Genomic DNA, 105000 nt, shown 5'->3' with positions numbered 1-105000 from the left:
ACTATTCACATGACACCCTGAGCAGACCTCTTCATAAGCAAAATACACACATAAAGTTGTCATCTCACAAAAAGCTTATAAATTCGCTCAGTACCGACGACGGCAGGGACAAAGCCAACCACGTTCTAATTCATTCATATCCATTAAGGGCAGTAAGTGGTTGGGGCAGTTGCTGTCACCTTAGCACTCACCATGACTGTCTTGGGGAAGATTATTACCTGTATGCGTTATCCCAGACCTGCCAGAGAGCTCCGTAAATTCTGACTCACCGAAGATGCTCGGCCTTTTTGTATCCTAAAGTCCCATTTTCGTTTCCATTTTTGCTATTATTACGTTCTGTTCTGTTATACGATTTGTGTTTATATTAATTTCATTACTTTTGATGATTTTCCCAGGATATTTGTTTACCAGGATTCCTAATAGGTAAGAGAGCTATTGTGTCTCGAATATCGATTTCCGTTTTCACCTGTAATAATCAATTACAGTATGTTTGTGTGTATAAAATTTCTAACTCGTTACCTTAAGATCTTCCAATAAATAATAATAATAACACTACACCATAAAGGTCCACTTCTTATGTTTTTGTAATTTCATATATTCTGGCACACGTAGCTTTGCCTATATATATATATATATATATATATATATATATATATATATATATATATATATATATATATATATATATATATATATATATATATATATATATATATATATATATATATATATACACACACAGTATGTCCGTGCATAGAAAAACAGACACTGCCTCCACAGATCTACAAGAGACGTCTGTAAATTGCAACTTTACGAAGGTGTAGTGATGGTAGTGTTCTTAAGGTTCCCATGATTTTTGCACGTGTTGTCTTTAGTTTGATATATCACTAGGGTCGTAAATGTCTTCCTGTATAGAAAAAATAAATCACGACCTTCTAAGACCGACTAGAGAGAGCCGTAAATCATGGCCCTGCGAAGCTGCCTCCCGGAGGTTCATTTCTATCACCTTTACACGTTTTATTTATTTTCAGAAATGTGAAGCTACATTTCACAACACGTACTGTACGTGTCTTTTTCCATTACTTTAAGTCACCTCATTTCTGAGTCTAGGTAATAACCACACACACACCTGTCTCTGCATAAAGTAGATCCTAGAATTTTGACAACAGGAAGACACGTTTCTTCTTTATGTTGAAAGCGATTTTACATCGTTCGCCACACTTGCTACATTTTGTGAGGTATACAGTGCACTGTGAATATAGGAAGTCATGCTCGTTGTCATACATATATATTGACTCTAAGCTGCCGAGCTCTCCTTTACAGACTGAAAGATCATTTCCATTGATATTCATACCAGTATATGGCCAAACGCATACACTGATGGGCATGTTTGTGTCTACAATTACATACATTCTTACGCACGCATAGCAGATCAATAAGCATGAAGAATTTCTATCAATTATACTGTATAGTAAAAACAAACAATGGAGTCTGGTATGTCAATAAAGCATACCTGTTTACCGTTATTCTGATAAATGACTGATTCAAACAGTCACCACCGCAAGTTCTTAATCCCCAGCTTTGCCTCAGCTCGTGGGCGCCAGGTGTTGCCATCAAATAAACGAAGCCCCTCCCTTGTGAGTTCACCTGCATATTAAATCATAGGGGATCTCCAGGTGTATATATGAGTAAGAGTTCACTTTTGGAAAAAAATAAGATATGTGAAGATCTGTAGCTTCTGGTAAAAAGGTTAAATAACCAAGGGGGCTGGTGGAAGATCAGTGATAGGGGGGGCTGGTGGAAGATCAGTGATAGGGGGCCAGTAAGATTTTATAAATGGGGGCTTAACAGCAGAAGATGGGCTTAAGAGGCCCATCGAGCATACGTAGGTAGTGTTTACATGCATAAGATTTCAACTGGTTTATGGTGGACCCTAACCTGTGTTTTCCTTCCAGTTTATATCACTCTTTTGTTAATATGGATAAGATTTCTGGCAACACATCTACCCATCAAAAGCGTTCTCTAAAAGATGAACAGCTAAACTACTCTAGTGTTGCAGAGTCACTTAACCATACTTATTGGAGTACGTTATCGTCTCCATCATTAATGTAAGAATCCGAGAAATAATTATTTAACTTGAGAAATATTTTAAAGTTACATCCACGCTGGACAACTGACGCGAAACAAAGAGTTATTACCTGGTATATGGAACAAAATGCACGTTGTTCATAAACTAATAAGTGAATGCTCTCAAAATTTAATGAATTCTTTCCAATATTTGACATTATAGTGACGAAATGTGTAGTTTAATTAACTTTAGTGCACCATCACGTGAAAACAGACGACATAGGCTTATGAAAAGTTATGGTCACATTACATATATTATGTAAAGTTTAGTTATTACATCCTGTCAAAATTTCAGAGATTAATAAATATCAAGGGAAAATAATAATCATATTACGCAGAATAGTTCTTACATGTCGTTGTAATATTCCTGTTTATGTGTCCAGACACTTTCTAATTTTCTCCTGTAAACACAGCTGTTCCGGCTGGCACGGGTAGGGATGATGGACCGCATCATGTCACGAGAGCTAAGAAGAAAAAAACTTGCAGCTATATAACTCCCTCCATCATAACTTGAATTTATGGACCTATTATAATATTATGTAAAGCTATTATTCCATTAAGAAACCGTCTAAAGGCGACAGGAAAAGCAGCGCGTTGCTAAATCTTATGGGTGATAACCTGTGTCCGGTAATGAAGGACTGTTTAGGAAATTGTCTTAGCTCCAGTGTTCTATGTACTGTACTTGACTAGGGCTCTCAAGGGTTTACGGATTATTTTCCTAACTTTCTGTAGTTCAAAGAAAGCGTCTAATTACAAAAGAGTCATTACAGTACTGTAATTTTGACATCAATCTTGCCTCGATTTTCGTGAGGCGCCATAAGTCAAAAGAGCTTATGAATTATAAATCCCAGTTACGAGGAAAAATAGCATACGAGTCTTACAGAATACTTCCTTTCAAGATGCTTCCAGTCTTCTGTGAACACGAGACTTAAACATTTAATCTTTAGCTTTGAAAGTCCAGTTGAATAATGAAGATGTATGATGGTTTCTGGTAGTTAATGATTATCACGAACCCAAAGAGGCAAAACCATTTAATACAATATGCACAGTGTAATTAAGTAATGATCAACAGCAGTTAAGGTATGGTAAAAGCTAAGTGAGAGTTGTAGCGGGTAGGACTGGAGTTCCCTAGTGGGGTGAAGTGTAGTAAGTGCGTCAGGTTGGATTCTTTCGTAGAATGTTCTTTAACACTGAATATACTCGGAAACTGTGCGTGTGTTAACACTGAATATGCTCGGAAACTGTGTGTGTGTGTGTGTGTGTGTGTGTGTGTGTGTGTGTGTGTGTGTGTGTGTGTGTGTGTGTGTGTGTGTGTGTGTGTGTATGTGTTAATACTCAGTTTAAAAAACAAAAGTTTCTGTTGAAAGGCGAAGATAATATCATAAAAGTTTTCTTCAATGTCCCCTTCACTGCCATTATATAGATATATAATGTGGTCTTATCAAGACTCACAATAACCCAGCAAGACCCTTTAGTTCAGTTGGATCATTCACATATAAATTATGAAAATGGTTAATGTCTTTACTAAACCCTTTAGTTAGCAACATATAAAATTATAATATTAGGAATAAATGTGTGTTTATAAAGTCATTATTATTCTGCCCACCATAATAGAGACAGTTAGTATTTTTGTCAATGTTTTTACATGTTCTACAAATATGCTGTCTGGAATCCATTGATGAGGAAATTGAGTATATTTATAATATCGGACTGTGAAACCCTTTTATATAAATGATACCAGGAGGCTAATACCTCCTTATTCCCGTTAAATATACTGAATCTGTTAACAAGAATATGAGTAATGACATGTACAAATTAGATAATTTTATCATTAAGAAGATTTGTAACCAGGTAAAGTTTTGGGTAACTACTTATTGACCTGAATATGGTGGATTCCTGCTGGCCCAAGTAACTTGACCACAATCTTATTTACTGTATATATTGGCCTTGATATTAACTAGTACTCCTCAGTCTGTACTAACCCTGAAGATGTGAATTACACGAAATCGCTTGGGAACTTCTTGTTTACCTTTTCCCTATGTGGCTATCAGCACACACACACACACACACACACACACACACACACACACACACACACACACACACACAGATAGATAGATTGATAGATAAATTAGCCAGATGACCCCTGTCGCAAGGTGTGTTTAGTCTCGTAATCATCCCAGATTAACATCAGCTCTCGACCACGTCTGCCTAATAGGTAATGTATAACAAACTCAGTAACGACTCTCCTCTCCTGCACCAACACATGCAGAAATATTAAGAAATTATGGACCAATTTCGTGGATATTGGCAAATGTATTTGGACAAATCCTTGGCGCTGAATACTGTTTAATTGGGTACTGATCAATTAGGTCCTAAGTAACAGTGATAATGCACCTGGTCCACGTTCAATAGTCACAAGTTTTGGCCTGGAACACAGTGGCAATCATTTTAGGTCATTGATTGGGAAATGCCAGTAAATTATATTACTGTAAAATCAGCACAGGGAGCAAAACGTTGATGAACTTGCATTTATGTGACTTCACACACACACACACATTATTGATTATATATATATATATATATATATATATATATATATATATATATATATATATATATATTATATAAAAGTACATAAGCGTTGTAATCTACGATAAAACAAATTATATTTATTATTATAATAGAGATGAATAGAATTTTACAGCGGTTATTTAAAAAAAACGCCACAATACAGGTCAATGTCAGAATGTCTCTAAAAGATTCATTAAGTAAAAAAAAAATAAATAAATAAATAAATAAATAAACAAAAATAAAACAAAACCAAGGCAGACAAACAGACATTTAAATTACCAAAAGCATTTTCTCACAAAAGGATTTTTTTTATTAGACTGAGAAACAAAGACGTGGTTGTAAAGGACCGGCTGTTGTGAGGGAGCAGGTCACCCCGCCTGGATGTGACTAGTTACAGCGTTGACTTATCCAGATACCCTTGCGTGACCTTGACCTATGACCTTCACCAAAAGACAAATCCTGGTTTGAGACTTATCATTGTTTGTGACAGAAATGACAACAATCCTAACCTAAATGTTCAGTCAATTGCATACGCGCGCGCGCGCGCATGTGTGTGTGTGTGGGTTTGTTGCATACTTCTTCTCACCCATCACACACACACATCCACCTCGACACGTTCTTAACCAACTAAGATTTAATTCCGGTCACGTGACTTGTAATTCCATTTTGCTTCTGTCCTCGTGAGCCAGAGGACGAGATGGAGTTAAGATGTGCATGAGGCAGAGATCTGGGAGCAGCTTATGACCCCCCAGCGCTTCTATTTCACCTGAAGTTTAACCATCCTAACCCTAACTCTAACCTAACCTCACCTAACCTTAGTTGTGCTTTCAATATCTGTAAAGAAAATATTACTTATCATTTGTTGGACTTTAGTCCAATAAATTTTACACTCCATATTCACGCATCGAACAATCAAACCTAATCATAATCTCTACATAAACCTGCAACAAACGTAATTAACCTACGGATAAAACCCACCTTCATCTAGTAAGGAGGCTGATAGACATTAATGCCCAAGTACGAGTGGGTTTAGAAGTAGTGTCAGCCGGAAGAGATGTTTAACCCCTATGACTAACATTTATATGCTTGTCGCGTTGCCGTCATTGGCTTGTACTCCCTAACCTCATACGTCTCTCTCTCTCTCTCTCTCTCTTTCTCTCTCTCTCTCTCTTGTGCTACATGACAAGGAGAAGAGACCACACAGTCCCCCTCTAGGCTGACAGGTCAGGAATGGTGCATTAGTGGTCCGCGAGAAAGAATCTGCTCTGCATTTACGTCTCGGGAGTGGAGGTTCGGACCATTTCTGCACTTCTGGCGACGGAAGTCATTTATATAAAGGCCATTTGCACGTCAGACACTAATGCCACCTGCGTGATAGACAGCGGAGACCATTTAACAAAGCCCGCGTGCATATCATCTGCAGGATATCAATTAAATGCGTTTACAGCACCTGCAGGTCAGGCCATTTGATCTACATGTTTTCATTGCATTTTCGAACAATGAGAACCAATTACCAGAGTACTTTTATGTCCAGGTGATGGTGTCTATTCATTCTAACTACTCTGGAGGTAAAGACCATTTAGTCACAAGTGTGTGTGTATATATATATATATATATATATATATATATATATATATATATATATATATATATATATATATATATATATATATATATATATATATGTGTGTTTGTGTGTGTGTGTGTGTCGGGCGTTGAGGGTCATTAAGACTATCTACTAAATGTCCGACAAAAGTTAATGGTTCTGGATAATAAAATAAAATAAAAAAGGGAAAATGTATTGCAATAAACTCACCTTAAAGACATCACTGATATTGATATTAGCATGAGTAATACATCATGGCTGATACTGTTAACAGTAACTAAACTTTATCAAGTCTTGGTAAAAATCAAGTGAAGGTAAAGATTACTGGTAAAGACTTAAAATTGTTCTGACCATTACAAAACACTCAAAACAGTCAACTGCTGTGTAAAGTCTTCCCTCTCATACTTCCAGAGTTTCTGTCTTGAGCATTTTCTGTCCATTGAACTCTTCCAAACTTCCTAAACTCATTTACCCATCCGGCAGCTGTATCTCTTCTGAGTCTTTTCCAGTTTCTTGGATTTCAGTCGAATATCTCTCTGGTGTTCTATTTAGCTGTTCTTCCTGCACTATAGCCAAGCCACTATACAATAATACTAAATCCTTTTCTCTAACAATAATAGCTTAAATAAATAAATATTGAAGTGATAACCGTGGTAACATTATGAGATGTTCTTATTACCACCGTGCTATTGTACTATTCCAGATGATACTAAATGTTACATAATACTTCCTTGAGATAAATGTATAGTATATATCAGGTGCCTTAAAGAGAGCTCATGTTCTCAACTGGCTCAGCCATGTTAATATTGTTATTATTATCCACTCTGTATCTGTGTTTTTCTGGCTAAATAAACTGTTTCAATTCAATTTAATTAAAAAAAAAATAGAGATCAAATCCCATTCACTTCTTATCTTGCCTGTACATGTTACCCTATGTTAAATTTACCTACCTGTATGTTTCCATACGTTTTTGAATAGTTTAGATTTCGTATTTTCATGTATTTTTATCCATGCGCACATTTAATGCTTACACTCATCTTTTTTTTGCAAAAAGTCGACAAATTTATTTTTCGTGTTCATAATTTGCATTTCCGTTCGTTTCTTCAACAAGAAAATGACAGTAGTTGCATACATACGATACAAAGACGTTATCATTTTTATACTGCTGTCCATAAATGTGGGGATTTGGGCAACAACAGCGGAATGTGGAGCTTCAGGCAACCACTGTAGAATGTGGGGCCTCAGGCAATAACAATGGAATGTGGAGCTTTAGGCAACAGCGGTAGAATGTCGGGCCTCGGGATACAACAGTAGAATTTGGGGCTTCTGGCAACATCAGTAGAATGGTGGACTTCAGGAAACAGCAGTAGCATGATGAGTTTCAGGCAGCATTAGTAGCATGTAAGACAGTGGGGTTCAGGCAATAACAGTAAAATATGGGGCTTCAGGCAACAATAGTAGCCTGTAAGACAGTGGGGTTTAAGGTAACAACAGTAGCATCATGAGTTTCAGGCAGCAACAGTAGCATGCACGACAGTGAACTTCAAGCAGTAATAATACATGTCAGGCTTCAAGCAACGTCACTTTAAACCAGGGACTACCAGCATTAAAATTCACAACATAAACCAATTTTACCGCTCACAGCGAAATCGACTTAACGAAGCAATCCTTTGAAGCCTCACATTAATTGGGTGAACGAGTCTCTGGAGGCGAAATAACATTTATTGCAAAGTTGTTGTACTCTCAAATACGAGTTCATGAGTATTTATCATTAGTCCACATCATACGCGGACTTCCATATACTGTACAAACAATGGTTCACTTGTCGGGAATCGAACCCTGGACTTCTACGTGTGAACAGGGACGGTGGTAATAGCGATCCCTGTTCACACGCAAAGGTTCAGGGTTAAATTCCCGACTAGTGATCCATTGTATATATTAACAATTTAAACATATTATATACTCGTATACTGAATAGGTTACATATTATACTACATTAGACATTACTATAAGATTTCAATATATAACCTCAATGAAAGCCACGGCCCAAAGAACATCCCTGACGTCACGAGAACATAGTACAGTAGTTGATTTCGTGGAAAGAAATTTAATTGACATATAAATGAGAGGTGACCACCACACACTGTTTAAAACACCCTGAACTGTACTTTTTTTAGTAGCTGACAACTCTGGAGAAGCCATCGGTGATATATTTACGAAACGGAATAGTAGTATCACTGTGGTACTGAAATATATTCGTCTGTCGGGTCTTCCAATTCACTCAACACAATGACTCATCACAGTCCCATTATCTCAAGCTTTTGTGAGAACATTTATTTACTGCACCATTATTTTATTTCGTCAACGTAATATTTCATTATCATTATATTTTTCTTCTCATAACAAAATATATAAATATCTGCTAAACGAGTTAATTATTTTCATTCCACGGTATTGCATTTTTTCTCTTCATCTTCCACGAAACAGCAATTAAAATTGTTATATTTTAGGCTTTTGTTTTAAATTATACATGTCATTGGTTCTTTTTGTTTCCCTTTCGTCTCTTCTTTTTTTGCTTTTTTCACTGATTCATTTTCCTTTCTCTTTCCTCCTTCATTTTCTTTCCAAGATTATTATTTTCAATTGGTCTTTCCTCAATATCTTCCTCAATCTCTCTCAGCTTACCATTTATTCTTCTATTCATTCCCCCATTCTTCGTTTAACACACCTTCTCATTGACTTCCATCTATCCTTCCTATCCACTCTCTCCCATCCACCCTTCCCATCCATCTTTCCCACCACTCTCTCATCCACCTTATCCTATCCACCCTTCCCATCCATCTTTCCCACCACTCTCATCCACCTTATCCTATCCACCCTTTCCATACAGTCTTCCATCCACTCTTTCTCCTATCCACCCTTCCCATCCATCTTTCCCATCCACTCTTTCTCCTATCCACACTTTCTTATCCACCCTTCCCAACACACTTTCTCCTATTCACCCTCTCCCATCCATCCTTCCCATCCACTCTTTCTCCTATCCACCTTCCATCCAATCTTCCCACCCACTCTCTCCCATCCACCCTCTCCTATCCACCGTGCCAGCAGGATCCAGCACAACAACACCATACATCACACAATCCTCATCCAAGCGAATTAAAAGTCCCCTGCCGCATTTAAAGCCGCTCCTTGTTAATGGCCCCATAACACACCTCCAATGGAACCTCTCCCATTGTCCCTAAGGCGGTCTCGGTGTTTATAACTGGGATTCAGGGGTGGGGGAAGGGAATATATAGTAAGGGTCAGCTGTTATTATTATTACGGTGGTGAGACAAGAGGTGACACGTAAACAAAGAGAGGTGAATGTGTGGGTTATGTTAGGTGGTGATGGTTGATGTCAAGAAGTGGTTTGTTAGTACGGGGTGAATGTACAGGAAGGCAAGGGCACAAACACACATACATAAACACAAAATACAAACACAGACACAACTTATACGACATAATTCGACATAATTTATCCCACATATTCTTCAAACTCTTTGCCAAGGACAAAGAGTCTGTAAACAACATGTATTGATCCATCGTCACGTGTAGAGAGCAACATGCGAACTATTTCCTCATACGTTTTTTTCATCTATCTCTTTAACTCTCTATTTATCTATTTTTATCTATTTGTCTTTTTTTATATTTCTCCTTTAATTAGATTTTCTTGTGTTTTGGCTCCTTTCATTCGCTCTCTCCCTCAAGCAATAATCAATACTTACCACAATAATTATACAAAACGCATTATGCAAACAACACCCAAAGTTGACAACAAACACAGGAGGTAATGGATTTGTTTTTCAACGACCAAGTTATTCCAGTGAAATTCCCGCTAACACCAAGGGGCCAAAATTCTTGTTGGTTCGTAGATTATGATTGAAAAAATACTAGTCATGAGAAAATTAACCATCCCAGTTTATTTCACCTTAAGAATAACCATCCTAACGTTAAACTAACCTAACCTAACATAGCCTAAACTAACCTAATCTAACCTAACATAGCTTAAACTAACCTACCTAAACCAATCATAGCCTAAGGAAACCAAACTCCCCCCCAAGTAACATTAAGTTGTTTAATCATCAAATATGATAGGCTCCAGAGGGTAATTTTTACCTGCTCCAAAAATGAATTAAAAGTAGATACGCAGTAAGTGCATAGGCCTCAAAAGGTAGCAAAACTAAGTATTGTGAGAATGAATTTAAGAGACTCATATTGAGATAAATGTTAAGTTTAATGTGACTAAATGCGTTTTCTCATCCCAGCTAACGTAAATAAATACGTCTATCAGTCAAAGTTCGTGTACTTAAATCACTCTTTTACCTTCAGCTTATATATATATATATGTAATATCCAGAAATTTCAGAGTAATTTCAAATGCCCCGCCATGAGTGATACTGAGCGTTCAAGGTCATCTGAGGGGAGGGAGCGCTGCCTGCTCGTAGCGAGAGACTGCGGAACTAGGCCTATATGATATTAAATGTAATTTACCGAATTAATAATGATGCGATTCATGAAGTTAAGGGACTATTATTGAATTTGAAATTATTATAGATCGTTTAGCAGTCTGAATAATGTTACGGGTGTCCCAAGGAGTTATTAGTTAGGCGGTAAATATATCACGTAGGCCCAAGCTAGCGCCTTGGTAGAGCAACGCTGGCTAGCCGAGTCCCGGAGAGCAGTCACACAGACAAGACGTTCCGCGCGTCCATCAGAAATAGTCACGTGGCCTAGTCACCTGTGCTGCGCTATTGCAGTATAACAAGGTTTCCGTCAGAACCCACTTGATTGGAGTTGACCGGAGTTGACTGCGAGAGATTGACTGCCGTTTGAGACTGCCGTTGATGATTGAGGGTGGCGATTGTCGCCATTGGACCGATCAGAGTAGGCCTGTCACTGTTTAGCGGGGTACCAAAGGATCTCTTGAGGGAATCTAGCCGTCTGGGTGCCCAGCTGACGTCGGCTCACAACACCACTGTCCAGAGCCGCTTAGTGAAACCCTCTTGCTAACGGGAAGCTAAAGCTCCTCTCAACTGCACAGGGTCTGATTGGCTCACTCTCTTCCTGCCCATGGACGCACTGGGAGTACACTGGGGCTATCTGAGTATATTAATGGTCACACACTGAGACCGTGAGTCTAGGATTCTAGGAGATACCTAGAGGAACATTTTATCTTCCTTATTACGGGTGTAGTTAACACCATTCCTCAGACTGATATTATCTTGACGTGTGTAGTTTAATATTTCTTAAATAATTTTGATAGTAGTGTTTTTTGAATGTTTGTGCCATTAAGTGGAACCAGAGTGATACTGTGATTTGATTCTTTTAATGCCTCTAATTGTTCTTCATAATTCTGATCTCAGGTATAACCTTGTTCCCCAGAGTAGTGGTTAGGTTAGGTTAGGAAGTGTACATCTGTTGGGGTGCTATAATTTTGTTGAAAGCCCTTAAGGCCTATTCATTGTAGAGTAGTTAATTTCTTATTTTTTAATACCATTTCCTAAGTGACTGATATTATTTTGTGAAAGCCCTTAAGAGGCCTGTTTCATGTGTGCAAGCAACATTTCTTAATACTTCAAATTTATTGTTGCCTGTGTTTCTAATAATTTCTATGTCATTTATAACTTTTATTCCCCAGAGTAGTGTTTTAAGTTTAAGTTAAGAGGTGCGCATATTGGTGTACCATTATTTGATTGTGTTTGTAGTGTTGGAGGGAATATAAGTGTCTAAATTTTACAGTGTGTCTCATTCATCCCAGTCACAGACGCTATCCTTCCACGGGTCACGGACAGTTCATTTTGTGTAGTAGATTTAAGTGTTCTTGTGCTGGTTCGGGATTTTTCTCAAAGGGGCGCTTCCACTGCCTTTACCATCTATTAAATTTTAATAAACCCCAAGTCAAGTGAGAAATTAAAGTCCAGCAAATTCCGACCGGTATAAAATATATATATATATATATATATATATATATATATATATATATATATATATATATATATATATATATATATATATATATATATATATATATATATATATATATCCTTTTGTCATAAGTTGATAAATAAGTTCTATCACCCAGTGAACACAACAAGACTCTCCTACTACACCCAGTAATAGCGACAGGTGTATAAGCTTCATCTCCCATGCCTTAAGTCTCACACTTTAACCTCAGGCCCTTGTTGTCCCGCGCTAGTTATTCACCTTGGTTATTTATGCATGAGCAATATGTTTTGTAATTAAGACGCTCTTCTGCTTGTTGTTGTGGGGAGCAAATATGAGCGGAGGCTTATGATACAGACGTAAATATTTCATGCAGTGAGGTGAGGTGATGCTGTTGGCGAGGACGTGAAGAACTAAGAGGGCGGGGGAGTAGGTTTTTGTTTTTATATATTTTTATAATATATATATATATATATATATATATATATATATATATATATATATATATATATATATATATATATATATATATATATATATTACTATTTGATACCGATTTCTAAAATAAGAAGTGGAATTTAGTGTCATAGTACAGATATACGAGTAGTGCATTTATTATTAAGCCTTCGGTACACAGGAGCCCGCGGTCTTCATTTCCTCTATTATACAGTAATGTAACCATTCATAGCTACGTGGCGCCCCTGGCCGCATGCCAGCAACCTTTAAGACAAGGGGTAAGCATCTTACGAACATCTCGGTTCAAGAAACACTCCCTCGGTAGGAATTTCTGGAAATGCAGAAAAGTTTAGTACCTTCCCGGGGACCACAAGTTTGTCTGAGGTACACGAAACTTACAGAGGATCATGACCAGTGAGCCCTAGGGAGTGCTTGTCTGTGGAGCCATTGCAACAACAAATTCCTTTAATACTTTGTTAAGAATATACGAAGTAGTGATGTATTATCTACTACACGGTCACTATGTGCGGATTTCTAACGTTCATAACTAGTGCATCAATCTTGACCTCTTGACCATTGATAAATTTGAGCAATACCACTATTATATACCTAATACCTTACCTGTGCTGTAAAGGCTTATTTTAATTCATTTTTGAAATAAATGTTATATGCATGAAATAACTGGGTGATCATTGTTCATATTTACTGATTTAAATATTTTCAACTAACATGTGAATTTAGAACATTGTCAACATTATTTTATTTCTACCAGACATAGTGTAAAAACTGAGTACGTTTTATGCTGTGACAAGCATGGCAGTTAACATATCGCAACTCGCAACATAAAAAACGATTTGACATTATTCGGTCTTTCGCTTCAAAACCATATTGTTCTTTTTTTACACTAAGGTCGACAGAGATTCATGATACTATTCTTTTATTACTATACTTTTAAAACACGGGGAATATGCTGTGGAGTGTTTGTCTCTTAAGAAGCTAGTTTACTAACTTTTACACGAGTTTCCATACACCGATAAAAGTGAAGTTGCAAAAACACCAAAGTTCTCACAGACAGAAAAGTTTCTTTTCATTCTAATCACAGCATCAAAGGTCAAGTTTGCATCGACAACCAAGAAGTCTAGTTCTTACCTGATATTATTACCTTCTGGGCCCGGTAAACGCTTAAAAGTTATTATTTTTCTCTTAGTTTTGGCGGATGGATATCGTTGCTGAATGTGGTATCCGCATGACCACTTTGTTCTACAGTAAGAACCACCGCTCAGTTGTACTAATACATCAACCATCTGGTACACACAAAGTACTGCGCCATCTTATTAAGGGGATTCAGAAAGACCAGGATCAGTACGTCAACCTACTCCTCCTCTTGGTGAGGTTTAAAGCCAACATCACCAAGAACAATATTGTGTTCCCGCCGCGACACGGGTGACTAACCACAATCCGTCAGGCTGGTTTCGCACGACTGCCCAATTCCCTCGTTAACCCAAGATGGCCACAATATCTATTGAGACAAACGGTAACAGTCTTGCCATTGGCTGTCTCCCATCTTGTCTCTCATCAGTCACTAGTTGTGATGCTGCTACTATAACCTGTTGGTGTACCAGGAGGAGCTGACCAGAGTGGCTAACCACAGGATTGGCTGACCACAGGAGGAGCTGACCACAGGAGGAGCTGACCACAGAAGGAACCTGACAACTGCTCTCATATTATGACAGTAAACTTGTTCTGTTGGCGCTCCGGTGCCCTGTGCTTTGATTATTGTGAGTTGTCATTTCCATTTATTGCTCAACGTATATAATGTACTTTATCAGAGACTAGATTGCATGTTCACTTGCTCCATTTATGGCTTGTAATTTACCGAATGTCATGGTAAACTCATAAATGGTGATTTATTCATCGGAGAGCAATTTCCTATTTGACAATGTCTGCTCGCATGAACTCGCCTTGAAGGGTGCTATCGGAGACGTGTATAATGGTGAGGACCTTCCGGAGGCTATGTGTCAGTTTTTGTGAAAACCTGCAGCAGCTCAAGGGCTTCATCTTTCTCTCTTTGTAAGCTTTAAGAGGTGTGTGTGTGTGTGTGTGTGTGTGTGTGTGTGTGTGTGTGTGTTGGTGTGTGTGTGTGTAATAAACCGAAGGCAAGGACGATGAACTAATTCTTGTAAAATATTTACCGACTGCCTCATTTTGTTACAGTTAATCTCTGAATACAATTTTAGACTTAAGACTTAAATTATATTCACATACAGTATTTGCTTTCCTCTCGGTAGCCCCTAACAGTTTTACGTCTTCAGTTGATGTGCAAATAATGCTGGTCCTCGGAGCCAGTAACCTGCATGAAGACGTACCATTGAAAAAATTCAGAGTCACCTACTCGTTAAACCCGTTCTAAGGCAGATGGACAGAGATGCTTGGTACATAGATCTACAAAAAGATGGATGCGACGGGATAAGAACTGCGAGCAAGACGAAGTGAAGGTGCGTCTTACTCAAGCTCTCCGGGAGACTTCACGCATGGTCATATTTCAATGATACGATAATTCAACATAACTGCTAACACTAAACGAACAGTGATGTTGAGGGAGACGTGTGAATCAGGGACGTGTGTACGCGAGTCCTGAACAGTAGCTGTACATAAGAAACCAGCCTGACATTTACAGACACAGTCACCCTTGTGGCCATGGGCGGCGGCTGAGGGGGACTCATCTATTTGGTATTCAGCCTCACCAAGACCTAAGACTTTTAAATAATGAAGCTTAAACTGCCGCTGTAGGAATCCTAGATTTTGTATTCTTATTTTATTGATTTAGTTCCTCTGCAAATATATATATATATTTAGCGAAATAATAGAAAACTTTACTAAATGAATAAAGCAAAACCGAATAAGGAACGGCTGGTCAGTGATGGCCAGAAAAGGTAAAAAGTTCTTTCGGTATCATAATCAATGACTCAATGACAGGAAATACGTTCATAGAGTTGTTTAGTGCATCTAAAACCTTACGATAATTAGCGAAGAAACGGTACCGATCGACTTCCATTGTAAAAAGCAAAGGTGGTAGTTGCCGTTTCCTGAACGACATACTACTGTATCATCCTATGCTCATATCTGTCGATAGAGAGACAGTAACACACCTGAGTGCTAAAGTCAGTAGTGAGGTACTCCGAATCATGGGAGTTCCTTATTAAAGTTTGTTTTTGTCTCTCATTAAACAGATTTTACAGTCTCTCTCTCTGTATATATATATATATATATATATATATATATATATATATATATATATATATATATATATATATATATATATATATATATATATATATATATATATATATATATAATGGAGTAGTTACATAGGTTTCCTTGACACTGTTTTACAATCAGCTAATCCTACTGCCATCTCTTGCCCCAGCACGGATATACTGGTATACTGTAGTTAATTGAATTCGGTTTGAAGTTGTACAGTAGTTTGGAACCCTCGGCAGCAGCGATGTTATCGGGTATATTGTTAACTACAAAAGGACTCGGGTCCTGTCAGCAATGCGCTTATACAATTTTTACATTATATTCACTCTGATGGAAATTCGTTACCTCACTTAAACACTATCACTACCCAACCTCTGAGCATTGTTGAAGTTCTCGACGTCTTGTGGCGCTGCAGGTTGTGTAAAGGTCACGGGAACATTGAGGTGGGTGGGACCTACTCCAATAAATCCTTGAGGCCAAATGTGCTAATCAGTGACTCAGTTCTTAAGGCATGAATCCTACTCTCTCGGGATATTCTACTGTCCTTCCATATTACCTCTAATTGTTAGTATTTTCTAACTAATATATACTGCATAAAAGTTCTTATTTTTTCCGACGTCGTTCCGCCCACCAAATTCCATCAAAACCCTCTACAACTCTCTCCAGTTGACACCATAATCAACATAATTCAATAATAAGTTTTAACTCAAACGCTTTTTACTCCAATATTATTTTGAATATTTTTTTTTCAATAACATTCACATAAATTTTGACTCAAAAGACTTCTAATCCTTACAATTCATGGATAACATTTCAACAATAACGATATATTCTACACATCCTAGACCTTCCTTAAAAAGCGGGAGAACGAAGGGCTCCAATTGGAGGTATCGGTATTACCTGGGAATGTTTACGTTAACCAATGTATATAATATCATCGGCTCTGAAGGGCCGAGAGAGGGAGCAGAGGTGTGGTGGTTGTGTCAAACTTTTCAAAGAGTCGGGTGAGGATCCATCAAGGGAGGGGAGGGATTGTGGATTGGGGTTGGACGCACCAAAGGAACGACTCGGTTTCGTCTGGTAAGTCGGATGAGATGGAACGGGGTACGAGCCTCGGTGTCCACTTGTCTGGCATCCAGCGTGAATTTGCAGGAGAAACACAATACGATAACATGAGTATAAAGAGGATTGGGAAGATGTGGGGATATCGGTGAAGACAAACATTGTCCTCACGATAAAGAATTGCTACAGACGAATGAAAAGGGTGAAATGAAATCAGTGGAGATGGCTATTGTCCTTGGGATGAGTATTTTCGAAGGGGCAGATAACAGGAATTCTCATGAGGAAAGAGAGGATATAATCGAGGTTTACGACACTGAAGAACCCGAAGTGAGGCTTGTGAGTGTTATCCATAAATTACCAAAGTCGAGGGTTTAGTTATATATTAGGAACCATAATTTGCATGTGATGACAGCATGATAGATTTAGTAACTAAACTCCATTTAAAGTATTTCAAGTACACTTAGTATTGCTCATTTTTTTTAAGCCGTGACAGTTTGTTACTTTTCCGTAAATGGAGTTCCGTTCATTTACAAAACATTCACTTGAGAATGAATGAAGACGATACAGGATGGTAGCAGATTGATATATTAGTGACCGAGCTGTTAAAGGTATCAAGGAGTCAACAAGAAGCGGGATGTTGCTGACACTCTGTGCTTAACTGTGGCTAGAGGGGGCAAGGAGACTGACGTTCTTAGTCCACACACACAGCTCTGGCACCCACGCCAGAGCTGAGGACTATCTACAATGCATTTATACTCCCCAAATTAACATATGAGTCAGCAATCTGGTCGTCTTCTCTCAACTCTACCCAACAACGTCAGCTAGAGAAGGTACAGAAGAGGGCCTGCACAATCATGCTCGGCGCAGACTACTCCGGCTACAACAACGCTCTCTCCACCCTGGAAATGCCATCTCTCAGTGACCTCCACCACCACGCAGTAGCAGGGTTTGGCAGTGGACTACTGCACCATCCTTGTCATCGCCACCTGCTGCCACCGGCAGTCCCCCGCCCACCTCGTGCAGTCCGCCACTACAACAAAATTTAGCCCATAAGGGCCCGCACTGATAAATATAAGAATAGCACCATCCCATCTATTGTTAAAATAATAAACAGCTCCTGATTTATGTACTGTACAGCCCTGTAAATGTATTGAACGTATATAATTATGTCAAAATCACATGTAAGTTTATATATTTTCAGCCACCGGCTGCTACTCTATTAATAAACCGTTTATTATTATTATTATTATTATTATTATTATTATTATTATTATTATTACCCAGAGAGATAAACAAATGTTTCTCATTACTCAGTATTCAGGCTAATTATAAAAACATCCACTCATACATTTCTATCAAAGATTTATTATCGTTATAAGCTTGGCTCATATAATATCCGAGTATTGTACAATGAATGGGTCAACGCAAATAAATGTAAACTGGAAGAGAGAAAGGGAGATAAAAATGAAATAAAACTGAGATAAACCTATTCATACAGTATAAAACTCAACAGTAAAGACTCAGGTCACTACATACCGGCCAATTATTGCACAAATGAAATGTCACGTTCACTATGGGACACCGTTTGTTGACGCCCTGACGGGCGAAAAACTGTTTATCGAATTTCGATCATTTGGCATCCAAACCTTTACTGCCATGAAAAAATATAAATTCTTACACTGAGTGAACCTCATATGATTCCGGAACCCTTTGTTGAGGCTCTTTTGTTGCTTTATGAGGACTCATATTGTCATAAATCATTGCAATCAACGTGGCGACATGAAGTTCACAACAGAACATTGTTTTCTTTTTGCAATATGTTTGTAACACTTGAAGGACAACAGACTCTTAATATTTACTTTTTAATGAATCACCTGCTAATATCACTCAGACGTTTACTTGATGTTTACGTTGAATATCAAAAAAAGGTCATTACTCGTCTGAAACATCCTGTATTAAGTAAATTATTGTTGAAGAAGAGGTTTGGCTCGATATGTTACAAACACAGTACTTCAGAAGATGTCAAAAAGTAAGAACTTAACAGACAAAAAGTTACCACAGGAATCTTAATTTAATACGTTTTGTTTCTTCAAGAACATTCAATAGATGTTCAATAGATGATTACATACCGCATCAAATATAAGAAAAGTCGAAAATATGTTATATCTGCGGCGGTTGATTACTGTTTACACCCTCTATCTTGTATAGCTTGAGGGTAAAAGAATTACGGATACACTTTTAGTAAAAGCACCATTACATTTAGAAACGAGCGTGTCGAAGAACACAATTTATGAATATTGTTTGCTTCATAATCTCGTTCTGCCTCACAAGTGAATTTGACATTTGCATGTTTTGAATGTAAATAATCTTAAAACAATTGAATAAGCAAGTGGTTGTTGAAAAGTATAAATGAGTCATCATTGTTTCTGCGATATGATATGGACTTCACATGATGAGGACAGCTGTTTATTGGTTCGTAGCGGCAGAAGAAAGCGCGCGCGCACACACACACACAGAGATATAATGAGAAGATGATAGTAATCTGGTACACACACGCACTGTACATATTAACAGAATACCATTACTTTACGATAGTGAGAAAGATGGGGTTGCAGGTAAGGTAAACGAGATTGACAGAGAATGTCGTATACTAAAAATTCCAGACTGGTCAAATGAATGGGTAATGTATTGAACAGCTGGTGATTTGAACAGTTAGTGCACTGGTGCACTGAGCAGCCGATGCACTGGACGGCTGGTGTTTTGAAGCGCCGGTGTTTTGCGTTTTGAACGTAGTGATGTGAATATCAGGAGATTCAGAGAATTTGTTTAAAAAGCTATCTATTAGTTCTAAATATGAGAGCTGAAGTGCTAAAAAAAAGTAATCACAAACGTAATATGCATTAGTGTCTCATATACAGTACTATAGTTGGCTTCTATGGGTGTCAACTGATTTGAATATTTAACACGATGGAATGACAGTTTTGAATTGACGAATAAAATGTGAAATCTGTCAGCAAATGTTTGTATATGAGTTTTTACCGAATATCTGAAACTTTCTGAAAAATTTGATACATAATTTTTTCCATATTAAATCCAATTTCAGAATTTTGTAGACTTACAGACATATACAAAGTTAATTCTTACCATAATTCTATGAATCTAACATGGAAACTATAGAAGTAATTCCGTTAAGTGCATTCCCTCTGTATCGTCATTCTTAACTGGTAGATAAACGGTTTGTCAGATTACCGCCGCCTAAGTTGTCGTCGCTATACAGTAAAGTATATGCAGACTAGACTAATTCTCGTAACTCGTTTATATCGCTGTCGGGCAGGACCTTATTCAAGCTGCGGTTGACAAGGTTAGGCAGATACAGACTGAGGGAGGGCAAGAGGAGACGCAGACTGGATAGCCAAGAGGAGACGCAAATTGGGTGGGAAGGGCAAGCGGGCGGGCAGGAGGGCAGTTAGGGCCGGGTAGTGCACCCCGCCATCAGATAACATTGACGGAGCATGACTGGGCTACTGCTGGACAATGGGAATGATACATGTTAGCGCTGTAAGTAAACATTAGTGTGGCTCCCATTTGTTAATACAATACAATGGTTACTTCCTCCTTACAGAAGGTGATTTAGATGAACTGTTTTGATTACATAAACTGTATGACTTATGAGCGGTTTATTATTATGGGTCAGTGTTACGAAGGTGTACCAAATCTATATGAAGACATTGTTTAGATCTTGTTGTTTGTAAGTGTTTAGATCTCCAACAGCTAAGATCATTAAATCAGAATCTATGTTAGACAACTTTTAAAATTCTAAGAAAAAGAGTCGTAGTCTTTCTTACCAATAAGACTATATAGAATTATGTAGCTCTTAGCATTATCACAACGGTCACATAATCATCTACTATCTCTATGAGTCTATGAAGTGTACAGTATAAGCGTAAAAAAGAGACGATAGGTTAAAAGAAGATAATTTTGTCGAGGTGAGATAGTTATATATTCTGTGCTGGAGATAAACATATTATCAATTTGTCAAGCTTATTAAGGCGTTTATAACACAAAAGATTTTATCTCCAGAGTTCTCGAAGAACTTCAGAAATATCTTCCAAAAATTTATCGCTCCCGTGAAATAAATATAGTCATCTGATGTGTACATTTTCATATCTATTTTTACTCATTATTCACTGTTTATGTTAAACTTATTATTACTTGTGTTATAAACAATAGAAGTATAAAGTAAAAGTTTCTTTAGTATATACAGCATCAAGTAAGTACATACACAGATAACTTGCTATAAGTGACAGTCAAAGCTAAGGAAAAAAAATCAGACAATATACCTGTCACATTTTAAGGCTACATCTTAAAGATTTTATAAAATTGAACAAATTTAACGCCACGGACAAAAATTATGGTTTTCAACAAGTGAAGAGACTGATGAGGAATATTGTGGTGAAGTATTAAAGGTGATATCCTTGTAGGCACTCCAAAGATTTTTGTTTTATATGTTCCAGCCTGAAGACAAAGGGACTTACAAAATATCATAATCTTCATGATTTTTCATTTTGCGTTAATTCTGTTGCATATACTTTACTAAAAATAACGTGACTGAAGTAAGAGTTGAAGTACTTATGTATTATTGCAATTATTAGTAATATTTTAAGTGATATAAACAGATCCTGGTAAAATAGTTATGGAGACTGTATCATGTTACAGTATATAAATAAGATATGAAAGGAGTACTATTTGTGTTTTACCACAGAAATGCTCAAGGTATCACTCAATAATTGTAACTCCCTATGAAAATCATGTTACCATAGTGTTCCTGTACATTTGCCCTCTATGAGTTGATAGAAAAAACATTCAACACATCCTTGTAAATGTCTCAAGAACCAGTATTATCTTACCATAAATGTCTGGAAAACTGAAATATCCTCATAACGAGTTGACAGGATGAACATTCAATATCTCACTGTAAATGTCTCCAAGAATCATACGGTAGCCTTTCAAGGTGTTATCGCATTACTATAAATGTCTGCAAAACTTAAATGTCCTCATAAAGAGGTGAGAGCGGAGGAACAGTAGAAGGTATTACAGGGGGTGGCGTTACCGAGGGGGTCCAGGGAGCTATAACCGTGTATCAGCCCCGACAGGTAATGGGCAATTCCCCTAGAGTTTATACTCAGCCTCTAACTCATGATCAACAGCACCGCCCTCACTGCTCTGACCGGCACCAAGCTGGACCAATACTCGTCTTAAGGCACAAAGCTGGACCAATACTCGTCTAAAGGCACCAAGTTGGACCAATACGCGTCTTAAGGCACCAAGCTGAATCAATACTCGTCTAAAGGCACCAAGCTGGACCAATACTCATCTTAAAGCACCAAGCTGGACCAATACTCGTCTTAAGGCACAAAGCTGGACCAATACTCGTCTAAAGGCACCAAGTTGGACCAATACGCGTCTTAAGGCACCAAGCTGAACCAATACTCGTCTAAAGGCACCAAGCTGGACCAATACTCGTCTTAAAGCACCAAGCTGGACCAATACTCGTCTTAAGGCACAAAGTTGGACCAATACTCGTCTTAAAGCACCAAGTTGAACCAATTACGCGTCTTAAAGCACCAAGTTGGACCAATACCCATCTAAAGGCGCCAAGCTGGACCAATACTCGTTTAAAGGCACCAAGCTGGACCGATATTCGTCTTACTGACCACAGGTTATAGATGAAGGATTGTTCCACTAAACTACTAAAATTAAACAAAAAATTTCTAGAGGAAACTAAATGCACCACTATCTAGAAAAAAAATCCTCCCTCCTTAAATGTCCTCAAAAATCATCAAATGTTCTCTTGAGTTAGCAAAATATTTACGTTAAATGTCTTCATAATATCCCCGAGATTAATATAAATGCTCCAAATATTTTCTTCTTCATATTTCCCGTAAAAAATTAAATGTACTTATTAAATGTCTTGTGAATGCACTCCTGAGTATATAAAATACCGCTACAAAAGCCTTCCTCACAAAATTTCTATACTAAATGCCTGAACAAACTGCCTCATTTATAGATTAAAAAGATAAGATCCCTCAATCAATATAATGCGTTTTAAAAATAGGTAAACAACGGGAGCCTCATTCCCAAAACCTTAGATGGTTCCTTTAAAAACATTTACCAGCAGTAAATACTCCCATCTTCTGGTATAACCTCCTCCTAAACAAGAAGATATCACCTCTCAAATGCCCCTGCCAACATAATTTGTATCCCGATATGGAAAAGCTTTTATCTATGAGAGTAAAAAATATAATTCGATCTTTATATAAGGATGAGTTTCTTAAACGTGGCGCTAGAGTAAAATTATGGTAATTTTTCTATCACAGGGATTATATGAATGAGAGGAGAGAGCGGCAGTCAGGCATATTGCTAGTTCAGTTAAATTTTGTTCATTTTAGTATAAGAATGTTTGTTAATTGGATTTTGTTGTTTCTTTAGAGCGCATTAATAATAATAATAATAATAATAATAATAATAATAATAATAATAATAATAATAATAATAATAAAGTTGCTTCGTAAACTCATTAATCAAAATCAATAACAATTTACCCAGTATCAATAGTGATAATAATGATATTTATCTCAGTAATATACATTCGAGTAACTAGATTATAAACAACATTGATTTGAGTTGAAAAAATGAGTTGAAAAAAATAGAATGTTTAGGATCACATACCGTTGAGACATGTATTCGTAATGCTGCGCAATGTGTGATGATGACGTGTATTCGTAATTGTGGTAAAGGGTGACAATGTGAATAAAATTGAATGAAGGGATACAGGAAATGGGGTCATATATTTAACAATAACAATTATTTTTAATATAAATACAATTAATAGTGTAAACTAAAATGTACTCGAGGGTAGTTTTAACACGCTCTAGGTGGTGTTTTCAAAGCTGTGACCTTGAACTTTGATCTTTAAGCCCCCAAACAGAGTGGCTCTAGTAGTTGTATATGCTGCCGCTGTTGTTGGTGTTTACATGTATTTCTGTCCATCAACAACTAAGGTATTCTAAGCATGTATTCAAGTTGGGCCATACACTACACAGCTATCAGAAATTAAGGAATTGAAGTTCTTCCTTTAGTGCTAATAAGAGTTACAAACAATCACCACATATAAATATCTTCACTGTAGTGATAGAGTCGTTAGAGCTACTTGTAACGTGGTGGTTGGGGATGGACAGACCGGGATTACCAAGTGTGACGTAATGATGCAGTGAGACAGCATGGTGTTATGAATGACAAGGCGAATACTGCTTCTCGTCTCCATACTTCGGGAACCACTGAGGATGGATTTATCGATGAAGTTTGACTTTGACCTCATCACGCTGCTTCAAACTAAAAAATTAAACTGATCAATGAAGTTAACGAGCTCGTCAATTTCGTCAAATGATAACCAGGCATGAGTCAGCCAGGAGAACTGGTTATGGGTGCGATATAAAATCCCCCTGGCGAGCGTCACCCTCTCCCGAGAGCAGTGTTACCACCTACCTGTCGACTGCCACACTTCTCCAATATATTATATAAGATCCATCGATCATGACACAGCCGAACAGATATCTAATGACGAAACCCCTATCATTATCTCGTAATAAGACGTTTTCTTGCAAATAATTCACAAAGATGATGTAGTAGACATTATAAACGTCAAATAATTTTCCTATACAGTAATACATACTGAGATTTTCTGTGCAAGCAATGAATTAGTGTGTACAGTGTGTGAGCATTTGGTGCAGTGCTGGTGACAGTGAACACGGCACTGTCTTAGACGTGTTCAACCTAGAGGGATCAGAACCAAATAGTTCTTGTTTGAGATTAAATATTTATATTCAAGAACTTCAGATATTATATCCAGTTCCTATTAGAAAAACTCTTAAAAATCTTTGTAAACAGTTTAACAGGTCAAGATTAAAACCTCACCATTCATTAATTCATAGAGACATGTTTTCATTGATTAAGCTGTACATTCTAATTAGTGGATCAACAAAGTCACATCTACAGTACATCAATATTCACCGACAAGAAGTTATTTTCTAACGTTGCTTCTGAACATCTGCCATAACATTCTACTTGTCAAAAGCAGTAACATATGCTACGGGTATATTTCCAATGGACTAATTATTATGCTGTGAATTATCATACCGCTCTCCCTTGTCCAGGCTCTAGCACATCATCCACACACGGACATTGCCACAGGCCTGTAGTGACAGCACTACGTGTTCAACATAAGCCAAAGGTTAATTAACACAACTACCTACCCCTCACTACCGAGCTCTCTCTCTCTCTCTCTCTCTCTCTCTCTCTCTCTCTCTCTCTCTCTCTCTCTCTCCCTTACCTGTCAGGGTCTTTCCTAGGGCGGACTATTGTGATCTGATAAAGGCCAAAGGACATGGAACAATGGAGAAATAAAGAGTGTGTGTGTGTGTGTATATATATATATATATATATATATATATATATATATATATATATCTTGGTAAAATCACACGGGAAAAGGGAAACAACAATGTGGAAAGGCATTTACGCGTACTACTGGATTCACAAGGCTAGGTGCCAAAAAATTGCAATAGCCTTTAATACACTGCAGACAAAGAAAATGCGATCATGTTATAATGTATTAACTGACTTTATTATTAATTCTATGGAATTACATGCACAGACTACAGAGAATCTCTCTCTCTCTCTTTCTCTTTAGGATATCATAGGGAGGGAAGGAGGGCGTGTTTCTTAGGGGGGAAAAGGATAGGAAGCTGTTTATAGGAGTCAAGATGGAACAATTCAAGTTTTCCCGCTAGCGTATGACTGATGGTGTTCCAACACACGTCTACCACAACTCATCAAAAGGTTTTACATTGACAAGGTACAGCAAAGTGTAACAAAAAGCAAGGATAGCTAGAAGAATATATCAGTTATGACTTGGAAATTATACAAAAACAAGAATCTTAACGGATCACTACAGTAGAGGACACACCACAGGAGCAATTTTCTACCCTTCCGCTATTCAACCTATTATTAAATTATTCCCGGACGGCGCAACAGTCATAAATGTGTGTGTGTGTGTGTGTGTGTGTGTGTGTGTGTGTGTGCATATATTTCACTATCAATAATTCTCCATCATATCTTCATAAATCATCTTCTTTACAACGTATTATTCTTCTGCTCTTATCCTAACTTTACGTCTGTCTTCCTCTCGTTTACTCTATTACTTCTACACTATACCTGCTGTGTCTCTCTTCTTAATCTTATCAATAAATACCAACTCAATCATTGAATTATCGAATATAATGAAAACAAAGTGTAAATTGATGAAGAGATGATGTACTGAAGACAACACAACACTGAGTAACGTAGAATGACAGGCCGAGGAAGATAAAGAAATACTAATAGCTAATGAGAACGACCTTATTAGCAATGCTTTGGAAGCTGCAAAGTAAATGATTTTTTATTAATTATTGGCATCTTCATAATTTTTTACTAGCACAGTTTATCCTTAATCGCATTTAAATATACAAAAATGTTTCATTAATAAAAACAATCGAAGCTGAGAAAATTTATAGTTTACTATATTCAAATTTCATTTTGTCTTCACCGTATTATTATTGTTTTATTACTTCGCTATATAACTCACGCCAGCTGTGTTATTGGTTTATCTACAGGGGCGAAACTGTAAACATTCACTTGCGGTTGTATCAACATCATGACGTCATTCAGGTGCTAGGTTCACAGGTCATTCATTAATTAGGATCAGTGACCTGCCAATCCAATACAGAATAGCCATCTCGCCACCATACACATAGTGACCCCTTGACAGGTAATTAATTAAAAAAACACTGTCAGGTACAATTAAAATGCCCCTCTCGACGTGTGGGTAACACACAAATGATCTTTATCATGTCTTTTACTGACAAGGTACTATCAAGTACTATGAAACCGTCCACCTGACCTATGGTAGTACTAATATAAGGATTCATGTACTATTAGATATAATGAAAGTAGGCTTCCCTCTTAACCTACGGGTGTTAAAGACCCTGTCTGAACCAGATCATAAATCAACGAGGCACTACCAGATACTCCCTGGCACCCCTCCCCCCTGACCAGTCTTTGTTGCAGGTGTTGGGAACTCAGGTACCAGCCAAGTGACCTTGAGTGTGGACCTAAGTTTTTGCCTCTGTTCATCAGGGAGGTTGCCTACGTTATCCTCTCACTTTCTCTCTCAAATTTTTCTCTCCATGGCTTTCGGTTTTTCTCTTACTCTCTTCGCTTTCGTTCGCAGAATTGTTGTTCTCCTCCTCTTAATATTTCCCTCCTTTTCTATCAAACAATCACCCTATCTCTCTCTCTCATTCTTATTGGTTTTTTTTGTTCACTCTTCCTCGTCGTCTTCCTCGTCAACGTCTTAGCAAAAAGTTCTCATTTCTTCTATATGTCTCTTATTTTCATACTATCACTCTTTTTCACCATTCATCTGCAGTATTCATTCAGCTCGTCAGGTTTTCATTCTCACTAAAGCTCTCCCTTTATATACTCTTTGAGCGTTTGGCCTCTATCATGTAAACAACACATCCTCAACATTATCTGGACTTACTTGGATATATTTTACCAGTTAACGATACGCACATCAGCACCAATATTACCCCAGTAGTCACATTGTTAATCATTTTATGGTTTTTAACATGACTCATCAATTTTTATTTTAACAAGTGCACATAAAACAAAATTAAAGTCACAAAGATAAGTCATTAACACGTGGTTTACGCAAAAATTAAATCTGCTTAATTTTAACTTAGAAGACAGCAAAGGGTAGAGACAACATATGACCAGAGTGGCACAAATACCCAGATTGCCAACACACTGCCCTACATTCAATAGGAGTTTGCCTTGCACCATGTAACAGTAGGATAATACTACTCTCTTGATGTTAGGAAGTATGAGGAAGGTTGTCTCATGAAAGTATGAATTAAAACAACACTATTTTACCCCTCAGATGTTCAGGTTTTCCATTAAGCTCTGTGGTCACTCTTGGTGTTTTAAACGTGTCTAAAATAGTACTTATGTATACTCCACATTATGGATCCTTATAGCTACAATGTTCACAGTGACTCTTATGACTCTGCTTACAAAGATAAGGAAAATGTGATCTATCCCTCTTTATCTCTACCTGACGCTATACAGCTTCAGTGTGGATGTCCTCGCTATCCTACCCACGGCATTGTTCACTTTCAAGCTGCGTTCACTGCCTATTGTATGAGTTCGTTCACCTCGTAACATGTCCACAATCACTATCACTGTGCACTCTCATTCACCTCTAACCTGGCCATATTGACTTTTAGTATGGCTACGTTCACTATCACGTTTATGTCCTCCTGTTATAAAAACTGTAGGATCACTCTGTCTCCTTAATGGAGTGTACAATGAAATTTAACAAGTGGGACTGGTCACTGAGATGTCAGTACACGATAATCGAAAAGGAGGGAACTGGCATCTCAGTACTCTCCTTTGACGTGTATTTGTGCATTATAACTACAAGTGAGAGTAAAACTGATAAGAGTTCCATGAGATTCCCTTTTGTGGCATGCCAAAGAACGGTTCTTGGTCGACTGTTTGTGCAGAAGACAATCTAGAGGTGCTTTGCTCTAGTACTGCAGGCATCTGAATGTCGTGGGTCAGTCAGCCAGAGTTCAGTTGTCGAGAAAGTTGGGCGGAGTTTTGTGGCACTGGGAGGTGGTGGCAGATCTGGGCGTGGTTCTTTGCCCTTCACATGTTAAACCCGAACCAAACCCCGTTAAAACTAACACACCCTCACAAAATGTATCATACTATTTACCGAAAATACAAAACGATATCGTATTTCTTCACATTGTGAAAATTAATGAAACTAATAATTAATCTGATGAAGAATTGCAATACAAATAAATTTATACTTGGGAGTTCTTTGGGTGGGGGACAGATCACCGAGTCGTATGATAGCAGTGGAAGAGCCTTCTAGGGTGGCGGGCAGCGGCCTTGTGGAACAAAATCTAACACAAGAGGTTGAAGTTTGACCAATAGCGAGTGAGGGGTGACACTATCGTTAGCCAATCACAGACCAAGGAATCACAATGCTCACCATGTTGAGCGGTATAAAAGCCACCGCTTGACCACAGATCGACACAACCATCCGGGTCGCAGAAGCCTCTTGTGGAGTTCTCAGACCAGCATAAGCAAACTAGACATGAAGATTCTGGTAAATCATTCTTTATATTTTGTATCATATCACTAACAGTAAAACATAACAACTGGGATCAGGTACCATATTAAGGTGTTCCTCCTGGCCACTATACAAATACCTAGAAAAAATATGTTTCTTTTATTTTCTTTAGTTTTCTAGACATGGACTTTCTAGTTAGCTTACTGGCCTCAGGTAAGGTGATGTAGATGAAGTCATCCCCAGCTAAGGTAAATTTTGTACAGTTTTGTTGTTGATGTAGTTATATTCTTCTCCAGCTGAGAGAAATGTAAACATTGGATCATATGAAAGTAATTTGTCATTCTAGATACTAATTTATTTATCCTCTTCCTTCTTGTTCTTATGGCAGTGAGCATAATAATGTAATCATGAGAGATACTTTGATATATTTAAAACAAAATTCTTTAGTTTTTGTATTGACACTCTTTGTCACCCTCATAATTATATGAGATATCAAAGTTTAAGCACTCTAATATATTTACCTTAATATTTTCTAAGGTTATTTACCAGTCTCATGTTTCCTCAGATCATGATTTTAGTAAGTTTTCAGATGTTTATTGAAGTACAGGTATGTCTTGATCAGTTCGGCTGGTCAAGTGGTCCTCAGTCCTAATAGACAATAGCCTAACCATTATGTTTGGAGTCTATTAGGGTTGTTGTTCTTTTGGACTGGGGTCCCTGTTAAGACTAGGCCTCAAATCTAATAGTTAAGATAGGTTGGGATACAAAGAAGTAGGCCCCCTGTTCAGTCAGGAGCTCTCGGCAGACCTTAAAAAAAATGGGAAATATTAAAAACCCGGGATCAAAACTTCATTAATCTTTATATTATCTTTACTTTATGTGAGTTCATGGAAGCATATTATTTATTCATTCATGAATCTCGACTCTGAAGAATGTTGAAGTCATAAATGAATGAATTAATTATTATTCTTTCTTTTTACACACTTGTCGCTCTTTCTGGATGTTCCTAGTTCTCAAGAATAAATACATTACTGTAGGAGGGGAGGAAATACAATAAGAACGAGAATAAATGATAGATATTAACATATAGGATGTACAGAGGGGCAGAGAAAAGGAAGAAGTACGCGATGGTTGTCTTTATATATGCATTCATTATTTAGATGCTTATATTGTTGGTTGATGCGGAGACCAGAAATAAAAAATACAGTAAGATGGCTATTGTAATTATCGTCAATATCAATAACATTAGCAGTTGTAGTGATAGAAAAAAGAAGTAGAACCATTAAATGTTCGTAGAAGTGTTTGTACTATTATCATTGTTAGATTCTCGTTGATGTATATATAAATATAATTTATTGATAAAATAATTCTACCACAGGCAGCTATCTGTGTGCTCGCCGTCGGCGTCAGCGCACAGGTTGGGCATTCAGGAATCATCAGTCCCGATGGTGTCAACACTCAGTTCTCTCACGACTTCGCCAATGATATCGCATTAATAGGACCTTCCGGCATTGTTACCAAGTCTGGGAATAACCGCCAGCTGACTCACGGTGAGGCTACCCTGCACGTGGCCACCCATCCTGCCCCCGTGCCCGTGCCTCAGTTCGTATCCCAGAGAGGTGTCATCGGTCACTCAGGAATTGTCCGCCCTGACGGTAATAATGTCCAGTTCACCCAGGATCAGGTCGACAACATTGTTCTGGTTGGACCTTCCGGCATCGTCACCAAAGACGGCAGCAACATCCAACTCACTGATGACCTCCACTTTGTCCCCCGCACCAAGCGTTCGGCCCCTTTAATTGGACCCTCTGGCATGATCACCGCTGAAGGTATCCCCATCCAGTTCTCCAAGCCAGGCGTCACCATCCTGCTTGAAGGACCCTCCGGCTACGTCATGAGCGACGGCACCCTCGTCCAGAAGCGCAGCAAGCGTCATGTAATAGGTGAGTCTGGTATCATCACCTCTGATGGTCAACAGATCCAGTTGGAGCACGGAGTGAAAGTGGTCCTTGTTGGTCCCTCCGGTATCCTCCTCTCCAACGGCAAGAACATCCAGCTGCAATGAGTTGCCTGGCGTCTTAAAGCTACTCTCTAGTCTTGAGGTCTTCTTAATTTGTAAAACAAACACCAGGTTGGTCATTAAACATGCACGCTTGTTCATGTAAAACTGCAGCAGCATAAAAATTTAAGACCTTTGTGAATATTGTCATCAAAATATTTTATTCTATTTTTACCAATTCAAGTTTTTGCCAAAAGTTTTACAGTGAAGAATTTTGTTGAGAAGAACACTGAAATAAAGTCTTAACCATACAATCCTTGACTCTAATTCATTACATCTCCCGGAGGTTAAACTTTCTACCTTGTTGTGGAAGACAACGACAAACACATCACGTTCTCCTTCCAGAGAAACAAATGGTGTCCATTTGTTTCTGCACTTAGTGAATGAAAATTAATAGTAATTGCTTCCACCACCATCACCATTACCGTCATCGTTATCAACACCTTGATCATCATAATCACCACCGTCATAATCATCCCATCACCACAATTATCACCATTCAATGACATTTACAATATATCTAATTCGGTCCCCCACAGAGGACACGAAAAAAAGAGAAACTGAATAATAATGATCATACAGTAAGAAATACCATCAAAACATCATTACATTATACTTGTATAGACTACAACACTCCTTCTTGGTGCCCTGAAAAAAGGCTGTCATCTCTTAAATATCTACCCAACAAAAATACTTGAGGTCTCTATTTATGAGAAATTTCGTAAATGCGCGCAGAGGACGATGCGTGTAATTCCTTAATGAGTGAAATGAATATGTCAGCTTCAGGTGAACTCGGGAACATGACGCAGGACATACACCGTGAAGGATTTCAAAGGTCGCTCATAGTACAGCTTTGAACCTGTCAAGGTGCGATCAAGCTATCGTAACCAAGAATCTATTGTGGTCATAAACTCATCAAAGCAAACGAAATGTTATGAATATGTTCGGGACAGGGTGTTGAGAGCAACTTTGTCAACAAATATACTTCAGTAAACCACATAATTTTCACCACATGAAATTCATCTAAAAAATTACCTTTCAAAGTGTACCGACTACATTCAAACACAATGGTTTTACATACTTGTTAATCAGGCATTATTACAACATATTTGTAATTAAATTTAAATAAAAACTCAAAATAACCAAGTAATATTCCCATGGATGTTATATCTGAATACATTATAATGAAATATATGAAAACAAAAAAGATTAGAGGATTTCACTATCCACAACGTATAGGGATAAAGAAAGACAAGAAATTATTAAATATTACAGATCTAAAAAGCCGGCGGTCGAGTAAAATCTTTTCAAACGGCAGGATAGAATCATTCCCGGCGACAGGGTGGAGTCATTCCCCCGACATGCTCCACTTAGATTTACATATATCAGTGTATGCAGTGTGTTATGTTTCTTCTCACCATGACTCCTACACATATTTGACTTTGGACATCCTCTAAGTTCTCCTGGAGACAAAATTGGAGTTATTCCCAATTTTTTAATATTGTTCCTTCATTCTTTGTCTTAACACCTATATACTTTTTGGAAGCGAATTGGATATTAGTTAATATTTGGCTCTTCTTTTCTTTCTTTTGGCCTGTTGTAATATGCAATATTTCTAAAGTATTTCTTATGTGGTCTTGTTGCTCGAGAATGTGAAGGAAATTAATAATAAGATATTGGAGAGTCTAAGTACTCTGGTCCGTATTGTGTAGTACAGTGTGTTGGGGATGTTAATTGTCTCACTGAAACCCCAGAGAGGCTCAAGAAAATGCGTTACTTTCACGTAAACCTCTTGAAGAAGTACTATACTATGGATCGTGAGGAGTTGGATGTGATTAATGAAAATAATGTAGCACTGGTAACAGCCAAAGGAGAGGATGATATAATTGTTGATGGCCCATCTTCTTTTGTTGGATCCAAATTGTCTTCTCCATGAGCATCAGGACATCTTCGGAGATACATCTCGTTCTCTGCCCCTTACTGCAACATGACGTGGACACCCGAGGTGCCTATTCAATATAGCAAACCCCGTATCGATGGGTTCTTGGCTCTACAGCCCTCCCACACGCAGAGGTCCAGGGTTCGATTCCCGACCAGTGAGGTATTGTTTGTATCTGAAAGTTCGCATCCTGTATAGACTGATGAGATAAATATAGGTAAATAAGGTAGATTCACCTCGGTGTTTCTGTTGGTCCTTTTCGCCCAGGGTTTTAATCTTCGGCCATGACTGAGTATTTGGGAACACCGAAAGAGTATTTCATAAAGTCTACCTTACTTAAGGCGAGCCATAGCAGTATATAACTGTTGTCCAGTTCTATGCCTTTTGGGGACAGCTTGGGCAAGACATTGGGGTTGTGATTGCGATAGGTGGCAGAGGAGTACTGTATATAAACCAAAGCTGCACCGCAGCTCAGCACAACCATGCAGCCCGCAGAAGTCACTCATGCAGAATAGAGTTCTGGGATCAACTAGACGAACAAAACATGAAAATATTGGTAAGTGCACTATTGAGATGACATCGCATTGGTAAAACCTTCTAGCAATGTTATCATGTCTGGTCAAAACGTACAACTCACCTCCGACATCCACTTTGATCTTCTGCACCAAGCACAGTGCAGGTATAGTGTCTGCCCAAGGGCAACATTGGTTACTCTGGCACCTTACATGCTCATGGTAGCACTGACCATTTCTCAGCCATGACTATGCTCATGATAACCTCCTCATCGGAACCTCTGGTATGGTCAGCAAGTCTGACCATAACCTCAAGCTCACAGACGACTTGAGGATCGTGAACCCACGTATCAAGCATTCGCTCTCTGTAGTTGAACCCTCTGGCCTGGTCACTGCTGAGGGCAACCCCATCCAGTTCACTAAACCTAGCGTCACCATCCAGTTTGACGGGCCATCTGGCTACCTCAGGAGCAACGGCACCCTCTTCCACAAACCCTGAGTAACATCTTAGGAGCTGTCATATCCACCAGAGGGAGGTACTATCATCTCTGACGGCTACAACATTCAGGTAAACCAAGGTTTATGAGACTAGTCGGTCGTTCTATGAAGATCATTGTCAGTGGTATTCTTAGAATGTATTTTACCAGATCGAAATTTATCAGAAACATACCATAATAAACATGTCTACCAATTAAATACAGAACTTCTTTCGTTATTTCCCTTATGATATCTTAGGGAGGGAGGGAAGGAGGAAGAGCATGTTTCTTTAGGGAAGAAAAGGATAGGGTGCGTATTTACAGGAGTCAAGATGGAACAATTCAAGTTCTCTCCGCTAGAATATGACTGATGGTGTTCCAACACTCCTTTACGACAATTCATCGAATGGTTTTACATTGACAAGGTACAGCAAAGTGTAACAAAAAGCAAGGATAGCTAGAAGAATATCAGTTATGACTTGGAAATTATACAAAAACAAGAATCTTAACGGATCACTACAGTAGAGGACACACCACAGGAACAATTTTTTACCCGTCCGCTATTCAACCTATTATTAAATTATTCCCGGACGGCGCAACAGTCATAAATGTGTGTGTGTGTGTGTGTGTGTGTGTGTGTGTGTGTGTGTGTGTGTGCATATATTTCACTATCAATAATTCTCCATCATATCTTCATAAATCATCTTCTTTACAACGTATTATTCTTCTGCTCTTATCCTAACTTTACGTCTGTCTTCCTCTCGTTTACTCTATTACTTCTACACTATACCTGCTGTGTCTCTCTTCTTAATCTTATCAATAAATACCAACTCAATCATTGAATTATCGAATATAATGAAAACAAATTGTAAATTGATGAAGAGATGATGTACTGAAGACAACACAACACTGAGTAACGTAGAATGACAGGCCGAGGAAGATAAAGAAATACTAATAGCTAATGAGAACGACCTTATTAGCAATGCTTTGGAAGCTGCAAAGTAAATGATTTTTTATTAATTATTGGCATCTTCATAATTTTTTACTAGCACAGTTTGTCCTTAATCGCATTTAAATATACAAAAATGTTTCATGAATAAAAACCAATCAAAGCCGAGAAAATTTATACAGTTTACTATATTCATTTTTTTTTGTCTTCACCTTATTTTTATTATGTTTTATTACTACGCTAAATAACTCGTGCCAGCAATGTTATTGGTTTATCTACTTAAGCGAAACTGTAATCATCACTTGCACTTGTACCGACATCATGACGTCATTTAGGTGCTGCGTTCACAAGTCAATCATTAATTAGGATCAGTGACCTGATAATCCAATATAGAATGACCATCTCGCCACCGTACCCATAAATAGTGACCCATTGACAGGTTATCAATAACAAAATACTGTCAGGTTCAATTAAAATGCCCCTCTCGACGTGTGGGTAACACACAAATGATCTTTATCTTGTCTTTTACTAACAAGGTACTATCAAGTACTATGAAACCGTCCACCTGACCTATGGTAGTACTAATATAAGGATTCATGTACTATTAGATATAATGAAAGTAGGCTTCCCTCTTAACCTACGGGTGTTAAAGACCCTGTCTGAACCACATCATAAATCAACGAGGCACTACAAGATACTCCCTGGCACCCTTCCCCCCTGACCAGTCTTTGTTGCAGGTGTTGGGAACTCAGGTACCAGCCAAGTGACCTCGAGTGTGGACCTAAGTGCCTACGTCATCTTCTCTCTTTCTCTCTTTAATTTTTCTCTCCATGGCATTCGGTTTTTCTCTTACTCTCTTCGCTTTGGTTTGCTGAATTATTGTTCTCCTCCTACTCTTAATAACTTTCTCCTTTTCTATCAAACAATCACTCTAAAATCACTCTCTTTCTCTTATTCTGCTTTTTGTTCACTCTTCTACGTCGTCTTCCTCATCAACGTCTATTTACTTCTATATGTCTCTTATTCTCATACTATCACTCTTTTTCACCATTCATCTGCAGTATTCATTCAGCTCGTCAGCTTTTCATTCTCACTAAAGCTCTCCCTTTATATACTCTTTGAGCGTTTGGCCTCTATCATGTAAACAACACATCCTCAACATTATCTGGACTTACTTGGATATATTTTACCAGTCAACGATACGCACATCAGCACCAATATTACCCCAGTAGTCACATTGTAAGTCATTTTATGGTTTTTAGCATGACTCATCAATTTTTATTTTAACAAGTGCACATTAAACAAAATTAAAGTCACAAAGATAAGTCATTAACATGTGGTTTACGCAAAAATTAAATCTGCTTAATTTTAACTTAGAAGACAGCAAAGGGTAGAGACAACATATGACCAGAGTGGCACAAATACCCAGATTGCCAACACACTGCCCTACATTCAAGAGGAGTTTGCCTTGCACCATGTAACAGTAGGATAATACTACTCTCTTGATGTTAGGAAGTATGAGGAAGGTTGTCTCATGAAAGTATGAATTAAAACAACACTATTTTACCCCTCAGATGTTCAGGTTTTCCATTAAGCTCTGTGGTCACTCTTGGTGTTTTAAACGTGTCTAAAATAGTACTTACGTATACTCCACATTATGGATCCTTATAGCTACGATGTTCACAGTGACTCTTATGACTCTGCTTACAAAGATAAGGAACATGTGATCTATCCCTCTTTATCTCTACCTGACGCTATACAGCTTCAGTGTGGATGTCCTCGCTATCCTACCCACGGCATTGTTCACTTTCTAGCTGCATTCACTGCCTATTGTATGTGTTCCTTCACCTCTTAACATGTCCACAATCACTGTCACTGTGCATTCTCATTCACCTCTAACCTGGCCATATTTACTTTTAATATGGCCACGTTCACTATCACGTGTCTCCTAATTTTATAAAAGCAGTAAGATCACTCTATCTCCTTAATGGAGTGCTGAATAAACTTTAGCTTTCCATGACTGGTCACCTAGGTGTCAGTACACGATCATCGAACAGGAGTAAACTGGCCTCAGAGTACTCTCCTTTGAAGTGTATTCGTGCATTATAACTACAAGTGAGAGTGATAGTCTTAAGAGTTCCACGAGATTCCCTCTGGTGGCTAGCGAAAGAACGGTTCTTGATGGAATGCTTATGCAGAGGACAATCTAGTGATGGTTTGCTGTAGTACTGACGGCATCGGAATTTCGTGGGTCAGTCCGCAAGAGCCCAGTTGTCGAGAAAGTTGGGTGAGTTATGTGGCACTGGGAGGTGGCGGCAGATCTGGGCGTGGTTCCTCACCCTTCACACGTCACACACGATCCAGACCCCGTTAACACCAACACACCCTCAAAAAATGTATAATTTTATATATCGAAAATAGCAAATGTTGTCTTATTTCTTAGCAATGTGAAAATTAATGCAACTAATACTCTGGTGAAAGAATTGCAAGAAAAATAAAATTATACATGGGAGTTCGTGGAAGAGCCTTCTAAGGAGGCGGGCAACGGCCTTGTGCCACAGAAACTAACGCAAGGGTTGAGGTCTGACCAATAACAAGTGAGGCGGTGACAATATGGTTAGCCAATCACAGACCAAGGAATCACAATGCTCACCATGTTGAGCGGTATAAAAGCCACCTCTTGACCACAGATCGACACAACCATCCGGGTCGCAGAAGCCTCTTGTGGAGTTCTCAGACCAGCATAAGCAAACTAGACATGAAGATTCTGGTAAATCATTCATTATATTTTGCATCATATCACTAACAGTAAAACATAACAACTGGGATCAGGTACCATATTAAGGTGTTCCTCCTGGCCACTATACAAATACCTAGAAAAAATATGTTTCTTTTATTTTCTTTAGTTATCTAGACATGGACTTTCTAGTTAACTTACTGGCCTCAGGTAAGATGATGTAGATTAAGTCCTCCCCAGCTAAGGTAAATTTTGTACAGTTTTGTTGTTGATGTAGTTATATTCTTCTCCAGCTGAGAGAAATGTAAACATTGGATCATATGAAAGTAATTTGTCATTCTAGATACTAATTTATTTATCCTCTTCCTTCTTGTTCTTATGGCAGTGAGCATAATAATGTAATCATGAGAGATACTTTGATATATTTAAAACAAAGTTCTTTAGTTTTTGTATTGACACTCTTTGTCACCCTCATAATTATAAGAGATATCAAAGTTTAAGCACTCTAATATATTTACCTTAATATTTTCTAAGGTTATTTACCAATCTCATGTTTCCTCAGATCATGATTTTAGTAAGTTTTCAGATGTTTATTGAAGTACAGGTATGTCTTGATCAGTTCGGCTGGTCAAGTGGTCCTCAGTCCTAATAGACAATAGCCTAACCATTATGTTTGGAGTCTATTAGGGTTGTTGTTCTTTTGGACTGGGGTCCCTGTTAAGACTAGGCCTCAAATCTAATAGTTAAGATAGGTTGGGATACAAAGAAGTGGGCCCCCTGTTCAATCACGAGCTCTCGGCAGACCTTAAAAAAATGGGAAATATTAAAAACCCGGGATCAAAACTTCATTAATACTGTATATTCTCGTTACTTTATGTGAGTTCATGGAAGCATATTATTTATTCATTCTTGAATCTCGACTCTGAAGAATGTTGAAGTCATAAATGAATTAATTAATTCTTATTCTTTCTTTTTACACACTTGTCACTCTTTCTGGATGTTCCTAGTTCCCATGAATAAATACATTACTGTAGGAGAGGAGGAGATACAATAAGAACGAGAAAAAATGATAGATATTAACATATAGGATGTACAGAGGGGCAGAGAAAAGGAAGAAGTACGCGATGGTTGTCTTTATATATGCATTCATTATTTAGATGCTTATATTGTTGGTTGATGCGGAGACCAGAAATAAAAAATACAGTAAGATGGCTATTGTAATTATCGTCAATATCAATAACATTAGCAGTTGTAGTGATAGAAAAAAGAAGTAGAACCATTAAATGTTCGTAGAAGTGTTTGTACTATTATCATTGTTAGATTATCGTTGATGTATATATAAATATAATTTATTGATAAAATAATTCTACCACAGGCAGCTATCTGTGTGCTCGCCGTCGGCGTCAGCGCACAGGTTGGGCATTCAGGGATCATCAGTCCCGATGGTGTCAACACTCAGTTCTCTCACGACTTCGCCAATGATATCGCATTAATAGGACCTTCCGGCATTGTTACCAAGTCTGGGAATAACCGCCAGCTGACTCACGGTGAGGCTACCCTGCACGTGGCCACCCATCCTGCCCCCGTGCCCGTGCCTCAGTTCGTATCCCAGAGAGGTGTCATCGGTCACTCAGGAATTGTCCGCCCTGACGGTAATAATGTCCAGTTCACCCAGGATCAGGTCGACAACATTGTTCTGGTTGGACCTTCCGGCATCGTCACCAAAGACGGCAGCAACATCCAACTCACTGATGACCTCCACTTTGTCCCCCGCACCAAGCGTTCGGCCCCTTTAATTGGACCCTCTGGCATGATCACTGCTGAAGGTATCCCCATCCAGTTCTCCAAGCCAGGCGTCACCATCCTGCTTGACGGACCCTCCGGCTACGTCATGAGCGACGGCACCCTCGTCCAGAAGCGCAGCAAGCGTCATGTAATAGGTGAGTCTGGTATCATCACCTCTGATGGTCAACAGATCCAGTTGGAGCACGGAGTGAAAGTGGTCCTTGTTGGTCCCTCCGGTATCCTCCTCTCCAACGGCAAGAACATCCAGCTGCAATGAGTTGCCTGACGTCTTAAAGCTACTCTCTAGTCTTGAGGTCTTCTTAATTTGTAAAACAAAACCAGGTTGGTCATTAAACATGCACGCTCGTTCATGTAAAACTGCAGCCGCATGAAAATTTAAGACCTTTGTGAATATTGTCATCAAAATATTTTATTTGTTTTTTTACCAATCAAGTTTTTGCCAAAAGTTATACAGTGAAGAATTTTGTTGAGAAGAACACAGTGAAATAAAGTCATAACCATACAATCCTTGACTGTAATTCATTTCATCTCCCGGAGGTTAAACTTTCTACCTTGTTGTGGAAGACAACGACAAACACATCACGTTCTCCTTCCAGAGATACAAATGGTGTCCATTTGCTTTTGAACTTAATAAATGAAAACAATACTAATTGCTACCACCACCATCACTATCACTATTACCATCACCATCAAACATTATCATCATCACCTTGATCGTTATCAACACCTTGATCATCAAAATCACCAGCGTCATTATCATCCCATCACTACAACACTCCTACTTGGTGCCCTAAAACACTACAAGAATAATAGCTGCCATCTCTTGTATTTCTACCCAACAAAAATACTTGGCCTCTATTTACGAGAAATTCCGTAAATGCGCGCAGAGGACGATGCGTGTAATTCTTTAACGAGTGAAATGAATATGTCAGCTTCAGGTGAACTCGGGAACATGACGCAGGACATACACCGTGAAGGATTTCAAAGGTCGCTCATAGTACAGCTTTGAACCTGTCAAGGTGCGATCAAGCTATCGTAACTAAGAATCTATTGTGGTCATAAACTCATCAAAGCAAACGAAATGTTATGAATATATTCGGGACAGGGTGTTGATAGCTACTTTGTCAACAAATATACTTCAGTAAATACATAATTTTCACCAGATATCAATCATGCACATGAAATTCATCTTAAAAATTACCTTCCAAAATGGTTAGACTACATTCCAATACAATTGTTTTACATACTTTTTAATCAGGCATTATTACAACACATTTGTAATTAACTTTAAATAATAACCCAAAATAACCAAGTGATATTCCCATGGATGTTATATCTGAATACAGTATAATGAAATATATGTAAACAAAAAAGACTAGAGGATTTCACTATCCACAACGCATTAGGATAAAGAAAGACATGAAATTATTAAATATTCCAGATATGCAGAGCCGGCGGTCGAGTAAAATCTTTTCAAACGGCAGGATAGAATCATTCTCGGCGAAAGGGTGGAGTCATTCCCCCGACATGCTCCACTTAGATTTACATATAATCAGTGTATGCAGTGTGTTATGTTTCTTCTCACCATGACTCCTACACATATTTGACGATGGACATCCTCTAAGTTCTCCTGGAGACAAAATTGGTGTTATTCCCTATTTTTGTATACTGTTCCTTCATTCTTTGTCTTAACGTCGAAATACTTTTTTAAGTGTATTTTATTTGAGTTAATATTTGCCTCTTCTTCTTTTTCTTTCGGCCTGTTGTAATATGCAGTATTTCTTAAGTATTTCTTATGTGGTCTTGTTGCTCGAGAATGTGAAGGAAATTAATACTGAGATGTTGGAGAGTCTAAGTACTCTGGTCCTCATTGTGTAGTACAGAGTGTTGGGAATGTTAATTGTGTCACTAAAACCGCACAAAGGCATAAGAAAACGTTTTACCTTCACGTAAACATAAGAACATAAGAATGGAGGAAACTGCAGCGGGCCTATTGGCAGTCCCTTTCACACCCAACCCCTATTGCTCACATATCCATTCAACCTACGTTTGAAGCTATCCAGAGGGTGTTCGAGTTAATGATGATATTTGGTAACTTGTTCCACTCGTCCACAACTCTATTTCCAAACCAATGTTTACCTATTTCGCGCCTAAATATAAATTTGTCTATTTTATAACTATTGTTACGAGTTCGCTCCTGTTTGGATAGTTTGAATACCTTTGTAATGGCCCTTTTGTTCAGCCCTGACTTCCATTTATACACTTCACTCTACGTCTCTCGAGGGAGTGCAAATTAAGATGCTTTAACCTGTCTCTGTACTCAAGGTTCCTAATGCCCGGGATTGGTCTTGTCATTCTCCTCTGAATTCTTTCCAAGGATTCTATATCCACTCTGTAATACGGCGACCAGAATTGAACTACGTAATCGAAGTGAGGTCTCACAAGCACAAGATATAGTCTTAGGGTGACCTTGTTAGTATTGTAACTAACACTCTTTTATAACCCAAGTATTTTATTAGCCTTGTTTCGAGCAAAAACACATTGTTTACTTGGCTTAAGATTCCTACTTATCATTACTCTTAAATCTTTTTCGCAGTCGGATTTCTCAATAACATTGTTGTTCATCAGGTATCTGGTTTCCCTGTTTACATCTCCTATACTGAGTGTATAGATATGTACATACCAAGATATGTGAACACGCCTGACACCAGGACTCTTGTTACCATTCATTGTACCATTTATTCACATGTCTGTATTACTACATATTATTATAGCATGTCTGATGTCCATGCTTATGTCTAATGCCTATGTTCATTTACTATGTCCCGATGTACTATGTCTGTACCGCGCTAGTCGAGTAATTAGAAGACCTCATTTATTGTCCTAGGAATGTCTAGCAACTCCCCTTGCCTGGCTAGCTAATTTCCCTCAGATCGGCCTCGGCCTACCTACGGTCCGGGGTCCCTAGTAATCGCTCCTGTATCGGTTGGCTATCACGCCCAGCCTTGTACACTTATTGAATATACCTACTGCTCGTGCCCTGGAGTTTCAAGAACCTTGTCTAGGATTACATCCACCACACCACATGGCGCAGTTTGAGTAGCTCCAACACGACAGTTTACAAGCCTCAAGAGCCGGCCCCGTCTGTTTCCGGCCTCGTCTGTTTCCCGCCCAGAAGATATACTCCACAGTGCCCCTGGATTTAAAGTGCTTTGTGACCTTGTGAAGTGCCCTAAGTGAAGTGCAGTGCCTTTCATGTCTCTTTGCTATGTTTCTGCGGCCCTACAGGTAGCAGACACGCCTTCAGCCCAGTTTCCAAGACAGCACTTCCGGCATACACCCCCCATCCACGGAGGCTCGCAAGCCACTGCCCGCGTCCCCTCCACTGACATCACCAGCATCTCGCCCGGGCGCGCGGAGGAATACACCGCCGCTAGCCGCCTCCTCTCACTTCACAAATATTACAGTCAGTACTCTTTTACTTGCCAGCCAGTTCCTGCACTTAAGCAAATCCATTGGCGAAAATATAGCACTTCACCTTATTCTCCTTGTCTTTCCCATCGCAACAATACCAAGCACGAGATGTCTGACCACGACGATTTGCTGGGAAATTTATATGAGGATTATGAGGAAGACGACGCCTCACAGACCCTCCCACCCCCCCTCACGCCTCACACGCCGGGCGCGCCAAATTCAAAGGATGGGAGCCAGGATATACGTCAGTTAATCCACTTCCTACAAGTTTCTCAAGAGAAGGAAGCCCAAAGACGTCAATTAGAGGAGGAAAAACGACGTCAAGAGGAATTGTCAAGACAGTCAGAGGAATCAGCTTACCGCCTTCAACTTCAACAACAACACCAAGCTGATAACCGCAAATTCCTGGACCTATTGGAATTGCTGGCAACGAGGACGACTTCACCAGCTGCCACAACCAATTCGCCAGCTTCAGCCTCTTCATCTATCCTTCAGACAACGCCTCCTCACACGTCACCTATCTCCCCTAGGTATGCCTCAGTGTCTTCTCAACCACCCGTTCCAGTCTCAACTCTCGTCGACCTCTCCGTGCCTCCTCCACCGCCTGCCGTCTCGAGTACACCCCTGCACAGCAAGTCTTCAGTTCCCAGTCCCCCACCTCTTCAATCTGATGCAACATATCAAGTATACCGTCAATGGCGACGTCGTTTCGAAGACTTTGCTGTTATGTCTGACCTCTACCGAATGCCCCCTCATAAACAACTCATCCAATTAAGATCGTGCATTTCCCTCGATGTTCAACGCCTCCTAGAGCACACGCTAGCCATCCCCCCTGACTCCCCCAGGTCAGTGACAGAGGTTTTAAACGCCTTGCAGAGTCATTTCCGTGGCCTCCGCAATGAAGCTTTGCGTCGTAGGGAACTGCTATCCTGCAAACAAGCTTCTGGGGAATCATTCTCAGACTTCTATGCACGACTTAAGGACCTAGCAACCGAGGTGGACCTATGTACAGGCGATCCTGTAACCTGTGCTGAGATCCAGCTCAAGATGATCTTGCTGATGGGTGTACGTGACGAGGACCTGCTTCAGAAACTCCTCACCCTCGACGCCGCCTCTTCCCTCACCGACTTCGTCACCTGTTGCAGGTCGTATGAGGCCACAAGAGAGGCTGCCTCAGCTATACACTCATCGCCATCTCAAGTCCACGCCGTCTCCACCTACAAGAGGAATCAACGCCAGATGCAGACGACGTCCTCTCCACAGCCCCCGTCACAGTCACCAGTTTCTTCTCCCGAATCCTGCAGAAACTGTCAGCACCAGCATGGTCCAGGAAAGTGCCCTGCGGCTGATAGTACATGTCGAAACTGTGGGTTTCAAGGCCATTGGCCCCGCACACCTCGATGTCCTGCCAACAAGGCCTCATGCAACGCTTGCAACAAGCAAGGACACTTCGCCAAGTGTTGCAGGTCCACCAAGAAGCCTCCATCTCCAGGTCAAAACGTCTCTTCACAGCCCGACAGAACGTCCACACCACCGTCTCCCAAGAATAACAAAGGATGCCGACGCGTGGATGATACCTCGAGTGACAGGTCCCCCAAGCCCGTCAATGTTCGTCTGTCCTACGGTACCAACTCTTCCAACCTCCTGATGATACCTGACACGGGCGCGGACATCACGGTGATTGGACCAACACACCTGGACGCCCTCAACATCCCCAGGAGTAGCCTGTCACCCACAGCCATGAACGACGTGCTCACAGCGGACGGGTCCCCGATGTCTCCACCTTTGGGTTGCTTCAAGGCAACACTACAGCTCGGTCCCAAGTCTTGCCTTGCCACAGTCCACGTCCATGAGGGCATCCAAACCCCTCTCTTGTCATGTGGCCATTGTCAGGACTTGGCCATCGTCTCATCCGAGTTCCCAAAGCCCATCCTCGCTGTGACACACCTCAACAGGTGTGCAGAGATACCTGTTTCAGCCATGACCACACCTGCTGCCGCCCGGGAGTTCTTTTTTCGTCAGTTCAGCGACGTCCTTGTCTCCAAGCCCGACCTCCAGAAGACGCCGCTCAAGAAGATGACAGGCCCCCCGATGAGAATCCACCTCAAGCCTGGCGCGACGCCTTTCGCCATCCACACACCCAGGCCTATCCCCTTTGCCATACGGGACAAGGTGAAGGCGGAGCTCGATTCTCTGGTGCAGCAGGGGATCATCAGACACGCTGGCGAGGAGCCCTCCGAGTGGTGCCACCCTATGGTCTTGGCACCCAAGCCTGTAGGTGTTCGCATCACAGTGGACCTCACCCATCTCAACTCGCAGGTCTCCCGTCCCGCCCATCCATCGCCTACGCCCATCCAAGCAGTCCGCAGCGTCACCCCGTCTGCAAAGTTCTTTACCACGGCGGATGCACTACATGGGTACTGGCAAGTCGACCTGGCGGAAGAAGATCGCCACCTCACTACATTCATCACGCCCTACGGCCGCTTCCAACACTGCCGCGGACCCATGGGCTTCGCAGCAACGGGGGATGCGTACTGCCTCCGTGGGGATATGGCTCTGCAGGGTGTCACCAACTGCGTGAAGGTCGTAGATGACATCCTGCTCTTCGACGATGATCTCCCGGCCCACTTGAACCGAGTTCATCTGATGCTCACAAGATGTCGTGCCCATGGTATCACCCTGAACAAAGATAAATTTGTGGTCGCCGCCCCCCAAGTTAACTACTGCGGCTACAACATCTCGCCAGAGGGGATCTCAGCTGATGAGGAGAAGGTCAAGGCCATCAGGGACTTCCCTACTCCAGCGAACCTGACCGACCTTCGCTCATTTATGGGCCTGGTAAATCAGCTGGCCGACTTCTCCCCTAAAATCGCCACATCAGCCCAACCTCTACGCCCCCTCATGAGCCCCAAGCGCTCCTTCCTCTGGACTCCTGACCACGACCTAGCGTTCAGGAATGTTAAGAAGGCGTTGCTGTCACCACCAGTCCTGGCACCCTTCGACCCGTCCTTACCAGTGGTCCTCCAGACCGACGCCTCCCGTCTATACGGCCTCGGATATGCCCTCCTTCAAGACCACGGCCAGGGTAGACTGTGCTTAGTTCAGTGTGGCTCCAGGTTTTTGACGGACACGGAGACCAGATACGCCACCATTGAACTAGAGATGCTGGCAGTCGCCTGGGCTATGGCCAAGTGCCGCCTTTACCTGTTCGGCCTTGGGCATTTCACCCTCATGACGGACCATCGCCCGCTCATACCCATCCTCAATCACTACACGTTGGACGCCATCGAAAATCCTCGCCTCCAACGTCTCAAAGAGAAGACCGCCCCTTACGTCTTTACAGCTGTGTGGCGCGCCGGGAAGCTTCTGTGCATACCAGACGCCCTCTCCCGAGCCCCTGTTAGTCGCCCCACACCTGAAGATGAAGTCGACTGTACCACGGCCGCTGCTCACGTTCGGTCTTTAGTGACACACACAGCCACTTCTCTTGCTGACAAGACGACGACGACGCCCTCCATCGAAGACGATAGGACTCTCCAGGAGCTTCGCATCGCCGCCGCTCAAGACCCGGCATACGTCCAACTCCTCGACTACGTCTCCGCTGGATTCCCCACCAACCGCTACGACATTCACGCCTCCGCCCTCCCCTTCTGGAAGCTAAGGGATAGCCTCTATGCGGACGGAGAGCTGGTGTTGTACGGCCCCAGGATCGTCGTTCCCGCTGCCCTCCGCCGGCGCACCTTATCCCGCCTCCATGACAGCCACCGCGGCGTTGAAGCCACCAGGCGCAGAGCCCGTCAGACCGTCTTCTGGCCTGGTATTGACGCCGATATTAAGAGCACGGTTGAGGCCTGTGAGCCTTGCCAGCAACTCCAACCCAGCCAGCAACAAGAGCCGTACCTGTGCAACGACCTCCCAAAGCGGCCCTTTGAGTCCGTGTCCGCCGACTTCTTTAATGTGGCCGGAAAGTCTTTCCTGGTGGTCGCCGACAGGCTCTCTGGATGGCCCGTGGTAGTTCCCTGTGGTCGGGACACCACCTCTTCCAGGGTCATCCGGATGTTTTGTTGCTTCTTCCGGGAAGTCGGAGTGCCTCTCCGCCTCCGAACCGACGGTGGGCCCCCGTTCAATAGCCACGAGTTCAAGAGCTTCGCCGAACGCTGGGGCGTCCACCACATCGTCACCTCCCCTCATTACCCGCAGGCGAATGGCCACGCCGAGGCAGCGGTAAAGTCCGTAAAATACCTCATCCTCAAGACAGCACCGACGGGGAACCTGGACTGCGAGGAGTTCGACAGGGGCCTACTGGAACTCCGTAACACCCCTACCCCTGCCGGACGCTCTCCTGCCCAGGTGTTGTATGGCCGCCCCCTTCGTACTTGTGTGCCTGCCCACCCCCAGTCCTTCTTAGATGAATGGCAGATCAAGGCGGACGAGTGTGACCGCCGTGAGGCTGCCCGGATGGCCCAAGTGACAAGCCACTATGACGCCCAAGCCCGCCCCCTTCCCAGGTTGGCCGTCGGCCAGCAAGTACGAATCCAGGACCCGACGTCACACCGCTGGGACAAGGTTGGGGTCGTCATGGGCCGTGGCGAGCCTCGTTCGTACCAAGTCCGCCTCCCCAGTGGTCGTGTGTGGTGGCGAAACAGACGCCATCTCCGCCCAGTGCCATCCTCTAGTGACGAACCCTCCTCCCCGTCCCCTGTGTCCCCTTGCCCAGACCAGGAACGAAGGTCGTCAGTTGATCCTCCCATTGTCCCTCGCCGCTCCCCCCGACTCATGGAAAAAGAGTCCGTAGCCGCTCGAGATTGCACTACGAGCGTAAAGGGGGAGGGAGGTGTATAGATATGTACATACCAAGATATGTGAACACGCCTGACACCAGGACTCTTGTTACCATTCATTGTACCATTTATTCACATGTCTGTATCACTACATATTATTATAGCATGTCTGATGTCCATGCTTATGTCTAATGCCTATGTTCATTTACTATGTCCCGATGTACTATGTCTGTACCGCGCTAGTCGAGTAATTAGAAGACCTCATTTATTGTCCTAGGAATGTCTAGCAACTCCCCTTGCCTGGCTAGCTAATTTCCCTCAGATCGGCCTCGGCCTACCTACGGTCCGGGGTCCCTAGTAACCGCTCCTGTATCGGTTGGCTATCACGCCCAGCCTTGTACCACTTATTGAATATACCTACTGCTCGTGCCCTGGAGTTTCAAGAACCTTGTCTAGGATTACATCCACCACACCACACTGAGTACTTTACATTTGTCAACATTGAATTTCATCTGCCATTTTTCACACCATTCGAAAAATTTGTTTAGATCTTAGTGTAGTTTTGTGGAGTCCTCGTCAGATTTAATTACACGCCCTATTTTAGTGTCATCAGCAAATTTACTTATGTTGCTGTCTACGCCGATATCTATAGCGTTTATGTATATAATAAATAATAATGGTCCAAGTACTGAGCCTTGCGGAACTCCACTAGTGACGTTGCTCCAATCGTATTTAGTGCCGTTATATATGAGACTAGTCGGCCGTTCTATGAAGATCATTGTCAGTGGTAATCTTAGAATGTATTTTACCAGATGCAAATTTATCAGAAACATACCATAATAAACATGTCTACCCGTTAAGTACAGTACTCCTGTCGTTATTTCCCTTATCCTGTCATTTAACAGAGACAAAAACAAAAGGAGAGAGAGAGAGAGATATAGAGAGAGAGAGAGAGAGATTGTGGAACGGCATTGACAAGTACTACTAAATTCACAATAGCTTTTAATGTAGTGTAGACAAAGATAATGGCGGCATGTTATAATATATTAACTCACTTTAGTACTTATTACATGGCATTCCATGCACAAAATAAAGCAAATAGATCTCTCTCTCTCTCTCTCTCTCTCTCTCTCTCTCTCTCTCTCTCTCTCTCTCTCTCTCTCTCTCTCTCTCTAGGATATCTTAGGGAAGGAGGGACGCAGGAAGAGCGTGTTTCTTTAGGGGAGGAAAGGTTAGGGTGTTGTTTTATAGGAGTTAAGATGGAACAATTCAAGTTCTTCCGCAAGCGTATGACTGATGGTGTTCCAACACACGTCTACCACAACTCATCAAATGGTTTTACATTGACAAGGTACAACAAAGTGTTACAAAAAGCAAGGATAGCTAGAAGAATATCAGTTATGACTTGGAAATTATACAAAAACACGAATCTTAAAGGATCACTACAGTACAGGACACACCAGAGGAGCATTTTTTTTTTTACCCTTCCGCTATTCAAGCTAATATTAAATTATTCCCGGACGGCGCAACAGTCTTTTTTTTGTGCATATATTTAATTACCAATAATTCTCCATCATATATCCATAATTCATGTTCTTTACAATGTATTATTCTTTAAGTCTGTCTTCTTCACCTTTATTCTATTACTTACTTCTACACAACACCTGCTGTGTCTCTCTTCTTAATCTGATCAATAAAATACCAACTGACTCATTGAATCAACATAATTATTCATTAACCTCATTTAAATATATAAAAAGGTGTCATCAATAAAAACAATCATCGAGGGTGAAGAAATTTATACATTTTACTAGATTCAATTTTCTCTTTGTCTTCAACTTATTTTTATTATGTTTTACTACTTCGCTAAATAACTCACGCCAGCTGTGTTATTGGTTTATCTACTTAGGCGAAACTGTAAACATCCACTTGCCCTTGTACCAATATCATGACGTTATTCAGGTGCTGGGTTCACAGGTCATTCATTAATTAGGATCAGTGAACTGCCAATCCAAACTAGAATGACCATCTCTCCACCGTACCCATAAATAGTGACCCATTGACAGGTAATCAATTAACAAGACACTGTCAGGTACTATTATAATGCCACTCCCGACCTGTGGGTAACGTATCAATGATATTTATCGGGTCTTTTATTAACAAGGTACTGTCAAGTGTTATGAAACCGTCCACCTGACCTATGGTAGTACTAATATAAGGATTCATGTACTATTAGATATCATGAAAGTAGGCTTCCCTCCTAACCTACGGGTGTTAAAGACCCTGTCTGAACCAGATCATAAATCAACGAGGCACTACAAGATACTCCCTGGTACCCCTCCCCCCTGACCAGTCTTTGTTGCAGGTGTTGGGAACTCAGGTACCAGCCAAGTGACCTTGAGTGTGGACCTAGGACTTTGCGTCTGCTCATCCTCTCTCTCTCTCTCTCTTTCTATGGCTTTCGGTTTTTATTTTACTCTATTCGCTTTGGTTCGCTGAATTGTTGTTCTCCAGAACTGTCACATCTTGTGATCCAGCTGGAACCAGTTACTATGATCTTCCACGGCTACAACATTCAACTAAACTAAGTGTCATGAGACTAATCGGTCATTCTATGAAGATCGGGGTCAGTGCTATTCTTAGAATGCATATTACCAGATAAAAATTATGAGAAACATTCCATAATAAACGGCTCTACCAAATAAGTACAGTTCTCTCTTCCTTATTTCCCTCATCCTGTCATTTAACAGAAACAAAAACAGAAGGAGTGGGAGGAGTCGTTTGAAGCAATGATTTCATTTTCTTCTATGAGTCTCTCCTCATTATTCAAGAAGCTGCTGTGTTTTGACAGTTACACATCTGAATAATTTATATACAAGATTATCCTAACCTATATATTACTAGCCAAATTTCATCACATTTTGTGTTTGGTTATTTTATTTTGATACAGATTTACTAACAATCTATCATTTATAAATTACTCACGCACTCAGAAGTGGCAGCAGGTTCCTAAGGATTAGTAAAATTCTTTGTTTTATATTGCATAAAATAAAATGTTGTACAAGATTGAATTTTCCTTGTTAAATATATGATACTACTCTGATTGCAACCTTTCAAAACGTCGGTATGATGCTTCTAAAATCAAACCTACTAATTTAACGATTATCATAGAGAGCATACCTAGTTCCATCTTTGTGCTGTACAGTAATAACTTAGTACACGAGCCAATAAAATGCTCGTTTTATCTCTAGTTTGAGAAGTAGATGCAAGATGCGAACTTTTCAGAACCTATAACCAAGAAATATTAAAGTGATACGAAAGAAAGGAAACACAGCTGGAGATTTTTAGGAAGGGCAAGTTAAACTTTCTAAATGTGTGACTGAGATTGAAAGTTGAGTGATGTGAGAGAGAAACTGTGAATGTAGGTGTTGGGTGAGAGGCATACAGCATGGTACAGTAGATAGTGGTTAGGTGCAGTCTTTTGGTGTGGAATATTGAACAGAGAGAGAGAGAGAGAGAGAGAGAGAGAGAGAGAGAGAGAGGGAGAGGGAGAGGGAGAGAGAGAGAGAGAGAGAGAGAGAGAGAGAGAGAGAGAGAGAGAGAGATTACAAAATGTGTCCTTCATCCCAATAACCGAAGTCTATCTGTTACTGTACCGTAATATACAAGGGCTCGAGGCTGGGGTGTGTACAGTTTACCTGATAAACCGACACACACGACACTCAGGTGGTGCGACAAGGTCACCTGCCACACCCAACGCTGCATGTTTGTCCTCCAAGCACCTGGACCACACTATAAACCTGAAGACTTATTACCATGCCAAATTCAACTAGATTTTGTCTATATTTATAAATCTTATGTCAGCCGTTATGATGTATATCCATGTCACCACTGTCAACACACACTCGTAAAATACTTTCCTTCTCAGGAAATGGTAATGTCGCTGTCAACTGTATATTATTCATGAAGGTATATTAGCCTTATTTCTATAGCTCTCTCGATTTTGTTCCACGTTTTGTCATAGTGTGGTTTCACTTGCCAGGTTTAATGCATGAGTCCCTTTGGTTTATGTTGGTGACATCTACAATGTGAAACTGTGACACTGTTCAACATTAAAACTGACAAACTTCCTCGAGATAGGCATCCTCTTACTTTCGTTATTACTTGTTTTTATTTTTAATAGTAATTCTACCAAATTTCATTTAACTTTATGATTTCATGAGTACTTTAGAAACATTATATAAATCTTATATTTTTGCCACTATCAAATTTCAACTTTTCTACTACCATTATGGAGCTTGACTGCGAAACTACTATTCTTGTTTGTATCTGCAAATGTCAACACAATTTCTGAAGATTGCCTTTTTCTTAAATCGTGGATAACATCTACTATATTTAGTGAAACAAAACACATTTTCATAATGAGTAAACAATATATACGACCGTAAGATCTCGATGGGATATTCCATGTATATTTTAATCCAACGTATAACACAAATATTAAAATTTGTGTAACACTGACATTCAAAATCTGAAAAGATCATAAAGTTTAGCTTTCGCAGGAATGTGTGATTTGAATATTTTATGTTAACCATGAGTTGATTTATTAGTAGTTACTACCTAAATTACTTTGTTCAATGATTTGGTGTAATAATTTTCAGTGTTGATGGGCCCATGCCGATTGTCTTCCGCACAACGTTGCCCAGTATTATCCTATAGGGTTATGATTATTACAACCTGTATAACTGAGTTCACTCATTTACCTAACAGTGCTTACAGTCATACAGATTCTTGTGTTAACCTCCAAGTGAATTACGTGGACCCGTACCACCAATATAACCCTGTGATCAGATGATAGTCTGAATATTATTTCCAGCACCTGCAAGTTGGGATATACTACCGTCATATGACTAGTACACTGTTACCAAAAAGGCTAAGTTTAACACCATCCACTAAATTATATTCACGACCTTAAGAGCACACAGGCAATCCTCATTTACCACATGAACATGACTGTACTCCCTCACATAATGGGCTCAGAGCCACAACCTGCAGCCTAACACCACTGTAATTTTTCTTTGCTGACCAATGAATAAACAAATCCAACAAGTTGTGTTAGTTGTTGGCCCATCACCCCACGTCTTGACCAGGTATTGAACGGGGATGGTCACAAGCATAATTCTTCAGCGCTTGAGGAACTGGAAAGTTGTGGGAACTGTTGGGTTTACAGAGCGCATCACCTCCAGACGGGAGCGACTTGTGACGGACACAGCCACAAACGTGCTGCCAGGTAGGTGCCGAAGCCTGAGTGTTGGGTGGATCTCTGCCTGAGCCGTCCTGCCTGAGGAACTGGGAGGAGGCGTCAGATACAGTCACTAGGTAGAATGGCCTTGGGTTTCTCACTCACGAAGCCCCGTTAATAATCCCGGCTTAAAGCCTGATACTTCATTAATCGATGCATTTTTCACTGATTCCTTATCGATAACAGTGATCTTATTTCATCGATGTATTATCTATTGAGCTGTGAATGATACCACGCTGGGCTATAAGATCACAATAAACAGAAGAAGTTGGTGAACAAAGAGGCAAGTAACAGTCAAGCACCAAGATGAGCAAGCAAGTACAAGCAAAAAGTTGAAGATTCGTATGTAGATCATCCCACCAGAGGCCTTGGGAACACGTGACCACCTCACTGGAGCAGTATATATAGGCCAGTGCTCACCAAGATATGCGACAGCCATCCGGCCTCCAGAAGCATCTAGAGCAATTTTCTCACCATCTCACTAAGTCAACATGAAGCTTTTGGTAAGCGGCCACCTACTGTTTTCTTTCTGTTCCTAATATTTGGTGGCAAGAGATCAGTTTATACAATATAAATATGTTTATAGGAACTTTTACATGGGCAAATATTTAGACTTAGTGACTATACAATTTACCTACAGGTTACCTGTCTCCTCGCCATCGTGGTCACCTCTCGTGCCTACGTCCTTATTGGACCTTCAGGTGCCGTCTCCGCCACAGGACATAACCGCCAGTTCTCTGCTGATGAAGCTGCCCAAAAGGCCGGTACCCAGAGGGAGTCCGTAACTCAGTATGCCGCCGGACCACATGATGTGGTCGGAGCTTCAGGTATCGTCAGACCTACCGGAGTGAACGTTCAGTTCACCCGGGAAGAAGCCGAGAACCAGTACAATGTTTTGGTGGGTCCCTCCGGGATCGTCACCAGAGATGGCCAAAACATCCAGTTCACTGCCGAACAGGTTGGCCGCCAGAAGCGTGACCTAGTGGGACCCTCTGGTATCGTCAGAACAGATGGCAGAAATGTCCAGTTCACCCAGGAAGAAGCCGATAACTATTTCAATGTTGTGAAGGGACCCTCCGGTATCGTCCGAAAAGATGGCAACAACATTCAGTTCACCGCTGAACAGGCTGCCCGCCAGAAGCGTGCCCTATTTGGTCCCTCTGGCGCTATCTTGGATGATGGCACTCAAGTCCAGTTCAGCAAGGCAGGTGTCACAGTCCTACTGGAGGGACCCTCTGGCTACGTCTTCAGTGACGGCACCCTCGTCCAGAAGAAGAGCTAGGAGGCAAGACTCAGAATACCTGACCCAAAACTCTGTCTACGACTCTTCTCTGTATTGGTTGTACTATAAACAGACACTTACAAAATAAAGAATATGCAAATGCAATGAACAACTATCAGATTTACTTCTCCTTGCTTTCATCAAATGTTAGTGTTGAGAATATCATCCTGACTCAGTGGGTTAATTTCTTGAGAAATTAAATTATCAGTTTACTATTGCAAAATCATACAGACTTTTCATAAATTATACAAGTTATGGGACAAAGAAAAATAATAACACAAAATACAATGAATAACTTCTGGATGACTTCAGAATTAAACCTCTTGTAAAAATCTGTCTCTGAGGAGATATAACAAACTGGGAATTGAAACTTGTGATTTTTACTCGTAGTTGTAAGTCATCAAAATATTTTCCTATACTATATATTGACCGTATAAACATGGTATTGGAGAAGGCATCTCAATATCTGCTGGTGTCGACGGGATGTTCCCGTTAAACTGTCACTCAAGACGTTTGCCAGTTTGTAGAATCAGGTCAGGCGGTCATTGGTGTAGATTGTCTATCATAAATTAAACTAAACGTAAATGAGGGGAAAGAATGGACCTGTGATGAAGTTAGCATTGATCTAACCAGACGTAGTGAAGCATTATATATATATATATGCAAGTAAATCACTGTAGGTACGCGTGATCTAGGTATATGCTGATAACCACATATAACCACATGGTTATCAGCATATATATATATATATATATATATATATATATATAATCAACGACCTCACCAGCCAGGAATCGAACCCTCGACCTACTGGGTGGGACTAGGGAACGCTTACCGACCAACCCACAAGGACACTAAAAGCAGTCGTAGACTCTGTTATATTTCACACAAAGCCTGTTCAACGAGCTTATGTTAAACAGGCTTTGTGTGAAATATAACAGTCTAGGACTGCTTTTAGTATCCTGGTGGTCCAGAGGTAGCGTTCCTCGGTCACAGTCATGGGCTCGTGGGCCGTGGGTTCGAATCCTGGCGGGTTGAGGTGTTGATTGTGTGTGTGTGTGTATATATATATATATATATATATATATATATATATATATATATATATATATATATATATATATATATATATATATATATATATATATATATATATATATATATATATATATGCTGATAACCACAAGGAAAGAAAAAAACACGAAGTTCCCAAGCGCTTTCGTGTAATTCACATCTTCAGGGGTGAGTACAGACTAAAGAGGAGTACAAAACAAGGTGTATATATACAAAGGAGAGAGAGACAGGTCCACAATGGTCAGGTATTAGGCAAATGACCTACTAATCTTTGGGGTATACATACTAAGTTGGTGGTCAGGCCAGATGGTCAGTCACCCGGCCTTCTCACCTGATCACAAATCTTCTTAATTACAAAATTGTCCAGCTTGTACAGATGCCGTTACCCAAATTCATGTTGAATGCTTGCATGTTTAATACACTGATCTATGATGTTCCTAATTATCAATTGAATTACATGGTAATATTGAGGAGTAAGCATTATCCCAGTCAATGCAAATGCTGTTATCCCTTAAATGAACAAACAGAGCATTGATTCCTGGCCTGTCTTAACACTGTATTTGTGTTGTTTAATTTAGTTAAAGATTTTTTTACCTGTTCAAGCTTCCAAGTAAACATATTACATTCTTGTATAAACTGAGAAATGTGTTCAATTTGTGTTGTTGGGGGAGTTCTTGATTAACATTTGTTTAACAGTGCATGAGTTTTTAAATGCCACATTGACGTTCCAGGTTTTTAGTTGTGAAGGAATGTGTGAGAAATTTTTGTGAAATGGTAATATTAAGATATTCTTATGGTCATGGGTGGGCTTGGGATCAGTTCTATAAAAAGTTTTCTTAGTAATGTTTAGGCATTTGTCTATGAAAGATCTAGGGTATTTAAGGTTTGAGCCAATATTATATATATATTTATATTCCTCATCGATGAATTCCGGACTGCAAATTCTCAAGGCACGTAAAAACATTGTTGAAAATACTGACTGTTTGACTTTATTATGGTGGGCAGAATAATAATGAATGTATGAACACACATTAGGTTTAAGCCATAACATTGAATTAAAAGTGTTACTTATTCTGTGTATCAGACAGTCTAGGAATGGCACTTACAGTCTGCTCAATTCCACAGCAGAATTTGAATGGAGGGGGGTCAGTTACAGTGTTGTGGCAGGAAAGCTTTAGGGTCCCTCATTACATGGAAACCCTGTGTTTTCTTTTCCTATATATATATATATATATATATATATATATATATATATATATATATATATATATATTGTCTTATCATTATTCCCTTGGTCTCCTTATCAACAGTATGTATTGTACTCACCAAACTGCTGAGCATTTTAATTAAGGAAAACGTGTGCCTTCTTGATGTTATATGCCATCATTTTATGCAACCCTGTGTTATGTCTATCCCTTATGTTCTGTTTCTGTATTTTCATGTCGGTCTGGTTCTCCCTTTGTCTCTCTATATCACTTTTGCTTCAGTGGTCTTCCTTTCTCCTCTTCTATCATTGTAGAGTATAAGTCTTTTCCCTTCATGAATGTGTTTATCTCTGCCTCGTAATAATACTCAAACTCTACCGTAACCAACTGATTTTCATTACACCAACACGGAGATGTTTGGATTTGTGTCGTTAAACCCAGCTATATCTTAGTCTTAATGCTTCCCATACAGTTCCAACATGCATCCCTTTGGAGTTGATGGACAGTTTTACAGTTTGAACACTTTTATCTGTAAAATCAAGTTAACATCTGAAATTTCTATGTACATTTTTGCAAATTTCAACTCGTATCACTGCGGCTTCAATGAGTATACGCCATTATGAGGCTAGATTTATATAATATCGATGCAATATCAACGTAAACAACTAAAATATTAGGGTTTGTCTTTGATATGTAAAAAAAATATATTCCCTGAACATCAGTGTATTTATAAGGACTATCAATAAACGTATCTAAAATATCAGTGTAAGAAAAGCAGTATAAATTAAAGCTTATACATTATCAGTTCACATATTTGCAATATCCATACATGTATGTAGTACCAACGTGCATACACTTTTAAATTATTGACGTGCTATATGGACACGCGCTTTTGGAATATTTGCAATAATTATGATCACTTCTACAATATCACTAACCATATCGTGGTACGGCTCAATTTAATCTGTGTATCCTTGTCTTGGTAAATGTCATAAAAGAATAATAGGTTCAATTTATTAGGTTACCTAGCTCAGGTTAGTTTAGGTTAGTAATACACACATAGTCTGCATTAAGATCATCTACTTAATCCTCCTTGAGCTTCTTCCTCAGGAAGCCCCGTTAATGTTACCGGTTTAAAGCTTTATACGTCATTAATGTATATCACTTAACGACACAGTACATCAGTGTTTTCATATCAATACAATTCATTTTAGTTCGTAGATGTATTATGTATTGACCTGTAAATGATACCATTTGAGGCTACATGTTCACGATAAACAAAACTCGTCGGTGTAAAAAAAAAAAAAAAACCGCAACGCACCAGACAAAGCGCCGAGACGACGAAACTAGTACTGGCAAAAACTGGAAATATTCCTGTGAAGATCACCACACCAGAGGCCCAAGGAACACGTAACCACCTCGCCAGAGCAGTATATATACGCCTGTGCTCACCAAGATTATGTCACAACCATCCGGCCTGCAGAAGTCTCTAGAGCAGTTTACTCATCACCTCACACCAAGTCAACATGAATCTTCTGGTAAGTGGCCACCTTCGCTCCTAACACTTGGTGGCGAGAAATCAGTTTATACAATACAAATTTGTTTAAAAATTTTGATTTATTAATTATGTATTTTACCTGCAGGTTACCTGTCTCCTCGCCATCGTGGTCACCTCTCATGCATACGTCCTTGTTGGACCTTCAGGTGCCGTCTCCGCCACAGGAAAGAACCGCCAGTTCTCTGCTGATGAAGCTGGCGGTCCGCGAGACATAGTTGGCGCTTCGGGTATCGTCAAACCTTCAGGGGTGAACATTCAGTTCACCCGAGAAGAAGCCGAGAACTACAACAATATTGTGGTGGGACCCTCCGGGATCGTCACCAGAGATGGCCAAAACATCCAGTTCACTGCCGAACAGGTTGGCCGCCAGAAGCGTGACCTAGTGGGACCCTCTGGTATCGTCAGAAAAGATGGCAGAAATGTTCAGTTCACCCAGGAAGAAGCCGATAACTATTTCAATGTTGTGAAGGGACCCTCCGGTATCGTCCGAAAAGACGGCAACAACATTCAGTTCACCGCTGAACAGGCTGCCCGCCAGAAGCGTGCCCTATTTGGTCCCTCTGGCGCTATCTTGGATGATGGCACTCAAGTCCAGTTCAGCAAGGCAGGTGTCACAGTCCTACTGGAGGGACCCTCTGGCTACGTCTTCAGTGACGGCACCCTCGTCCAGAAGAAGAGCTAGGAGGCAAGACTCAGACTACCTGACCCAAAACTGTCAACGACTCGAGTCTGTATATACAGTAGGCCCAAGGTTATTATTAATGATATGTATTGGTTGTACTATAAACAGACATTTACAAAATAAAGAATATGCAAATGCAATGAACAACTATCAGATTTACTTCTCCTTGCTTTCATCAACTGTTAGTGTTGAGAATATCATCCTGACTCAGTGGGTTAATTTCTTGAGAAATTAACTTATCAGTCTGCAAACTGTGCTGTAATGCTAATTGTTGGCTTTAGGTAAAACTTACCAACAATACAATGTTTTGCGTTTATAAGTTGTCCATATATTAATCTGAGCCATTTTGACATTTGACAACCTGAAAACCATTCTAGAGATAACACACACAGTTCTTATTACACTTATAAGTTGTTTTTGTCTTAGTAAACTTCCAAATGTGCATCGTGATCGAATACCAAAATAGGTCAAATTATTTTCGGATACCTTATATTCCTGCAACAACGTTATGTGACTGAGATAAAGAAGATTTCTTTTGGATGCCATAAATATCTTCTGGGTGAATTCAAATAAGAACATAAGAACATAAGAAAATAAGGAGTCTGCAATAGGCCGGTTGGCCTGTGCATGGCAGCTCCTGTCGAGAGTTACTACCACTCTCTATCATCCATGAATCTATCTAGCCTCCTTTTGAAACTTTCCAGAGTTCCCGCACTAACTACAAAGTTGCTAAGCTTGTTCCACTCGTCCACCACCCTATTTGTGTACCAGTTTCTTCCTATCTCCCTCCTAAACCTAAACTTATCCAACTTGAATCCGTTGCTCCGAGTCCTATCCTGCTCGGATATTATAAGAACTTTATCTATATCCCCTTTATTTGAATGCACATTTAAGTATAGCAGAAATCACTTGAAGTAACCTAATATATTCTATACGATAAAATATATAGCTAATTACTAATTCAAGTACAGGTATCTCCATTGATAACACTCCTGACTGACTAACTAACATGTTTCCTGGGAGATCTTTTTGCCCAGCTCGAGCTAATGCACTCAGTGTCATAGAGTAAACGAAAAAATATATAGGTTTTATGATAACAATAAGATTATTTTCTGACGTTTACACAATATTAATTTGAGCCGTAACACAAAATAGTTGTTGACATATGGGAGGTTTAATTTGATTTAATCGATATGTTCATTAATACTTCAGATATAAAAGTAGATTTGGCAAACTTGATTGTTTGATATTGCACTAGCTTCAGTTGATACTGCAGTTATTAAATTGATATTACAGATAATCTTGTTGATAATCCCTATATGGATGGTGAGATTGTAGCAACATTCGTTGACATGAACAATAAAAACCCCAGATACTACAACTAGTTATGTTGATATTGCATAAATAAACATTGGCAAAGCAAAAAAGAGCATTAATATTACCCGAAAAGAGATAAGCTGATGGAAATAGCAGACAAGAGTTGAAGTTTGTAAAGATGTATAATTAAATTACTTTACCTTGACAGTGTAGATAAGCCCATTTAAACTGCATTTTTTTTATTCTATTGAACGGGAAGTATTAGCACTAAGACATGGTTGAGTATAACAGCATGAGTCAAATTTTTAGGGTAAGTTTCGTTTCTGACAAATGGAATGAAAAACATTTGGCTACGTGTAGAGTCAGTGTAATTTCTAGGCGGAGACAGACAGAGAGATAAAAGGAATAGACAGATAGATAAAGAGGGAGAGACACGTGGATATATAGATAGGAGTGAGATAGTCAGAGACATTTAGGTAGACAAAATATGAGAGAGAGAGAGAGTTGTACACACTATCTCGAAAGCCACATATTGCCCTGAGATAAAATACTCAGCAGTTCGGTGGGTAGAATCCATTATCATCAAACATAAAAGAGAAAAATTTTAAGACAATAAGAAGACAAGAACGAGAATAAAAGACTTAGTATCTCTTCATTTCTGTGCGATTAAATATATTTTTTCTGCGTTTAGTCATTGAGTAACACTCCAGACGTGTGTGTGTGTGTGTGTCTCCTCGTGGCAAAACGCGGTAACTGTGTCTCTCGCGGTCCCAGGCTAGACCAGCAGGGGATTTCCGTGCAGCAATGGGCCCCAGAGGTACGGCGCTTAGGCCCACCTGCATGTGGACACGCCCTGGCGCTTACCAACCACTGCCCCGTTGCCTTGCGGTTTTACCTTGATAAGATATAAGGCGATGGGAGTAAAACCAGAACGAAAAATCTGTGCTGGGACCCCGCATCAGCTAGATATGCTTAGTGCTTACAGAGCTCCAGTAAGACCCCAATGACGGGACAGGTGTAACAGGTGACCAACACGGGAACCTAACGACTACACCGGCGGATAAATGCAATGCAAGATGGTAAGTTACAATGGCGAAACCCAACAAACTGGGCTATCGGCAGTCCATTGCAACTCTCCCTCACCCCAGTTGTTGCAGCTGCCTGCACCAGTGGGTCAGGAAAAGGGTAAGCCAAGATGTGTGGTTGCAGTCTGCGCTCCTTCCTCACCACATACTGTAAATCAACTCATGCACAGCCATCGTCGAGCTCATCATACTTTCCATCATCATCAGAACCCTTACACCCCCAAAAGTCCTATGGCAATAGATGAGTCGCATTGGGGACAGGCAGAGATAACTGTCATGAGTCTATTGTCATAATTCTGCACATAAGTCGTTTATGCACTGGGGGTCTAGGCAGTAGTGCAATCCAGTTTGTCTGTACGAGTGAGCAGCCCTTTCTAAGAGCCCCCCTCCGCTCACCCGACGGTAACTTCCTAATTAAAAACGAAGGCATCCATCTGCGTTGGGCATCCATCTGCGTTGGAAAGAGCACTACCATTCCCTGACTAAAAAAGTTAGTCCCTCAGCACCCAGACCTGACCTACCTCAGTTATCCTCCAGCCGTGATGAGGTAGCTACTGCCATCAAGAAGATGGAAAATAACAACTCCACAGGGCCTGATGGGATCCCAGCCGAGGTACATAAAGCAGGATGATCTTGCTTACAACCGTCTCCACTTTCTCCTGGCGAATATATGGGAAAAGGAGGAAATCCCCCAAGATCTAAAAAACGCCTCAATTGTCAATATCTATAAGAGCAAGAGAGACCGGTCAGGCTGTGGAAACTACCTCAAGATCTTACTGCTGTCCATAGCTCGCAAGAATAACGCCCGAGTCCTCCGAAACAGACTTCTTCTTGGGCGGAAAACTTCCTCTGAGAATCTTAATGAGGATTTAAGACCATCACGTTGCGTCACTGACATGATCTTTGCCGTCCGCCAAATACAGGAAAAGTGCCGAGAACAGCGTCTTCATCGAAATTACCAATGTCTTCAAATCGGTCAACAAGGAAGCCCACCATTGTAAGGCAACTCAACGATGGCATGAACGGCAGTGCCCTGCACAATGGCACCCAGTCTGAGTTCTTCCCCCATCCAAATGGGGTAAAACAAGGATGTGTTCTGCCCTCAACTCTCTTATCATGCCTGCATTCATTACTCGTGCCATGGCTGATCTAGCCGGCGGGGTGGACATCCACTCCCGGATGAGGGGACTTTTGAATATAAGACGACTCAAGGCAGAAACAAGGGTGTCGACAGTTTCCATCACTGAACTTCGGTATTCAGATGACCTCACCCTCGTCGCCTACGCTGAACGCAACCCTTCAGGAGAACCTGAACACCTACACAGATGCGTATACACATCTCGGCCTTGAAATGAATGTACGTAAGGCTCAGATTCTCTTTTAGCCTGCCCCTGGTTCAGGCACACCTCCACCATCCATCTAGGTTAACGATACTACACTCTAATAATATTACCAGCTTTCAGTATCTTGGCTCTCACCTATCCACCAACGCAGATATCGATGAAGAGATAAAACATCGGATCAGAAATGTGTATCTCAAGCCTTTGGCAGACTCCATACCGTGTCTTCAGCTGTAGGGAGCTGAAATTATCTACAGAGCTGCACGTATATCAATCAGTGGACCCCTCCACCCTGCTGTAAAGCAGTGAGACATGGGTCGCATATAGGAGGCACCTCAAAGCACTTGAAAACTTTCACCAACGTAGTCTACGTTCCATACCCCGAGTTCACTGAGAAGACAAGAGAACTAAGCCAGTATTCTTGCTGACACCAATTGTAGGAGCATCGAGGTTACCATTATCCATGAACAACTATGTTGGACTGGACATGTTACCCGCATGGACGACAGTAGACTGCCAAGGCAGCTATTTTACAGTCACCTAACGAGTGGAAAACGTAATGCTGGCGAGCAACGGAAAGGGATTAAGGATAGTCTTAAGAAAAACCTGAAGAGCCAAATCAAACCCCTAACCAAGGAGACGATCACTCCACACCGTATCTCTTGGAAGACCACCAAACGAGGTGTCACTACCTTAGAATTAGCCCGACTGCATACCTAGGCAGACAAGCGCCAGCGCCGGAAAGACACTGCTACTGCCCCTCCCGCACTATATGTAGCCTTCTACACCAGTAATTATTTAGATTGCAAAGTTCGCGCTGGGCCACTGCTTTCTTCTTTGGGAAGGTATCGGCTTTGGTCCGAGAATGAGGGTTGTTCTACCATTCAGTTAGAGCAGCACGTTTATCATCGATGAGTATATTGATTTCCTGGTGTATTCTTTCGATCTGGCCGAGGGTCTCTCTACAGATTTTTGTCACGACACACTCAAGAGTATATCCCAATCGACACTAGGAATTGGGTTGGTTGTTATCTGGTTGTGTATCAGCCCATGTTCGAGCTGCTTTCTGAAAGCATGTGCTACCGCTGGATCCTCCAGACTATTAGTGTTAAAACCTCTTCTGAAGGCTAGCTGTCTTCGCCGTTTTGGGGTGACGTGAAGCGAGAACTTGGTTCTGACGAGCCGATGATCAGCGTCGCAGTGGCCTGAGCCATACATGGCTCAGGTATATATAGAATTATTTAGAATCATTTTTATTATTATATCACAGTTTTGTATTGCCTTACATGCCCCCATCTCTTCAATATTAATCAAAATATTCTCCATAAGCGGACATGATCCGTGTATTTACCCACTGTTTTAGTGGGAGAAACTCGCTGATTGGTTGTTAACTATTCGGGCGCTGCACACACAAACGCCTGATCAAGGTGTTTGCTTTTCCTTCTCAAGGTGTCATGCGCAGTACTCAGCAGAAACGTCTGCGCAGGCAGAATAGCTAGCACGTTAGCTATTCTGTGCATCTAAAAACGCCTTACAATAAACGCATATATATATATATATATATATATATATATATATATATATATATATATATATATATATATATATATATATATATATATATATATATATATATATATATATATATATGCTGATAACCACCAGGAAAGAAGAAAACACGAAGTTCCCAAGCGCGTTCGTGTAATTCACATCTTCAGGGATGAGTCTGTACTCACCCCTGAAGATGTGAATTACACGAAAGCGCTTGGGAACTTCGTGTTTTCTTCTTTCCTGGTGGCCATCTAATCCTTAAAAAGCAAGAAAGGTTTTTGCAGAGAAGGGATAACTGTTTGTTTCTATTGCACTAAATTAATATAAATTAATTCGTAAGAGGTTAAATTTGTTCTGTTTCCTGTGAGGCGTCGATTACCATCATAACATAAAAAAAATTATACCCTAAAGTAGGTTAGGAAAGGTTACGATATGTTGAGTCAGGTTAGGTCTGGTATTTGTTAGGTTTTGTATGAAGCTTATCATTAAAATGTATTTTTATGATCTGCATGATCGTTTATGGCCAGTCTGAAGTTTCCCAAAAAGATAAATATATAGAAGTTAACGCTAATCGACCAGTATCCTTATTCGGCGTAACGTACATATGGTAGTGACACATATGCTGTCTCATTCTTTATTGGAATGAAATATTTGGGAGTAATTCAATTTCCCATATTAGTGCTAAAAAGCGAAAAATATACAATTTACACAAAACAAGATGGAAATCATTTAGAGTAAGAATCTCACAAAAATTGCTTTGCTATTACAAATATGAATCCGTATATTTTGATATTACACTTCTCTGGTAATTGACAGACAGCATGTAAAAATTTTTTTTATATCAGTTATAACAACTAAATTTTCAGCAAAATGTAAATTTCATTGTATAAATGAGATTATATTTTGTTCTTACATATGATAATATATACAATGTTCGCCAGTCATAATGTACAGCACAGTCATTCAAATATATAATTGGTAGTATCTGCTACGTAGATTGGGATATTGTATTTTTTTATTTGCTCATTGTTTCATGGAAACTGGGTTTAATAAGAAATAAATGTGAGGAGATGTAATGAGAATACAAATTATCTTCACAAAGGCATTAATTTTTATTGAGCTAACTTTTACTAATGTACAGTACATAAGAAATAATGCCTCACCATTGCATATAATCAAAAGAAATAAACAAATGACATAACCATGTTGCCCGCAGACGAGACAGTCATTGAGAGAGTTTTGGGTCAGGTAGTGTAAATCTTGCCTCCTAGCTCCTCTTCTGAACGGGGTGCCGCACGTCACTGAGGATGTAGCCAGAGGGTGGTCCTTCCAGCATGATGATGACACCTGGCTTGCTGAACTGGATGGGAGTGCCATAAGCCAAAATCATGCCTGAGGGACCAATAACGGCACGCTTCTTGCGGGAAACAAACTAGCCGTGGAACTGAATGTTCTTGCCATCTCTGGAGACAATACCTGAGGGTCCTGTCAGAATAATGTTAGCGGCTTGCTCGTGGGTGTACTGAACGTTCTGTCCTGTGGGTGTGATGTAGCCAGAAGGACCGTATACAAAATTTTGGGCCACATAATGAGGTACAGGCACTGGGTGGGCGCCGGCGTGAAGTTGAGCCTCACCGGCAGTCAATTGTCGGTTTTCTCCATTAGCGGTGACAATGCCAGAAGGTCCAATCAAAACGATGTTAGCAGCGAATTCGTGAGAAAACTGAGTATTGGCACCAGTGGGACTCACGATCCCGGAGTACCCAACCTGTGCGCTGACGCCGACAGCGAGCATACAGATAGTTGCCTGTAGGTAAAACACATTGTTAATGAATTTAAATATCTATCCATAAAAGATTTACTCTAAGTACATTGCTATTGTTCAAAGGACCGTTACAATAGGTGGCCACTTACCAGTAACTTCATGTTGATTGAGTATAATATGGTGAGAGCCGAACTCCTCAAGAGACTTCTGCAAGCTGGATGGCTGTGACAAAATCTTGGTGAGCAGAGCTGTATATATACCGCTCCAGCGAGGTGATCACGTGATCCTGGGCCTGTGATTGGATGCTGCACACAGGATATTTTTTTACTATCGGCCAGTGCTTGCCTGCTCATCTTGGCGACTGTCTGAAGGTTATCGAATTTCACCAATAGCTTCTTCTTTGTCTTCCGAACTGACAATCCGGATTACTATTATTTACAGTTGCACAATATAACGCATCATTAGAAAAACAAAACTCTATTGATTCTTAAGGGAAAATATGTTTATATGAAAGTATATCACAGTTTTTAGTTTCGATAAAATTGTACAATCAATGGCATTAACGGAGCTTCTCGCGTGAGAAGCGCAAGGCCACACCCAGCAGGACCGCTCCACCCAGTTTGTGCTTGACGCCTCCCAGTCTCCCAGGAGCTGGGCCCTGACGAACTGTCCCACGACACTCCCACACCGGCGCTCCTCGACAACACGTTACTGTAGTGGCTGTGTTCGTCTCAAGGAAACACATTTGTGACTGTCTCCGTCACAAATACCTGACTGAGAATTTATTTCGTGTGGCTATGAACACTTTACACTGCAATCAGTTTTGTTTACACAATGGTCAGGCAAAACTGTGAAAGTTGCACAGGTGTTAAGCTGAATTGTCATATGGTGAAAGAGCGTAATATGGGGGCGATGTTGAACACTCCAGATTTATCAGTAATGCAGGTGAAGGTGGTGTTGGTGGGTGAACACACTCATGGAATGGTTCATGAGGATGCTCTTGGAAGGAAGTGAGCTTGTACGCTCTATATGACAAGCAGCCAACAGGTGGTAACTCACATAATTATGCCCATGACTGTCTAGATGTTATAGAGACTGACAATTTAGGCTGTAGTTAATCAGTCATGATGGCACTCACCTTCATCTCACAGACAGATGGTAAGCTCAGATACCACCTAGGTGATGCGCGCGCGCGCACACACACACACACACACACACACACACACACACACAGTATGAATATATTAATTTATATTATTTATGTAGTACCTGACGATCCCATTGCAGTTTACTCTCAAATATTGATGATCTCTTGTAAAGATTACTGACAATCATAAACACCCACAGCTTGAGATATGTTTAAGCTTGGCTGTATTTGTTGCAGGTTATGAAGACATATATGAAAATTCCTGAGATTTTTATGTATGTATATATGTATACAGGTATATGTATGTATGTATTCAAAAATTTCATTACTCTGGTTGACATTTATTAGATCATGTTCCTGTATCGTTGAGGGACACAGGATGCTGGACTCCCTCTATGAAGTCTTCGTATATGTCGACGTATTAAAGTCCTCTTAGTCTAAGTCTTTCAGCTGCTGATATAATCTTAGTGTGGTAGTTAATAATTTGCTATTTAGTTCAAGGCTTCCTCCCACTGATTAAACGTTAAATATTTGGTTCAAACCTTATTACTCTATTCCAGCCTTCCTGTTACATTGTGAAAAAAAAAATAAAATAAAAAATGAATAAAAAAATAAACCCCTCTCTCTCTCTGTAGATTAAGGTTACCTTATTGAATTTCTTTTTTAAATAGTCTGTGCACTCCAGTAGTGATCTTACCTGCTGGTGTCTTAGTTAATTCTAATTGATATAATACCTGGAACTTTCTACTGCCAACTTTTTAAAAGTTTTAAATTGTCAGTCAATATGTTATTACTGTACTATAAAACCAGACTTTATCGGTTCCTGAAAGTTGTTGTAACAGTTGTTGTAACAGTTTATTTAGCCAGAAAAATACAGATACAGAGTGGATAATAATAACAATATTAACATGGCTGAGCCAGTTGAGAACATGAGCTCTCTTTGAGGCACCTGATATATACTATACATCTATCTCAAGGAAGTATTAGTAACATTTAGTATCATCTGGAAAAGTACAATAGCATGGTGGGAATAAGTTCATCTCATAATGTTACCACGGTTATCACTTCAATATTTATTTATTTTATTATTTATTATTTTTATTTTTTTATTTTTTTATACATACATATACACATACCTATACATATATACACATATATACATATATATATATATATATATATATATATATATATATATATATATATATATATATATATATATATATATATATATATATTATATATATATATATATATATATATATATATATATATATATATATATATATATATATATATATATATATATATATATATATATATATATATATATTTCATGTAAATCCACAATAAGATGTCTTGAATTATAATATATATATATATATATATATATATATATATATATATATATATATATAAAAATATATATACATATACACACACATACATACACATACACATATACATATAAATATGAGTGGAATTTAAAAACATAAGTATAATGGGGGAGCAGTATAACCTGGGTTGTGCAGTAATAAGGTTGAACAAGAGGTCAGAGCTTTCAGGATTATGTCTAGTTGGCAATTATGTGTGTTGCGATGGTAATTACTTATTTATTTACATGATAATTTCCGATAAAACGGATATGGTGGTACAATAAAAGCAGGTACTGTAAATATAGTAAGTGTTACAAGAAATATTAATACTTCGACAATAGATATTTTTTTAGAGATGATTTAAAGGAAGGGAGCGAAGTCTTTGATCGGATGGGTGGAGGTAAGTTGTTCCATACCTTCCCACCATGATATTTTATGGAGGTCTGGGACTGAGAGGAGCCTGACATCCCATTTGGAGCAGTACGGATACAGTCTACAACAATTTTATCCTATTTCGGTACACGTGGTAGTAGTATTACAGGCGCTGAACTCGACTTCCTTCACTTCCCCAACTGCAAAGTTAGTAACTCATTAACAGCTGGATGAACTGGGGTCTGGGGATACCCTGGTCGCAAACCAGCAACCCCAATTACAGGAAGAGAGAGTTGTATCAACTTAACCACCGCACCCCTTATCTGCTAATGAGGGAAGGTCATCAAAATTGGTGAGTCTAGTCTCTGCTTCCTTATAGAGTGGTTTTGAAACTTAATTCTTAATCACACCTACGATATCAAACGCAAAATGTAAATTTCATTGTATAAATGAGATTATATTTTGTTCTTACATATGAGATATATACAATGTTCACCAGTCATAATGTACAGCACAGTCATTCAAATATATAATTGGTAGTATCTGCTACGTAGATTGGGATATTTTATTTTTGTATTTGCTCATTGTTTCATGGAAACTGGGTTTAATAAGAAATAATTGTGAGGAGATGTAATGAGAATACAAATTATCTTCACAATGGCATTAATTTTTATTGACCTAACTTTTACTAATGTACAGTACATAAGAAATAATGCCTCACCATTGCATATAATCAAAAGAAATATACAAATGACATAACCATGTTGCCCGCAGACGAGACAGTCATTGAGAGAGTTTTGGGTCAGGTAGTGTAAATCTTGCCTCCTAGCTCCTCTTCTGAACGGGGTGCCGCACGTCACTGAGGATGTAGCCAGAGGGTGGTCCTTCCAGCATGATGATGACACCTGGCTTGCTGAACTGGATGGGAGTGCCATCAGCCAAAATCATGCTTGAGGGACCAATAACGGCACGCTTCTTGCGGGAAACAAACTAGCCGGGGAACTGAATGTTTTGGCCATCTCTGGAGACAATACCTGAGGGTCCTGTCAGAACAATGTTAGCGGCTTGCTCATGGGTGTACTGAACGTTCTGTCCTGTGGGTGTGATGTAGCCAGAAGGACCGTATACAAAATTTTGGGCCACATAATGAGGTACAGGCACTGGGTGGGCGCCGGCGTGAAGTTGAGCCTCACCGGCAGTCAATTGTCGGTTTTCTCCATTAGCGGTGACAATGCCAGAAGGTCCAATCAAAACGATGTTAGCAGCGAATTCGTGAGAAAACTGAGTATTGGCACCAGTGGGACTCACGATCCCGGAGTACCCAACCTGTGCGCTGACGCCGACAGCGAGCATACAGATAGTTGCCTGTAGGTAAAACACATTGTTAATGAATTTAAATATCTATCCATAAAAGATTTACTCTAAGTACATTGCTATTGTTCAAAGGACCATTACAATAGGTGGCCACTTACCAGTAACTTCATGTTGATTGAGTATAATATGGTGAGAGCCGAACTCCTCAAGAGACTTCTGCAAGCTGGATGGCTGTGACAAAATCTTGGTGAGCAGAGCTGTATATATACCGCTCCAGCGAGGTGATCACGTGATCCTGGGCCTGTGATTGGATGCTGCACACAGGATATTTTTCTTACTATCGGCCAGTGCTTGCCTGCTCATCTTGGCGACTGTCTGAAGGTTATCAAATTTCACCAATAGCTTCTTCTTTGTCTTCCGAACTGACCATCCGGATTACTATTATTTGCAGTTGCACAATATAACGCATCATTAGAAAAACAAAACTCTATTGATTCTTAGGGGAAAATATGTTTATATAAAAGTATATCACAGTTTTTAGTTTAGATAAAATTGTACAATCAATGGCATTAACGGAGCTTCTAGCGTGAGAAGCGCAAGGCCACACCCAGCAGGACCGCTCCACCCAGTTTGTGCTTGACGCCTCCCAGTCTCCCAGGAGCTGGGCCCTGACGAACTGTCCCACGACACTCCCACACCGACACTCCTCGACAACACGTTACTGTAGTGGCTGTGTTCGTCTCAAGGAAACACATTTGTGACTGTCTCCGTCACAAATACCTGACTGAGAATTTATTTCGTGTGGCTATGAACACTTTACACTGCAATCAGTTTTGTTTACACAATGGTCAGGCAAAACTGTGAAAGTTGCACAGGTGTTAAGCTGAATTGTCATATGGTGAAAGAGCGTAATATGGGGGCGATGTTGAACACTCCAGATTTATCAGTAATGCAGGTGAAGGTGGTGTTGGTGGGTGAACACACTCATGGAATGGTTCATGAGGATGCTCTTGGAAGGAAGTGAGCTTGTACGCTCTATATGACAAGCAGCCAACAGGTGGTAACTCACATAATTATGCCCATAACTGTCTAGATGTTATAGAGACTGACAATTTAGGCTGTAGTTAATTAGTCATGATGGCACTCACCTTCATCTCACAGACAGATGGTAAGCTCAGATACCACCTAGGTGATGCGCGCGCGCACACACACACACACACACACACACACACACACACACACACACACACACACACACAGTATGAATATATTAATTTATATTATTTATGTAGTACCTGACGATCCCATTGCAGTTTACTCTCAAATATTGATGATCTCTTGTAAAGATTACTGACAATCATAAAGACCCACAGCTTGAGATATGTTTAAGCTTGGCTGTATTTGTTGCAGGTTATGAAGACATATATGAAAATTCCTGAGATTTTTATGTATGTATATATGTATATAGGTATATGTATGTATGTATTCACAAATTTCATTATTCTGGTTGACATTTATTAGATCATGTTCCTGTATCGTTGAGGGACACAGGATGCTGGACTCCCTCTATGAAGTCTTCGTATATGTCGACGTATTAAAGTCCTCTTAGTCTAAGTCTTTCAGCTGCTGATATAATCTTAGTGTGGTAGTTAATAATTTGCTATTTAGTTCAAGGCTTCCTTCCACTGATTAAACGTTAAATATTTGGTTCAAACCTTATTACTCTATTCCAGCCTTCCTGTTACATTGTGAAATAAAAAAATAAATAAAAAATGAATAAAAAAATAAACCACTCTCTCTCTCTGTTGATTAAGGTTACCTTATTGAATTTCTTTTTTAAATAGTCTGTGCACTCCAGTAGTCCAGTAGTGATCTTACCTGCTGGAATCTTAGTTAATTCTAATTGATATAATACCTGGAACTTTCTACTGCCAACTTTTTAAAAGTTTTAAATTGTCAGTCAATATGTTATTACTGTACTATAAAACCAGACTTTATCGGTTCCTGAAAGTTGTTGTAACAGTTGTTGTAACAGTTTATTTAGCCAGAAAAATACAGATACAGAGTGGATAATAATAACAATATTAACATGGCTGAGCCAGTTGAGAACCTGAGCTCTCTTTGAGGCACCTGATATATACTATACATCTATCTCAAGGAAGTATTAGTAACATTTAGTAACATCTGGAAAAGTACAATAGCATGGTGGTAATAAGTACATCTCATAATGTTACCACGGTTATCACTTCAATATTTATTTATTTTATTATTTATTATTTCTATTTTTTTATTTTTTTATTTTTTTATTTATTTATACATACATATACACATACCTATACATATATACACATATATACACATATATACATATATATATATATATATATATATATATATATATATATATATATATATATATATATATATATATATATATATATATATATATATATATATATATATATATATATATATATATATATATACACATATACACACACATACATACACATACACATATACATATAAATATGAGTGGAATTTAAAAACATAAGTATAATGGGGGAGCAGTATAACCTGGGTTGTGCAGTAATAAGGTTGAACAAGAGGTCAGAGCTTTCAGGATTATGTCTAGTTGGCAATTATGTGTATTGCAATGGTAATTACTTATTTATTTACATGATAATTTCCGATAAAACGGATATGGTGGTACAATAAAAGCAGGTACTGTAAATATAATAAGTATTACAAGAAATATTAATACTTCGACAATAGATATTTTTTTAGAGATGATTTAAAGCAGTGGTTCTCAACCTTGTTTGCCCCATGCACTCCTTTCACCATATGTCAGAATGTCATTCCCCCCTCCTTTCCAAGATTGTCTGCCTCAAAAAGTGCATTCCAAATAATATGCATATAATACTGAAAATCCTTTATTGTTTCCATATTAGTATCAGTTTTCCCCCCCCTGAAAACCTGAGGGGGGGGAAATTCCCCCCTGGTTGAGAACCCCTGATTTAAAGGAAGGGAGCGAAGTCTTTGCTCGGATGGGTGGAGGTAAGTTGTTCCATACCTTCCCACCATGATATTTTATGGAGGTCTGGGACTGAGAGGAGCTTGACATCCCATTTGGAGCAGTAAGGATACAGTCTACAACAATTTAATCCGTTTTCGGTACACGTGGTAGTAGTATTACAGGCGCTGAACTCGACTTCCTTCACTTCCCCAACTGCAAAGTTAGTAACTCATTAACAGCTAGATGAACTGGGGATACCCTGGTCGCAAACCAGCAACCCCAATTACAGGAAGAGAGAGTTGTATCAACTTAACCACCGCACCCCTTATCTGCTAATGAGGGAAGATCATCAAAATTGGTGAGTCTAGTCTCTGCTTCCTTATAGAGTGGTTTTGAAACTTAATTCTTAATCACACCTACGATATCAAACGCAGTCTTCACTGTCAGCGTTCACGGTAGATCATTACACAATGGGCCATATTCCACACACACAATATAGGCAATCTGACTCATTCTTCTTCTAATGTTGTATAATTTAGCCATAAATAAGTTTTGCTGGCTATAATTCTGTCACATTTGACAACGACGAGGTGAGGTAGATGGTGTAATATGAATTTTACTTGAGGTGAATTGAAACACAATATAAACTGCGTATTTACTTTGTATTTTGGATTGTCATTGCGCATTCCAATAATATATATATATATATATATATATATATATATATATATATATATATATATATATATATATATATATATATATATATATATATATATATATATATATATATATATATATATATATATATATAATGGAGCATTGTAAATCTTTTTGTCCTACGAATTTGTCCATTTATCTCTGCAGAAAATGTTGAAATGAATTTTTACCTCACGAGTACGAACACTTAGCCCTCTGAGTACAATGCCAATTAGTCAAGGGAACAGGCCATCGTATTTTACTCAAGGGGTTTCCTAACTGTACTTAAGGGGTTGGTATCGTACCCAGAGGGTTGGTATAGTACTAAAAGGGATTGGCATCGTACTCAGAAGGTTGGCATCGCACTCAGGGGTTCGTATCGTACTCAGGGTGTTGGCATCGTACTCAGGGTATTGGTATCATTCACAGGAGATTGCTATCGTACTCAGGGGTTGGTATCGTACTCATGGGTTGCATCATACACAAGATGTTGGTATCGTACTCATGGGGTTAGTATCGTAGTCAGGGGGTTGGTGTACTCAGGGGGTTGGTGTACTCAGGGGTTGGTACCATACTCAGGGGCTGGTATCGTACTCAGAGGTTGGTATCGTGCTAGGGGCTTAGTGTCGTACTCAGGGGGTTAGTATCGTACTCAGGGGTTGATATCGTACTCGGGGTAGATATCGTACTCGGGGTTGGTATCGTACTAGGGGGTTGATATCGTACTCGGGGTTGGTATCGTACTAGGGGGTTGATATCGTACTCGGGGTTGATATCGTACTCGGGGTTGGTATCGTTCTCGGGGGTTGATATCGTACTCAGGGGTTGGTATCGCATTCAGGGGCTTACATCGTATTCAGAGGCTAGCATCATACTCAGGGGGCTAGCAACGTACTCAAGGGGCAAGCATCGTACTCAGGAGGTTAGAATAAAAAACAAATCGAGATTCAAGTTCCGTGAAATTAAATATTTCATATTATTTTTGTATCTACACAAAGAAATAAAGATAGTGGGCTGGAGAATTCAAATGGTGATATATCCACATCATCATCATCATCATCATCATCATCATCATCATCATCAATATTCTTTACTTATGGAATATTGTCTTCGTCAGCATTATTATTTTTATTATTATTATTATTATTATTATTATTATTATTATTATTATCATCATCATTATTATCGTTATTATTAATTTCAATCTTAAGGTAGTTATTAATATCATCAGACTCCTCACCATCAACATTATTATCATATTTATTATCAAGAGCATAACCATCATCACCATTATCAGTTTTCTAAATATCATAAACATAATCATCAACCCTACCATAATTAGCATTACCGTTATCACCTTCTTGATCATGGAGGAACCACCGCTGTCTTGATAACAGCCTCTTTCATTTTATCTCTTTCTATCCTTCTGTTTGCCTCTCTCACCCGTGTTCTGGGATCTATGTCATTTGCAAACCTTCATGTGAGAAATATCTTTAAGAAAATATATTGAGTTTTGAATCTTTATATCGGAATCGGTTATTAATGTTCGTGATTCCTTCTGAGGTTTTCTTGCCCAACTCTAGGAAAATTCCGAAATAATCTTATGATAAAATCCAGCGATTACGTCGCACCTTCCTCCCACCTGTATACAAGAAAACAAGTCTACGTCTTATGTTAGAGAGCCATCAAAGACACACACACACACACACTTAGCTTCTGCACCATCCCCGACACCGGCTCCTACTACCACCTGAGATCCCTAGCCCGAGAATTGCTGTTCGACACCACAACCGCATCCAGCCCATACGTGCACGAACTGATGATCACTATAAGAACAGCCCAGTCCTAACCATTGTAAAAATTATCAATAACTTGTAATAAACCAGTGTATTCACTCCCAGTAAATCCTACTTCTTGCACTGTCACTATGTTGAAATGCCCTGTAGTTTGAGCTTTTCCCCATCTAGTTATTATATATCTTATTTGTATCACTTATGTTATTTGTATATTATTTGTAAATCGAAACCCATTCCCCAATTATGTAACTTCATATTTTCATCCTTCTGGCTGCTATGCTCTTTCAATAAACCGTTAATTATTATTACTATTATTATTATTATTATTATTATTATTATTATTATTACACACACACACACACACACACACACACACAGTAGATACACCGGTATACTAACGAAGCAATTGGAAGCCACAAGGGTCCAAACACAAAGCCTGTGTTCCAAAAGAATCCGTAACGCATCTTGACTCCTCTGTTTCACTTAGGACTCTGATCTACGAGTCTCAGTGAAGTCTGGGCGCTATTAAGACAGCTATCTTTTGTGTCGTTGCTAAATGAGGCAGTTATATGTATTTTCACGTCCATTTACAGAAGGTTAAATACGGATAAGAATGTCAGACAATCACATTCAGGCCACAGTATGTCCGTAACCCTGGAAATCACCTAAAGAACTTATTGGCTTAGAGGGATCACTTGAGAGGCTCATAGATGTCTCGGCACTATTTTAGGGGTTTATGTGTGTACTGGTGACGCTAAAGGTGTGTTTGTGGGACCAGAAATATATATTTTTTTTTTCACGCCGTCACTATATTTACTGTTCAACGTAAATGATGATAAACTAAATGTAGGTTATTGAAGGATATGTTAGTTGTTACCGTGACCACCATTATTAGCTTCAGGGTTCATGTTTCCGCCCCTGTCTGTCTGTCATCAAACTAACACAACAACGACTGAATGCATTTGGAGGGTATTTACATGTTACAATATTAGATTTTAGGAGAAATATAGAAAATTGGCCGGACACGAGAATTTTGAAGAGAAAAGACTGGGGTTTTGTATTTCTGGTCTCTGGTAAATATATTATAAATATGTGAAGATTTGTGCAAGAAATCAGAAACTTCAGTGCCAGCAAGACTTTCTTTTTTATGGTAAGCCAATTCAATTGTTCTGTAGTTTCGGGATAAAAAAACCCATAAAATTCTATCTAATTTAATATAAAACTCCTATTTACTATAATATATTTTCCTATTTTTTCCGGTGTGGTTTTGGTTAAATTTGGCTGGGAACTACACAATTTCTCAGAGTAGATCTTTAAACTAGCAAAAATATCCTTAATATATTACTAAAGCAGCTGACTTTAACCCCCATGGTAAACTCTATCAATTCCAACAGTTAACACAGCTAACTTTAACCCTTAAAGATAAACCCTATAATATCCAAACGTAGACAAAGTAAACTTTAAGCCCTCACATATAAGCAAAGGTAAATGATGTAAGTAATGAGATGAAGGTAGAAGCATACAGTGCGCCACCCCCCCTCCCCCGCTGATGAATATTTACTGTCTGTGGGTCGCCTTGGGTTCCTGGTTCTTAAAGACTCCTGAGTAACTTTTTCCCGTAATTTCATTGGGATTTACGAGAACACACGCCACGGGCTGACTTTACAATAAGACTGGACACAAAGAAAACGGCTAAAGTATGATTGGAATTACAGACCTGTAACTCTGCCGGGTCTGTGATGTGTTTTTGATTCCTCAGGCTAAGTATGGGAAAGAGTGGATCACCTTAGGATTAGACACCCAAGCTAATTCCACCTGATGAATAACGTCATAACGTTAACCTAACCTACGCAACCCCCACCCCCCCCCCTCTCCGGGTAGTGTTAGGGTGTTTAATCACCAGATGAATAATTATCTAGGGTGTCTAACTCAGGTGATCGGTAAGAATGGGAGCACGAATCATTGAGAATCGAGGATTTCGTTTAATCTGGATAATTATCAGCGGGTTTGCAGATCATCCGGTTCCCTTACGCCTACCACTTATCTCATACTACAATGCCACGAATCCCAAAAGTTCGTAAATAAAATTTTCCTTTTGGACAGAGGAAAAAAAAATCATTCAGTTACAGTAGTCTCAATGCAATTTGGGCACCATTAAAGCTAACGTAACCTAAGTAATCCCTGACAGGTACGATCATAAGAACAAATATAAAGGTAAGACCCTTGTAAATCTGGGCCTGGGGATGGGAGTGGCGAAGGAGGGAGTGGGAAGGGAAGGAGAGGGAGGGGAGGGAGGGAAGGAGAGGGGGATGGAGGCAGGAAAGAGGGGGGAGGGGATGGAGGGAGAGGGAGTGAGAGGGAGAGGGCGGATGGCTGGGGGAGCAGGAGGGTTGGGGAGGAGGCAGATAACTGTGCATTCACTGAGGGTCTTGGTGTTGTGGACCACCATCTGAGGTCTCCAGAAAAACTGACCCCCGCGTCCTGTCATTACCGTTAATCTTCCTTTTTTTTTCCTCTACGATGTAGTCAAGATCATTTTTTCCCTCTTTAATGACTCAAACAAACACTCTCTATTTCACGTTTCAATCACTATCTTTCTCTCTGTTTCATTTTTATATATTTTTTTGACAATCTAGCTCTCGATCTCTCTTACTTTTCCCGTCTCTGTCTGTTTGTTTGTCTATTTGCAGTGGACGATATTCATGTAATCAAGTTTATTATCATATTTGTAAAATGTATTACAAAGCATTCAGTTTATATACTACTTCAATCATTTATGTAGGACAACGAATTAATAAATATATATAGATAGATAGATAGATAGATAGATAGATAGATAGATAACCTAACGTATAAAATAAAATGATGAAGCAAAATTATCTGAATGAGAAGATAAGATTAAGATAGACGCAAGATAAAATGCATGTTATCCCAACCATCATAAATAACTATTTATCTAAACTTATTACTACATTGAAGACAAAGAAGAAATGAACGTAATTATCTTTCCAGTATATTAGAATTTTTTTATTTTTTTCTATATGTTAATAGCTTTTAGAAGGTGGTTGATGCTGGGGGTGTGAGAACAATATGGCAGTAACACAAGACGCTTCATGTTCGCACTACAAAATTATATCTCCTTCGATCAAAATAAACGACATTCCAAAAACAAGCGCATATGTTTCACCCTGGCCATTGTATACCCCAGTTCCGGTATGCATATTTTTCACATTCTGCCTAAATTCTCTTTCAGTTTTGCTAAAACTCTCGAGCTTATGCAAATTTCGTCCGTGTCTGTAGGAAGAAGAATGCTAATTTCTGCAGAAACTTTTTCATTTCTCCTAAAAATGCTAATGGTATTAGAACAATACCGAGACCCACCTCGTTCCTCCCTTGCCTGGAGTTCCTTCACCATCTGGCCGCTCCGACCAAGATGCTGAAGACGCCTTGAATCTAGCTTGAGATCCCTGATACAGGAGCTTATTTCTCCCTTCTCTTAATTCTTTATCCAATTCCTCTCTCCGTCCTAAACACAACAGGAAACATAGGCTGGCGATATTTATTATAATACCTGCAACAATAAATATTTTTTGTTCAAGTTCTCCTCAGACTGAAATGTGAGAATACGTCTGACTCACTGAAGCTACAACACGATCATCCGCATTTACAAAATGCGGATTTTGCGGATATGTTGAGCTTGGAATTTTTATAACACTTATATACCATAAATATTTATATAATATATAAAAATTTAACACACACACACGCACACACACGCGTACTACAGTACATACATACATGCATACACTACTTCTATATCACCGCCCGCTGGAGTGACAAGGAGTATAAAACGTAGGTCATTACTCACGGCTGTACGCTCATGGGTGCGGCCGAGACAGGTTTAGCTCTCAAGAGCTTTGAGAATATTATTATGCATGAGGGATCGAGTGACAGATTTTTATACTTACGTTTATTTGGCTTCCTTTAAGAATTAGTTTTGATATTTTATTCTCTGTGTGACAGTTCTGAATCATCATTACTTTTATGATTCATATCTTATCTGTGGGTGATCAATGCATTATATCGTTAATTTAATGATTTGAGTACATTTCATCATATTAGAAGTCAGTCAAACATGACTTCTCTTAATCCACGGTTTTGGGTATAAGACATGTGACCGTGTTCAATGCCTCCGCCACTCTCCGTCTCCACCTGGCAAATGAATCTACCTGGAGTCCCTAAAATTGGGATTCAGAACCATTAATATTTGTTTTTCTAATAATACAAAATAAACGTAGTACGATATACGGTACCATTAAAATTCATATAAAGACTTCCTCCATTCATTTGAAAATTCAAGGAAATTCTCCTATCTCATGCTGATCATTATACGATATACATACTGTACAGTAGAGTCAACAACAATAATCTGTCAACATGAACCTTCAGAGACTATGTTTGATAAAGAAATATTTGGCTCTTTATGCAGCTTTCCTGATTCATCAAAATCTTTTTTTTTTCCTTTTAATCACATACACCATTCACATTTACAGTGTAAACTTGGCGTTCGCTTTGCTGGTTACGGCTGAGGTGAAGCCAAAAAACATCAAGCGCCGTTTCAGTAACGCGAATAACGGGCCCCAGTTATTAAAAAAAAAAAGGTTATGTGATAACACACCTCTCTCTTACATCCACCTTCCACACACACACACACACACATGAACAAAGTATAAACATTCTTGTATAAAAACATACGAAAACAAGCACGCAAGCATACAGTCTTACTCTGTTACGGTATAAACTGCATACCGACACACTCACATAACAAGGAAATTACTACATTCGAAAATGATAAAAAATATAACAAGAAGCTTATAAATATACTTGGGGGTGAGAGATGTTTAGCAACATAATACTGACCGGCATAATGTGTATAAAAGGTTTTATATCGCGCCACATGGGTGAAAGAAAGTGGGTCCCAAAGGTATAATTGCGTGCGTATGTATGTATGTATGTATGTATGTATGTATGTATAAAAACCTTTTCAGGCCTGTTCCTTCTCAGTATTTATTGAAAAGTGAAAGTGGTTCCAAATGACTATATACGAGTACTAAGCCTTTCGGTACACAAGGAGGTAGCACGGCCGGCACTGCACTCGACCGCTTTCACTTCCCCAAGTTTAAACTTAAGTACCCATTTACAGCCTAGTATTCGATCTACCAATCCCCGGAACATAACGCGAAACGCTGCATCCAATCGACCGCCTCGGTCCGCATGGTAGGTAATGGTGATTTTAAGTTATGTGGGATGGTAATATGACGGAATATGGTGCATTGAAGTGATGGTAGTATGATCATCTAATTCTCGTTAGTTGGTAAGAGGATTAACATGTACAGGTAGATAGTAATATTTAATTCCCCAATAAAATTGCCGTAAGTTTTGCGCCATTTGTGTTATTAACTCAACTGCAATAAAAAATAGTGGACCCCGCCGAGAACCTCATATAAGAACCAAATTGACTCATACATTATGAATGAAGTCAAACAGTTAGTTGAATTACTCAGTACAAATTACCGGGCGGGCGTGCGTGCGTGCGTGCGTGCGTGCGTGTGTGTGTGTGTGTGTGTGTGTGTGTGTGTGTATGCGAGAGAGAGAACACACACACACACACACACACACACATACTACTTTGTTGTCACTCGGAATCGAGTAAGCCGATCATCCAGCTATGACATGAGTTATTAGGTATGTCACCTTCGTTGATGAGTTCCAATGTGACTAAAGAGGCCGAAAAGGGACCGGCAGGGTCGTTTACATATGTTGCACTTGTGGGGACTTCATCTAGTGCGAGAGGGGCGGCGGCAGCGTCTTTCTGGCGTTGGCACTTGTCTACCTCTGTTTGCAGTCGGGCTAACTCGAAAGTATTGACACCTCCTGTGGTGCTTCTCCAAGTGTTACGGTTTGGAGTAATCGTCTTCCAGGTGAAGGGGTCGATTTGGCACTTTTTCAGGTTTGTCTTAAGATTATCCTTTTACCTTTTCAGTTGCCCGCCAGCGTTGTTTACTATTCGTTAGGTGACTGTAAAGTAACTGCTTTGGCAGTCTAACTGTCGTCCATGCGGGTAACATGGCCAGTCCAACGTAGTTGTTCATGGATTATGGTAGCCTTAATGCTCCTACATTTGGTGTCACCGAGAATACTGGCATTTGATCTCTTGTCTACCCAGCGAACTCAGAGGATGGAACGTAGATTACGTCGGTGAAAGTTTTCAAGTGCCTCGGGGTGCCTCCCGTATGTGACCCATGTTTCGCTGCCATATAGCAGGGTGGAGAGGACCTCTGCTCGATATACTTGCAGCTTTGTAGATAATTTCAGCTCCCTACAGCTGAAGACACGGGTACTGAGTCTGCCAAAGGCTTGAGATGCACATGTGATCTAATGTTGAATCTCTTCATCGATGTCCGCACTGGGGGACAGGTGGGAGTCGAGACACTGCAAGTGGGTAACATTAGAGAGGTTAGTGCCGTTAAGCTGGGTGGATGGTGGATGTGTGACTGAACCAAGAGCAGGCTGAAAGAGAACCTGAGTCTTACATACATTCACTTTAAAGCCGAAGTGTGCATCAGCATCTGCGTAGGTGTTCAGGATCTCCTGCAGGTCGTGTTCAGTGCGAGCGACAAGGGTGAGGTAGTCTGCACACTGAAGCTCAGTAATGGAAGCTGCCGACAACTTTGTTCCTGCCTGGAGTCGTGTATGTAGAAAAGACCCTTCATCCGCTACTCAATGTCCACCCCACTGACTATATTGGCACTGGCACGAGTAAGGAAGGCAACCAAGAAAATGGAAAAGAGAGTTGGTGCCAGTACACACCCTTGTTTTACCCCAGTTTGGATGGGGAAGAACTCATACTAGGTACCATTGTGCAGGATACTGCCGTTCATGCCATCGTGGAGTTGCCTCACAATGGCGATGAATTTTGGTGGGCAGCCACAACGGCTGAGAGTTCGCCTGAGGGCTTCCCTGTTGACCGAGTCGAAGGCCTTGGTTAGGTCGATGAAGGCCATGTACAGGTCACGACACTGTCCCCTGCACTTTTCCTGTTTCTGGCGAGCAACAAAGATCATGTCAGTGGTGCTACGTGATGGTCTAAAGCCACACTGAGATTCTGGAAGAAAGTTTTCCGCCTCAGGACGTTGTCTGTTTAGGAGGACTCAAGCGATGATCTTGCCAGCTACGGACAGCAGAGAGATCCAGCAGTAGTTGCCACACTCTGACCGTTCTTCTTTGTGCTTATAAATATTGACGATGGAGGCATCTTTAAGAGCTTGAGGGATTTCCTCCTTTCCCTATATATTCTCCAGGAAAGAGTGGAGACGGCTAGTAGGCAGAGGTCCTCCTGCTTTATACACCTCAGCAGGGATTACATAAGAACATAAGAAAATGAGGAGTCTGCAATAGGCCGGTTGGCCTGTGCATGGCAGCTCCTGTCGAGAGTTACTACCACTCTCTATCATCCATGAATCTATCTAGCCTCCTTTTGAAACTTTCCAGAGTTCCCGCACTTACTACAAAGTTGCTAAGCTTGTTCCACTCATCCACCACCCTATTTGTGAACCAGTTTCTTCCTATCTCCCTCCCTTTGTTATTTTTCATCTGTTTGATGGCAGTAGCTCCCTCATCCAGGGATGGAGGATAGCTGAGATGAGTCAGCTTTGGATGCTGAGGGACCTGCTGGATAGTCAGGACATCCACATCGGTGTTTCGGTTGAGCAGCGGAGGGTAGTGCTCTTTCCAGCACTGAAGGATGTCTTTTTCGTCTTTAATTAGGGAGTTACCATCAGATGAGCGGAGGAGGGCTGTGCCATGAGTGAAAGGCCCATAAAATGTTTTAGTGGAATTGAAAACATCACGCATCTTGTGTTGATCTGCAAATTTTTACGTTTCACATGCTTATTTTTAAACCAGTCGTTCTTTAAATTGCGATGATCCCACTGGGCCACCGCTTTCTTCTTGTTGAAGGTATCAGTTTTGGTCCGAGACTGAGGGTTGTTCTGCCATTCAGTTAAGGCAGCACATTTATCATCGACGAGCATATTGATATCTGGGTCATTTTTACCAAACCAGTCCTGGTGTATTCTTTCGATCTGGCCTCTAGATGCTTCGTGTTAAAGCCTCTTCTGGAGGCTTGTTGCCTTCGCCTTTTTGGGGCGACGTGAAGTGAGAGCTTGGCCCCTTAAACGTTAATTTTACGATTATTTAACAGAACTAGAACATGTAAAAGTTCAGTGGATCTTCTGTAGTGAAATCCAATATGTTCCTTTGTTTGTATTTATTATGAAAGGTTTCTATGTACACTTTCAAAAAGGATTATCACCGCAATTTAACTACTGTAGCCATGAGTGTTAAATGAGGACGGAGGCTATGTTAAATAGCTCTGCTAAGTACGTCCTGTCGATGAGCGGTGAGTGAGAATGAGTAGGGACCCATCGAAGAAGTATGGAAATATCCGACGTCCTCCCTCGAGTTGTGGCTATAGAGACTCCCGGCAGTCATCTCTGCCTGTCCCCGTCGCCATAGGACTTTTGGGGGTATAGGGGTTCTGATGATGATGAGAAGTATGACGAGCTGGATGATGGCTGAGCGTGAGTTGTTTTATGTGGTGAGGCAGTAGCGCAGGCTGCAACCACACATCTTGGTTCTCCTTTTTCCTGATCCAATGGTGCAAGTGTTGCAACGACTGGGGAGAGGAAGAGTTGCAATGGACTGCCGATAGCCCAGTTTGTTGGGTTTCGCCTTAGTAGCCTGTCCATCATGTATTGCTTTCGTTCACCGGTGTAGTCGTTGGGTTCCCATGGTGGTCACCTCTTCCACCTATACCGCCGTTGGGGTCTTGTTGGAGCTCTGTAAGCATGTCTGCTTATGTGGGTATCCACCGCAGATTATTCGCTCGGGATTTACTCTCGTAGCCTCATACACACACCCAGATACACATTATAACAGAATATATTATAATGGAATTACTGTTGCTCTACATATCTAAAATGTATGTTATTGTTTATAATAATAATTAATCTAATTATAATTAACACTAATATTTAGATATTAATTGCAACATGAGCATTTTCTAACACTACAGAAGTGTTGGCAAAAGTCCAGAGTTTATATAATTTTCGAACTGTTTTAGAAAATTAATATGGAATCAAAAGTAATATTAGGAAATGTTACCTGTGGCCGCACTTACAGTAAATATTTAATCTCTCTGGCGGCCTGCAAGGTCCGTAGAAAAAGATCTTGGCTATTAGAACCAAATGCTGCCCTCGAGCCGCACAAAACGCTATCGGGCCACACTGAATTCTGTTGCGGGCCACAAATTTCCCGTGCGCCACACTGAATGTTACAGGGGGCCACAAATTGCCGCGGACCACAATGAGTGCTCCTGGAGCCACAAGTTGCCCACGGATCACACTGAATGCTGTTGGGGGGCCACAAATTGCCCATACGCTACACTGATGCTGTTGGGTCCACAAGTTGTCTGCAGGCCACACTGAATGCTGTTCGGGGGGCCAAAAAATTTCCGCAAGCAACACTGAATTCTGTTCAGGGCCACAAATTGCCCACGGATCACACCAAATGCTGTTGGGAGCTGCAAATTGCCCGCGGACCAAAGAATGCTGTTGGGGGCCATAAATCTCCTGCGGGCCACAGTGAATGCTGTTAGGGGCCGCAAATTGCCCGCAGACCACACTGAATGATGTTAGGGGCCACAAATTGCTCGCGAACCACACTGAATGCTGTTAGGGGCCACAAATTGCCTGAGGGCTACACCAAATGCTGTTGAAAGCTACAAATTGCCCGTGGGTCACAAATTGCCCGAGGGCCACACTTTGTATACTGAGCTGTTTAAAGTGGGAGATGTTCGGGGGATCTCTGCTGACTAGTTTGCAATTTAATTATCAAATACAAATACATACATGGAGACACAGAAGACTACCTAGCAGCTTTTTTCTACACTATAAACGTATGAAACATACATACATAATAATATACAAATCCTGAACTCTTTCTTCACTACTGAACAATCCATTATGTATACGGCAACAAATTAAAACTAGTGTAGATCATTCATTCATTAATTAAAAAAAAAAGCCTCCAGTCTCTTCACACTTCAACCAAACGTAACGATACAGAAAGTTAACAGCAAATCCACGACCGAGATATGAAAATTTTATTATTGTGAAGAATCAGACAAAGTGTTGAGGTGCTGCTGTTCATGTCAGTTACTATCTGAGGAATAAGCAACCCCAAGAAGATAACGCTCACTCTATTAGAGGCTGAGCAAGAAGTCCTGTCAGTGAGGACTGGAAACAAGTTTCAGCGAACGAGTCCTACGTATTTTCAGAGTCGCTCCACTTGTATATACACCATTTCTCTTATGTTGGCACACTTTTAACCACACGACGTCTGGGTCAGTTTTGTCATAGTTATTAAGTTGGTAGATCATATTTATCTCTAAAGCCTTAAGAGGGTCGAGACAAACACTCTAATTTATTGAGACTAAATTAATGTGCCTTTTGTGTGTGTGTGTGTGTATATATATATATATATATATATATATATATATATATATATATATATATATATATATATATATATATATATATATATATATATATATATATATATATATATATATATTATAATGAAGTTGACATACTAAGCATATTTAGGTAAACTTAGGAAGTTAAATTAGGCACACAATATGCTCAGGAAATATCACAAAGTTGTCCCCTCAACACTAGAGCTGCACCAGGGCCGCCCGCAGTAATGCCTTTCCCTTGTTACAGTACACCCTTGGCATTTGTCACCCTCCCTAACAAAGGGTCAAAGCCTTAGGGATCTAAGTTAGCGAATGATGGAGCTTTGGGTCTTGCAAAGCTCTGGACGGGTGGGTTGTTCTCCATGAAGGACAGGGAAGGAGCTCCGCCCTAATGCATTTGGTATAAGCTGAGGGATCTCGCTTCGTATCCCACCTGCAACGTGACTCAAAACTTTCCCTCTTTACGTTGCTGGTCGAAGGAGATACAGACATAAATAATAGGTTTCATAATTTCTTTGTCATGTTTCGAGTTTTTTCCCACGAAGGTGCTCGGATAAATAGGGAAAATCTATTTACTTAAATTCTTGACCACAACTCACAAAAATCACGTGTTCTTCCCGACTATCTCGCTGGGGATTTTCACTGTATCTTAAACTCTATCTATTATGGTGAGGATCGAAAGAAAATCTGTCTTCCAGAATATATTGCCTGACTCACAAAAATCTCTTGAGCTTGGTCTCGCATTCTCCACACATATTTTTATATTTGTTTGGGTATTTAATCCCACGACAGCTGGGGTAAGTTGATATTTTTCCACCTAGACGATATATCATAAGCTGGTCTAAAAAAAAAGAAAAAAAATCCATAATTGGTTAATATCATCTGTTTTTCGTGTGCCTGAGTTTGTCACTTTCTTATTTTATTTTTTGTTAATGTTATGTTCCGTGACTCTCTTATTTTATATCGTTTATTAATAGATTTTAACTACTTTTAGTTACATTCACATTTAGATTATGGCACCAGCTCTGTAATATTACTTACATAGGGAAATAAATAATAACTGTGCTATATATTAATGTATATATATATTTGTCCTTCAATAGTTCCTCTGTATCTGATAAACCGATTCATTACTGTAGATACTGATTACAGCCATATTGAAGAGACATTATATTCACCTTCCACGGGAAATGAAAAACGACATGAATTTGTTGCAAGATACATCCCAAGGTGGTGCAGTGTGGTCCTCAATATTATGACGTCATGAAACTTCAATTACACCATAAAAGGTAAAATAAACAAGGAAAATCATCGCAAATGCAGTGCAATGTGTCAAAAAGTAGACTCCAGCTGGCCACACTAAGGCTTGTTAAGTGTACACCTCAAGTATTATTCATCGAGGATTATAGTTTTTACAGGACGATAGAGCGTTGTTTATTGAGCCTTGTGGGTAGAGAATGATGTACGTAGCTCTGCTTGATACGTTTTTTTATAGGATGACACAACTATTCTGTACTAGCATTGCTGATGGATGGTAAAACATTATTTGTTAAGCTTTGTGGGTGCCGTTACTGGGTTGCCTGGGACTGTCTGCATATTTATATTAAAGTGTATGTATGTATGTATGTATGTATGTATGTATGCATGTATGTATGTATGTATGTATGTATGTATGTATGTATGTATGTATGTAATCTCATACACGAAAAAAGCTATAATACACATATATACTTATTACATACAGTATATGCATTATGACATTTTCTAGAGCTACTGTTATTTGTCAAGGGTAAAGAAATATCTACGGTCACCACCCAACGTGAGGTTGACACTTCCCTTGAATGTTAAGCCTCTTTACATACCAAGATGTCAGGACATGACGGAGCATAAATTATCAAGTTATTAGAGAGTGACACAGCATTAATTACCCTGAACCCGGCTCCGTTTGATCGTCTTATTTAAAATTTATGTCTTATTGATAACTACCTGTATATATAAAACCTAGAGCACGATGACTTAACCCCTCGAGCAGGATGAATTAACCCCTCGAGCACGATGACTTAACCCCTCGAGCAGGATGAATTAACCCCTCGAGCACGATGATTTAACCCCTCGAGCACGATGAATTAACCCCTCGAGCACGATGATTTAACCCCTCGAGCAGGATGAATTAACCCCTCGAGCACGATGACTTAACCCCTCAGGCAGGATGACTTAACTCGAGCACGATGTTTAACCCTCGAGCAGGATGAATTAAGAGCACAAGCACGATGATTAACCCTCGAGCAGGGATTAACCCCTCGAGCACGATGACTCAACCCCTCGAGCTCAATGATTTAACTGACCCATTGAGTATAATAAGTTAAAGGATTTATCTCCAGTATATTATATTATTCGCCTTTGTAAACCGTAGGATGAATTAGTAGTAGATTAGGGCCACGAGAATGATGTCCCTGTCAGTCAATTATCAGCTGCCTGTCAATCATTCTGTGTGTGTGTGTGTGTGTGTGTGTGTGTGTGTGTGTGTGTGTGTGTGTGTGTGTGTGTGTGTGTGTGTGTGTGTGTGTGCGGAATTATAATTATGTCTACTGTGCCGCTGCCAGATTAGCCACGGCTGTCACGCGTAGTTGGTCACGTACTTCACAAACAAGCACGTAAATGAATTGATATATTGCATTGCATAATTTACATTTGATGACATCTTGTGATCAATTATAATTACCAAATTAACAAATCATGCTAATACATATAATATTGAAGTAATTTGCATTGAAATTTGTGATATGAAATTAGTATAGATTGTGCAGTCATAACCGTGCAATTTAATTTCCCAAATGTAAATAAACCAAGTAAAAATTCCTGCCTGGAGGTGAGTGTGTTGTGGAAAAATTCCCTCCCCTTGTTTTAGTTCCAGGAAAAAGTGAAATAAATACAAAACTCTTTTTTTTTATCAGCAGAGACCCTACAAACTCTATAATTCTAAGGGAAAAATTTAAAATGTAAGAGAAGTTAGACTAAATGTTTGATTTAGTGAGAATTTTTCGAATCCTGTAATTGCAATACTTACGCCAAATGTCCAACAAATGAACAGCGAATGGCAGGATCAAGATTATATAATTAAGTAGGAATGAAATTTCCATCAGACGAAACAACAGTATCAAATGTTTACCTAATACCTGAACATTAACTCAAATTTAAAAAAAAAGTAATAGTACTATGAAAATAGAAGCATGTGCAGGTTAAGTACAAACACACTACTTGAGATTCTGTATATTGACAATGTTAAATGGAATTATGACAAATGAATTATGACAAATGAAATACTGTATCAGTTGAGTCCGCATAAATTGGTCCGTGTACCATGAACCCAGTTTCTTGAAATTCCTAATAATCTACTTCCTAAAATGTTATATTTCTTATGGAAATGGTATAAAAGAAACTCTCTCAATAAAGAGATGGAATTATTAACACTGAGACAACACCCAAACATACAGAATGATAAGGACGTCAGTGTTCGTAGGCAAGAGAAAAGTGACGAGATTTTCTTTGATTATTCTTAAGAAACTATTAATAAGAAAGTGAAAATGATCAATAGGACTTTAGGTGCACAGCATTTTCTTAGCACTCCTGTTCTCTGGAAATGCTTGTATAGTGTCAACAATTCACTGTTTAAAGTAAATATGTCAGTTCTTCTGTAAATTTGCAACGCTCCTTAAAAATAATGAAGCCAGTGGACAACTGTGAGTATTGTCAGTTGTAAAAGTTGTCACACTTCTCGTAGTTCCTTTCTTTTTTGCTTTTGTCACAAAGTTTTGTGAATTTCTGCTTCCTACTCGTCCTCAGCTGTATTTCTCACAGTTGCACCAATCAAAACTTTTCGAAAACTTCTGGAATTTGCAAAAAAATGTTGACGTTTCGCCGACGTCACTAGCGGGAGAAAGTTGCAAAGGGTAGAGGAAGCTTTTGTCGACGTCGAGCTGTACAGAAAACCAGCCAGATTTCTTCTATTTTTTCTCAACTAACAACCGATCTTCTGACAATATTGACAGGCATTAAATACTTAAGGCTTCAGGAATTACTGTACATTGATGATTAAGTGATAAGTTTGGGGAAAAATACCCATGCTTATAATACAATAGTACAGCCAAGTATCAATGACTCCTGCGTTATTAACATACGAGTATGCTGTACCAACCTGTGATTAGTGTTATTTTGTCAGTATATATATATCAAACTTAGGAAGTGGTATCTTGTATTTATAGTTACGAAGCTTAAATGTATCTAAAAACCTACAAACACAATCATTCACATCTTGCTCTTCAACAACTATGGTGTTTAAACACGTATTTTGTGTTAGTACTTACGCTAGTCTTCACCAGTTAAAAATTACGAGAGATACATGCCCTTACAACAAGCTCAACAATATCATACATTGCTGACTGGAGAACTGGTTTTGTGAATATTGGCAGGAATTACTTGTATAACTCTTCAAGGCAAACCACAGAGATAAACCGAAGCCAAATACCATCATAAGTAATGTGTCTTTCGCTAAAACTCGCTACACGTAACACGCTCTTAATAGAATCTGTTGCATGGGGTTAGTGTTTTATGCTCTTGAGTGATTTATACAAAGAAGTATTTTGCCTAACCAGCGATGCTACGAAAAAAACAAGTTCTCAAGATGATGTTTACTCTGAACTAAACTGGTACAGCAACGTGTTTGTATCTCTTTTATTTTATCACAGTTGTGTTAAGACTAGGGGAAGAGACTGAGTCTGGTACATCAAAACTTAACAGCAATAATAAAGAGAAGTGAACCCTTTCTTACTAACTCTGAATTTGATCACACCGGAACCTTTTAGTAAACTCCTCGACTGAGAAAATCTGATCAAACTTTTACATACAAGAAAGACTCCTCATACTTTCCCTAGACCGATGGAAGTGAATCAAAACATGCTCAAGACAAAGGGGAGGAGGGTCTTGGTACCTTCCCCCACACAATTCAGTCCGGCCAAAGTCCTTCACGCACCAGAGAGCAACAGCTTCATAACTTCTCCAGCGTTGAGAGCTTCATACGCCGTAGTGTACCTGTATCACGTAACTGTAGGAGATAGACCTTTGTTCCGGCTTAAATTAAACGAAATACGGATATTGTGTTATGATAATTATATTAATGGTAATTGGGTGATAATCCTATGTTACAAGCCAAAGGGAGCAGATCGGCAGAAACATTAATATATGAAATGACAATAAATATGTTATTTACTCGTAGAAAAACGCTTGGCTGGCAAAACTAACCTTCATAAAACTAACTGCTAGCTCGCTGACAGAGCAGGAACACCCTCATAAATTATACCACCATGGACCCTGAGGCGTGACCTGTTTGCCTTCAGGCTTCCCATAATATATATTTTTTTCAAATATAACTCAAAATATTTAGACCGTCTCCTGGAGGAGTTATCATTAACCTTGTTAGTTTCAATTAAAAAGAAAAGTTCAATGTTGGTCTTCTCGTATAACACACATGTTAATAATGTTAATGGAATGATTTAATTGACCTCATGACCTCTGTCCGCCCCTCTTGTCGGCTATAACACGATACAGTATACTTTGCTGTCATTACATTTCCATGAAAAGAAAGACCTGTTATTTCATATTAGTGATAGGGAATGTTTTTCCTGTAACATCGAAGGCAGACAACTTAAGATTATACACCGCTCTCAGACGCAGTGTAATGGAAACAAAAAACTTGTTATTACACTAGTTTTTATTTTCATTACAGTATATACGTTAGTAGACAGTCTCGTGAAGCTATATATATATATATATATATATATATATATATATATATATATATATATATATATATATATATATATATATATATATATATATATATATATATATATATATATATATATATATATATATCACACAACACAAAAATATTTGTAGAGAGATATATGGCTCGGGCAGCATGTACTGGTCAACAAGGGCTGGACGGGGACCCCGACAACAACAACACGGTGGGGTGGCCAGTGCTCTCCTTATACGTTTATTCTGTCTCTATTGCCGCCGCCATCACTTTAACCAGTGTTTAAACCAGAAAGAAATATATACACGTAATAATAATAACGTTGAAATTAATTCTACTGCAAACTAAAACGCTGTGAACTGTGCTTCAAAATCCCGACATTTGAAATACGTACAGCAGGACGCAGCAATAACAAGAATATGTTCCACATACTCAACCTAATGATGTTTACAGGGGATGTTATAACAGTGACGACCACGACCTTTCTCTTATACAAAAAATATATTGATAAAATACAAAAATAGGGAAACATATATGAAAACCCATGAACCAAAAATATTTCTTGTTAATTGCATTAACTGAATAGAAGAATATTCACTGAAACATTTAAAGAATAAAGAGACCAAGTTCACTGAAGAAAAAAAAATCTGGATCAGTTTAGCCGTATATATCAGATATTTTCCTCCCCAGGCAATACATAATTGTTTTGGTAATGAACAGCTGAATCAACATAATGAAATATTACTAGGTAAAGAAGCGGACTATTGACTTCTCTCTTAATGATAATGAGATCGAAACTTTGTCAAAATATTATCCTATTATACAATTCAGAAAGTCGAGGTGGTCTGCCTAGCTTGTGATCGTTAATGGATCCCCCAGGTGGCTCACAGAAACGAGTCTGGCATTAACGAAGAATGAGTTCCCGGATTCTCAAATATTCGTAAGTAGATTGTTCCATCAGGTTTGGCTAATTAAAGCACGACATAAAACTAATGGCGAAAGTAGCGTTGAAATTCTCTTAAGATTCAACAGTAACTTTTTCATATCCAGTTAAAGAGACAAAAATATCCTAAGATTCTTTTAGAGTTCCGGGTTCTGGTTACTGGAGGAAGTTGAAATGGGGATCCATCTGTAGGAATGTGTCCTTGACAAACTTTTACATCAAACTTTCTGTTTTCGACTGTCAGACCCACCAGGTGTCCCACCCTCATCAGCTCACAATGTACAGTAAATTTTATCATATTTATAATTTCTTGCTCTAACAAGCTATCAGAGTAAATGAGAGACCAGCATCTAACACATAAATAAATTATTAGATAAGATCAAATATTATTCCGAGTTTTTTCTTACAAAAATTTTTTTCAAATAAAGTTTCTGAAAACAAATGCTGAAACAAGTCTAAAAATGTGATAAGATATTAATTTAAGGCTGCTGGGTAACTAATCACAAGCAAACTTAATACTTATAACAAAAGAAAACAGATCATAAGTAACCCGAGCTTCATGATGACTATCACATTTCATTTGGAGTTAAGCACACATAAAGTTTCCCAGGTACAAATCGTCTAAAGACTCAGATGGAATCATGACGTCCAACTCGTGATATTTGTTACATGACTTACTTCATCCCGATAAGAAGTGATAAGAAATTGATGTAAGTGAGAATACTAGTACTTGTCCACTTGTGTTCCCAACAGACTCGGAAGACGGAACGTGTAGACAGAGTTGGTGAATGTTCTCAAGTGCATTGAGTTGTCTCTTTTAAGTGACCCATGTCTCTCTGCCAAACAGAAGGATGGCGAGGAGCACTGATCGATATAGGCGCAACTTTGTATATAATTTCAGCTCCCTACAGCTGAAGACACGGGTACGAAGTCTGCCAAAAGCTTGAGACGTCCTGCACAGTTGCCTCAAAAATTCCGTCTCCCCTTCCAAATGAATCAATATCGAAACTAAATGAGATAATGCAACGCAGCTGTGTTGAGATCCTGAGCTACATACCGATACACCATTGGCCAGTGGACATTCTTGGTTGTAATATCCCTTACCTGAAGATGTTATACACGCGGTTCAGTTCTGGTCACCGTACTACAGAACGGATATAGAAGCCCTAGATAGAATTCAGAGGAGAATGACAAGACTAGTCCCGGCCATTAGGAGCCTTGAGTACAGAGACAGGTTAAAGCATATTAATTTGCACTCCCTCGAGAAACGTAGAGTGAGGGGCGATATGATAGAGGTGTATAAATGGAAGTCAGGGCTAAACAAAGGTCATATAACAAAGGTACTCAAACTATCCAACAAGGAGTGAACTCATAGCAATGGTTTTAAATTAGACAAATTTACATTTAGGCGCGAGATAGGGAAACATTGGTTTGAAAATAGAGTAGTGGATGAGTGGAACAAGTTACCAAACATCATCATTAACTCGAATACGCTGGATAGCTTCAATCATAGGTCGAGTGGATATATGAGCGATAGGGGTTGGGTGTAAACGGGACTGCCCAATATGGGCCAACAGGCCCACTGCAGTTTCTCCATTCGTATGTTCTTATTTTCTCTTTGACTTTCCGTTCTGAATGTAATAGTACAAAATATGAACAAATATACGAGTCCTCACTTCCTCTTTTTACGGTGTTGTCACACACACACACACACACCAGATAAAGACGGCAGGTTATTGAAACTCTCAGGGAAAATGTCATTCTTAATACATATGTAAATTATGCCCTTGATCATTATGACAACACAGAAATATCAATATATTTTACTCGAGTGTTAATAATTGTTTATACGTGTATCTATTTCACATGACACATTGAAATATGACGTAGCATATGCAAGGCGCTTATTTCTCAATTGAAAGGCGCAATAATAGACCCTTATGCAAGAGATGCAGCAAACAAATATTGAAATACGAAACAAGTGACGACTTATCGTCCAACACCAACAATTGGCGGGAGGTATGGAACTGCTTCATACTTTTTACCCACAAAATATCACTATTTTAATGTGAATTTACACATTTCAGTACGGTGGTCTGACCCCACACACTATGAAACCATCAAAACAACAGCTTACCAGTTGTGGTGTTTAAGAAAGAAAGTGCTTACAAGACTAGGAAGGTGAACAGCTGGAGTTAGTATCTAGGTCGACTGGATATAATCTAACCTGCAACAACTCAATCTAACCTGCTGTTGCTGTTATAACTGTTATATCAGATACAGTATACAATTCTGCTCCTATTTGTCATTATTCTTCTCTGTCTTTATCTTTCGTTCTTCTAAGTTAATACATCATCAAACAGTCAACATATACTGTGTCTCAGAGCATCATCATACGAGATCTTGGTCCACACTTTTCCACGACTGATAATAGCGGGTCTCTTCACCTTGGCTCCTGACGCCGTCATGTGCAAATGGTTGCTACAAATTATTAAGACATTTTTTACTATTAATGACTATTTTAGAGCCAGATTTTAACATCTTACTTCTGCTTGGTCACGTAAATATTCATTAAGACTTGGCGTCCGATCATTAAACTCAATCAAGTTGAACAATAAACCCTGATTTAGGTACACAAAGGGGCAGTTTGGCCGGCACTGCACTCGACCATCTTAACTTTGTCCAACTGTTCAGTCAGGTACTCAGTCACAGCTGGGTGAACTAGAGGTGTCCCGAGGGTGATCCTGCGACCTATCCGAAAGCCTTAAGAGACTTTGTTTATCCAGAAACTTCATTAATATAAACATCCCAGGAGTGATAACTATAATTTTCCACTAGCAAGTTTATAATTTTTTTGCAAACAGGCAGAAAACAAAATCGACAGATTCAAGAGGATGCATCCACGTAGCCCTGAAAGCTGAAGAGCTTATGGTGAACAAGACAATGTTGGGGAACAATTAGTGCCTGCCAGGGAGCACCATATTTTACCAAGATATATTTTATGTGATAAGGAAAACACGACATTCAAGTAGGAACATCGTGTTTCCTTCACGTAACTATCAGCGCGCTTATGAGAGAGGAAAACCATAAAACACTGGAGGAATGTCTTAAAGGAAGAACAAGATAACTAAGAGACGTCCTCCTCGTCCAAGAAAGAATCACAAAGATGAAGGAATCTAGATTCAGTCCCACATTGCAAAAAAGTGCAATGAAACAAGACTTTTGCATATTATGACTCAGGACTCATTTTTGGTAATCACAAGAAACACCGAACAACATGCCAATTCTAAGAGGATACATGATGTTGAAATGGAAAATAACTTAAAAGATCATGTAATAATGGCGTGAAGGAATTCAAAGTTCCTGAAATTGATGGAGTTAATAATATACGCAGGTCACTATCTAGAAAATCACTGGATCAAGAAAATTTCCTGAGTGACTTTATACAGGAAACGTAGTCCTGATCCTCAATACGGAAATTAACGGCAACTTACTCAGCGGAGATGCAAGACTCCCGAGCAAGTACAAAAACAATGATATCTGATACATAAAACTGACTTGGACATACCTGAAGTGTGATGAGTTATGGTGTGTTACGGTCCCTCGAGGAGCTGTTAACTTTCACTTACCTGAAGAAAAAAAGTCTAATTAACCTTCCATTCCGTTTTATGCCTTTATAAACATTAGTAAAGGTTAAAGGATGGAAGTTACCACTTATACCACGTAATATATTGAAAGGATCTCAAGGATGTGTTTCTTTTAAAATAAAAATATTTATTAGGAGGGAGAGGAATAAATAATAACTATGTAGTAATACCTTAAGGAGTGTACTTACTAAACGGCAACAGTTTGTGGGGCAACGACGATTGGCTACAGAAACCAAACAAATCTAACCAAGTAATAGATATGTAAGATCATTAAGTTTGGTTTAGTTGGCTCATGTTGTCTGTCATCATTAGTGGTTTAGGTCGATTTGTTGCCTTCTGCTGGTGGAAAGTAGCAACTTTGGTCTGAAAATATTGTCTTTCCAGTCAATGAAGGCAGCACGTTTACCAGAGAGGAGTACCTCGATTTACTGGAAAGTTTCATCAAACCAATCCTGGTGTGTTTTTTTTTCTGTACTGGCCGAGGGTCTCGCTGCAAGTCTTGTGATGACGGCCTTGAGGTTAACCTCAATTGGTATTCGGACTCAAGCTGTTAGGTGTCGGATTGGTCATCTGCCTTTCGACAAGCTGTTTTCTGAAAGCGTGCTCCACCTCCTCATCCTCAAGTCGCTTGCTGTTGAAATTGTTTCTGGGAACTTGTAACTTTTCCGCTTTGGAGAGATGTGAAGGGAGAGTTATGGTCTGACGAGGCTATGACTGTGTGTGTGTGTGTGTGTGTGTGTGTGTGTGTGTGTGTGTGTGTGTGTGTGTGTGTGTGTGTGTGTGTGTGTGTGTAAAATACAAAGCTCACTATTTAATTTAGTAAAGTGATTAAAGGTGCACTTACACCTTCAGTACCTCCCCTACTTCCTGTGGTTGTCCGTAGTTACTGTATATTGTTGTGATGGCTCTGTTGATCAATGCCAGAGATGGTAAATCTGTTCTCTGATTACATAAAGTGCATAATGAACATAACTGTTAAGTTCCTTTTTGAAAATAAACAATCAGTTGATATCATAATAAAAAGGTTGAACGAATATTGGCACCTTGATTATATATATGCAAACACTAGGCAAAACTGATTAAGTGAACACACTATGTTATGAAGATTACATGCCCAGAAAAAAATGTGTCTTCAGTTTGCATATTTATATTACACAAGTGGAAAACCTAAGCTCTTTCTTTGCATAGGGAATCAAAATTCAAATAAATAGATTCTCATTACACCAAAGTCCTCCTGCTACCCCGAGCACAGTTTTGACCCGATACTCCCTAACCCTCTCTCGTGCAATGTAAATATTTCTATTAAAGACAAACACACAACGCGATGAAAACTCTGAGTTTGTTGACAAGATGTAAACAGACAAGCGATCCTTACACTTGTCAACACACGCCATGAACTGACTTGATGATGTTTTACAGTCTCAGGTACAATATATATATATATATATATATATATATATATATATATATATATATATATATATATATATATATATATATATATATATATATATATATATATATATATATATATATATATATATATATATATATATATATATATATATATATATATATATATATATATATATATATATATATATATATATATATATATATATATATATATATATATATATATATATATATATATATATATATATATATATATATATATATAGGGCCGGATTTACCAATAGGCCGAGTAGGCCATTGGCCTAGGGCCCACCCGTATCTGGGTTCCCACTGAAACTAATGATAAAGAACAAAATTTTGATGTTTTACAAAGCCAAATATTCATGTAAACATTTAAATTTCAAAGCAAAATTACAAACCTCATTAAAGTCCAAACATAATAGTTGATTAAAATAATACACAATAAAATGGATAAATGCATCAGTAAATGATAAAAGCAGCCTTTTATGATAAAATAACAATATATCACTAAGATACCTAACCTTAAAATGAGACGTTGATGCAAAGTACACAAATAAATTAAATTAATACCGCACTATTACGATAAGAGAACATAAACACATCATAAGATATTAAAAGAGCCAAGATTGTTGCTACTGTGTAATAATCTTACGGCTGCTTAATCTTATTTTACTTTAACAGTGAGAGCAAAATGTCGAACATATATTATTTGGAAATTAATGTATAATAAAATTTGTATTATATTAAGGCAAGCGTTATATATCACCAGACTCTGATTAGACGAAGATACAAACTCAGAATATCAGCTTTAGCGTTAAGACTCTTCACATATTTATTTTATACTAATTTTGTTTGTTTATTTTCATGCAGCTCTTAATTGAGTATGTCGGTAAGTCATATTGGAAATCTGAGTAGTATAAATCACGGGTAAAAACTATTTAAATATACTGAAAGCTAAATCGTATTTGTAAGCACAGCACCTCAAACACTGTCATAACTAGGACGAGTTTACCAGATAATACCAATCTCGGCTCCCTAAAACTCTTTACCAGAATGAGAATCTATTTTTTTACTTTAAAATATACTGTAAATACACATACATAATCAGGTAAACAGTGCGGTAACATAATCAGTACATTTATATATTTTTTTCTTCTTTATATGAAGTCATAAAATTCGTCTACAGATACTGACCTTCAAGAGTTTGTTTCCTATACCAGTAACTGTTTATCGAGTTGTACAATGTCTCTTTTTTCATATATATTTTATTGCTACTAATATGACGTCACAAGATCTATAATAAGAACAATATGAATTTTTAAGTCTTTTTTCTATGCCAAACAAACCTTTAGTAAAGACATCTTGGCTATATTATTGGTATAGTAATATAAATATTTTATGAATCACAATTGAAAATCCTGGTCTGAGAATATAAAGTATGGTAGAGAAAAATTACTAAGCTGACAGCGACGAAGTTCATGCCAGAGAAGGTTGATGTAAAATTTATAAGAAGCAGAGTACTAGACTGACAGATTGCACCAAGGTCTTTACCTGACGGTGATTTACAACTTATACTAACTTCCTGATAAGGAAAATGTCAAAGGAGACTTACAGTATATGTAAGATGAAAAGGGTTGTATGTCTGTGGGTTTATGTTTGTACATGCAAATGAATGTATGTATGTATGTATGTATGTATGTATGTATGTATGTATGTATGTATGTATGTCTTTTAATGCCAGTCATGCATACGACTGAATTGGAACACAAAAGACTTGAACAACAACTTTTAAATTCACGAGCACCAGCCTAATATCTCCCCAATAAAGATAAGAACTTAGAATATAGATAGTTTACATCCTTTACCAGTACGTCTGTGTGTATAGGTGTACAAAGAGCAGAGAAACTTCCATCTCTACTTTTCAAGCTCTATACCTGCTACATTAAACATTCCCTTTCATCTATGTTTTTGTCCTGAATGATGTAGGGGGAGAGAGGAGCCAACCCATTCCTCACCCGCCTACAGTATTACCTTGCTTCCTGTACTTGAGTTCCGTTATAAGGTGGGTAGTGGGAGGGGTGTTTGATAGATCAGAGGACCAACAAACCCCACCTATTTCAACACTACACGTCGAAATTCGGTAAAGGAAGCTTGGAAGTTTATCTCCGGCTTTGGGTGTAAGGTAGCAGAGAGAGGCAGACTATATGAAGCAAAACAAAAACAAAAAATATTTATACTATTGTGATGATGTCTGGTGGTAGGAGGATGGGGGAAGTATTGCGGCTGCTATGGTCAGGGGATGAGGTGGGAAGCCGAGAGATGGGCGTACTTTCTCCGGCTTTATGAGCGAGATGGTGAGGGGAGTGTGCCGTACCCTGTGTTGTTCTTGGTGATGGTATATACACTGTGAATGGGTGTGGGAGTTGTATTTTTCACACAGACACACACAGATACAGACACACACACAGACACAGACACACACACATACACACACACACACACACACACACACACAGAGACACAGACACAGACACAGACACACACACACACACACACACACACACAGACACAGACAGACAGACAGACACACACACACACACACACACACACACACACACACACACAGACACATACACACACAGACACAGACACACACACACACAGACACATACACACACAGACACAGACACACACACACACAGACACAGACACACACACACACACACACACACACACACACACAGACACACACACACACAGACACATACACACACAGACACACACACACACACACAGACACACACACACACACACACAGACACAGACACATACACACACAGACACACACACACACACACACACACACACACACACACACACACACACACACAGACACACACACACACAGACACACACAGACACAGACACAGACACACACACACACACACACACACACACAGACACACACACACACACACACACACACACACACACACACACACACACACACACACACACACACACACACACACACACACACACACACACACACACACACACACACACACACACACTTTCTCTCTTTTACCGTTCTGTATCTCTTTGTTTCTCACGTATCCATCTGTCTCAATTTGTCTCTGTCTTCCTCCCACCTCCATCGCGCTCTTTTTTTGTCTCTCTCTTTCCCTATATACTATGTTTTTGTGTTACCTTTTCTGTCCCCGTCTGTCTGTCTCTTTCATTTTCCTCCTTTCGCGTGTTCTCTCTCTCTCTCTCTCTCTTGCATGTTCCCCTTCTACCACGAACCCTCACCTTGGTAGAGGGGACACACGGTATTACACAAATATCCCAGGTTTTTTTCTTGTTGTACGAAACGACAAAATTCGACAGCCTGGACAGTTTACACTTCTCTCTCACCCCTCTTGTTTTTTTTTCTCTCTGGCTCACCTCTTTCTCTTTCCTTCCTGCATGACCCTTCCATCTCTACCCTCTTTCTCTCCTCTGCTTCTCATTCTCTATTCCTTCTCCGAACCGCCCCTCCAGTTATACCATAATTTTTCATCTTTCCCCCTTCCTATTCTTTCTCCTCTTATCCCTTCTTCTTCTTCTTCCATTTTCCTTCCTCTCCTCCTACTTTCCTTCTTCCTCCCATCATCCCTTTCCCAATTCTAGTGCTATTCTCCCTCTTCTCCTATCTTATCCCCCTTCTCTTCCTCCTTCTTCTCCAACCTTATTATCTTTCTTCCTCCCTTTACTTCTTCTTATCCTTTCTCGAATCCACTTCACCTCCCTCGTATCCGCCTCAATATCTTCCTTCCTCCTCTTCCTTCTTACCTCCTCCCCCTTCCTCTCTGTTAATGTCTTCCAACCCCCTCTCTCTTTCTCTTCCACCCTATCTCTTCCTCCTCCCCAATATCATCCTTTCCTTTCTTTCTCATCTTCCTACTCCTTAATACCTTCTTTCCCTTCTTCCTCCTCTTCCACTTCCATCCACTTCTCAATATCATCCTTTCCCTTCTTCTTCCTTCCTTCCCTTCATACGTACCCTTCCCGTTAATGTAGCAGAAAACAGGAACACGACAGACTAGCTAAGTCCAGGTACAGTATATAGGAGATGAGAAGGATAGGGGGGTAATGGAGTGGTTAAAGGAAGGGAGGGATAAAGAAAGAAAGAGGAGGAGGAGGAAAAGAAGAGAGAGATGGTGTAAAAAAAAGGGAGAGTGAGGAGGATGAAAGAGGGATGCTGAGTGGGAAATAGGAAGAGGAAAAGGAACGAGAGAGAGGAAAAGGAAAGAGAAGGAAGAGGATGAGGAGGAGGAAAGAAGAAAAGGAAGAGAAGGCGGAAAGAGGGAGATAGATAAAGAAAAGGAGGAGGAGAAGAAAAGGAAAAGAAAATTGAGGAGGAAATAAGAGGAGAACAAGAAATAAAGACGGAAGAGATAAGAAAAAGAAGAAGTAGGAGGATGAAGAGGGAGGGAGAGGAGAAGGAATGAAGGTAATGGAGTAGGAGTATAAGAAAGAGGACGAGAAAGAAAGATGCGAGAAAGGAGAGGGGATACTGAAAGGAGGAAGAAGAAGAAGACGAGACAAAAAGGGAGAGTAAGGAGACGCAAGGGGGGAATACGTGAGAGAGAAAAGTGAAGAGAGGATTAGAAACCAAAGAAGGGAGAAGAGGAGAGTCAGGGAATGACAAAAGAGAGAAAGGAGGAATAATAAAACGATGACAAAAGAAAGAAACAAAGAACGTCAAGAGGAGCCGGGAGAGGTAGAAAAGAGAATGAGAGATAATATAAAGAGACAGAGAAAGCGAGAGAGAGAGGAGGGGAGGGGCGTCACCCACTCACCTCTGCCACAGGCGTGTCCCTAAGAAAGAATTTGTCCTTGGAGAAGAATGAGAGGGTTAGGGGGTGAAGTGATGTATTCTTTGGTGAGTTTTATTTGTGCTTCTCGCCACTGACACCAACTTCCTCACCCACCTATGTACTAGTTTACTCAATTATATATATATAAACGTGCAATCTATGTGTTAGCTCGTTTGCATAAAAATAGTCATGCATACTCCACGAACAACTAGTAGACACACCCTCAGCAGTACACGCAATGATAATACTTAAGCTCAGAAGACCCTTCGTAATAAAGAAGACTGCAGAGTTCGTTCTTGGAAAGTCGGGACAATTTTCCCTGGTCGTCATCTCCCACAATCCACTGTGGTATTTGTTTCTATATATACATGCATAAACATTAGACATTACATGTCTGCCTACATAAATATGTACATATCAGCAAATGAATTTGCAAGGCTTATTCACCAACAAATATGCAGGAAATTTCTGTGACATTTCCAAATTGTTTTAATAGTAAAATTTATATTAGATTTCATGCTCTTTGAAATACTAGGACTGGAGACGACAGCAACCTGTTCATTTAAAAGACAGAATGTTTATGTTAAAAAATTTGTTTTAAGTTGATAATGTTTGGCCATTGTTACTGTAAAGACTTTGTGAGTAGAAAAAGTTTCCCCAGGGTTTACGAGGCGGGTCTCTTTGTGTCAATTACCAAATTGTAAATTCCAGGGAGAAGCACACGTGATGATTATTTAACCGACACCAGAAGACTCTACTGACATAATTATTCATTTAGATCAGGGAAAATTGTACTCCAATATTGTAAATGAATTGTTAAACTAAATGATTGGTAATTAGTGACTTTTCTGTCTATTTATATCTTATTTGATGTCTCTCTCTCTCTCTCTCTCTCATACTCTTCTTATCTCTGTTTCTCCTTTTCTTTAATTTTTCACACACACACACACACACACACACACACACACACACACACACACATTTTCCATCTCCGTAACAAAATCATAAATCCGTCTCTCTTCTCATCCAACATTTTTCCACATGAAGCCTAACTCGGCAGCTTCATCATCATTTTTGCATTATTTATTAATTAACACTCAGTTGACAACACCCGGCCGGCTGACGATGGTATCAGTGTTGTGTTGGAGCAGCTCTCAGCGGTCTAAGGTCACTTTTACCGTGAAAACGTCAGACCGCTTAATAACCTTTATGTCAGAGGTGAAAAAACTGACAAATTGATTAGTTTATGCACAGTGAGGTAAATATCCTTTCTTTGTTATTTGTGAAAGACTGAACAGTACTTTGTTTATTTTATTCAACGAGCACTACTATAATACATATTTAAGAAATGCTCAGTGATGGTCTGTTTTTTTCTTATGAATATTTTGTTCTCTGCGTGATTTTTAATTGTTTAATATAGGTGAGGGTCATGGCTAGCAGCAATTGTTTCACTAGCGCTTCGAAGACGGTTTTGACTGTACTCGGTGAGATATATACCAAAACCTCGAATTTTTCATTCTTCAATACTTCTCACAAAAAATTTAAATAAAATCGTTGGACTCAGAATAATAATATTTAATTTAATTACTAAACCAAAGAAATATAGAGAAACAAACGTGAACAATTTAACATTATCTAATACTATTAACGTTGATGTGGTCGACTCGTGTATCAACAGTGACTGCAACCGTCTAGATACAGAAACATGAAATACATTAAGCTTCCTGTGATAATGTTTCTTAAGGATTACACTTGTGTTGTGCTCATATATATAAA

General features: G+C 39.5%; 6 protein-coding genes across 6 annotated transcripts; 4 read left to right on the top strand and 2 right to left on the bottom strand.

The window, feature by feature from the left end:
• The first annotated feature begins 29242 nt into the window (after positions 1–29242).
• On the top strand, positions 29243–31622 carry LOC121871812. The gene is made up of 2 exons (XM_042374314.1): positions 29243–29345; positions 30688–31622. The coding sequence occupies exons 1-2, from the start codon at positions 29334–29336 to the stop codon at positions 31372–31374; spliced, it is 699 nt and encodes a 232-aa protein (XP_042230248.1). The 5' UTR covers positions 29243–29333; the 3' UTR covers positions 31375–31622.
• A 1733-nt stretch (positions 31623–33355) lies between these two features.
• Positions 33356–34318, top strand: LOC121871712. The gene is made up of 2 exons (XM_042374125.1): positions 33356–33441; positions 34063–34318. Exons 1-2 carry the CDS (start codon positions 33356–33358, stop codon positions 34316–34318), a joined length of 342 nt encoding a protein of 113 aa, XP_042230059.1.
• A 3593-nt stretch (positions 34319–37911) lies between these two features.
• On the top strand, positions 37912–54739 carry LOC121871711. Its single transcript, XM_042374124.1, has 3 exons — positions 37912–38014; positions 39357–40040; positions 53985–54739. The coding sequence occupies exons 1-3, from the start codon at positions 38003–38005 to the stop codon at positions 54624–54626; spliced, it is 1338 nt and encodes a 445-aa protein (XP_042230058.1). The 5' UTR covers positions 37912–38002; the 3' UTR covers positions 54627–54739.
• Positions 54740–58333: 3594 nt separating this feature from the next.
• Positions 58334–59293, top strand: LOC121871813 (cuticle protein CP1243-like). The gene is made up of 2 exons (XM_042374315.1): positions 58334–58443; positions 58549–59293. Exons 1-2 carry the CDS (start codon positions 58432–58434, stop codon positions 59143–59145), a joined length of 609 nt encoding a protein of 202 aa, XP_042230249.1. The 5' UTR covers positions 58334–58431; the 3' UTR covers positions 59146–59293.
• A 6233-nt stretch (positions 59294–65526) lies between these two features.
• Positions 65527–66461, bottom strand: LOC121871814 (cuticle protein CP1158-like). The gene is made up of 2 exons (XM_042374316.1): positions 66353–66461; positions 65527–66245 (listed from the first exon to the last, which is right to left on the bottom strand). The coding sequence occupies exons 1-2, from the start codon at positions 66362–66364 to the stop codon at positions 65871–65873; spliced, it is 387 nt and encodes a 128-aa protein (XP_042230250.1). The 5' UTR covers positions 66365–66461; the 3' UTR covers positions 65527–65870.
• A 3283-nt stretch (positions 66462–69744) lies between these two features.
• Positions 69745–70679, bottom strand: LOC121871687 (cuticle protein CP1158-like). Its single transcript, XM_042374100.1, has 2 exons — positions 70571–70679; positions 69745–70463 (listed from the first exon to the last, which is right to left on the bottom strand). The coding sequence occupies exons 1-2, from the start codon at positions 70580–70582 to the stop codon at positions 70089–70091; spliced, it is 387 nt and encodes a 128-aa protein (XP_042230034.1). The 5' UTR covers positions 70583–70679; the 3' UTR covers positions 69745–70088.
• Between the last annotated feature and the right edge of the window lie 34321 nt (positions 70680–105000).

This window comes from Homarus americanus, unplaced genomic scaffold (assembly GCF_018991925.1).
Source record: "Homarus americanus isolate GMGI-L3 unplaced genomic scaffold, GMGI_Hamer_2.0 scaffold39675, whole genome shotgun sequence".
Classification (NCBI taxonomy): Eukaryota; Metazoa; Arthropoda; class Malacostraca; order Decapoda; family Nephropidae; genus Homarus; species Homarus americanus.
The sequence above is the reverse complement of the archived record's forward strand: the minus strand, read 5'-3'. Positions and strand labels throughout refer to the sequence as shown.

Bases quoted from the DNA above. Each gene is read 5' to 3' on its own strand.
- LOC121871712 (XM_042374125.1), top strand. From the start codon at position 33,356: ATGACGTGGACACCCGAGGTGCCTATTCAATATAGCAAACCCCGTATC. The intron at 33,442-34,062 runs GTCCAGGGTTCG...ACCATTTCTCAG, and splicing joins CAGCCCTCCCACACGCAGAG to CCATGACTATGCTCATGATA.
- LOC121871711 (XM_042374124.1), top strand. The intron at 40,041-53,984 runs TGAGTTGCCTGA...ATTTACCTACAG, and splicing joins GCAAGAACATCCAGCTGCAA to GTTACCTGTCTCCTCGCCAT.